At 43.5% G+C, this 138,920-nt stretch overlaps 1 protein-coding gene across 4 annotated transcripts; it reads left to right on the top strand.

Annotated features, from left to right (window-relative positions):
• Positions 1-17,898: 17,898 nt before the first annotated feature.
• Positions 17,899-84,802, top strand: SMARCA4 (SWI/SNF related BAF chromatin remodeling complex subunit ATPase 4). 4 transcript variants are annotated; one of them, XM_089661889.1, is made up of 34 exons: positions 17,899-18,133; positions 21,013-21,145; positions 23,975-24,391; positions 24,882-24,980; positions 28,398-28,656; positions 31,564-31,690; positions 31,792-31,965; positions 34,775-34,948; positions 36,178-36,345; positions 36,445-36,495; positions 37,792-37,922; positions 42,627-42,684; positions 45,150-45,188; positions 45,728-45,846; positions 47,581-47,731; positions 53,837-54,000; positions 55,746-55,812; positions 56,234-56,344; positions 56,430-56,672; positions 60,343-60,456; positions 62,992-63,099; positions 63,176-63,262; positions 63,468-63,514; positions 63,629-63,795; positions 64,813-64,976; positions 67,047-67,274; positions 69,912-69,989; positions 70,352-70,570; positions 72,659-72,909; positions 74,555-74,663; positions 74,747-74,848; positions 78,119-78,251; positions 78,465-78,604; positions 84,212-84,802. In XM_089661889.1, exons 1-34 carry the CDS (start codon positions 17,927-17,929, stop codon positions 84,242-84,244), a joined length of 4,872 nt encoding a protein of 1,623 aa, XP_089518015.1. In that variant the 5' UTR covers positions 17,899-17,926; the 3' UTR covers positions 84,245-84,802. The 4 variants fall into 4 exon arrangements, with proteins under 4 accessions (XP_089518015.1, XP_089518014.1, XP_089518017.1 ...); XM_089661888.1 differs by having other exon boundaries at positions 69,879-69,989; XM_089661891.1 differs by lacking the exon at positions 45,150-45,188.
• Positions 84,803-138,920: the final 54,118 nt, after the last annotated feature.

Raw genomic sequence — 138,920 nt, 5'->3', positions numbered from 1 at the left:
AGGCTCTGTTGTGTTATGATTAGGCACGAGATCGTATGAAACGCATTAACAGGTCCTGGTGTTTTGTGTGTCCTATGGATCAATAAATACACACTATATTCATTTATCCTCCGGTGTGCGGCTGACCCTTCTTCCTATTCCTCCAGAGGTTGCAAGAGGTTCCTTCCTCTGTGGTTGATTGACCTTCCATCTGATGGTGTCTGCACAGTTCCAGATCCTACACCATTTGGGCAGAGCCAACAGCATGACGCCGATTATCTTTTAAGCCATTGGTCTCCATACGGAAGTCCAGGGACCAGATGTGGCCCTTTGCTTGCCTTTATCTGGCCGTTGGGGTACTATTCCTCCCACTGACACCAACAACAGGTCATAAATCCTTTCGTCGTAACCAAAAATAGGGCACTATTACTTCCAGTGGCCCCAACAATGGGGCACTATTCCTCCTGCTAACACCAATGGCAAGGCACTATTTTTCACACTGATACTAATGATGGAGCTCTATTTCTTCCCTTGATACCAACAATTGGTCAATATTCCTCCCATGGGGCATTGTGTACTCCTATTGAGGCTTTTTCTGTTTTCAATGGCCACAGTCCAGCCCCCCTCGAAGTCTCTAAAAGACCATAAACTGGCGTTTTTGTTTAGAAAGTTTAGAGACCCCTGTTTTTAAGCGAGCTGAAAGGGAGGCATTCTTCCCACTGGCCAATGTCAAGGATGAATTGGCTAAGCAGGAGTTCTCTAAGGCCTGAAAGTTATTTTGAGGGTTCATTTTAGATTGAAACCGCGGTCTTAGTTGTCGCCATTAACTGGTTTCCCCATCAAAACATATCCTCACCTCCTGTTCTCTGATGGCACATTTTGGATTTGCAGTCACTTTCTGTACTGAGGACAATCCAGGGACGCTGTAGTGAGGGGATATGGCTCTGTAAATAAAGGTTTTGGAGGATTGGCTGACTGCGGTCACTGTTGTCCAGAGTGGACAAAATGACAATGCCCCTTTAGTATGTTGGACACCTAGCCACTTTGTTTTTTGGAGGTAGGTGCTGGCATTGGATCCTTCCATATGACCTCATCTGAGCCGTGTGCCCAACTTGTATTCGTCTTGGTGAAATCGGGCATCATTGCTGAACACTTGTTGCTTCTTGTAGGAGGTTGGAGCAGGATGTAGAACAACTTCAAGATTCCATAGCAGTCATATGTATGAAGGCCATATGTTTTCAAGCTATTTCAACCAGTCTAATGCAATGGACTAATGTATCCTCCCAGCAACAGTTTCCAATGTCTCATGATTTTGGTAGAGACTGAGGGTGATGGGTTGGATCAGTCCATTTGGTGGTTGTTGGAATGGAAATTGGAGAAAAGTGGATGAATTTGCAAGTAGAAGGAAAAGGTTGAAACCTTTTGTCTGGATTTTTTTTCTTTTGTCTATCCTCCTTTCCTGTTCCAGAGACACAACAGGAGGTAAGTGAAAATCTTTCCAAAGTAACAGGAAACCCTTTCTTAAGGCAGCCAGCTACACTTGTATTGAAATTCAGCAGGGATTGGCCTATAGATTCAGTCTCTGTATGGGCAGGCAGTGGATGACATTTGAATAATGCTGTTGGCTATAGTAACCATTGTGTTCTGCTGGCTAGGAAGGTGCTCTGTGCCCTCCCCCCCCAGCAAAACACAATCGTGTTAATGGGGGGGGGGGGGGGGGGGAGCCTCCCACAGTGCTGTTTGTATTCATGGGGGAATGGAGCAATTTTCTTTCTCTACCTATGGTGGAAGGAAAGAAAATCCAATAATCTATGGGCTGCTTAAAGTAGTTGTAAAGGCTTAATGTTTTTTTTACCTTCATTCCATCCATCCAGTCGTATTGGACCCTTGGCGATTGCATGGACCGTCACTCGTAAGCGACTTTTTCCATGAATTCTCTTAGCAATTATTTTACAGGGTAGGTTGCCAGGTCTTTCCCCAACCCCCACCATGCAGGAGATCCCGCATGGCCAGGGATCATTCATTCTATGCATGAAGGCAAAAAAACCTTCTCTGTGCAGAATCCCCCCAGCCCCTTGTAAGCCACCTCTCGATCCAGCGATGTGCACTGGAGGCTCGGCTATCCCGGGACTCCCTCTTCTCATTGGCTGACACAGAAGCAGGAGCCATTGGCTCCCACCGCTGTCCATCACAACCAGTGAGCCAATGATAAGAGAGTGACGGGGCCAAGCCAGGGCTCTGTGTGTGAATGGACACGCAGAGCAGCGGGTGCCCCCATAGCAAGCTGCTTGCTATGGGGGCACCTGACATGAGAGGCACCAGGAGCGCTGCCGTGGGACCTGAGAATAGGAGGATCAAAACTGCTCTGTGGAAAAACACTGCACACAGCAGGTAAGTATAGATAGGTTTTTTTTCTTTAAATAAAAAAAAAAAAAGCCTTTAAAAACACTTTAACCTCTCGCCCTCCAGAGGATTTACCCCCCTTCCTGACCAGGCCATTTTTTTGCGTTATAGCGCTGCATTATTTTAACTGACAATTGCACAATCATGCAACACTGTACATAAATGAAATGAGTCTTTTTTTTTTTTTTTTTTTCTCCCACAAATCGAACTTCTTTCGGTGGTATTTGATCACCTGTGAGTTTTTTTCTTTTTTTTTTGTTTTTGCGTTATAAACAAAAAAAGACCAACAAAGTTTAAAAAAAAAAACATATTTTTGTCTTTTTGCTATAAAACGTCCAGTAAAAACATTTAAAATATCTAATTTAGTTATAAATTTAGGCCAAATGTATTCTGCTAAATGTCTTAGCTAAAAAAAAAAAATCCCAATACGTGTAAATTAATTGATTTACGTGAACGTTATAGCGTTTACAAAGTGGTGGTATAGATACTGGAATTTTTTATTTTTTAATAATTCTTTAGTAAATGTTTATTTTTTAGTAAATATTTTTAATAATGGTGGCGATCAGCAACTTAGAATGCCTTCCGCAGTCCCACTATGACACTGGGTGGGAACTGACTAACTGCCACTGACATCCCTAGTGACACTAATACAGTGATCAGTGCTAATAAAAAGCACTGACAATGTACTAATGACACTGGGCAGGAAGGGGTTAACATCTGGGGCGATCAAAGGGATAACTGTGTGCTGTTTTACATGATCTGCTGTGTTGCGTTTTACTAGGGAGGCATGCTGCTGTGCAGAGAAATACACAGCAGCATGTGCTTGCTGGCAGGAGAGAGACCTGTGCTGTTTACTCACAGGTCTCACCCCTGTCAGTGATACTCGATGAGAATCTCCTGCCAGAACCCAGTGACTGACATCTGTAGCCACCAATGGCGGCACGGGTAGGGTGGCGTGAACCTTCTACCTGGAAATGCAAATCGTGTGTGCATATGTACGTGATTTTGCGCATCCCTGCCGCCCTGTAGCAGTAGTTCTACTATAGGGCGGCGGGGAAGCGGTTAATTTATCTACAGTACAGGCGTCCCATTGGAAAATTTTTCCTCCCCTCCTTTTCCAGTGATGGCTGCAAAATGTTGGATTTGCCATTTATTTATTTCAGGTACTTTATCTAATGCCGTCAATTTACGCAGCGCTTTACATATATATTGTACATTCACATCAGTCCCTAACCCTCAAGGGGTGTACAATCTAAGGTCCCTAACTTACATTCATACATACACATACTAGGGTCAGTTTAGACAGGATCCAGTTAACCTCCCAGCATGTCTTTGGAGTGTGGGAGGAAACCGGAGTACCTGGAGGAAACCCACGCAGGTACAGGGAGAACATGTAAACTCCAGGCAGGTGGTGCCGTGGTTGTGATTCAAACCAACGACCCTAGTACTGCCAGGCGGAAGTGCTAACCATTTAGCCACTGTGCTGCCCACTCTGGCGACAATGGTCACCCAAGACAAATATAGCGATTCTTCCAAGTGGGGATACAGACTATAAAAAGTGGACAGGGGTTCAATCCCATTCATGCTTTTCAAACAAAAGCACCTAAAGCCCTGTCTCAGTCTTGTATGAACAGTCGCAACAAATTGTTTAAATTGGTTTAAAAACAAAATGGCGCTCGCAGGTCACGCCTGCCCCTCCACCTGCCTCTCTGAGTTGCCCTTTAAGAGGTTTCCTTTGTGTTCTGCTGTGAACTGTATTTTCATATTACTCTGCGCCCCTGGAAGGCGATTTGAAAGGCAATGACTGTTGCAGCTCCTCTGATTAATATTCCGAGCTATTCATGCTTGGATTGTACACGTTCTCTCATCAGCACGTCCTTGGTTCGGGTCGACGGGAGACACTGGAGGCCTGTCCTGTACCAGGAAGTGTTCAGCAGTCAGGCTGACGAGGATGTTAAGCGTCTGAGTTCTCTCTTGTTTGCCGAGCTGCCCGCCCGCCGCTGTGCGTCTGCCAGGGCATCAATAAAACCCATCAATAATTCATGCGTTTCGCTTTTGAAGCTGCGCTTATGCTTTTTTCTTTTTTTGCATTTCTATTCTCTTTTCTCCCTTGTGCTTTTTCATCAGGCATCAGAGTAACAAGCAGCTTGTTCTAGAAACGCCTGAAAAGAACAGATTGTGTTTTATCTTCGTCCTCCGTCTTAATTGAATTTATTTAGTGCGGTACCTGGACTGAGCAGGCCTAGCCTTGTAATTAACACAGGCAAGACATCAAAGTCAAAGTAATTTCCCGTTACAAGAGTAGCCAGGCGGTGATCAGCTTCCCTTTTTTGCTTTAATTAAGTCTTTGGGTCCTATTAAGTAGAAGCTTTTTGTAGCCCCTCATTCTTTGGGCCATAAAAACTAGCTGCTACTGGGGAAGGTGACTAGCTGCACGGGTTAGAGGACGGCACCTGATTTACTCAATGACATTCCTTCCGCCGCAGTCAGAATTGAAAATTTAGACCTTGAGATGAACGCGGGGAGCATGCATGCTGAGTGGTTCCGGTTTCCATCTAAGCGTTGCAGTGATGCCCCAGTCCACCCCACTCTTTAGTCCTTTACTTGCCTACCGGGCACTTATACCCCCTTCCTGCCCAGGGCAGTTTTCAGTTTTAGGCTGTCGCACTTTCATTGACAATTGCACGGTCATACAACGCTGTACCCATATGAAATTTTTATCTTTTTTTTTTTTTTTTTTTTTTTTTTTTTTTTTGAGATACAGCTTTCTTTTAGTGGTATTTAACCCCTTCACGCCGGCGCCTCCCGGCCCTATAAGAGTTTCAGAAGCCAGGAGGCGGGGTTTAGGGATCATGTGACCGCCGTGATGCCTCGTCTCGGTGGTCACATGATCGGGAAAGGTCCCGATCGAAAGAGCAGACCGGGACCTTTCTGTGAGTACCGGACGTGTGCTGGGAGTGCGCAGGGTGCGCACTCTCAGCACATGTTTTTTCTTACCTGAACGCAAATGTGCGGCCGCTCGGCCTGATGATCAGTGTACATGCCCCCTCTAAGTAATGCCGATTACCGGCTCTCCTCTCCTCTGTTAATGTGACAGCTCGTGAGGAGAGGAATGTGGATAACCAGCATTTCCTTATTTACATGCGATCAGCTGTGATTGGACACAGCTGATCACATGACAGAGCTGAAGTCATTGGCTCTTTCAGCTGATCAGTGATCTGCTGTGTCCGAGGGACACTCGCCGAGCTGCGTGCGGACGTCATATGATGTCCTCTCAGAACAAGAGGACTGCCTTGCGCCCATCATTACCTTGTATGGCAGGCGGGAGGTGGTTAAAGCAGGGGTGTCAAACTGACAGCCCTCCAGCTGTTGCAGAACTACAAGTCCCATCGTGCCTCTGCCTGTGGGAGTCATGCTTGTAACTGTCAATCTTGCAGTGCTTCATGGGATTTGTAGTTCTGCAACAGCTGAAGGGCCACCAATTTGACACCTGTGCCTTACACCCCGGTCACATCGGGTGCGACTTGGCATGCGATTTGCAAATTGTATGCCAAGTCGCACCCTATTGTCCGCAACTACAGCAACCAAATCGGTACAGTTCCAACTTGGTCGGAGTCGCACCGATTTATAAAGTAGTACATGTACTACTTTTTTGTGCGATTTACATAGACGTCCGGGGAGACCAGCTATAGTGAATGCAGGGTCCGGGGAGACCGGATAGAGTGAATGCAGGGTCCGGGGAGACCGGATAGAGTGAATGCAGGGTCCGGGGAGACCGGATAGAGTGAATGCAGGGTCCGGGGAGACCGGATAGAGTGAATGCAGGGTCCGGGGAGACCGGATAGAGTGAATGCAGGGTCCGGGGAGACCGGATAGAGTGAATGCAGGGTCCGGGGAGACCAGCTATAGTGAATGCAGGGTCCGGGGAGACCGGATATAGTGAATGCAGGGTCCGGGGAGACCGGATAGAGTGAATGCAGGGTCCGGGGAGACCGGATAGAGTGAATGCGGGGTCCGGGGAGACCGGATAGAGTGAATGCGGGGTCCGGGGAGACCGGATAGAGTGAATGCGGGGTCCGGGGAGACCGGATAGAGTGAATGCGGGGTCCGGGGAGACCGGATAGAGTGAATGCGGGGTCCGGGGAGACCGGATAGAGTGAATGCGGGGTCCGGGGAGACCGGATAGAGTGAATGCGGGGTCCGGGGAGACCGGATAGAGTGAATGCGGGGTACTGGGTTTAGTAACACTTTAAAGAGGACTTGGAATCTGAAAGCGAACAATAGACTAGTCACCAGAATTTCCTGTGATCTTGCTGCAGCTGATCTTTTCCTCATTACTGACCTAAAGGAAAATTGCATCTAAAGGGATGCAGACCCTGCAACCTTCCTCATGGAGCCATGCGGGTGCAGCAGCTGATTGTTAATTACAAAACCAATCCCATGCAGGTCCACTATGGACATGGACACAGACAAACAGCTATTTCATCAGCATTCCAAAATCCTAGCTATGTACATAGATCAGTCAGCTGTTGCGGCTGCGTGGCTCTCAGGAAAGTTGCAGGGTCTGCATCCCTTTTTTAGATGCAATTTTACTTTAAGTCAGTAACGAGGAAAAGATCAGATACAGGAAATTCGGGGGACTAGTCCTTTGTTCTCTTTCAGATTCAAAGTCCCCTTTACCACTTGCCTACCGGGCTCTTCTACCTCCTTCCTGCCCAGGCCAATTTTCAGCTTTCAGCGCTGTTGCACTTTGAATGACAATTGTGCGGTCATGCAACATTGTACCCATATGAAATTTTTATTGTGTTTTTTTTTCACACAAATAGTGCTTCCTTTTGGTGGTATTTAATCACCACTGAGTTTTTTTTTATTTTTTGTTAAACAAATTAAAAAAGACTGAAAAACATTTTAGGGGAAAAAGTTGCTCATAGTTTTGATTATAAAATTTTGGAAACAGGTAATTTTACTCTTTCACTGATGTGTGTTTTGATGAGGCGGCACTGATGGACATTGATAGGCAGTACTGATGAGTTGCACTGGTGGGCATTAATAGGCAGCACTGTTAGGTGGCACTGAATGGCAAAACTGATGGACACTGGCTTTATTAGGCAGCACTGTTGGGGCTGCACTGATCAGTGCCCTAATTATCAGTGTAAATGTCTTCTTTCACCCTTGCTGGTTATCAGTAGCACTTTCCTCACACTGTGGCAGCATTAGGAAAGTGCTACCAATAACTGAAAAGTGTGTTTGCATCGTGATCAGCTGTGATTGGACACAGCTGATCACGTGGTAAAGGGCCGCTGTAATTGGCATTTTGTTGTGACGTGATGAGCTGTGTCTGATCAGATTTGGTCACATGCCTTGTTCTGCACGGTGTTTCTCTGTAATGGCAGCAGTCTTGGGAGAGGCAGAGCTTTGCTTCATGTCAGATTTTTCAGTCAGTTGCTCTTTAAGAGTATCCCACCAAAAAATTAAATTTTCGTTGCGGGGGATGCTCAAAATCTGATTTGTATCTTAGTGCAGACTTCTGGGAAAATCAGCCAATCACACAAGCAGGAAATGACAATTCTGGGGGGTGTTCTGAACACTATCTGTTCTCAGATCCAATCAGCGGCAGGGTGAATATCCCCTAAATGGCCATATGTAGTCTCCTTTTGGAAACCCAAGTGACAACGGAAGAGCACAATTTTGGAGATGTGAACGGAACGTTGTCACCCTATAACAGGAAGTACCTAAACGAGGACCTTTGTTGCAGGATCACCAGGTTCATTTTAATGCACGCTGCAGATATTAAAGCGACCCAATAGCAAACCTTTATTATATTGCATCCCTACCAGTTCTTAGATATGGTGGCTGCATTAGTTTTCTATTTTAGGCTTTCTTCTAGTAAGACTAGTAAGTCTTTTATTTTTCAAAAGAGCAAGCTGTTCCGCAGATGTATCGGTTTACAGGGATGAGACAACACATTTACCAATGACAGGGGTGTTTTCAATGATGAGCTTTTATTGATTTAAAACCTTTATCCCCCCCAAAAAAAATGGTTTGCTGTAACCGATTTTATAAGCTTTGGCCTGGAGTTTCCCAACAAATACAAACTCCATGTGGTAAAGGTGCACAAGGTAGTGTTTACTGTGTCCTGGGATGTCGGGAATATTAAGGTGTTTTTTGTTTTTTTAAAGATTGAGGTTTAATTACCCTTCACACTGATTGTTTCCTGAATGTGATTTTTTTTTTTTTTTCAATCTATTTTTGATATTGCAATTTCTTTAATTTGCACTGTATATTGCACTTTATATACGCAGTGGGTTAGTGAGCTGTCAGGTGTTTATTTTATTTACATATATGAAATTGCATGGATTTATTTTATTTAAGAAGTCCTGACAGCCCCCTATTTGTCTCTGCACTTTGCGCTGGTTAGTAGGAGCGCGGTGTGGATCCCGCGTGTGTAATTATGTCGCTGATCATCCTTTTCATTGTCTTCCTCGCTGTATACCGGCACGCCAGACTTGAAGGACTAATTATAGCCGTTATTATTCCAGAACTGCGGGGCGCACATTCAGAATCGGCGTCTCCTGATGGAGGAAGGCATTTGTCAGGATAAATATGCATCTGCAATATGTGGAGCACGAATCTAGCACATTTGTCTCTACGGTCCCTGCAGTCGCCCCGCAGCACGCTTCATCTCGCTGTTACGGGGGAACTTGAGTTCAGTTCTAATGTGATGGGCTTGGCGGTGGAGGGTCCGGCTTTGTAAGCAGGATTCAGTAGTCTGAAAATCCACAGATGAAATACATCGAAAGGGAGATGCTTTATCTGCCAAATGGTTTATATTCTGTTCTGTTAATCCAGTCCTGAAATCTACTCTGCTCTGCCACACAGTGCGGCCCTAAATGTCCTCATATACAATTGCACTTGGGGGGTCCTTAAGCAGCAGAGGGAGAGGTGTATATATGCTCAGGGGCGGACTGACCATTTGGAAACTCGGGCACTGCCCGAGGGCCGGGGTCAGTAGGGGGCCCCATGAGATGCCCCTGGTACCCTTTTTTTTTTTTTTTTTTTTTTTTTTTTTTTTTATAGGCTTTTTGAGTTTGGCCAAGGACACAGGGGCCCCATGATCCCCTATTGCCCGGGGGCCCCATAAGTTGTCAGTCCGCCCCTGTATATGCTTTGTGTTGTGGCTCGCCAAAAATGATCCCTGCTAGCACACTACTGCCCACTGAATGCAACATATTCAACTGGGTTGCCCCCACAACTGCAAGTAATGCACACAGTTGTGGCATGCTGGGGCGGGGTTTAATTGGTTAAAACAGGCAGGGAGGAGGCTATAAAATGCCCTACCGCTGCCTGTCAAATGCCCTCTGAAGAACAGATATGGATCGCTGTTCACAGGGCAGCAAAAGTGTATGGCTAGGTTTAGACTTGTCTAAACCTGCTCCTCTGAAGAGTGATTTGCATTTGGATTGCTTTTCAGAGACGATTGACAGGTGGTGAGAAGGTGATCTGACACTGCTTCCTCTCCTGTTTTTACCCCAACAACAAATACACCGCAACCTCCAATGCATGCATTTGTACCACTTCCCAATGTGCTGGAATGGGTCGTATTCAGCAGGCTTGACACCCAATGATGGCGAAATGTTATAGTTTTTGCTGCGGGTGCCAAGCATTGTGATCGGAGCATATAAACACCCCCGTCAGCTGCAGTGCAACTTTCTCTATTAGAATGGCCCAGTCAAAGTCCAGACCTAAATCTAACACAGGAATATGCTTTGATCGGAACCATTCCATTGTAGCTCTGGCTGGATGTTTCGGGTCGTTGTCCTGCTGGAAGGTGAACCTCCGCCCCGGTCTCAAGTCATTTGTAGACTATAACAGGTTTTCTTCTAAGATTGCCCTGTATTTAGCTCCATCCATCCTCCCATCAACTCTGACCAGCTTCCCTGTCCCTGCTGAAGAAAAGCATCCCCACAACATGATGCTGCCACCACCATGTTTCACAGTGGGGATGGTGTGTTCAGGGTGATGAGCAGTGTTAGTTTTCTGCCACACATAGCATTTTGCTTTTAGGCCCAAAAGTTCAATTTTGGTCTCATCTGACCAGAGCACCTTCTTCCACATGTTTGCTGTGTCCCCCACATGGCGTCTCGCAAACTGTAAACATAACTTCTTATGGCTTTCTTCTTGCCACTCTTCCATAAAGGCCAGATTTGTGGAGCCCATGACTGATAGTTGTCCTGAGGACAGATTCTCCCACCTGAGCTGTGGATCTCTGCAGCTCCTCCAGAGTTATCATGGTCCTCTTGTCTGCTTCTCTGATTAATGCTCTCCTTGCCCGGCCTGTCAGTTTAGGTGGACGGCCATGTCTTGGTAGGTTTGCAGTTGTGCCGTACTCCTATTTTTGGATGATGGATTGAACAGTGCTCCGTGAGATGAAAGCTCGGTATATTTTTGTGTAGCCTAACCCTGCTTTAAACTTCTCCACAACTTTATCCCTGACCTGTTTGTTGTGTTCCCTGGCCTTCATGATGCTGTGTGTTCCTTGGCCTTCATGATGCTGTGTGTTCCTTGGCTTTCATGATGCTGTTTGCTCACTAATGTTCTCTAACAAACCTCTGTGGGCTCCACAGAACAGCTGTATTTATACTGAGATTAAATGACACACAGGGGGACTCTAATTACTAATTAGGTGACTTCTGAAGGCAATTGGTTCCACTAGATTTTAGTTGGGAGGGATCAGAGTAAAGGGGGCTGAATGCAAATGCACGCCACACTTTTATTTGTTAAAAAAATTGTGAAAACTATTTATCATTTTCCTTCCACTTCACAATTATGTGCCACTTTGTGTCAGTCTATTACATAAAATCCCAATAAAATACATTTGTTTTTGGTTGTAAAATGACAAAATGTGGAAAATTTCAAGGGGTATGAATACTTTTTCAAGGCACTGTAGACAGGCACCAATTAACCAGCATGTTGGTTCAAATCCCAACCACGGCACCACCTGTCTGGAGTTTGCATGTTCTCTCTGTGCCTGTGTGGGTTTCCTCCGGGTACTCTGGTTTCCTCCCACACTCCAAAGACATGCTGGTAGGTGAATTGGCTCCTGTCTAAATTGTCCCTAGTATGTGTATGTATGAATGTGAGTTAGGGACCTTAGATTGTACGCCCCTTGAGGGTTAGGGACTGATGTGAATGTACAATATACAGTCATGGCCGAAATTGTTGGCACCCTTGATATTTCTCCAGGAAATCATGTATTTCTCACGAAACGTATTGCATTAACACATGTTTTGCTATACACATGTTTATTCCCTTTGTGTGTATTGGGACAAAACAAAAAAAGGGAGGAAAGAAAGCAAATTCGACATAATGTCACACAAACCTCCAAAAATGGGCTGGACAAAAGTATTGGCACCCTTTCACAACTGCGGATAAATAAGAATGTTACAAGCATGTGATGCTCCTGTAAACTCACCTGGGGCAAGTAACAGGTGTGGGCAATATAGAAATCACACCTGAAAGCAGATAAAAAGGAGAGACGTTCACTTAACCTTTGCATTGTGTGTCTGTCTGTGCCACACTAAGCATGGACAACAGAAAGAGGAGACGAGAACTGTCTGAGGACCTGAGAACCAAAATTGTGGCAAAATATCAACAATCTCAAGGTTACAAGTCCATCTCCAGAGAACTAGATTTGCCTTTGTCCACAGTGCGCAACATTATCAAGAAGTTTGCAACCCATGGCACTGTAGCTAATCTCCCTGGTCGTGGACGGATGAGGAAAATTGATGAAAGATTGCAACGCAGAATAGTCCGGATGGTGGATAAGCAGCCCCAAACATGTTCCAAAGACATTCAAGCTGTCCTGCAGGCTCAGGGAGCATCAGTGTCAGCGCGAACTATCCGTCGACATTTAAATGAAATGAAACGCTATGGCAGGAGACCCAGGAGGACCCCACTGCTGACACAGAGACATAAAAAAGCAAGACTACAGTTTGCCAAAATGTACTTGAGTAAGCCAAAAGCCTTCTGGGAAAACGTCTTGTGGACAGATGAGACCAAGATAGAGCTTTTCGGTAAAGCACATCATTCTACTGTTTACCGAAAACGGAATGAGGCCTACAAAGAACAAAACACAGTACCTACGGTAAAATATGGTGGAGGTTCAATGATGTTTTGGGGTTGTTTTGCTGCCTCTGGCACTGGGTGCCTTGACTGTGTGCAAGGCATCATGAAATCTGAGGATTACCAAAGGATTTTGGGTCGCACTGTAGGGCCCAGTGTCAGAAAGCTGGGTTTGCGTCCAAGATCCTGGGTCTTCCAGCAGGACAATGACCCCAAACATACGTCAAAAAGCACTCAGAAATGGATGGCAAAGAAGCGCTGGAGAGTTCTGAAGTGGCCAGCAATGAGCCCAGATCTAAATCCCATTGAACACCTGTGGAGAGATCTTAAAATTGCTGTTGGGAAAAGGTGTCCTTCCAATAAGAGAGACCTGGAGCTGTTTGCAAAGGAAGAGTGGTCCAAAATTCCGGGTGAGAGGTGTCAGAAGCTTATTGATGGTTATAGGAAGCGACTGATTTCAGTTATGTTTTCCAAAGGGTGTGCAACCAAATATTAAGTTAAGGGTGCCAATACTTTTGTCCAGCCCATTTTTGGGGTTTTGTGTGACATTATGTCATATTTGCTTTTCTGCCTCTGTTTTATATTTGTTCCAATACATACAAAGGGAATAAACATGTGTATAGCAAAACATGTGTTAATGCAATACCTTTTTTGTGTGAAATACTTGATTTTCAGGAAAAATATCAAGGGTGCCAACAATTTCGGCCATGACTGTATATGTAAAGTCTGCGTAAATTGATAGCGCTATATAAGTACCTGGAATAAAAAAAAAATAAGTAAATGTCTTTGGAGTTTGGGAGGAAACCAGAGTATCCAGGGAAAACCCATGCAAACTCCAGGCAGGGGGTGCTGTGTCTGTGATGCAAACAATCGACCCTAGTACTGCCAGGCGGAAGTGCTAACCATTTAGCCACTGTGCTACCCACTTTACAGGGATATGCTTTGTTCATTTTCAATGTCTGAGGTTTACAACCAATTTAGTCCTCTCACACACGGGACGTTTTTACAGCGGCTGTTTTTGGCTTTTGATGTTTTTTTTTCTACAGCCAGTAAACCCCCCAGCATGTTTCTCTATTATTATTATTATTATTATTATACAGGATTTATATAGCGCCAACAGTTTGCTCAGCGCTTTACAATAGGAGACAATACAGCAACAATACAAGAGGGGTAGGAGGGCCCTGATCCTTGGAGCTTACAATCTGAGGGAGGGGATCCTATGTGTCCATGCCCACATAAACTATGATCAGTGTTTTTTGACAGGGGCTTTTTTTGGCTGGAAAAAAAACCCAGAACTAGTGGGTTTCTAGAGGAGTGTTTTTTTAACTGAAAAACGCAGTAAATTGCAGCAAACCAGCGTTTTTGGACCCTTTGCTCACAACCTCTATTTTTCTTTTCTTTCTCTCTCTCTCCCCTTCACCTCTCTCTCTCTCTCTCTCTCTCTCTCTCTCTCTCTCTCTCTCTCCCCTCCCTCTCCCCATCCCTCTCCCTCTCCCGCCCTCTCTCTCCCTCTCCCTCTCCCGCCCTCTCTCGCCCTCTCTCTCCCTCTCCCTCCCTCTCCCTCTCCCTCCCTCTCTCGCCCTCTCCCTCCCTCCCCCTCCCTCCTCCCCCTCCCTCTCTCCCTCCCTCTCTCCCCCTCCCTCTCTCCCTCCCTCTCTCCCCCCTCCCCCTCCATCTCCCGCCCTCCCTCTCCCGCCCTCCCTCCCCCTCCCTCCCTCCCCCTCCCTCCCTCTCTCTCCCCTTCCCTCCCTCTCTCTCCCTCTCCCGCCCTCTCTCTCCCCCTCCCTCCCTCTCTCTCCCTCTCCCGCCCTCTCTCTCCCTCTCCCGCCCTCTCTCTCCCTCTCCCGCCCTCTCCCGCCCTCTCCCGCCCTCTCCCGCCCTCTCTCTCCCTCTCTCTCCCTCTCTCTCCCTCTCCCGCCCTCTCCCGCCCTCTCTCGCCCTCTCCCGCCCTCTCTCGCCCTCTCCCGCCCTCTCCCGCCCTCTCCCGCCCTCTCCCGCCCTCTCTCTCCCTCTCCCGCCCTCCCTCTCTCTCCCCCTCCCTCCCTCTCTCTCCCCCTCCCTCCCTCTCTCTCCCCCTCCCTCCCTCTCTCTCCCCCTCCCTCCCTCTCTCTCCCCCTCCCTCCCTCTCTCTCCCCCTCCCCCCCCCTCCCCCCTCTCTCTCTCTCTCTCTCTCTCTGTTATCTTTTTTCTTTCTTCTAAACGCTAATGCAAAAACGCTGAAAACCTCCCGTTTTTAACGCAACTTTACACAGCTAACGTTACCAGCGTTATTATAACGCCCGTGTACATGGAGACTTAATGTTCCCCAGCATTGTGCTCAATGCTGAGGATACATTTATAGACCACCTCCCCTATAGGAGCAAGCAGCCAACATTTTGCATGTCTGTTTGCTCTCCGTCCTGGCTGTCACCGATGGCTGGTGTCCCCTCTGTGATGTTCAGGAACGAATCAAAGTGGATCATTCAACCTCTAGATCAGCTCTGCTGATGTCATCTCATCCAGACTGGAGGCTTTATTGACAAAAATGAGAGCCTGCAGATGAGCACTGCCACCTTCAGGCTTTGATGTTCATCTGCGGTGCCATTTCAATGAATGGGGAAGCTGTCAGAATCGGTTGCGTTTTTAAAATATTAGACTTATTACTAGCAGGGGCAGACTGACCATTCAAGCACTCGAGCACTGCCCGAGGGCCCGGGGTCTGTAGGGGGCCCCATGAAATGCCCCTGGTACACTTTTTTTTTTCTTTTTTTTTTTTTTATAGACTTTTTTTGTTGTGCTTTGAGTGTGGACAAGGACACACTCCCCCTATTGCCCGGGGGCCCCATGAGTTGTCAGTCCGCCCCTGATTACTAGGATACATATGTAGTTTGTTAGGCATATTTTTGCGCATTTGTCATGTCATTAGAAATACATAGCAGTTTTTTAAAAACTGAAACGGCCTACCAAATTGAAGCTGCTATATCATTTTAAAAATATATAAAAAATGTAATTCTGCAAATGAATACTCATTATGCCGAAGTAAAGTGATCGTCTGTTGCTGATAAATTTTGGACTGGGCCATCTAGGCATGAACAACCTCTGGTCAGGAAAGGGTGGCGTTATGCAAACCAAGTTCTGAGCACCATTCTTGTCGGATATGACCAGGGTGCAATCTCTGGGATGTGGCTTACCGTCTCCTTCTCTGTTGTGGTTACACCACAAACCACACATTTTGTTTTTTTTAGAGGAACTTTTCTGATTGCTGACACTTGGAAGGAAACGATTGTTTCTTAGATGTACATTTAATATCGGCTGATGATGTGTGGTGGTAATATATATATATATTTTTTTTCAATTTAAAGTGGTTGTAAGTGACTTGTTTCATCTGTGTATCACCTGAGGTCAATCTTCCATAAGTTGTACCTGTTAATCTGTATTCCCTTCTACATCCAGTCAAAGTGCAGAATTTTTTAAGCTTTTTCTAAATCTGAGAGTTCAGAATAAAAAGGGTGGTGAGCTGAAAGTGATTCTAAAGGCTTAATTTTTTTTTTTTTTTTTTAATTTAAACAAACCTGTCTTTACTTACCTGCTCTGTGGAGTGGTTTTACACAGAGCAGCCCTGATCCTTCTCTTCTCAGCTCCCCCACCAGCGCTCCTGGCCACTTACACCTGTGGGGTGCCCCCACAGCAAGGAACTTGCTATGGGGGCACCTGAGCATGCGCTCTTCCCAGCCACTGCTCCGTATCCATTCACACAAGAGCCATGGCTCAGCCCCGCCCCCTCTTCTCATTGGTTCACTGGCTGCAATTGACAGCAGCAGGAGCCAGTTGCCCCCGCTGCTGTCTTAGCCAGTGAGGAGAGGGAGTCCCGGGACAGCCGAGACTCCAGCGCACAACGCTGGATCGAGAGGCTTGACCGCTCTTGATCCTGTCACTGGTTTTCCTTCCTTGGACCACATTTGCTAGGTCCTGACCACTGCAGACCAGGAACAGCCTGCAGGAGCTGCAGGACAAAATGGTTACTTGCTGCCTAATATATCCCACCCACTTTTTAGCTGCCGTTGTCACGAGATAATCAATGTGAACCCCTTTACCTGTCAGTGGTCATAGTTTAAGGCTGATTTGGTGTATTTGCCAATTCCCGCCAGCATTCTCTAGAAATGTTAGTATCTCTTCTTATGAAGCTGTGTTATTTGCTATGATCATCAGCATCACCAAGCTAGAACCGTATATCCTGGACACTCTCTCCAATAATGCCGACTCTAAAGGGAGCCAAATAGCAGATATACCAAAAGGGAGGGGTAGAAGCAGGTCTCCTTTTGGCATTACAATAATAAATCTATCTATCTATCTATCTATCTATCACAATGATCCCCTTGTAATGTATACATATCCTCCTGTATGCAAGTGGACGAGACAAAAAAAAAAAAACTCACCCCAACCAACAGGTCATACTTACCTGCTCTGTGCAATGGTTTTGCACAGAGCAGCCCCAATCTTTCTAATCTTGGATCCCCCACTAGAGCTTCTGCCTAGTGCCCCCAGAACAAGCAACCGGCTATGGGGGCACCCAAGCAGGCTCACTCCCGAGCCGCTGCGCTGTGTGTCCATTCACACACAGAGCCGTGGCTCAGCCCTGCACTCACTTTCCTGATTGATAGCAGCGGGAGCCAATGGCTGCTTCTGCTCTCTCAGCCAATGAGGAGGGAGAGTCCCTAGAGAGTCGAGGCTCTTGTGCACATGGCTGGATCGCAATGGGGGCTCAGGTAAGTATTAGGAGGAGCTGAGGGGGGGCTGCTGCACATATGCATTAAGGTAAAACCTTGAGCCTTTACAACCACTTGTAGTTACACTTGCATAGCTCAGTAAGTAGAGTTCTGATTAGAGGGAAGGGACACACCGGAAGAGAGCTGAGGTTGTCAATCACAGGCTGTGCCCTCCCATTAACATTTTTCTCTTGGTGTTGGAAAAATTTGTCAGAAGTGACTCATCCTGATGGCAGAGGAATAAGGCAGTGGACAGAAATGACACTTAGTGCTCTGGATTGAGACAAGAGGAATTTACTTTGTTCATATTTCATGTCTGAGGTTTACAACCACTTTAATAATTATGGCAAGCTCCTGTGTGCATATTATATTTGCTCAGTACATAGGCAGGCTCTGCTTCTTGCTTTGCAGTGGTTGTGCTTTACTGTTCCTCTTATGCTGCAAATCTTGAATTCAGCCGACTCTGAAAACAATGCAGTCACTGTGTGGGTGATTCTTATTTTATGAAATCCAACTCCTGTAAATACCAAGTTGTGACAAAGGGGCAAATTGGCTCAGAAGGATCTATTTTGTTTAGATGTTGTATCAGAATAGATGCAATGTAGTGTTTTTTGTTTTTGCTAATGAGTAATTTATTCTTTCACAGATTGGGACTGACTGAATCTCTTCCAAAAGCAATGTCCACCCCCGATCCGCCTGTGGGGGGCACCCCTAGGCCTGTGCAGTCCCCTGGGCCTGGGCCTTCTCCTGGTGCAATGCTGGGCCCTAGCCCTGGGCCATCTCCTGGATCAGCACACAGTATGATGGGGCCAAGTCCCGGGCCTCCTATCCCTCCCCAGGGACCTAGCGGATATCCTGCAGAGAACATGCATCAGATGCACAAGGTGAGAAACTCTCAGGGGGCATTTGTAGAGCCTTCTCCCTGCCATCCATATTCTGGATTAAAAAAAAAAAACAAACCTTTGCCTATGCAAGTTGCATTTTTGTATTGTTTATTTAAAGTGCAACTGAACTCGAGAAATGAAGATTTGCTATGTAACAGCTAATGTTTTAGAGATGTTAATTGAGCCTGCGGAGTACTCTGAAAAATATACTTTACACACAGTTCATGTGTTTTACAGGAGTAATCTGCCTCTGGGCGTATGTGTGTGTATATCTGTATATATATTCCTTTCTTCCTTTCTTTCCTTTTCTCCCTTTTTTCTTTCCTTTTCTCCCTTTTTCTTCTTTCCTTTCTCCCTTTTTTCTTCTTTGCTTTCTCCCTTTTTCTTCTTTGCTTTCTCCCTTTTTTCTTCTTTGCTTTCTCCCTTTTTTCTTCTTTCCTTTCCCCCTTTTTTCTTCTTTCCTTTCCCCCTTTTTTCTTCTTTGCTTTCTCCCTTTTTTCTTCTTTCCTTTCCCCCTTTTTTCTTCTTTCCTTTCCCCCTTTTTTCTTCTTTCCTTTCCCCCTTTTTTCTTCTTTCCTTTCCCCCTTTTTTTCTTTCCTTTCCCCCCTTTTTTCTTCTTTCCTTTCCCCCTTTTTTTCTTCTTTCCTTTCCCCCTTTTTTTCTTCTTTCCTTTCCCCCTTTTTTTCTTCTTTCCTTTCCCCCTTTTTTTCTTCTTTCCTTTCCCCCTTTTTTTTCTTCTTTCCTTTCCCCCTTTTTTTTCTTCTTTCCTTTCCCCCTTTTTTTTCTTCTTTCCTTTCCCCCTTTTTTTCTTCTTTCCTTTCCCCCTTTTTTTCTTCTTTCCTTTCCCCCTTTTTTTCTTCTTTCCTTTCCCCCTTTTTTTTCTTCTTTCCTTTCCCCCTTTTTTTTCTTCTTTCCTTTCCCCCTTTTTTTTCTTCTTTCCTTTCCCCCTTTTTTTTCTTCTTTCCTTTCCCCCTTTTTTTTCTTCTTTCCTTTCCCCCTTTTTTTTCTTCTTTCCTTTCCCCCTTTTTTTCTTCTTTCCTTTCCCCCTTTTTTTCTTCTTTCCTTTCCCCCTTTTTTTCTTCTTTCCTTTCCCCCTTTTTTTCTTCTTTCCTTTCCCCCTTTTTTTCTTCTTTCCTTTCCCCCTTTTTTTCTTCTTTCCTTTCCCCCTTTTTTTCTTCTTTCCTTTCCCCCTTTTTTTCTTCTTTCCTTTCCCCCTTTTTTTTTTTTTTTTTTTTCTTTTTTTTTTTCTCTCTCCCTTTCTCCTTCTTTCATTAACATGCTAATGACAATTTACTCTCTTCACTACATAGCACCAGTGATATCATGATAATCCCAGTGAACATGGCAATCATTATGACAAATAACATGAGCTTAAGCCTTGGTTCACATATATGCGGTGCGGTCAATCGCATGTGATTCGCACAGGAACCGCACCTCATTCCTGTACAAATTACATGTGATTTGTGTGTGGTGTGATTAGAGCCATACATTTTGTATGGCTCTAATTGCACCGTACCCACACCAAAAACTTGCAGGGCCCTTTTTTGGGTCCGCACTAGAATCTGATCGCATAGGTATTCACACCCATGCGATCCGATTCTGCACATCGCACCGCGTTTGCGGACCACTTTCGGGGTGTTGGTAACATACACACGCGCAGCGGTTTGCATGAACGGGGTGCAATTCTGATACTGTACAGAATTCGCACTGAAAACGCTGCAAATTCTGCACCGCATCAGTGTGAACCAGGGCTTAGTTTAGTGAGCTTAAAGTGCAACTAAAGGCAGCATGTTTATGTTTAATGAAGTCCCTTTAAACTCTGCATAAATCACATTTTCAGCATGAAAGTGCTCCTTACCTCTGCTGCAGGTTCCCCAAACTGATGTTGGGAAGGAAGGGGAGGGGTGGGGTTCCACAGCTAGCACATCAGATCCAAGAGCTGTGGTAGCTGCTGTGTCTACATTTTCCATGATTTTGCCTGTCATGCCTGCTAAAAGGTGGTGTGTGAGAGCATGCCCAACAAGACCAGAGTGGATGTGGCCTAGGAGTGTCCTACACATCAGTTGACCAGCTAGGACTTGGTAATGAACACTAACCACAATTACAGCCCAGCCACTTCTATCCCCCCCACCTATGACGTTGATGGGAGCTACACAATGCCAATGGTGGCAGAGCAGTGATTTGCATAGTATGGACATTGCATTGTCACCCTATTAATGGACTTAGACTTCAGTGGTTGTCCAGAATTAATGACGCCATGCATATGCGGGACCTTGCCTCTATTCAACAAATCTGATTCTTCCGGGTCAGGGTTTCTCAGCCAGGGTTCCATGGAGCCCTAAGGTACCTTTTTTAGAGGTTGCTAGGGGTTCCGTGATCAATGATCAATTTCTGCCTCTTATGTACGTTCCCACTGACACCATTGATGGTTTTAGCCATCTGTAAGGGGGTCATTCTTTCTAATGACCACAAGTGTAAGGAGCATTATTTTCACTGATCTTCACACTGTCTCATGAGTTGTACATATAGTAATTTTTAGCTGGGGTTCCCTGAGACGGGAAATTTATTTCAAGGGTTCCTCTGTGTTAAAAAGATTGAGAGAGGCTGTTCTAAGTGGAATTTTGACATACCCCACAGTATTGTTCAATTTTTGTCATCAACAATACCTCCTGTTTTATCCCCCCCCCCACCCTATTATCTCTAAATTCCCCGCTATTTCTTTTATTACTAGTTTCTCCTTTCCCTCTTCAGTGCTCATGCCCCTCTCTTATTCCACCTGCCTTCCTACTAAATTTGATCCACCTGACCCCTTACTGTGCTGTATAGGGGGAGCCCTGTAGTCCCTCACTGTCTTAGGCTCATCTGTTTTCTCTTGTTAGCCGATGGATTCCATACACGAGAAGACCATGCCGGAAGACCCACGTTATAACCAGATGAAAGGGATGGCGATGAGGCCTGGTGGACATTCTGGTATGGGACCCCCACCAAGTCCAATGGATCAGCACTCTCAAGGTATTCCTAGCTTCACAGGGGGTAGGAAGAATTGCTCATAATCTGTGTGAAGTAAAAGCGCAGCTTAAGCCTGGTTTCACATATATGCGGTGCGGTATATCGCATGTGATTCGCATAGGAACCGCACCACATTCCTGTGCAAATCGCATGCGATTTGTGTGCGGTGCGATTAGAGAAATACAAAATGTATGGCTCCAATCGCACCGCACCAAAAACGTACAGGACCCTTTTTTTTGTCCGCACTAGAATCAGATCACATGGTTATTCACACCTATGCGATCCGATTCTGCACCAGGGGCGGACTGACAACTCATGGGGCCCCTGGGCAATAGGGGATCATGGGGCCCCTGTGTCCTTGCCCAAACTCAAAAAAGCCTATGAAAAGGGTACCAGGGGCATCTCATGGGGCTCCCTACTGACCCCGGGCCCTCAGGCAGTGACAGAGTTTCCAAATGGTCAGTCCACCCCTGTTCTGCACATCGCACCGTGTTTTGCAGACCGCTTTCGGGGTGTTAACATACACACCCGCAGCGGTTCGCATGAACAGGGTTTGATTATGTAGCGGTGCGGAATTCGCACAGAAAACGCTGTCAATTTTGTGTGTGAACCAGGGCTTGCGCTCTAGTTACAACCTAGCAGGAGAGAAGAGGTAGAACTTAGAGGGTAGAGCGTCATGGAAATAGGACACATTACATGTCCTGACATACTTTACTTATACTCGGGAGTAACTTCTTTTTTTTTTTTTTTTTTTTTTTTTTACTTTTCTCTCTCTGAGAAAAAGGTCAGAAGACCTGTATTTGCATAAACTGTACTTACACAACTATTTTTATCTTTGTTGGGAGGACTTTATTCATCCCAGCACCATGCCTAGAATGTACGCTGAGCTGCACATTTGCAGACCAGTGTACATTGTAAAGAAGCAGGTAAGTATTGCAGAAGAGGCATAGCATGTCTTCTTCTGTGATAGATGGCCTGCCTGCTTATATTTTGTTTTACACTTTAGTTCCACTTTAAGCTAACTACTTACCTCTGCACTATTGGCAAGCAAGCCTGTATGTAGTGCCAGAAGGGGCGGACAACTCATGGGGCCCCTGGGCAATAGGGGATCATGGGGCCCCTGTGTCCTTGCCCAATCTCAAAAAAGCCTATGAAAAAGGTACCAGGGGCATCTCATGGGGCCCCCTACTGACCCCGGGCCATCAGGCAGTGCCCGAGTTTCCAAATGGTCAGTCCGTCCCTGGTGCCAGATGTACCTGATTGGAGATTCCACAACCATCTTATCTGGCTCCTCTTCATTTGGAGGCCCAGCAGCCCCCACGGTGAACCCAGATATCATATATAGTAAAGATGGCCATAGTTGGATTGAAATTCGGACAGTTCAAGCAGGGACTTGCTGAATTTCAATCTGCGTGTAGCTGTCCCTATTCATTTGAAGTCAGTCGTTCAGTTGACTGCTGGTAAATGGACAAGCTGGAAGACTTTTGTTGATTAGAAGCTGCAGCTGCTGATCCCTTGTATTCTGACCAAGGATTCTTCCATCCACCTCGCTTGTGTGGATAGGGGAATTGTGTGGGGTTTGTTTTTTTTTTCCTCATTGAGTGAACAAAAAGAAGCGCACAGTCTATGGCCAGTTTAAAATTGAACGTTCTGCTAAAACATAAAAATAGGTGAACAGGCATGCTTTGTCTCTTCTGCATTAAAGTTACTTACCCGCTGGTCTGCCCCAGTACAGTGTGCTGCGCATGAGCAGCTCATGTAGAAATTTGGCAATGCCAAAGCTGATGGAACTCTGCGCAGGAGCAACAACATCTTGGCCTGGCCAATGACGGCAGCTGACGATCGAGATCTGGAGGCCGGCCGCTCAAAGATGCAGAGTGCTGCGGGATGTCGCATCGCTGGACTGAAGGCACAAAGACTTTGCACGTCTAATAGCAGTGATGCTATTCTTTAAATCCAATAGGTGACGTTAGGGTATATATTGACCAATAAGATGCAAGCATTGATGGAAATGCTCTTACATCAGCTTACTGACAATGGTGTGGCTTTCTACAGACAACATCTTTTTTGTGTGTGTTCAGTGTGAGTTTTATAAAGGGTTTATATGAAATACAAAGAAAAAAAGAAACAAAATTGAAATACAGTAAAAAAAAAAAAAAAGTACAAGCTTGGGGAGGGGGGCAAAAAAAGTAATAAAAAGAGGAAATAAGGGGGGGGGGGGGGATTTACAATAATGAACAAGTCAGACACATTTAAAAAAAAAAGAAAAAAAGGCCCGGGACTGTGTGATGACCATGTGCAGTACAGAGTACAAAGCCCACCACACATAAAATTGCATATACAATACATAGATAAATAGGCCCAGGAAGAGTACAAGCAGAGAGGAGAAGGGAATATTAGCCAAGCTGTTAAGAGCCAAACAAGGTGGGTGAATAAAGACTAGGCCTGAGGGAAGACGAATGTGGCATAACGATGAAGGCCATCTTAACGTCCCACCTGGCCCCAGTTTAAAAGAAAAAAGTGGAGAAGTAGGGACGAGGAAACAAAGAAAGCAGAGGAAAGAGTGGGAAAGGAAGACAAAAAAAATGGGGGGAAGCATTTCCTGGGAAGAGATGCCCACAGAATAGACTGACCAGCTGGGACAAGAGGACACACTCCGGATTAGTCAGCCAAGAGAACTTGCAAAGCAGAAGATTCCCTATGCATATTCCAGAGTCTGATGACCGCATGACAGAATCATTTTTAGTAGGCTTTTAGTTATTGATAATGGTATATATGCATTGTTTTATTTTTATTTTTTTCTCGTGGTAAATACTCATTTATGTCTTTTAGGCTACCCTTCTCCGTTGGGCAGCTCGGAGCATGTCTCTAGTCCAGTGCCCTCAAATGGCCCACCACCTGGACCTCCAATCCCTTCTAGCTCAGGAGTGGTGAACATGGAGAACCCAGACCCTCAGCAGCAGCAGCAACAACAACAACAACAACAACAGCAGCAGCAGCAGCAGGCAAGCCGCAGTCCGACCCCTTTTAACCAGAATCAGTTGCATCAGTTACGAGCACAGATAATGGCATACAAGATGCTGGCCAGGGGTCAGCCATTACCTGACCACTTGCAAATGGCTGTGCAAGGCAAGAGGCCCATGCCGGGCATGCAACAACAGATGCCAACACTACCTCCACCTGCGGCCTCTGGGACTGGCCCAGTACCTGCCTCGGGACCTGCGCCACCCAGCTACAACAGACCTCACGGTAAAAACACAATTCTTACACAGCTGTCTCTCTCTTTAATATTATCTACGTAAATTTGGTGGTTGTCCAATACATGCTTGCTGTCAGATCCATTTCTAGCCTGGGTTAGCAGAAGGAAGCATCTGATTAGTTCGTTTGAACCACGGTCTCTTTTGCTTTCCTGTTATTTTTGAATTCTTACACAACATTGTTCACAGAACACCCTCATTGTGTGCGGAGCTGGCAGGAAAAGGTATACCTGTAAAAAGAGGGATCAACATTTATTAGACAAAAGTATCCGCATTGGGTAGAAGCTGGAGGAGTTCTCTTAACGTCTTTTCCAAGTGATCTCTCCTGATCTCTGCATTGTAATACTTTTTTTTTGCATTTATATGGTTTAAATCCAATAACTGTTGAATTATGTGAATGGTTCATCAGCCTTCGATGCTCTCAATCTAGTCTGTGAAAAAAAAAAGTATTTTTCACTAAAGTCTTTTGTTTTCTTTGATAGGAATGGCAGGACCTGCCATGCCACCCCCAGGACCCTCCGGAGCTCCCCCTGGGATGCCAGGACACCCCCCAGGTGCTCCTCCTAAACCCTGGCCTGAAGGTAACCTGAAAGGCACTTGATGGAAGTCAAACCCGAGGCAATATGTTGCTATGATTTTCTTTCAAAATACATTTATGGCTTTGTTGTTTATTTTTAACAATGCAAGACTAGACAAAAAGGTCCCTCGGATTTGCATCTGTCGCAAAGAGTCAGACAAAAACAGAGCTATAAAGTTGAGTTTGAAGGAATGTTTTTAAAGCTTGCAGATTAACCGTTCTGCTAAGTAGATAGTTAAAATGCATACAGTGAAGGAAATAATTATTTGATCCTCTGCTAATTTGGAATGTTTGCCCACTCACAAAGAAATGATCAGTCTAAAAATCGAATGTTCGGTGTATTGTAACACTGAGACAGAATAGCAACAAAAAATTCAAAAGAAATGCATGTCTAACAAATGATGCACTGATTTGCTTGTTCATGAGGGAAATAAGTATTTGATCCCCTATCATTCAGCAGGATTTCTGGCTACCAGGTGTCTTTCATACAGGTAACAAGCTGAGATTATAAGCAGTCTCTTAAAGGGAGTGCTGTTAATCTCATTGTGTTACGTGTATAAAAGACACCTGTCCACAGGAGCAATCAAACCATCAGATTCCAAAGTTTCCACCATGGCAAAGACCAAAGAGCTGTCCAAGGATGTCAGGGACAAGATTGTAGACTTACACAAGGCTGGACTGGGCTACCAAACTATCGCCAAGCAGCTTGGTGAGAAGGTGACAACAGTTGGTGCAATCATTCGCAAATGGAAGAAACATAAAACAACTGTCAGTCTCCCTAGGTCTGGTGCACCATGCAAGATCTCACCTCGTGGAGTGTCAATGATCATGAGGACAGTGAGGAATCATCCCAGAACTACACGTGAGGATCTTGTCAATGATCTCCAGGCAGCTGGGACCACAGTCACCAAGAAAACAATTGGTAACACACTACACCGACAAGGATTGAAATCCTGCAGTGCCCGCAAGGTCCCTCTGCTCAAGAAAGCACATGTCCAGGCCCATCTGAAGTTTGCCACTGAACATCTGAATGATGCAGAGGAGGACTGGTTGAAAGTGTTGTGGTCAGATGAGACCAAAATCGAGCTCTTTGGCATCAACTCAACTCCCCGTGTTTAGAGGAGGAGGAATGCTGCCTATGACCCCAAGAACACCAACCCAACTGTCAGACATGGTGGTGGAAACATTCTGCTTTGGGAGTGTTTTTCTGCTAAGGGGACAGGACAACTGCACCGCATCAAAGGGACGATGGACGGGGCAATGTACCATCAAATCTTGGGTCAGAACCTTCTTCCCTCAGCCAGGGCATTGAAAATGGGTCGTGGATGGGTATTCCAGCATGACAATGATCCAAAACACACGGCCAAGGCAACAAAGGAGTGGCTCATGAAGAAGCACATTAAGGTCCTGGAGTGGCTTAGCTATTCTCCAGACCTTAATCTGATTGAATATCTGTGGATATCTTGAGTTTGAGTTGCCAGACATCAGCCACCAAACCTTAAGGACTTGGAGAGGATTTGCCAAGAGGAGTGGGCCAAAATCCCTTCTGAGGTGTGCAAACCTGGTGGCCAACTACAGGAAACGTCTGACCTCTGTGATTGCCAACAAGGGATTTGCCACCAAGTACTAAGTCATGTTTTGTGAAGGGGATCAAATACTTATTTCCCTCATGAACATGCAAATCAGTGCATCATTTGTTAGACATGCATTTCTTTTGAATTTCTTGTTGCTATTCTGTCTCTCAGTGTTACAATACACCTACCATTCCATTTTTAGACTGATCATTTCTTTGTGAGTGGGCAAACATTCAAAATCAGCAGGGGATCAAATACTTTATTTCCTTCACTGTATACGGCAACTGTTGTAATTACCACAGGATTTTGTATTTGTCCATTCAGCCCTCTGTTCACACAGCTCTGTCACACACCACAACCTCGCCTGGCATGGGAGGAGAATCCTGCTGTAGTTGCAGTGGACTGCTTGTCCAGGAAAAAAAAAAAACTTCTACACATTGGATTTCGTTTCACATTTTTAATTGGTGCCTAATTTGGCAGAGAAAGGTTGAAGCTTTTCCTAGAAGTCAGGGAGACTAAGCCACTAGTGAAACTAAACCAGAGAGATGCACGTGGGAGGGTTTTCTGGTGAATAGAAGTAATCGGGGCACCTTGTGACTTCTTTTTGGCTTAGGGATTTTGACTTTAAATGTTTAAACTGATGGAAAAGACTACTAGTACCACTACTAGATGTATTTGTGACTAGTATGCATAGAGTGATACAGTATTGTAGTCTCACAGCATGCGATGGTTTGCATTGTAAATTCTACGCTGTGCCGCAGGATCGATTTGGTGCTGGCGTCCCTGATTTTCAGTGTGCAGACTGGGATTTCCACGTTGTCTGATTTTAGCTCTGTGGTCTGCTTTAAACTAATCTGGATGTATTGGCCTGACTGGGCATACTCTGGGGAGTTTTGGTTCATATTTGTATGAGATCACGTAGTCATATGCAGGGTGATGAGGGACCACAAGTAATGGACAGTGAGTCATTATTTTACTCTGTGGGTTTTACATGTTAACCTATTGCCTTTCTTTTGATTGGATCTGTTGAAGGAAAAACTAGATTGATGGGCCAGGGTGGAAATTAATTCTCGAGTTTGCCACCCTGACATGTTTTTTCCTGGTGAAGGGTTGAGCCTCGTTTCACAGAAAAGCCTCTGTATAAGACAGTGGTCTCCAAGGTTTCTCAACAGAGGGCCAGTTAGCTGTCCAAGTTTTATGGGGCTATACTGGCCAGTAGGATTAGAAAATGCCTTGGCATCAGTGGAAATAAACCATGCCTCCTCATTGGTTTTAGTGGGAGGAAGGGCAAAAAGGTGCTCTATGTTGGTATTTAGGGGGGGGGGGGGATAGTGCCCCATCATTGGTGTCTGTGGGAGGAATGGTGCCCCTTCATTGGTGTCAGTAGATGGAATGGTGCCTTAAGGTCCAGATCTAGGCAAGCAAAGGGCGCTATCCGGCCCATGGGCTGCAGTTTGGAGACCACTGGTATAAAACAACAGACAGCGTTGACAACCAGAGAAGGTCATTATGGCCCCTGGGAGCTCAGAAATGTCTTCTTGCATTGCACAAAATCTAGATCATCACTTGTAATCGAACCATTTATCCATATTGTAAGAATTGTTTTCCCTCCAACCAGCACAGAAAAGGTATCGGCCTTATTTCTACTTCTGCACAGAGCTTAAAGAGGGTTAGGAAAAAGAGGCTGGCAGTTACTTTGGCTTTGCAGTAAATACAAATTTTATATCTCGGCATTCATTTTTTATGTCCAAATAATCTGGGTACTGTGTTTTAGTCCTGCTGGATGAACGCCTAGATAAATGGCATTCTGGCATGAAGTTATATCTGGGCTTTGTGTGTTGTTGCAGGTCCCATGGCCAATGCTGCGGCCCCAGCCACTGCACCTCAGAAGTTGATTCCTCCACAGCCAACTGGCCGGCCTTCACCTGCACCCCCTGCCGTGCCTCCTGCCGCTTCACCCGTCATGCCACCCCAGACACAGTCACCAGGTCAGCCAGCCCAGCCTCCTCCAATGGTCCAATTTCACTCCAAAGCCAACCGCATCACTCCAATCCAGAAACCCCGGGGCCTGGATCCAGTGGAGGTGCTGCAGGAGAGGGAATATCGGTAAGTTCCAATTTGTATGTAACACAAAATAAGATGTCTGAAACCTTAAAAATCGTGCAGAAATTAGCTTTAAAGCAGACTTTGGGCAAATTTGAAAAAAACGTGTAGCTTTATGTATTAGTTTTGTCCTTAATCATCCCACAATATACACGGCTCAAAAAAATGAAATGAACACTTTGAAAACACACAAGATGTTAATGGGGAAAAATCTCATGCTGGATATCTATACTGATAAGGACTGGATAATGTGTTAGGAACGTAAGGATGCACCATCTTTTGATGAAAATGATCGACCTACAGAAGACTGAATTCAAAGACACCCCGAAAATCAGAGTGAAAAAATAATGCAGCGGGCTAGTCCATTTTGCTGAAATTTAATCGCAGCAACTCAGAATGGTCCTCCGTAGTTTGTATGGCCCCCACGTGCTTGTATGCATGTCTGACAACGTAGTGGGAATGCTCCTAATGAGACGATGGATGGTGTCCTGGGGGATTTAGGTCAGGCGAGTGTGGGGGCCATTCAATGCTATCAATTCCTTCATCCTCCAGGAACTGCCTGCATACTCTCCCCACATGAGGCCGGGCATTGTCGTGCACCAGGAGGAACCCAGGACCCACTGCACCAGTGTAGGGTCTGACAATTGGTCCAAGGATTTCATCCCGGTACTTAATAGCAGTCGGGGTGCCATTGTCTAGCCTTCTACAGGTTTGTGCGTCCCTCCATGGATATGCCTCCCCAGACCATCACTGGCCCACCACCAAAACAGTCATGCTGAATGGTGTTACAGGCAGCATGACGTTCTCCACGGCTTCTCCAGACCCTTTCATGTCTGTCACATGTGCTCAGGGTGAACCTGCTCTCATCTGTGAAAAGCACAGGGCATCAGTGGCGGACCTGTGGTGCCGCGCAGTGAGCAGAGGGCCCACTAGAGGACATCGGGCCCTCAGACCACCCTCCATGAAGTCTGTTTCTGATTGGTCAGAGACATTCAGTGGCCTGCTGGAGGTCATTTTGTAGGGCTCTGGCAGTGCTCATCCTGTTCCTCCTTGCACAAAGGAGCAGATACCGGTCCTGCTGATGGGTTAAGGACCTTCTTCGGCCCTGTCCAGCTCTCCTAGAGTAACTGCCTGTTTCCTGGAATCTCCTCCATGCTCTTGAGACTGTGCTGGGAGACACAGCAAACCTTCTGGCAATGGCACGTATTGATGTGCCATCTTGGAGGAGTTGGACTGCCTGTGCAATCTCTATAGGGTCCAGGTATCGCCTCATGCTACCAGTAGTGACACCGACCCTAGCCAAATGCAAAACTAGTGAAAAACAGTCAGAAAAGATGAGTAGGGAAAAAATTGTCAGCGGCCTCCACCTGTAAAGCCATTCCTGTTTTGGGGGTTGTCTCATTGTTGCCCATCTAGTGCACCTGTTAATTTCATGAACACCAAAGCAGCTGAAACTGATTAACAACCCCCTCTGCTACTTAACTGACCGGATCAATATCCCAGGAGTTTCATTGACTTGATTCTATACTCTTATTAAAAAGTGTTCCTTTAAATTGTTGAGCAGTTTATTTCTCCTTGTATAACGGGACACGCGCCGTGGTTTCATTAATTCCTAATGGCACTCCTACGCATCTGCTAACATATGTGCCTTTGCGAGCACCAGAACACGTTGCCAGAGCACCATTCGATTTAGTGCGGCGCAATTTTGCAAAAGTGTCAGGGACTTCTTTTGCATGTTTCTCGTGGAAACACATATGCTCTCCGTCACACCTGCATGGTGTGAACAGAGCCTTACTCTTTTCTAAGCTATTAATGGGACTGATTACCACCAGGAGGGCTCTGCCCTGGGTTGTTCCTGAGCCTTTTCCTACCAGGCATGGAATGCTCCAACCAATCTGAATTTCCTGACATTCATGTAGAAGGGGCTCTTGGGACCTTTCTTTGTAGACATTCTTTTTTTAGCTTTCAGGCACCTTTTAGTCTTGGCCTGTCTCTCATTTTTCAGATCCATGCAATTTCAACCTTACTGTCTTTTGAGGAGTACACTTGAGTATCTGCACCCTCCATTTATGGGGTTTGCTTAGGTAATGCTGTCTTTTTTGTAGGTGTGCATGGATGTGATCCCCTCTCCCAATTGGAGATTGTAGTTTTCTTCCCCATGTGGAGCAATTCATCCTCCGGTTCAATAGAAACAAGTCTTTCAAGATGAGTCTCTGCACTCCCCTATTCACTTCTCATCCTTTGTGTTCACATTAGAAAGGAGAACATGGTGACCTAAGATGGGAACAGAGAAGCTGAGTTGCTGAACGTGCTCTTTGCTCTAAAAATTGGGGATGAATTACTCCATGGTCACTACAGTTACATGGGTCAGTAAGGGCTTACTCCTACAGCTAATTTCCATTTTAAAGCAGTATAAAACTCAGATTTATAATTGGTACCTACAGGTAAGCTTGTCTGTAGGTAAAATGACTATCTCCTGAACATGTGAGATATTCAGATTGGATCCAGCCAATAATGTCACTGTGGATGCACAGTGACGCCCTGCATTCAGGGTACATGGAGTGTATGATCAATGCAGAAAGCTGAGCTGCAATGAGGACTTTAATGCACATGCATGGGTGTGACATTGTTGCAGCTTGGCCATTCAAATGGCTGGAGAGTGATAATCCAAAAGGAAGACCGGGCCAGGATGGGAGCACTAGCAGCAGTGACAGCGCAGTGCTGGAGGACTCCGTTTTGCATACTAGCACACTATGGCTTTAACCTGCAAGGGGCCATTTTTTATTTTTTCTTTAACTACTGCTTTAAGACTGTCTGTCAGTGTGTGAATGTCTGTAGCCAGTTTTACTGTAAAACAAATATTTACCGTATAAAACCATTTAATTTTTACTCTTTTTGTTCTCTGTACAGACTCCAGGCACGTATTGCACACAGGATCCAGGAGCTGGAGAACCTTCCAGGGTCATTAGCTGGTGACCTTAGGACCAAAGCTACAATAGAGCTGAAAGCCTTGCGTCTCTTAAACTTTCAGAGACAGGTGGGTCTGTGTGCTGTTGTATACATGTGGTATGGAATCTCTGAGTTTAAACGGTTATCCTAAGATTTTACGATGATCATCCATACATATGATTTTTCCAGCTGCGACAAGAAGTCGTGGTCTGTATGAGAAGGGACACTGCTCTAGAGACTGCACTGAACGCCAAGGCTTACAAGCGCAGTAAACGGCAATCGCTGCGTGAGGCTCGGATCACAGAGAAACTGGAGAAACAGCAGAAGATTGAGCAGGAGCGCAAGAGACGGCAGAAACATCAGGTGAGGAAGTGATGAACTACTAGGAGATACGTGTACTGTGATTCACTGGTCGTCAGAGTGTAAATCCTGGGCTCCGAATTACCTGCTGGTCAAGTACCAATATACATTGGGTTTGTGCATGATGGTTTACATTTCTTTGCTGTGACCAGGATGGTAAAAACAGGCTTGTTGACAATGATGTCATATCAACTCCCAAGCTGGTGATGATCTGGTAAAGCAGTGTTTTTAACATTCATTTTGCTTCTAAAATCCTAAAAGGAGCATAGTGAGCTAGACAGCTAAATATTGAAGGAGTGGGAGGTGGGGAGAAAGTGACTCTCCCTGACCTTGTAAGCACGGTTTTACTGGTACCACACCCCTAAGGAAAATATGTTGAAAAAGACCCTAACCAGAAAAACTAATGGGCTTTAAAGGTACCAAACCATATCAATAAAAGTGAATTGAACAAATATAGGAACAGTAAATAAAATTGAACACCTTTTATTAGGTTAAAAAAAGCCACCCATAGGTGGAGCATATTCATCAGACATAGAGAACCATAAAAATAGAATACAGAAAATGAGACCTGGCCACAGTAAATTGTTGCTGATGTCCTAGACACAGACGGCGTCACGGGTATCAGCTGCAAAAAAATAGCCATAGTCTTAGAGCAAATAGGCTAAACTGTACAAATGGTGGATAAGATGGTACATGGCTATAAATGAAATGGATAATTGTATTAATTTTGATATAGGCAGGGGCGGACTGACCATTTGGAAACTCGGGCACTGCCCGAGGGCCCGGGGTCAGTAGGGGGCCCCATGAGATGCCTCTGGTACCTTTTTCATAGACTTTTTTGAGTTTGAGCAAGGACACGGGCTACATGATCCCCTATTGCCCGGGGGCCCCATGATTTGCCAATCCGCCCCTGGATATAGGACATCTAACCAGATAGTGTCATAGGTGATAATGAACAAATAAACATGTTTCCACTTGAAACCATGAAAAGGTACTTCATGGGGCAGAGCCCACTTCAGGGAACAAAACAAAGCATGAATTCCGGTTGATGCTACCAGCACAATATCAGATAGCTCCTGCAAGATATGGGCCAATCGTATCTGGATGGACAGAGGGGGGTCATAAGTAATGATCATCGATCAAGAAAGAATCCAAGTCCACTTGAAGACTTGTAACAAACAGAGTCGTCATTCATTCAATTAGAGATCTATTGGCCAAATGCTACAGACCACAAAGTGTAGTAGGACTCGGATTACTTTCAGTGGAGAAAAGTTTCTAATCGAAGGAGGCGGAGGGAAAAACCTCAAACCCACTTCCCCTTGTGTAGTCCTCTTGAGCTAGACAGCTACAGCATACTCTGATCATGTAGACACAAACTAGTCCTTAATGTAAAATAAAGGCTGACTCCTACTTTTTACAAATAGCATTTTCTAAAAGTAATAATTTGATAAAGTGTGTACATACAAGTTAGGCTGGTTTCACATTGATCTGTTTTTCTTCTGCTTTTGCTTTAAAAAAAAAAAAAAAAAACGGAAAAAAAACGTGACCATGTATTTCATGTAATTTAAAAAACACGGTAAGATCATGGTAAAAATGCATATGTGTGTTTGCTAGACTCTAGTGTGAAACCAGCCTTGTATTGGCGTATAACTTGTCTGCATGATCTGTTGTCATAAGAATGGCTCAGACTTTCCTTGTAAAGGGTAGATAACAGAAGAAATGAGACAACAACCGATATTTGCTTGGGAAGACGTTTTTAATTCTTCCCCCATGGAAACAAACCTAAGATCAGCAATTCCCACATCGGCTAACTGCAGTGGAAAACTGCAAGCTTACAAAGGCACAAGGCCTTAGATTGTAAGCTCCCAGGATCAGGCCCTCCTAACCCTGTTGTATTGAACTGTATTGTTGCTGTGTTGTCTCCCGTTAATTGTAAAGCGCTGAGCAAACTGTTTGGCGCTTTATAAATCCTTTATAATAATAAGGCCTTGTCTCCTGGCTAATGATCATTGCTTACAAGTTTAAAGAAGGGATTTTTTTTTGCATTGAAAGCTTGCTATGGTTTCCATTGCAGTTCTCTGTCTAAAGGCAATTTACTCTTCAATACTTTAGAAAGTATGATTTCAAGAGGCCATATATCACTTGCATTTCATAGTGTGAATATTAGCTTGGTACCTTATGTGTGTACTTGCTGCGGTCAGGCTACTTTTTTTAAAAGCGAGGCAAAGGGCATAGATAAGGGTAACAAATGCAGGAAGAAGAGGGGGTCTGTGCCTGTGCTGAAAGGGTTGAATGCTCGTTTGTCTAGGAGAACAGTAAAAGGAGATCTACTTACCCGGTCCTCCACTAATCCGCAGCTTCTGCACCCCCAAGCTTTAGCAGTCTAGAGTTCGAACGTCATCAGACCAGAGCAAGGTCTATAGCCCCGCTTTGGACATGGTGACGCCGAGGGACAGTCCAGTGCCAGAAGCGGAGGATCAGATAAGTAGAACTGTTTCTCCTTTCCCCTAGACAATGAGCTATTAACCACTGGCAGTGTGGGCCCAGAAACACTGCAAGGGATATATATATATATATATATCTGCCTGGAGTTGGGCTTTAATGCTCCAGACAATAAATATGAAGATATATGATGGGAATTTTTTTTTTTTCCACATTCCAAAGGATTTGTAATTCTCTCCATCAATTTTTCAGATTGGAGAGACCTTTAGGGCAGGAGACCTAACTTTTTACTAACATTTTTTTTTTTAGAATAAGGTAGCCTCACTGACTTGAGCATTTTCTTCTCCTGATTCTCCTCTTTCCATTTTAGGAATATCTAAATAGCATTCTCCAACATGCCAAGGACTTCAAGGAATTCCACCGATCTGTCACAGGGAAGATCCAGAAACTGACAAAGGCTGTGGCCACGTACCATGCCAACACAGAGAGAGAACAGAAGAAGGAGAATGAGAGGATTGAGAAGGAGAGAATGCGTCGTCTGATGGTATGTTTTGGTGGCTCGTGGTCTCCTCTGTTATTTTTCAAATCCTCCATGACTGGTTATCAGATTTGTAGAATCACAACTTTTATGGATAGCACATCGACTGATAGTGGGCAATATGTGACATGTTTTCCTCTTGGACATCCTCTATTTTTGTCATGGTCCTTTCCCTCTTGGTCCTAATTGTTGATGCTCCAGATTAAGTAAACCTTAGTATCTGTATGTGTGTGGCAGTAGTAGGGACATAAGATTGTATAGTTCACTTGGATTTGTTGTGGAAATGTGGAAATGAAATACAGTAGATATAAAAAGTCTACACATCCCTGTTAAAATGTCAGGTTTCTGTGATGTAAAAACATGAGATATATAATTTCAGAACTTTTTCCACCTTTTAATGTAACCTATAAATTGTACAACTTTGTTGTACAGTTTATAGGTCACATTAAAGGTGGAAAAAGTTCTGAAATGATTTATCTTTGCCTCCTTTTTTTTTTTTTTTTTTTTTTACATCACAGAAACCTGATATTTTAACAGGGGTGTGTAGACTTTTTTTTATATCCACTGTATGGTACGGTCTACCATTGTCCCCTTTTCTACATACAAGTGTTTTTTTTATTTTCTGCATGTTGAAAATTTTGCAATCTGAAATGCGACTTACATGGCCTGACTTCGCTGGCAGGATCAGTGGGTATTTTTGGCATTTTGCAGGGACACTAAACGTAAACTGTAAGTGCAGATGCATTTATATAAGGTGGTGTCATTGTATGTCAGGTTGGGCTTTGTTCAAGTTTGGATTCTTAAACCATGGAGACATGTGAATGGCCCAAATGATCAGTTTCACATACCATACATGCATAGGCATCTCATTGCATTGTTAATTTGGTTATAGATTGAAAGTATTTATTGTATCATATGTCCTATAATTCAGATCTATAATAATGTAAGCAGGGGAAAAAGTATAAACCTAAGACGCAGCTCGAGCCGTTTCCATTACTTTTGATGGAAAATAATTTGTTTAGGATACTGTATGTGAAATTTTGAATTGCGTGTTCATGGGGTAGAATAAAATGGTGGTTTAAAATTAATAGCCCCCTGTACCTGGTGGTGTTGGGTGAAATGACAAAAACATTTTCAGTTAATCCCATTTTTCCATCCATACAATAAACGTTATGTCTTGTCCTTTGTGCATTGCGTATGTCCTGACAATAAATGGGTCGTCTCCTTCTCCCTAGGCGGAGGATGAAGAGGGCTACAGGAAGCTGATTGATCAGAAGAAGGACAAACGCCTGGCCTACCTCCTGCAGCAGACAGACGAGTATGTGGCCAACCTGACGGAGTTGGTGAGGCAGCACAAAGCTGCCCAGGTACTAAAGGAGAAGAAGAGGAGGAAAAAGAAAAAGGTGAGTTGGTCCAATATATGAAATGTCTGCAAGTGGAAGTACATCTTTCCTGTTTCTTTAGTTTTTTGTTTTTTTTTTTTAACTCCTTGTTTGTTTCAGCTTCAAGAAAATACAGAAGGCCAACAGTCTTCACTTGGACCAGATGGCGAGGTGAGACATGGAATGCAAAGCAAAGAAATCTGTAGCTTCACTGATGAATGTAGATGAATGTCTTTCTGACCATCAAAAGTGTCATTTGGATTGAATTTGAATAAGGATTTATTTATACGGTTGCAAGAAAGGCCATATTTCGTACATGGCCATATTTCTCAGCCCTGGAGTTACAGGTGCAACATAAAGCCAACAGCCTCTCAAAATCAATGACGGGCTGAAACATGCAGCAGATATATGCACATTAGAGCCGCACTGCACACGTACCTTGCACAGATGTGCATATATCTGTGGACAACCGCTGAAAATATTAACCTGTTCACTTTGACAGGCTGCTGGCAGCACACTGTACGCTACATCTGTGACTCCAGGCATATGTTAATGCCTGGAGTCAAACTGTGTGGCCCTCTTGGAGCTGTGTGCGTGAAGGTGAAAGTTGTAGGTTATGTACATTTTAGCCATGCATGGCAATTTGAAAAATCAACCTACAGACCTTCTGAAAGCTGATTATTTTTTTTTTTTTTTTTTTTAAGTAACGGGCATCTGAAGTTTGTAAATATCTTGGATACTGCAGTCTGGGCTTTCTAGCTTGCACTAAGTAAAGCCAGCATTTTTTTGTGTATTAAAGTTAACCTGGTTTAGCCTAGAAAGTGCCCAGGCTATAACAACTTCAGGACAAAACAAAAAAAAAAAAAAGAGCATCAAGATCTTGCAAAATAAAAGCGATCTTTATTAAATATCATTCAAAGACTTCAGTGTATGGATCCCGAGTTCAAAGTATGTGTAAAACGACCTATACAGTTTAAAATAGAAATGAAAGAAAACATTTGTGTATAGATATAGAAAACATAAATACCTTTTTTCCCATTTTATAAATGATCACAATCCCTCTGTTCTCAGCTGCATAGAGAGGTGAGCGAGGAGAAACAGCAGACACTGGACTTCCCAGTGAATGTGTGTGTGGGGGGGGGGGGAGGGGCTCACAAGTCTGATCATTGGAGGAGAGCAGGCGGATTTCCAGCATAGTTGGAGAACTGAACACTGTGCTCCTGCCTAGTGTAGTCAGTTTTTGACAGGAAAGCAGAGGTACTCTCAGAAACACCAGGGATTTCACGCAAAGGAAGCAATACAAAGAGAACAGGACGCTTTTTCATACAAGTATATAGTACAGCAGGCACATATCAGGAATAGGAAATGTTGGGTTTACATATACTTTAACAGCGGTATAAACGGAGAGAAGTTTTGTATGTGTTGCACAAGTTGACTTGTACTGACTGTCATTTATTTTCCCTGCAGCCTCTGGATGAGACGAGCCAGATGAGTGACCTTCCAGTCAAGGTGATCCATGTGGAGAGTGGCAAGATCTTGACTGGTACAGATGCTCCAAAGGCTGGGCAACTGGATGCCTGGCTAGAGATGAATCCTGGGTAAGCAAGAGCTGAAAACAATTAAGGTCCTGTCACATGCTGGTGCTCTGCTCAGCCTGGGATCCATGAGCAAGTTCCCTACTGAATCCGAGCAGGATGGGAAGGATGTTAGTGTTGTGACATAGCATTTTGTGGTAGACCATACTGGCTCCATGGGTGGACTTGGTGTCCCTTTACATTAGGATACCTCTGATCCATCATGTTTAGGTCTGGAACCTGGACGGACTCTGAGGTAGCCTGAAGTAGACGAACGCAAGTCTATTGTACGCCCCTTGAGGGTCAGGGACTGATGTGAATGTACAATATACAGTCAGGTCCATAAATATTGGGACATCGACACAATTCTAACATTTTTGGCTCTATACACCACCACAATGGATATGAAATGAAATGAACAAGATGTGCTTTAACTGCAGACTGTCAGCTTTAATTTGAGGGTATTTACATCCAAATCAGGTGAACGGTGTAGGAATTACAACAGTTTGCATATGTGCCTCCCACTTGTTAAGGGATCAAAAGTAATGGGACAATTGGCTTCATAGCTGTTCCATGGCCAGGTGTGTGTTATTCCCTCATTATCTCAATTACAATGAGCAGATAAAAGGTCCAGAGTTCATTTCAAGTGTGCTATTTGCATTTGAAATCTGTTGCTGTCAACTCTCAAGATGAGATCCAAAGAGCTGTCACTATCAGTGAAGCAAGCCATCATTAGGCTGAAAAAACAAAACAAACCCATCAGAGAGATAGAAAAAACATTAGGCGTGGCCAAAACAACTGTTTGGAACATCCTTAAAAAGAAGGAACGCACCGGTACAATATTCATATTGTGGTGATGTATAGAGCCAAAAATGTTAGAATTGTGTCCATGTCCCAATATTTATGGACCTGACTGTATATGTAAAGTGCTGCGTAAAATGACGGCGCTATATAAGTACCAATAATAATAATATTTACATCCGCCTGCCCATAGACCTGCATGAAGCTTCCAGTCAGTTGCACCTGAAAAACTGACACATGACCAGGGGCGGACTGACCATTTGGAAACTCGGGCACTGCCCGAGGGCCCGGGGTCAGTAGGGGGCCCCATGAGATGCCCCTGGTACTTTTTTCATAGGCTTTTTTTGCATTTGGGCAAGGACACAGGGGCCCCATGATCCCCTATGGCCCGGGGGCCCCATGAGTTGTCAATCCGCCCCTGCACATGACCCTGATCGAAAAGCCCATGTGAAAGGACCTTTTATGTGCTTCAGATCTAGATCTTGAAGTTGGATTTTTTTTTTTGGAGATGAAAAACTGGCCTTCTAATTAACTCTGATCTCAGAGGTCTTGTCCTATTTACCTGAACATCTACCACTGGAGGGTTTGATATCTTGGCTGATGTCTCATATTTTTTTTTTTTTTTTTCTTCAGTCTTTTTCGGTCTTCAATTCAATGACCATATTACCCAGACAGCATCTGTCATTTTTTATAACTCCAAGATCTGATAAAATGATAAGAGATTCATGTAGCAACTAGATCAGCAATGGGCAAACTACGGCCCGCGGGCCGTATACGGCCCGGCGGACCTTTTAATCCGGCCCGCGGAGCGTGATAAGAAAAAAAAACAGCCAGGGCAGGCAAACATTGGCTGTCAGGATGTGTGTAGGCGGGGCAGCGTGACGAACGTGAGGGGAGCTAGGCTCCTCTCACAGTCCGCCCTGAAGACCGGAACGGCGCGGGAACTCGGCGAGAGGAACGTGCGGAGCAAAGGTAAGCAAATTAACACAGGGGGGACTTGGCTTACTACTTGGGGGGAATAGTACTGTGGGGGATGAATTAATATGGGGGATGAATTAATATGGGGGATGAATTAATATGGGGGATGAATTAATATGGGGGATGAATTAATATGGGGGATGAATTAATATGGGGGATGAATTAATATGGGGGATGAATTACTATAGGGGGGTGAATTACTATATGGGGGATTAATTACTATGCTTACTATGGGGGAATATTACTATACTTACTATGGATGGCATGGTAGTGTTTAAATTAATCTAAACATTTAATGTTACAAATTTTAATTTTATATTAATTCACACATACACATCATTCATCTACTCTTGGTCCGTCCCCCGGGTCCAATATATGAACCCATTGCGGCCCTCAAGTCAAAAAGTTTGCCCACCCCTGAACTAGATGATATTTTCGTTCACCAACTTTGGATGGCAGATGGTACAAGTATGATGAGCTGTGGAATCCACCCATAGAGAATAGTAGCAGGAGACTGAGTGACTGAAGGAAAAGTTCCAGCCTATGCTGGTCAAAAGTGTAAAACTTCCACTTTTCTAATGTAAATCTTAAGGTGCACACTAAGGAGCTATCTGTGGACCTCTCTTAATGGCTTTAAACAGAGGACATGGTAGACAAAAGTGCATTTACATAAACTGCTCTTAGAATTCAAGAATGGTTTGAGGGACACAACGAGTTTGATGTTTTGACTCGGCTACCAAATTCTTCTGCTCTCCATTGAATTGAGCATCTGTGGGACATACTGGAAAAACAGATCCGATCCATGGAGGCCCCAGCTTACAGGACTGCTACTGAATGCTTGGTACCAGACAGCACAGCATACCTTCAAAGGCCTAGTAGAGTCCATGCCTCAGCGGGTTATTTTGGGTGGTCATAATGTTATGGCTGACAGTTGTAAATGTAACCATTGCTACTAAGGGATCCCTGTTTGTCTGCCAATTCCATTCCTGTATTGTTTGTAATTGCTACATTGTATCGCTTTCTATGAAGACCTATTATTTTGGAGGACTCTGTGCTCCATCTAGTGGCCATAATGGGGTATTTCTCCTGCTTTGCTCTTTGTACATTATGAATGAACTATATTTTTTTTCTATTGCCCATATTTGAAAAACATCTCAGCCAGAAGAGATAATGGGTTAACACCTTCCCGTCCGGCCTATAGCAGATTGACGGCCGGCGGGACACTCGCCGTTGTGACTGGGCATCATATGACATCCTGTCAAAACGAGCTGCTCACGTGGCCGCGCAGCGGCGCGATCTGTCACCAGCTGTGCCCCCGGAACACAGCCGATGCCATATCACTACACCGGCCCGTTGCCAGTGTCATGTAACCGCTGTGACCAGCAGATCACATGACAATTGTATACAATGGATGGCTTTCTGTCGTGCCATGACTGCCATCCATTGTATACAATTATGTTGTTAGCTGTGACTGGTCAAGGCAGTCACATGATACAGACAGGGCCAATCACAGCCCATCTGTGTCATGTGATCAGCTTTGCCCAGTCACAGCTAATCACCACAAAATCAGTTTTCATTCAGTAACAATGATTTCAAATATCAATGAATTACATTGGTATTAGCAGTCATAATATGTTAAAAAAAAAAAAACAAATCCTGCTCACTTGCCCAGAGTAGTTCAATGGTATTACAGTAATATTGTATTGCTTTGGTCACAGTGTGATGAAAAATAAAATCGTAAAAAAAAAGAAAAATTTAATAAAAAATAGAAACATTTTGAAAAAAAAAAATACAAATCCAATTATTATTTTCATCAAAGAAATGTAGCAGAATACACTTTGACAGAAACGAAGAAAAGTTGGGTTTTTTTTTTTCAAAAGTTTCAGGTGTTTTTTTTTTTTTGTTTTTTTTTTGTTTTTTTTTTTTAATTTAGCAAAAAATACAAAACCCAGTGGTGATTAAATACCACCAAAAAAAAGCTCTATTTGTGTGGAAAAAATTCAAAACATTTCATATGGGTACAGTGTTGCACGACCGTGCAATTGTCATTCAAAGTGCGACAGTGCTGAAAGCTAAAAATTGTCCTGGGCAGGAAGGGGGTGTAAGTGACCTGTATTGAAGTGGATAAAAACATTACATTTTGCTCCATTCTCAAAACAGATGGTTAGTTTGCACAGAACAAGTGTACATGCAGTGTTGCTGGACATACAGCTATGCAATTTTTTTTTATAGATCTATGTATAAATGGACCTGTTTTGTGTTCTGGTTATGATTTTATTTCTTCTCTACCTTCCTTCCTTATATTTTAGGACCATGTCAGACAATAGATTCTGGTACTGGTGACATTTCGCTGGTGGTTGAATTGCTAAAATTAATTTTCTCTTATGCTTGATGTTTCTTAACCCCTTAGCACCGGCGCGTCCCAGCCCTTTAAGGGTTTCAGGAGGCGGGGCGGGGTTTTAAGGTCATGTGACCGTCGTGAATCGCCGTTTCGGTGGTCACATGATCGGGAAAGGTCCCGATCGAAAGAGGAGATCGGGACCTTTCCGTGAGTACTGGACATGTGTGCTGGGAGCGCGCGCTCTCAGCACATATGTTTTTGTTAATTGCACGCAAATTTGCGGCCGCTCGGTGTCAAGGCCTAGACGCCGGGAGGCCGTACATTTGCGTGCGGCCAGCGTGAAGAAGTTTTAACATCGACCATGAACTTCAGCTGTCATAAGCAAACTCCCTACTTCAGGCAGCAAGGGAGCCACTAGAGCCATAGGATGTAAAATGAATTGTAGCACCTCTGTTTGCTGGCAGTGTGCTTCGGTCCCTAGGCTGCATGGCCTGCCTCCAGGTGATGTCACAATGTACACACCATAGCTGCACTGCCTATCTTTTAAAGTGTGAAAAGTCTGCTTAGACTTAGGTTGAAATCTAATACTTTTCAATTATTTTCAACAGTTACGAAGTTGCTCCAAGATCAGACAGCGAGGAGAGCGGGTCTGAGGAGGAAGAGGAGGTAAGATAAAGTAATCATAATTAGCAGGAACAAAAGAACAAGCATAAGTAACCACACCGAAGCATAAATGTTGAACTATCGGGCTCAGAAAAAAGGGCCTTTTATATGTAACTCACAATGGGATAAATATACAACACAATACTATAAAAACAATTATAATATTTATTAATCCATCCAGTTAAAATAGATATTTTAAATAAAAACAATGAATATCAGGGCCTAGCACCATCATACAGTTTGCGATGTGTTTGTGAACAAACAATGAGCGTATAGGATCAACAGGTTTTTGCTGTATTTGCTGCTTCAGGATCGATGCTCGGAGATGCAACACTAGATCTTAGATCCAATTACACACTCATATACCCATGGCCATCTAAAACGCACTCCCAAAAAAAAAGGCACAGAGGCTGAAATGCCAGGCCTAATCAACCAGGACAAAAAAAAAAAAATCTATGACATAGCATACACAGCATATCCTACTCACCAAACCAATAGCTGGTAACTGCCAAAACTGCATAGACAGTCACCCAAAGAGGAAATCCCAACATTACCTGCCCAGTTATATATTGTGCTTAATTGCTTGAGTCCGCCCATCTCCCCTCCTGTCCCCCACGCCCCACCAAATGAACACAGCCCACACACCTGAACAGGTGGGGGCATAGCAACGGGACGCTCCACACATTTGCCCAGAAGAAAAATGGCAACATACACGTTCCTATGACATCATATCCAGCACCAAGACTAGTAGTACTATGAGCACCATATTGGGACACCCCAAAGTATCACGGGCGCCATCTTGGAGTACCCGCAGACATTATCTACATCTACCAAAACAAACCTAACCAGAAATGCCCTAAGCCCTTCAAAAACACCAAATCAAAACCACCATGAATACACACCAAAAAATAAAATGAATAATAAGTAACCAAAAGCAAAATTACTCAACATAAGCGTATATATACCTCTGAATATGTTTTTGGACATGGATCACCCACAAAATTAAAAAAGACTAAATAAAACAATATATAAAATATAGTTTATACACATACACACACTAATATTCTACAAAAAAACTCATGCAGAAAAAAAAAATTACGGGAAAAAAATAGTGGATATAAAAAGTCTACACACCTCTGTTAAATTGTCAGGTTTCTGTGATGTAAAAAAATGAGACAAAGATAAATCATTTCAGAACTTTTTCCACCTTTTTAATGTGACCTATAAACTGTACAACTCAATTGGAAAACAAACTGAAATCTTTTAGGGGGGGGAGTAAGCATAAAAAAAATAAAATAATGTGGTTGCATAAGTGTGCACACCCTCTTATAACTGGGGATGTAGCTGTGTTCAGAATTAAGTAATCATATTCAAAACCATGTTAAATAGGAGTCAGTACACACCTGCCACCATTTAAAGTGCCTTTGATTAACCCCAAAGAAAGTTCAGCTGTTCTAGTAGGTCTTTCCTGAAATTTCTTAGTCGCATCCTACAGCAAAAGCCATGATCCTCAGAGAGCTTATGAACAGTTCCAAATACCAGTCAATATTGGCACAAAACCTTCAGGCTTCTGCTAGAAGGCTGAACATGAAGAGGAATTTCATCTTTCAGCATGACAACGATCCAAAGCATACATCCAAATCAACAAAGGAATGGCTTCACCAGAAGATGATTAAAGTTTTGGAATGGCCCAGACCTGAATCCGATTGAAAATCTGTGGGTTGATCTGAAGAGGGCTGTGCACAGGAGATGCCCTCGCAATCTGACAGATTTGGAGTGTTTTTGCAAGGAAGAGCGGGCAAATATTGCCAAGTCAAGATGTACCATGCTGATAGACTCATACCCAAAATGACTGAGTGTTGAAGCCACTTTTTGATGTGATTCCAGCAAAGTATTAGTTTAAGGGTGTGTACACTTATGCAACCATATTATTTTAGTTTTTTATGTTTATTTTCCCCCTCCCTAAACAATTTCATTTTTTCAATTGAGTTGTACAGTTTATAGGTCACATTAAAGGTGGGAAAAGTTCTGAAGTGATTTATCTTTCTCATTTTTTTTACATCACAGAAACCTGACACTTTAACAGGGGGTGTACACTTTTTATACCCACTGTATATGTACACTTACACTTTTTTGTTGTTTCTGACAAAGCCATGTTTTAACATTTCAATGTTTTGCTGCTGAGTATTTGACTTTGGTAGTGTTAGGTGTAGTGTGAGGGGTCGGATTCAGGGTGAAGATGCACTGAACCTGCCATTGCAATTCTCAGAAGGCGCCAGATTGCTTCTCATGAGATGGGTGGAGCCGTGTCCATTAACTAGCATCTGTCTCTGTATATCACCTAGGGTCTCCTTTCTTACAGGGAACAGAATCCATTTATTTTACTTTTCATTCCACTCAGTTACATTCTTGAAGGAGAGAGGCAAGCATGTTTATGCATTTTGATAACCTTTACTCCTCTTTCACAGCTGGACATGATCAGACCCTCCTCTCAAGCCTGTGAAATGGTAGGTGCAAACAGACTTTTGTCCATTTACACCCATCTACCTCCACTCCGATCTGGTCTGCTGAAAAAAGAAAAACAACAAAAAAAAAACAAAAAAAAAAAAAGGAAAGGGATTAGTCTGTCTGTCTAGGCGGATCGGATGGGAGGGCAGGCAGATATAAATGGACAGCACAGTCGGTTTACACCCAACTGCCCAGAGCGTAGGGCTCTGTCTGTCTGCTCTGCAAAAACTAACTGAGACACTGACCTGTGATCCGCCTGCTCTGCTCTGATCTGCAGACTGATCCCCTGCAGATCTAAACGGAGTCCACCCCATGTGAAAGGGGCCTAAATGGCATGCACGTGGGGTTTACCTTGCCCGCAGCTCAGTGGCCTTTGTTTTGTCCCATCCTGCACAGAATGATGACTTGATCTTTCAAGTCTTTGGGTGCTGCTTTAGACTTACTAACTAGAGAATCCAGGGGGTGCTTGTAATGCATTCATCGATCATTTCTAGTACATAATCGCTTCATCCTAATCGTGATCTGTCTTTATACTTAGGAAGAGGAGGAGGACCAGTCTTCAGCCACTGTCACCGCTAAGCCTGCAGTGGAAGAGAAGAAAATCGCTGATCCAGACAGTGATGATGTTTCGGAAGCATGTGCTCGGGAGATTATCGAGTGAGTGTTCTACCCAGCAGCTTAACCATTTGTTGACCGCGCTATAGCAGAATGACAGCTACAGCCCAGTTCTGGGAGGGCGTCATATGACGTGCTCCTAGAACAGTGCCCCCGGCGGTGCACATCTTTTGGACACAGCTGATCACATGACACAGTAAAGTGCCGATGACAACGGCCTTTTACCACCTGATCAGCTGTGTCCAATCACAGCTGATCACTATGTAAACACACTTGCCGGTTTTCGGCAGTGCTTTCCTCATGCTGTCACAGCATAAGGAAAGTACTGCCCAGTTAGTACTTTCCTCATGCTGTGACAGCGTGAGGAAAGCACTGCCGAAAACCGGCAAGTGTGTTTACATAGTGATCAGCTGTGATTGGACAAGTCTGAAAGTAGACATCTACACTGATAATCAGAGCACTGATTATCAGTGCAGCCCCAAAAGTGCCGAGCAGTGCTGCCAATTTGTGCCCGTTGGTGCTGCATGCATATTCGTGCCTCCTCATCAATGCTGCCTATCCGTGCCTGCTCATCAGTGCCTTCTCATCAATGCTGCCTATCCGTGCCTGCTCATCAGTGCCTTCTCATCAATGCTGCCTATCCGTGCCTGCTCATCAGTGCCTTCTCATCAATGCTGCCTATCCGTGCCGCCTCATCAGTGCCTCCTCAATGCTCCATTAGTGCTGCCCATCAGTGCCTCCTCATCAGTGCAGCCTCATCAATGCACATCAGTGCCCATCAGTGCAGCCTCATCAATGCACATCAGTGAAGAAGAAAAATTACCTGTGTAAAATTTTATAATGGGAACAAGGAAAACTTTTTTTTTTTTTTTTCTCAAAATTTTTGCTCGAAAAGGTTTTCGTTTTATAGTGCAAAAAATAAAAAACCCAGAGGAAGAAAGCTCTACTTGTGTGAAAAAAAAAAATTATAACATTTTCATATGGGTACAGTGTTGCATGACTGCGCAGTTGTCATTCAAAGTGTTGACAGCACCCCCCCCAATCCTCTGTCATTCGCCTAGGCAAATTAGATCCGTGCCTCCTGGAATATGTGACATCAAGGAGGCACCGGAAACCCTGCACGTCATCCCCATTCAGTAACGGAGAAGGGGGGTGGGCTTAGCAGCCCAACATCAGAAAGCTGTACCAGAACCCCTAAGAGCTGGCGCAGTCTTTCAGTAACATGGTGATGTGGGACCCAGCTGCGGCTGCTAAGAAGAGGATCTCAGCAGGACAATACTGGATCTGCTGGTGGGTGAGTATCTTAAATGCACACAGAGCATCAGGCAAGTGGGGAAGAACAAAATAGGGGTTGGGGGTCAAATTCCTCTTTAAACCACAAAATGTAATAATTACCCATTAATCCGGTCTTTTTGTGTGTTTACCTACAATCTCCTGTGGTGGTCTGAGCAAAAAAAAATTTGGATTAGGAGTTTTTTCTTTTCTATATAGGAACCTGTGAAGCTCAAATGTCTAGAAGACATAAGCAGCCCATTCTGAAGGAAATATATCCTTTGCTCTTCAAAGAAAACTATTATGGGGGGGGGGGGAATGGGGGGGCTTCCTGGCTGTTCTGCTGAAGGTACAGACACGCCATTTAGGTCCTCCATGCTTCTCAAGCTCTGTGATGAAGGATTCGTTGTGGTTTGTGTCTGCCCTGTTACTGCTTTCGAATTCATATGTACAAATGCTTAGTAAGACTCTGATGCCATGGGATGGTTCTCTTCTCGCCCCTAGGAGCGCCCGCCAGGATGTGGATGACGAGTACAGCATATCTCACGCTGCCCCTACAGGCCCGCAGTCCTACTATGCCGTAGCACATGCTGTTAGTGAGAGAGTAGACAAGCAGTCCAGCCTTTTGGTGAATGGTGTTCTCAAACAGTACCAGGTGAGGACGAGGGGAAGACGCGTCGCTCTGTGAGCCAATACAGTTCTACATTTTATATACAGTACTCATTGATCTTTCATTGACATGGGCTTTGTCAGATCACAATACTTCAAACTTTGTAACATTTAATATACAAATAGGATTTTCTCATACAGTGTCTGCCAGCTCTAATACAAGCTCTTAAAATGATTCTAAAGGCCTATTTTTTTTTTTTTTTTTAAAGAAAAAAAATAACAAACCTGTCTATACTTACCTGCTGTGTGCGGTGGGTTTTGCACAGAGCAGCCTGGATCCTCCTCTTCTTGGGTCCCCCACTGGTGCTCCTAGCCCTTCCCATCTGTCGGGTGCCCTCACAGAAAGCAGCTTGCTGTGGGGGGCACCCGCTGCTCTGTGTGTCCTTTTACACATGGAGGCGCAGCTGCGCTCAGCCCCCTCGCTTTTCTCATTGGCTCGGCCCCGCCCCTCTCCTCATTGGCTCACTGGCTGTGATTGACAGTGGTGGGAGCCAATGGCTCCCGCTTCTGTCTCCGCCAATGAGAAGAGGGAATCTCGGGATAGCAAAGATTCCAGTGCACATCGCTGGATCGAGAGGGGGCTTAGGTAGAATTAGGGGGGCTGCTGCACAGAGAAGGTTTTTTTTACCTTCATGCATAGAATGCATGAAGGTAAAAAACTTTGAGCCTTTACAACCACTTTAAGCCATTTGACTGGACTACTGCACTGCCATCTAGAAATATTCAAGCACTGTGCTTTCTGTACTCCACCACTTGCCATATTACACACCTCAAATTCACTTTTACCTGGAGCTGACAAGGCCTAATGCAATGCAAAGCTCCTGGCATTCCAGGTCTGTGTGAGGTCTAATATAGAGGGCCATTGTTTGCTCTTTAGACTTGGGCTAGGGAATCACACTGTTAACCCCTTCCCTCCCACTGGGTGGGATTGACAGTGATCACATGATTGGAAGGTGTTCCTGTTGGATGTCAAACTTGAGTCCAGAGCGAGAGTTGTCCATCCAGTGGCACATAAACATCAGCCACCCAGTGATGCATATGTGTCACGTGTGGACGTTCAAAAAATGTTGCTCCAATATTTCATATTCCTGATATCTGCCTGTTGTACCATGTACTTGTGTTTAAAAAGTATACTGTTCTTTGTGTGAAATCCCTGGTGTTCCTGCCAGTCATTCTGCTTGCCTATTAAAACCTAGGCATGAGATCACAGTGTGGTCAGTTTTTCTCGCTGTGCGGGGTACTCAGCCCACTCTCGTCCAATGATGAGCCTTGTGCTAACATGCCTCCCCTTGCAAAATCATTCACTAGGAAGACCAGTGTTCTGTTGTTTGTCCTCCCCCAGCTCTCTGAACTCTTTATGCAGCTCAGATCGGAGGGTATTTGATCACTCATAAAAAGGGAAAAAAAGCTGTTTATAATGTGTTTTTAAAACGAATGGGTTGTTTTACAATGTGAGGGTTCACGTATACTTTAACCACTTTACAACCGCATATGACGTCCTTCCAGAGCGTGCACCCGGCCCTGAAGGTGATCACTGTATCCTATGGACACAGCTAATCACATGTCTAGGTAAAAGGCCAATCACAGTAGCCTTTTATTATTATTATTATTATTATTATTATACAGGATTTATATAGCGCCAACACTTTGCGCAGCGCTTTACAATATAAGGGAGACAGTACAATTACAATACATTTCAGTACAGAAGGAATAGGAGGGCCTTGCTCATGGAGCTTACAATCTAAAGGAAGGGGGAGGTGATACAAAAGGTGATAGCTGCGGGGGATGATCTGGTGGAGGTGATTCAAGTACAGTTCTTAGGTGGAGGTGGGGTAGGCTTCCCTGAAGAAGTGAGTTTTTAAAGATCGCCTAAAGGCAGACAGGGTGGGGGCTGACCGGACATGCTGTGGTAGGGAGTTCCAGAGGATGGGAGAGGCTCTGGAGGAGTCCTGGAGGCGAGCGTGAGAGGAGGTGATGAGGGAGCTAGAGAGGAGGATATCATGGGAGGAGCGGTGTGGGCGATTTGAGCGGTATCTGTGGATGAGGTTGGTGATGTAGCTAGGGGCAATGTTGTGGATGGCTTTGTAAGCTGTGGTTAGTATTTTGAATTTTAAACGTTGGGTTAGTGGAAGCCAGTGGAGGGATTGGCAGAGAGGGGCAGCAGTCACTGATCGGTTGGTAAGGTGTATGAGTCTAGCAGCAGCATTCATAATAGACTGAAGGGGGGATAGCCTGTGTAATAGTAGACCAATGAGGAGGGAGTTGCAGTAATCGAGGTGGGATATAACCAAGGCGTGGATAAGTTGTTTTGTGGTGTCATTGGTCAGGAAGGGTTGGATTTTGGAAATGTTCTGGAGGTTGAGGTGGCAGGATTTAGCCAGTGATTGGATGTGGGGCCCAAAGGCGAGGTAAGAGTCTAGGATTACACCTAGCACCCTGGCATGAGGGGAAGGACCAATAGTTGTGCTGTTGATCTTAATGGTAAAGTCAGGAGTGGGGGATCGGGGGGAGAAAATATTACAAGCTCAGTTTTTGAAAGATTGAGTTTGAGGTAGTGATGTGACATCCATGCTGATATGTCGCTTAGTATATTTGTGATATGTGAGATTGAGGGGGTGAGCTGGGGAGTGGAGAGATAGATCTGGGTGTCATCAGCATAGAGGTGGTATTAGAAGCCATGGGAGGTTATCAGTTGGCCCAGGGAGGAGGTATAGAGAGAGAAAAGGAGGGGCCCAAGAACAGAACCTTGGGGTACCCCAACAGAAAGAGGGAGCGGAGGAGGAGGAGTTGTATGTGACACTGAAAGTGCGTTGAGAAAGGTAAGAGGAGAACCAGGAGAGAGCAGAGTCATGGAGGCCGATGGAGTGGAGTTTACTGAGGAGGAGTGGGTGGTCGACTGTGTCAAAGGCAGCGGAAAGGTCGAGGAGTATGAGTATAGAGTAATGGCCGTTGGTTTTAGCAGTTAGTAGGTCATTAGTGAGTTTTAGTAGGGCAGTTTCTGTGGAATGTTGTGGGCTGAAGCCAGACTGTCTCGGATCAAGAAGGTTGTTGTTGGTGAGGTAGCAGTTCATACGGTTGTGAACAAGGCGCTCGAGAAGCTTGGAGGCAAACAGGAGCAGGGAGATGGGTCTTAAGTTATTCAAACAGGTGGGGTCCAGCAAGGGTTTTTTGAGAATGGGGGTAACCAGTGCATGTTTGAGTGGGGAGGGAAAGGTGCCCATGGAGAGTGAGAGGTTGAAGATGTGGGTTAGAGAGTTAAGGATAGAGCAAGAAGGAGGCTGCAACAGTCGAGAGGGGACAGGATCCAGGGGACAGGTGGTGAAGTGAGCCTTGGAAAGGAGATCGGTAAATTCCTTGGTGGTAACAGGGTCGAAGAAGGAGAGTGTGGAGTTTGGTGTTGGGCCTGGGATATTGGTTAGAGGAGGAAGCTTGACACTGGAGATCTCATCACGAATTGTCGATCTTCTTGAAGTGACTGGCAATCTGCTGTGCAGTAAGTAAGTTGGTGGGTGGAGGCAGTGGGGGGTGGAGTAAGGAATTAAGGGTAGAGAAGAGTTGACGAGGATTGGATGAGAGGGTCTTGATGAGAGTGTTGTAGTAGGTTTGCTTAGCAGCGCGGAGGCTGGAGTTGTATTTGAGAAGAGCGGACTTGTAGAGGGTAAAATTTTCCAGGGATTTATTTTTATGCCATGCTCGCTCAAGAGTGCGGCTGCGTCTCTTGAGACTTCTGGTGTCATCTGTTTGCCAGGGTTGTGACAGGCGAGATCTGGTTCTGCATGTAGAAAGAGGAGCAAGAGCGTCCAGGGAGGATGATAGATAGTAGTTGTAGGCAGATGTGGCCAGCTCTGGGCAGGACAGGGGTGCAATTTCATCATAGAGGCGCTCAGTAGCGGAGTGGAGAAGGTCAGGGCTGAGGTGATGGCGGTTTCTACAGGTAACAGTTTGCTGGTTGGAGGCATGGGAGGTAGGAGGCAGGGAGAGTGTGAAGCTGATAATGATGTGATTAGAGAGAGGAAAGGGGGTGTTAGAGAGGTTACAGGGAGTGCATAGGTGGGTGAATACAAGGTCAAGGGTGTTGCCATTGGTGTGGGTGGTGGATTGTGACCATTGTGTTAGGTTAAAAGAGGAAGTTAGGTTGAGCAGTTGAGAGGTGGCAGGGGTGCGAACATTGACTGGGATGTTAAAGTCACCAAGGATGATGGCAGGCACCTCAGAGAAGAGACCGTATGGTAGCCATGCTGAAAAGTCATCGAGAAAGCGTGAAACTGGGGCCAGTAGATGACAGCGATCCTCAGACAAACAGGAGAATAGAGACGAATACAGCGCACTTCAATAGAGCTGCGGGACAGAGACGGAGGGGCAGGAAGAACCTGGAACGTGCTTTGTGGGGAAAGAAGGCTGACTCCGCCCCCTTTTCATCTGCTGGGTCTGGCCGAGTGAGTCCAGAGGAGGCCGCCATGGGAGAGTGCAGCTGAGGAGTCAGAATCGGAATCCTGGAGCCAGGTTTCGGTAATCGCAAGAAGGTTGAGGGAGTGGGAGAGGAAGAGGTCATTGATAGTAGAGAGTTTGTTAGAGGCTGAGCGGGCATTCCAGAGGGCACATAGTAGGGAGAGGTTGGTGCGTGGAAGCAGGGGAATTGAGATGAGAGAGTGAGGGCTGCTGCTTCTGTGGGTTGGAGTTTGATGGTGGAGGGCCAGGGTTTGGGGCAATGTCTCCAGGAGTTAGTAGTAGGAGGGTGAGGGAGGTGGGGTGGGAGCGAGATTTATATAAGGGCAGATGCCGCAGTGCTTTTGTAGCGGTGACATTATGTGGACCAAGAGAGAGCAGGAGATAAGTGCAGTGATATTGGGAGGGCAGAAGTGAGGGTGATATGTACAGGTTGTGTGATGGGGAGGAGGGGTAAACGAGAGAGTTTGAGAAGAAAGGGCATTATAGCAACAAAGAGTTAGCAAGAGCATGCTGGAGAGAGGAGAGATAACAAAGGAAGGCAGACAGAGAGAGGGAAGAGCACATGCAATCTACTTGAGGTGGAGCACTAATGTTTGTACTTGCCTTAGTTAAAGTGCCGTGTTGAAAGTGCCATGTACTTAGCGCCGTAATGCGTACTTTACGCAAGGAATGCTAACCTGACCCTCGCCAGCCGTCCCATGGACTGTAATTTATACTTGGATGGACGGGGGGGGGGGGAGGAGGTTAGGCAATCCTTCAATGAAGAGCTAATAAATGCCACATGGGGGATGTGTCCTGCCCTTAACAAATTGCAAGCAGGATGGACACAAGATAAGGCAAGGTGTTTGATCTCAGCTACCACGTGATCAGATGTGTCTAATGACACAGCAGATCACAAAGTAAATACAGTTGCCAGTTATCAGCAGCACTTTCCTCACACTGTCACAGTGTGAGCAAAGTACTACCAATAACCGGCAAATGTCACAGAGCAGATCTGCACTGATAATCGGGGCACTGATCATCAGTGCCCACCAGTGTCACTCATCAGTTCTGCCTATCAGTGCAGCATCATCTGTGCCTCCTCATCAATGCCCATCAGTGCTGCCTCTCTGTGCCACCTCATCAGTGCCCATCAGTGCTGCCTATTTTGTTTGCAAAATTTTATGATGGAAACAAAGAAAAACCTTTTTTTTTTTTCTTCGAATGTTTTGCTTTTTTTTGTTTTATAGTGCAAAAAATAACCCCAGTGGCAATTAAATACTACCAAAGGGAAGCTCTATTTTGTGTGAAAAAAGGTTTATGGGCACAGTGTTGCATGACCTTGTAATTGTCATTCAAAGTGCAACAGCGCTGAAAGGTGAAAATTGGCCTGGGCAGGAAGGGGGTAAAATTGCCAAGTAGGCAAGGGGTTAAAGACTACCTTTAGGTCGTGGCACCTATATGTTAGGGGTTAAAGGGCTTTTGTAGTTTGCTAAACACAGCAATCTTTCAGGTTCATCAAGACCTTTTCAAGGCTATTTTGATGAACATTGCTGACCATTCTACACATTTAATGATCTGTGAATTAGACTTTCACAAGCAAAACTGTCTTTCTGTTGTAACATTTGTATCACTGCTTTCTTCTCACACCATGTGCTGTCAGATCAAAGGCCTGGAGTGGCTCGTGTCCCTCTATAACAACAATCTGAATGGGATCCTGGCTGATGAGATGGGTCTCGGAAAGACTATACAGACGATTGCTCTGATCACATACCTCATGGAACACAAGCGCATCAACGGGCCATTCCTCATCATAGTGCCACTGTCGTAAGTATCAATGTATAGCTTTTCTAAAAAAAAAAAAAAAAAGGTTTTCGCTTGGCTTTAAAACAGAGAGCCCCTCCCATTCCACTTGAGCGATCTCATTCCACAGGATGGAAGATTACCTCTTTTCCATATACAGGCATACCTCGGTTTTACGAATTTAATTCGTTCTGCGGGACTTTTTGTATAGCGAAAAATTCATAAACCGACACACCATTTCCCATAGGAATGCATTGAAAACCAATTAATCCGTTCCTGAGGTCAGAAAAAAGTAAACGCTACTAAAATACTGCCTGAGTTATTTTATCACGTCATGCGGTATTTTAGTAGTGAGAACCATGTGTTAATGTTTCAGCTGTCAGCGGGGTTCCCCACTGACCACAGAATGTGAAAGAATTGCTAGCAATTAAAAAAAAAAAAAAAACGGCTTGGGGTCCTCCCTCCCATCCATACTAGACCCTTATCCGGGCATGCAACCCAGCAGGTCAGGAAAGGGGGGGGGGGACGACAAGCGAGTACAACCCCCTCCTGGATCATACCAGGCCACATGCCCTGAACATGGGGGGGGAGGGTGCTTTGGGGCAGGGGGGGGGCTCAAAAAGACAGGACATGGTCTTTGACAAGTCCTTTATTAAAATAAATAAATATCCCCCGCAGTAGATCCAACGTCAATCACAATGCCTGCCGCTGACCCGAAAAAAAGAATTGAAGAAAAAAAAAAAAGTTAAAGCTTAGCTTCAGATGATGGCTCCCTCTGTCTGTCTGCTCCGGTGGTTTGACAGTTCTTAACTTCTTGGCACCAGCCGAACGCAAATGTGCGGCCTCACGCTGAGCAGCCCCACATTTGCGTACTATTAAAAAAACACGTGCTGAGAGTGCTCGCCCTGCGCGCTCCCAGCACACACGTTCGGTTCTCACAGAAAGGTTTCGATCGGGACCTTTCCCAATCATGTGACCGCGAATCACGGCAGTCCCATGACCCTAAAACTCTGCCCCGCCTCCCGGAACCCTTAAAGGGCCGGGAGGCGCCGGCGCCAAGGGGTTAATTATGTAAGGGGCGGGGTCCCCTGGGAACATCACCCAAGTGACCCCACCCCATGTGACATCATTGATGTCACATGAGGTGGGGTCACATGACTTGTGTGTTTTTTGTTTTTTTTTGTTTTGTTTTTTTTTTTAAATCCATGGATGAGTACTGACTTAGTGTACCATTTACTTTGGGGGTGCTACATGACAAGGCTTGACATAGTGACTTCAAGCTTTCTAAACCTTTGTCTAAAGTAGTGGTTGTCAATTTACGAGGTTTAGGCGGACTGTGGTTCCTTAATCACCAAAGGACCATATGTAAAATGCATTATAACTAATGCTAGAGGCTTCAGGTAAACTAGAGGAAATGATAGTCAGTGGATATGCTACAGGTTTGGTTAGAGACTGAAGACATGTTAACAAACACAGTGAGAGCCTGGGACCATTTACCTTGAAGCTAGTAGAGATCACTGCTGTTTTCCCTATACATATCAATGCTACCATACCAAAACAGACTGCTGATGTCCAAGGGCCACCCAACATGTGTCCAAGGGCATTATGAGGTATTTTGGTACAGGTTGGTTACCAATAGCCTTAAGTATTCTACCCTTTTGAGTATTCCCATATGTCACCCCCTACTCCAATGAACACAAACTCTAAGATCAGCTGAAGGCCTGTACTCTCTGCTTAAACTTGAATCCTTTTCAACTTTCCATTTTCAGGACACTATCTAACTGGGTTTATGAGTTTGACAAGTGGGGACCCTCTGTGGTGAAAATATCATACAAGGTAGGTTATTGAACTGTATAGCGTACTACATAATTTTTTCACTGTGAACTAAAACTGAAATGATGGGTGCTGCTCAAGACCCTCAACATACTGCAAGGATGGAGTTCATCCCTGCTCCAAAAGTCAAACAAGAAGCAAAAAGTCCTATAAGCCGCACATCACTACCAGACCCTGTACATAGATGGGGCCTCCTCAGCCCAGGCTCCAGCGAGACCACATCCCTCCAACGCATTTCGCTCCTCTACCTGGGTACCCATGATTAAGCTTCGGGGGTGGAGTAAAACGTGATGGGGTGTGTGGATGTCATACATCTCTGTACAGGGTCTTGCAGTGATGTGTGGCTTATAGGACTTATTTCTTATTGACATAATTTGTTCAGCCACAATGCAGTGCTTTGTGTAATCGACATCTTCCTCTCTAGGGATCCCCTGCTGCTCGCCGTGCATTTGTCCCTATACTCCGCAGTGGAAAATTTAATGTTCTGCTTACTACATATGAATATATCATCAAAGACAAGCACATCCTGGCCAAGGTAAGAGCAAATTCTCATGACTAAATCTGAAGAAAGATCTTTGACTTCACATTTCCGGTTCTCAGCCTTGGGTTGTGCCTTCTAGATCCGTTGGAAGTATATGATTGTCGATGAAGGTCATCGTATGAAGAACCATCACTGCAAGCTAACACAAGTCCTTAATACTCACTATGTGGCCCCTCGTCGCCTGCTTCTTACCGGTACCCCTCTACAGAACAAACTGCCCGAGCTGTGGGCACTTCTGAACTTCCTGCTGCCAACTATTTTCAAGAGCTGCAGCACATTTGAACAGTGGTTCAACGCTCCCTTTGCAATGACGGGAGAGAAGGTATGCTAACACTGTATAAGGTGCCTGATATATGGAAAATTTGGAGACTGGTCCCATATGGAACAAAAATATATTTTAAAATTATTTTTCCCCAATATATTGCCATAAAGTTGAAATGGTACGTGTATGTATGTATGTATGTATGTATGTATGTATATATATATTATTGCATGTTGAAATGCTTTTTTTTTTTTATTAGGAAATATATGAAAAATATGTTATATTTTAAAAAATAAATTTTAAATATACTGCATGCCTTTAAAAATCGAAATCTTCATTTTTGGAATTCATTTACAAATATATGTAAAAATATATGTTAAAAAGACTTTTTTTATGTTAAAAAAAATCTGAAGAATATATTTGAAAAATATATATATTTTACAAAAAATTTTTTTTTTAATACATTCTTCAGATTTTTTTTTTTTTAACATATAAAAGCCATTTTAACATATTTTTACATATATTTTTAAATGCATTCCAAAAATGTAGATTTGGATTTTTTACCTCTTCCATACAGGGCACTTTTACCTCCTTCCTGCCCAGGCCAATTTTCAGGTTTCAGCGCTCTCCCACTCTGAATGACAATTGCGCGGTCATACAACATTGTACCCAAACTAAAATTTTATCATTTTCTTCACACAACTAGAGCTTTCTTTTGGTGGTATTTAATCACCACTGGGGTTTTTATTTTTTGCTAAATTAACAAAAAAACCCAAAAATTTTGAAACAAAAAACATGTTTTTCTTTGTTTCTATTATAAAAGTTTGCAAATAAATAATTGTTCTTCATAAATTTAGGCCGAGATGTATTCTACTACATGTCTTTGGTGAAAATACCCCAAATTAGGATGTATTTTTTAGTTTGTAGGAAAGTAATAGAGTTCACAAGCTATGGGATATATGAGTATTGATCAATCCAGAAGTACTGACAGCCAATCTAATTTCTTGAGGTCCAAGAATGTCAGAACAGTACAGATATCCCCCAAATGACCCCTTTTGCAGAGTAGACAGTCTGACGTACTCTGCAGGCGCGCAAACTGCGCATGCCCGAAAGGACGCCATATGGCGTCCACCTGGAAAGGTGAGTGTTTTTGTCGGTCGCTATTCGGCCATAGGCCAGGCGGGAAGAGGTTAAAGACATACAGTATATTTGAAATGTAGTTTTAAAAATATTTTCCATATTTTATAATAATGCATTTCAACATGGAAAAAAAAAAATATATATATATATATATAGAATATGGCCAAAAATTTAGCATTTCAAATACGTGGCAATATATTTGGGAAGAATATTTTTTAAATATATTTCAAATATATGTTTTTTTTCATGTGGGGTTTTCTATAATAACCAATCTAAATCTTACATCTATGCCTGGAAAAACAGAATATCTGTATCCCTTTTGGAGAGATTCACCTTCCCTATTATTTTGATTGTTGTTACGGGGATAGAAGGTGATGGTGAACAACCAAAATCTTGGATTTTCTAATACTTTGAAAAGTGGACACGTTCTGAAAACCAATGTCAGAAGGGCTTTTCTTTCTGTATTTTGTCCAATACAAAATAGATGAAGGTATTTTTTTTTTTTCTTATTGAAAGACACAGCTGTTTTTGTCTTCAGGATTACAGAACAAGTCCCTTTTGAATGTGACAAACTACTACTAGATACACCACAGACTGGAAAAATTAGAACTTTCAGACCTACAGTATATACAAGTGGGTTATAGTGTCATCTACAGGAGGAGGACAATAAGTGCAAAAGAAAACTAAATGGGCAGCAAGGACAGGACTGTAGGTGGCTTAACTGCCGACTGTCAGTTTTTCACTCAGCGTTGAGCGTTAACCACTTCCCGTACGGCCCATGTATATACATGGCTAGATGGAAGCAGTGCAGGGGCGGGTGGCTGTTTATAAACGTCCTCCCTGCTTGTGTGCGCAACCGATCGTTGTACGGGACCTCTGTGCGAGTTCCCAATCATGTGATCACTGATTCGTCAATCAGTAATCCCATGAAGAGTAGTAAGCAAGATGTCACTTCTGACATCATTGCTTACTACGTGTGAAATGTGTAAATGATCACAAAGGTCACATGGTACAAGGCTATTCACAACAGCCTTGTACCATGTGACAAGCTGTGACCAATCACAGCTCTCACAGCATTTCTCAGTGGCTGCAAGAATGCAGCCAGAGAGGAGAAATGATTGCTTTTGCAGCCTTTGAGTGTAAAAGCAATCAGTGTAAAAAAAAAAAAAAAAAAATCTTCATCACCCCCTACAAGTAGTACAGTGTCACTATGGTGACACAGTACTGCTAGGGTGACAGTATGTTAAAAAAAAACAAAACCATTAATAATATACAAAAATAAAATAATGTAGATAAAAATTTTGACAAATTATAATTTTTGGTTCTAAACCAATTTGTGTTATTTTCTTTTTTTTTTTACAAAAAAGATAACTGAATACATTTTGGCCAAGATTTAAGACGAAAGATTTATTTGCAAAATGTTATTTAAAAAACCCATTTTTTTGACTTTCTAAGTTATATAGCATAAAAATCCCCGTGTTGAATAAATACCACCAAAATAAAGTTTTATCTGTCTAAAAAAAAAAAAGCTAAATTCATATGGGTACAGTGTTGCATGACCGTGCAATTGTCATTCAAAGTGTGATGGCGCTGAAAGCTGAAAATTGGCCTGGACAGGAAGGAGGTGAAAGTGTCCGGACTGGAAGTGGTTAAGGAACTGTTCTTGTTTTTGGTTAGCACAGCGTCAGACCAGTTAAACTGAGATGCACTGTGTTTTCCAACACCGTTTAGAACCAGCATTTACTTTTTCAGCAATTTTTAGCTAAAGTAGCTCTACGGTTGCTTTGTTCCACATTTGCCAGCCTTAATTCCCCATGGGCATCAATGAGCTTTGGCCGGCCATGACCCTGTAGCCAGTTGACCGGTTTTTCTTCCTTTGAACCATTTTTGGAAGGTCCTGACCACTGCAGACCAGGAACATTCCAAAAAAGCTGCAGTTTTGGAGTTGCTCTGACCCAGTCGTCTAGTCATACAAAGTCGTGTAAATCCTTACGCCTGCCCATTTTTTTTTTTTTTTCTGATTTCAACATATAGCGGCTGTATAACCCCCCCCCGTTGCCTATTTATTCTTTCTGTATCAAGTATCTTACTCCTGTAGATTATGCTATAACTCTCTTGTATATGCTTGATCTTCAATTATTAACTTTGTCTCTCAGAGAAAAAAATTTTTGTGTACAAACTTATTAGCAAGTGCAAAATATAGTACAGAATACGTGATATTAGCCAGTTCTGTTACTGAAGCCATACGACTTCTGTAACAGAACAGTATAGAAAATAGTTGTGTAATATCAATATAGATGAAGCATAATAAGAATCAATGTCATAAATTAAAACATCACGGGTGTAAAGAATCAATCAGAAGTCAAACTAGTATAGATCAGACATGCATAGGAGCAGATAGGACAGCTTGAACAAGTTGCATATACCATATTTGTACAAAGTAAAAGTTCACAATAACGGAGGAAAGAATTTTATGGTAAGTACAAAAACTCTAATTTTTATGGTCAGACCTCAGCTGTGTGTTGTTATTGCTGTTTTGAATTAGAACCACGAATAATTATCTTAACACAATTTTCTTTCTTTAATTTAGGTGGATTTAAATGAAGAAGAAACGATTCTAATTATTCGTCGTCTTCACAAAGTCCTCCGCCCTTTCTTGCTTCGAAGGCTTAAGAAAGAAGTGGAAGCTCAGCTGCCAGAAAAGGTAAGAGCTTTATAAATTGAAAAAAAAATCACAGCTGAGACCTGATTGATTGATGTGATCAACATGGGGAAAAAAAAATGTAATTAAAAAAAAAAGTGTGTGTATATATATATGTATATGTGTATGTATATATATATATATATATATATATATATATATATAAGGTACTTACAGTCAGGTCCATAAATATTGGGACATCGACACAATTCTAACATTTTTGGCTCTATACACCACCACATTGGATTTGAAATGAAACGAACAAGATGTGCTTTAACTGCAGACTGTCAGCTTTAATTTGAGGGTATTTACATCCAAATCAGGTGAACAGTGTTGGAATTACAACAGTTTGCATATGTGCCTCCCACTTCTTCTTAAGGGACCAAAAGTAATGGGACAGAATAATAATCATAAATCAAACTTTCACTTTTTAATACTTGGTTGCAAATCCTTTGCAGTCAATTACAGCCTGAAGTCTGGAACGCATAGACATCACCAGACGCTGGGTTTCATCCCTGGTGATGCTCTGCCAGGCCTCTACTGCAACTGTCTTCAGTTCCTGCTTGTTCTTGGGGCATTTTCCCTTCAGTTTTGTCTTCAGCAAGTGAAATGCATGCTCAATCGGATTCAGGTCAGGTGATTGACTTGGCCATTGCATAACATTCCACTTCTTTTCCTTAAAAAACTCTTTGGTTGCTTTTGCAGTATGCTTTGGGTCATTGTCCATCTGCACTGTGAAGCGGTGTCCAATGAGTTGTGAAGCATTTGGCTGAATATGAGCAGATATATTGCCCCAAACACTTCAGAATTCATCCGGCTGCTTTTGTCAGCAGTCACATCATCAATAAATACAAGAGAACCAGTTCCATTGGCAGCCATACATGCCCACGCCATGACACTACCACCACCATGCTTCACTGATGAGGTGGTATGCTTAGGATCATGAGCAGTTCCTTTCCTTCTCCATACTCTTCTCTTCCCATCACTCTGGTACAAGTTGATCTTGGTCTCATCTGTCCATAGGATGTTGTTCCAGAACTGTGAAGGCTTTTTTAGATGTCGTTTGGCAAACTCTTATCTGGCCTTCCTGTTTTTGAGGGTCACCAATGGTTTCCATCTTGTGGTGAACCCTCTGTATTCACTCTGGTAAGTCTTCTCTTGATTGCTGACTTTGACACACATACACCTACCTCCTGCAGAGTGTTCTTGATCTGGCCAACTGTTGTGAAGGGTGTTTTCTTCACCAGGGAAAGAATTCTTCGGTCATCCACCACAGTTGTTTTCCGTGGTCTTCCGGGTCTTTTGGTGTTGCTGAGCTCACTGGTGCGTTCCTTCTTTTTAAGAATGTTCCAAACAGTTGTTTTGGCCACGCCTAATGTTTTTGCTATCTCTCTGATGGGTTTGTTTTGTTTTTTCAGCCTAATGATGGCTTGCTTCACTGATGGTGACAGCACTTTGGATCTCATCTTGAGAGTTGACAGCAACAGATTCCAAATGCAAATAGCACACTTGAAATGAACTCTGGACCTTTTATCTGCTCATTGTAATTGGGATAATGAGGGAATAACACACACTTGGCCATGGAATAGCTGAGAAGCCAATTTTCCCATTACTTTTGGTCCCTTAAAAAGTGGGAGGCACATATGCAAACTGTTGTAATTCCTACACCGTTCACCTGATTTGGATGTAAATACCCTCAAATTAAAGCTGACAGTCTGCAGTTAAATTACATCTTGTTCGTTTCATTTCAAATCCATTGTGGTGGTGTATAGAGCCAAAAATGTTAGAATTGTGTCGATGTCCCAATATTTATGGACCTGACTGTATATAGCGCCGTCAATTTACGCAGTGCTTTACATATATATTGTACATTCACATCAGTCCCTAACCCTCAAGGGGCATACAATCTAAGGTCCCTAACTCACATTCATACATGCACATATTAGGTTAATTGGATCCTGTCTAAATTGTCCCTACCAGCATGTCTTTGGAGTGTGGGAGGAAACCAGAGTACCCGAAGGAAACCCACGCAGGCACAGAGATGGAAAAAAAATATATATATTTTTATTATATATATATATTATTTTTTTTTTACACAGTTCACACTTACCGAGGTGGATGAATTGCTCTGATGTTGCATCTGTTCCCCGCCGGCTCGAAGGGTGAAAACTCAGCGATCACATGACCGCTGAGCTCTGTCAGTCTCTGTTCAGCTCACTGGAGCGCAGGGCTGTGGATGGTCAGGGAGTGGTTGGCTCAGGCTCTCTGAGGCTGAGCTAAGTGCCGCTACAGACTCTGAGGTGGATCCCGACTTTAGAGTTGGGATTTTTCCCCAAATTGGACTGAAACTGTCAGCTGAAAATGGGTCACAGGAGTGCAGAACAAACTGTACTTCTGTGATCCACAGGAGAAGTGCAGCCAAAAGCGCTTGGGCTGTACTCCTTTCAAGGCTAACTTGTGACTAAAGGGCTGTTGTTTTTACTATGTGTAATGTCATTTTTTTCCCTTTTTATAAGAATCCTTTTTTTTTTTTTCTAGGTTGAGTATGTCATTAAATGTGACATGTCCGCGTTACAAAGGGTTCTGTACAGGCATATGCAGGCCAAAGGAGTTCTTCTTACAGACGGTTCAGAGAAGGATAAAAAGGTAAGATTTTTGGCAGTGACTCTTACTGCCTCTTATGGTGACATGTACAGTAGATGACATGTATATTTTCCTGCAGGGTAAAGGTGGTACAAAGACCCTGATGAACACTATTATGCAGCTTAGGAAGATTTGCAACCACCCGTACATGTTCCAGCATATAGAGGTGAGCTCAGACACTTCTGCTACTTTTTTAACTCGACGATCAGCACTGTTGCCTTGTAGCTGAGGCCCAGGGTTCTGTTTTTGCCAAGGTCCTATTTGCACTGTGTTTTCTGGAGAGCGTCTTAAAGATTCCCTTTTCTTTATGGAAATATTGTTCCTCATCTACCCTAGTGGGCCCTGAACTTTATGGTATTATGTCTTTGCAGGAATCCTTTTCCGAACACTTAGGTTTCACAGGAGGCATTGTGCAGGGGTGAGTATTCCCTCCATTTCCAGTGATAACGAAAAATACCTTAACATGGAAGTGACTGTACTTAATGACGAGTTGACAAAACTTTGCTAAAGCTTTCTCTTCTGTGTTTTATAGGCAGGACCTCTACCGTGCCTCTGGAAAGTTCGAGCTCCTTGACCGAATTCTTCCCAAATTACGAGCCACCAACCACAAAGTTCTACTCTTCTGTCAGATGACCACCCTCATGACCATCATGGAGGATTATTTTGCTTATCGTGGCTTTAAATACCTCAGATTAGATGGTAAGCTAGTTCTTATTTCTAGGTTGGGAATCTGGCCATGCTCTCTGGCAGGGCTACCTTGTTGGCTGTTTGAAGAAGGCCTTTCGTTAACCTCCCTGGAGGTATTCCCAAGTGTAGCTCGGGGTTAACTTTTAGTACCAGAAGCGGTAACTCCGAGCTGCACTTGGGAATACACTGCAGTGATTCTCCAGCGATCCCTGTTTCATTTACCTTGTCCTGCGATGTCCCCCCTGCAGCGTCCCTGGCAATGTCCTCCGGCCGATGCTGGCATCTGTCTTCTGGGTTCCGTTCCCTGTGAGCATCGGGACGCATGGGGGACGGAACCATCGGGAAATTCAGAAATGTAAAAAATTGTACATTCACGCAATATACTAAAATCTGATAGTATTACATTACTGTATCAAAGAATTTCACATACATTTTGTCCCGAGTGCTTTGTCCTGCGCCCTGCCTGCATTTTTACTGTTTTTTCTGCCTGGAAACTGAGAAATGTCCATGGTGTCCAAAAAGCGTCCCTTTAGGTCAAAAGTGGTTTTAGACCAGCTAGAGAACAGCGATAATAAATCAGAACCACTTGCAGAATTGAGTGATAATGATTCGTGGGGGAAATTCGTCATCAGACACTGAAAACGATTTTGCGACTGAGCTCAGCGATGTGCAAACTTGGCGCTATATTTCAAATTTCAGTGTTTTTGGTTTGATTATATTATTGAATTAAATGTATTATTATGATATTATTTTTTATGATTATTTATTATATTATAATTTATGATTTCGTGTTTCAAATTTTATGATACCCGGGATGTTTACTAGACTCTTGTTCGGACAGGTTTCAGTCAATTATTCCTAAGAATTACAGACCTACAAACAAAAAAAAAAAAATTTCCATTGAAAATAATGTACTGCTTTGAGCACAGAAATACTGACATAATCACACTGCCAGGGAGGTTAAATAATGCCTTTTTATATGCTTCTGGTAACAGTCACAAAATCCTGAACGTATTTCTTGTCCTTTAGGAACCACTAAAGCAGAAGACCGTGGAATGTTATTGAAGACCTTCAATGAGCCTGGATCAGAATACTTCATCTTCCTGCTCAGTACTCGTGCTGGAGGCTTGGGCCTCAATTTGCAGTCCGCAGACACAGTCATCATCTTTGACAGTGACTGGAACCCACATCAGGTAAGCAAGAGAGGCAAAATCTGTGATAGTCAAGAGTTTACAGTTTGTAGACCATTCAGTTCTATTAATCTTCGGGGATTTGGCACTGTACTGTAGAGCTGCCAATATATTGTAGAGACAATCAGATGTGTAAAAAAAATTTGCTCTCTATGTGAATAAGCATAGGCCATCGCCATGCTTTTTTTCTATAGAGTCAGGAAGAGAAAGGAGGAAAGGTCCGCTGTCCTGCTGCTGGCACTGCATATCGCAGGGAAGGGTATATTGCAGTCAGGTCAGGCCTGCTCACCTGCTCAGGTGACTCGCATAAGAGCAGTAAATCATTTGGGCCCAATCTGCCAAAAAACTTGGCAACTGTCATCTGTCTACGATAACTAAACATCTGGGAACAGGCATCACAGGGGAAGTGTTTGTTACGTTTCTTCCTGTTTGTGGCCCGTCAATTAATACCTCTTTTGGAAATCGGCTCTCCATCACGTCCAACAATGCCACCATCAGGCCCGCCCCGCAAGCCAGAGTACTAGGTGTCATTCTAGACTCCAATCTGTCCTTCCTGCCCCAAGTCCATTCACTAACAAACTCATGCAGACTCCACCTCCGCAACATCGCCAAAATACGCACGTTCCTAACCCCAGAAACCACTAAGCAGCTCATCCACTCCCTCATCATATCTCGACTCGACTACTGCAACTCCCTCCTCACTGGCCTGCCTCGCCACATGCTATCCCCGCTTCAGTCGATCCTGAATACGGCAGCCAGACTCATCCACCTTACCAACCGCTCTGTTTCCGCCCCCCCCTCTGCCAATCCCTCCACTGGCTTCCGATTGCCCAACGGATCAAATTCAAAATCCTAACGCTGACGTACAAAGCTGTCCACCATACTGTCCCGAACTACATCACCCACCTGATATCCAAATACAACCCAAAACGCACTCTCTGCTCCTCACAAGACCTCCTTCTCTCTAGTTCCCTAGTCTCCTCTTCCCATGCCCGCCTACAGGACTTCTCCAGGGCGTCACCCATTCTCTGGAACTCCCTACCCCAATCCATCAGACTATCCCCTACTTTCCTCTCCTTTAGGCACACCCTGAAAACCCACCTCTTCAGGGAAGCCTACCCCACCCCCTGCTAATTCCCAATCTCCTTCACTCTTCCTACCACTCCATCCCCCACAGCTATTTCCTCCTGTACCACAATCCCCTCCCTCCTAGATTGTAAGCTCCAAGGAGCAGGGCCCTCGAACCCCTTGTGTATCGTATTGTTATTGTACTGTCGCATGTTCTGTCTCCCATTGTAATGTACAGCGCTGAGCGAACTGTTGGCGCTTTATAAATACTGTATAATAATAAAATAAGAGTGATAAACATAAGCTGTTGTGGTCGGTCTGGCTTCGCTTCTCCTCTATGACTCTCCGTGATGTGTGCCCCTGCTGCGCTCTAGTGGAGTTGTGCTTTGTCCTCCCGTTTCGATCTCATTTTGGCTTAACCGCTGGTTGGACCCTGTGACGCATGTTGTGCTATGTGTGTCAGGGTTGTTTCCATGAGACACTTCCGGGGAGCTATCCCATTGCTGCTTACTGCCATCCCTGTTCCCCACCCCTTTCTTTTTTCTCCATCGATATCCTTTCCACTGACCCTTTTTTTGTCTTTGTTTTTCTGTTTCCTCTCCCCCCCCCCCCCCTTTTTTTTCTCTCTCCTCCCTTTTTTTCTTATCCTTTTTCCTCAATTACGATTTATCATCTTGGTCGTGCAGAGTTCTTCCATATTGGTCCATACATCGTGCTGGGGATACCCCCCCGACAATCTGTTATGTTTTACCTCCGTAATATGGGCTATCGATCCTTCCTCTTACTGTTATATTGCACTATCTTCATTTGCCCACTTGGATCATAACCGCCTCTCTGATGTTTTTCATTTGTTTATGTACTTGTACTCGCTTTTTTTTTTTTTTTATATAATTCCTATGTTTTGTTTGTTAAACTTATGTAAAATAATAAAGACAGATTTGCCTTTAAATATCTGGGAACAGATTTGATAATTCTATTTTCACACTTTTTTCTCTTTTTGTACAGGATTTACAGGCCCAGGATCGAGCTCACCGCATTGGTCAGCAGAACGAGGTGCGTGTTCTGCGTCTGTGCACAGTAAACAGTGTGGAAGAGAAGATTCTGGCAGCCGCAAAATACAAGCTGAATGTGGATCAGAAGGTCATCCAAGCTGGAATGTTTGATCAGAAATCCTCCAGCCACGAGCGGAAGGCGTTTCTGCAGGCCATTCTGGAGCATGAGGAGCAGGACGAGGTGAGGACACCCCCTATTCCTTCATATTGCCTTCCTTTGCTGCTTTTTTTTTTTTTTGTCCTGGCTACTTATCCACCCTTTGTTTTTCCTTCCTCCATTCATCTTCTTTTCCATTTATCCTTTTTCTGTTACTTTTTTCTCTTTTTCCTTCCCCTTCCTTCTGTTGTGTTTTTTTTGTCCTTCTCCCTTCCTCTTTACTTTCTCTTTCTTTCCTTTTACTTTCCTAATTTTTTCTCATTTTCTTTTTGCATTTCTTGGTTTCCTGCTCTCTCTTTTCCATTATGTTCCTTCTGTCTTTGTCCTTTTTTACTTTTTTGTTTTTTGTGTTTTTTTTTTTTTTACTTTTTCTTTCCTCTGCATTTGTTCATTTTTTCCATTTGCTTTCCCCATTTTCTTTCCTTTCCTCTGTCTTTTTCCATTGCATTCCCTCTGCCTTTTCATTTTTACCCTTTCAAAATAAAAATTGGAAACCTCTTGAAACTCTAAATATGCCACTGGGAGTCAACCATAATTATGATTCATAAAAGCATTCTTTATCCACTTAAAGTAAAGTACTTAAAGCTTCCTTTTTTATAAAAAATAGCAAACATGTCATACCTGCTCTGTGCAGTAGTTTTGCACACAGCTGTCCCTATCCTTTTCTTTTTGGGTCCCCCCCATGCCCCCAGAGAAAGCTACTTGCCCTAAAGGCACCTCTGAGTGCTCATTCCTGAGCCATTGCTCTAAGACACCGAGCCATGGCTCGGCCCCACAACCCCCCCGCTTTATCTTCATTGCCTTACTGGCTGTGATTGAGAGCAGCGGGAGCCAATGGGCTCCTGCTGCTGTCTCAGCCAATGAGCAGGAAGACTCCCCATACAGCTGAGGCTATTGTGAACATCGATGGATCGGAGGGGGGCTTGGGTAAGGATCGGAAAAGGAGGGGGGGGGGGGGCTGCTACACACGAATCCATGAAGGTAAAAAACCTTGAGCCTTTAAAACCGCTTTAGGCTTCAGAAGGTTTTACCCCCTTCATGACCAGGGTATTTTGTTTCTCTTTGGCACTGTGCTACTTTAACTGGCAACTGCATGGTCATGCAACAGTGTACGCAAATAACGTTTTATATCCTTTTTTTCCACACAAATAGAGAATTATTATTCGGGAAAGTATCCAATAGTGCATACCATACAGTCATATAGTCAGTCCAGGGTCTATATAAAGGAGTTTAACCACCTCCCATCTGGCTGTTGTATATAAACGGCCGGACGGTGGCAGTGCAGGGGCGGGTGGCCATTTATAAACGGCCTTCCCGCCCCCTGCTTGTGCACGCTCCCTGGGAGTGCGCAGCATAGCGATCCGGTGCCCGCTGTGTCCTTCGGACACAGTGGAACGCCGATCGTCAGACGGGACCTCTGTGCGAGGTTCTGATCATGTGATCACTGATTGGCCAATCAATGATCACATGCAAAGTAGTAAGCAAGATGTCACTTCGTGTGAAATCTGTGAATGATCAGAGGTCACATGGTACAAGGCTATTCACAACCTTGTACCATGTGACAAACTGTGACCAATCACAGCTCACACAGTAGTTCTCAATGGCTGCAAGAATGCAGCCAGAGAGGAGGAGAAATGATTGCTTTTAAAGCCTTTATGGGTGTAAAAGCAATCATTGTAAAAAAAAAAAAAAAAAAAAATCTTAATCACCCCCCACAAGTAGTACAGTGTCAGCATGGTGACACTGTACTGCTAGGGTGACAGTATGTAAAAAAAAAAAATAATAAAAATAAAAATGTAAAAAAAGTTTAAAAATTATTATTTTTGGTTATAAACTAATTTGGGTTGTTTTTTTTTGTTTTTTTATTAAAAAGATAACGGAATAAATTTTGGCCAAGATTTATGATGAAATATTATTTATTTGTAAAATTTTTTTATAAGAAAACCACTTTTTTTTTTCAAAATTTTTGGACTTGCATTTACATAGCAAAAAAAATAAAAATCCCAGTGGTGAATAAATACCACCAAAATAAAGTTTTATCTGTCTCATAAAATGGTAAAAACATTCATATGGGTACAGTGTTGCATGACCGCGCAATTGTCATTCAAAGTGTTATCGCGCTGAAAGCTGAAAACTAGCCTGGATGGGAAGGGTGGGGGGGAGAGAAGTGTCTGGACTGGAAGGGGGGGGGGGGAATGTCCGGACTGGAAGGGGGGGGGGGGGGGTTGGGGAAGTGGCCGGACTGGAAGGGGGGGGGGGGGGGGGGTTGGGGAAGTGGCTGGACTGGAAGGGGGGGGGGGGTTGGGGAAGTGGCTGGACTGGAAGGGGGGGGGGGGTTGGGGAAGTGGCTGGACTGGAGGGGGGGGGGGGGGGGGTTGGGGAAGTGGCTGGACTGGACTTGAAGTGGTTAAGGTTAAGGGACAGAGACAAAGTAAAGTGCACTATACACAGTATCTCATATAGACAACTCCAATTTTTAAGGCTGACAAGGAATCTTAGGAAGTGCCTGTCTTAAAGCGTGTTTTGCTTAGGGTCAAATATCCAAAGATTGGAGATAGTATCCCCCTTAGCTGGGAGCATTGGAAAAACATTTTTTCTTCCCTTTCCTCTTTCTTGTGGTTCTGGCAGATCACATCATTCAGTAAACACGTGCTTTTGCAGGAGGAAGATGAGGTTCCTGATGATGAGACTGTGAATCAAATGATTGCAAGACATGAAGAGGAGTTTGATTTGTTCATGGTAAGTCGCATGCCTGCTTTTATAATACAATGCTTCCCGTGACTAATGCAGGCCATACATGGTTCGAATTCCGATCGATTTTTCGTCCAAAAATCGAAACATCGTTCGTTCTGTAATCCGATGGTGCCATTCGTTTTTCATGAAATTTCCAGCATGCCAATAAACGAAATGGGGAGGAATCACGAAAATTGGCCGATGCCATTGCCCCACTAACAAAGCGAAAATCGGCCGATTATTCTTAGGTCCAATTTTTGTACGAAAATCGTTCGGAATTCGAACCATGTGTGGCCTGCATTAGATGAAGACTGCCGCTTTGTGACAACTGTCACCTGGTCTTATGGCTGCTGTCTTTATTTTTTTAGCGAATGGATTTGGACAGGCGGCGAGAGGAAGCTCGCAATCCCAAGCGCAAGCCTCGTCTGATGGAGGAGGATGAGCTGCCATCTTGGATCATTAAAGATGATGCTGAGGTGGAGCGTCTTACCTGTGAAGAGGAGGAGGAGAAAATGTTTGGTCGGGGTTCCCGTAATAGGAAGGAGGTGGATTACAGCGACTCTCTGACGGAGAAACAGTGGCTAAAGGTGTGTTCCTGTTTGTTGTTAGTTATCATGTGTAGAGCAGATATTTAAAGTGTAATTGAAGACTTAAACTTCTTTTGTCAGATTTTGGGTTAACATCAGAACAGTAATAGGGGGGAACTCTACCAATAGATACACTAGTCCTGGTGATGACCCTTCCCCCAGGTTCCCTGACTTTGGAGGGATATCCTCTCACTTCCTGTTTTGGCTATGGGACAGGAAGTTAGCGGAAATCTCCCCAATGGGACACATCCAAAATAGAGAACAAAAATTTTTTGCTTTTAGTTATACTTTGAGAGTTGTACAGTGTAAATAGAATGATCTTTCTCTCTTGGTTCTCACTGCAGGCAGCACTGGAAACGTCATTGTTTCTCAGGTGTGGTTGCTTGCAGAGCTTGAAAGACTTGACTCTGGCCATTCAGACTTACAGGAGAAGTACAACCAAAGCTCTTTTGGCTGTACTTGTCCTGTGGATTACAGGAGTGCACTTCGTTCTGCACTCCTGTGACCTGTTTTCAGCTGAAGCCTGATGTTACTCAGTCAGCCAAGCTGGGAAAAGATCCAGACTTTGAAGTCGGGATCCACCCCAGAGTCTGGAGTGGCACCTGGCTCAGCCTGTCGGCAATCTGCTGAGAGCCTGAGCCAGCCGCTCTCTCCCCCTCCACAGCCCAGCGCACCAGTGAGCAGAGCAGACATCGGTGACTGACATTCGCTGCTCTCTGCTCACAGCGGTGGTGAGAACTCGGAGATCAGCGGTCATGTGATCACTGAGTTGTCACACTTAGAGCCAGCAGGGGACAGATGCATCATCGGACCAATGCATCCACCTAGGTAAGTATAATTTGGGGGGAGGGGACCCATACTTCTCTTTTAATACTTGTGCAACTCTACTGTTTATATTGCTGTGCAGCTCCATAGTCCACCAGTAGGTGGACTGTCATTTCAGTTTCTGGCTATACACAGTTTGGTTTTTTTTTGTCCATCCATATAGATGAGATTGATGAGAAATTCTTATAGGCTTTAGTGACTTGAAATGTCCCCAATATTTAAGGTAGCCAGAGTGGTCCAGACTTTAACAGGGCAGGTCATTTTGTTTTAGTTTGTGCCTAGAAACTGTTAGCCTCTTGTGACTTGGTAATGCTGATGTGTGAGCTATTAAAGAAAATCTGTCAAGCAATACATATGGGCTGCTTTCACTCACTTCCCTTGGAAAATGCTAGTTGCCTGGCTTGATGTTTTGTCACTGACTTAGAACAACTTGGCAGATGGGGATAGTCACAGGTTTGGGTCAGTTGAAGACAGAGGATCAGCATTAAAGCCTGGTAGTATTTTTAGGGGAAGTCTAAAGTAGCACCCTCCACATTGCTCTCATGACAGGTTTCCTTTAGATAATGTGATGTGTGTATGTATGTGTGTGTGTGTGTGTGTGTGTGTGTGTGTGTGTGTGTGTGTGTGTGTGTGTGTGTGTATATATATATATATATATATATATATATATATATATATATAGTGTGTGTGTGTGTGTGTGTGTGTATATATATATGTTCGTGAATGGCTGAATTAACATTTTCCTGGGAGATGGTTGGGTCGACGTGGTCCGCATGAGTGGCCGGCCAGAAGCCCTGATTTAACACCCTGCGACTTTTTTCTTTGGGGTTGGTTGAAGGAACAAGTTTACTCTACGAAACCAAAGACTTTAGAAGAACTCGAGGGGCGACTACGAGAAGTTTATTTCTGCCGTCCCACAAGAGTTCCTGCGAAGATCAGTTGATGCGATTCCTGAGCGGCTATCAAATTTTAAATAAAACTCCATGTTACGTGTGTTCTTCTCGTATTCATTTTTTGTAAAAATGATAAAATATATATATATATATGATATGGGATGTTTTTGAGGTCTTGAGTTGATATCCCTTAATGCTCCCCTAACACAATACTTGCTTTTTTGCCATGTAACAAACAGCTTGGAGAAAGACAAGGCCAGAGTAGAATTGCCGCATGCTACTTCCATGATGCAGTAAATCATCCTCTTGTACAGCATTGTTTTGCTGCTCAAGTACAGGTGTAATAAAGGTGGTTGTTCTGTCTGATCAGGCCATAGAAGAGGGTACATTGGAGGAAATTGAGGAGGAGGTACGCCAGAAGAAGACGTCTCGCAAGCGGAAGCGAGATATAGACCCGTGCATGTCCATTCCTACCACCAGCACGCGGAATCGGGAAAGAGATGACGAGGGCAAGAAGAAGAAAAGAGGAAGACCGCCAGCTGAGAAGCTCTCCCCCAACCCTCCAAACCTCACCAAGAAGATGAAGAAAACTGTGGACGCAGTTATCAAGTACAAGGACAGGTGAGAGGTCAATAAAGAGATCTTTGGGGTATGAGGTACAATGGAAAGGCAGATTGTTAACAGAGAGCTAAATTTAAAAAAGAAAAAAACTGAGTAGTTTGTTAAAGTGGTTGTAATTCCTTCCATATACTGTACCCACTAAAGTGACTAGCCTCAGGTGTTGCACAGAGATGAAACATACTCCTATGTAAGTTGTACTTGTTTATCTGCAGCCTGCTCTCCTTTTACAGCCCACCTTTTTGAGCTTCCAGAGGCAGGGGACAGGGATATGATGTCACACGCCTGAAACACAGGGAATGGACACACTCCTCTACAGTCTCATAGGGAAAAATGCATAACTGAGGGGGCGGGGGGCGTCCAAAAAGCATCCCTTTACTCCCAGGAGGGGGCTCCCAGGAGGGGGCTCCCAGGAGTGACTGGTGTGGGCATAGACTGTCAGAACTGACGTATGTAGATTGCAGAGGAATGACCGAGCAGAGATCACACTAGGTACTTTGGATCAAAAAAAGTACACACTATAGAAGGATATGCATTGTTCATTTTTGATTTCAGAGGTTTACAACCACTTTAATAATAAAATGATCAGTACATGTCATAAATGCCCATTTTTGGATTTTTTTTTTTTGTCCTATGGCCCCTTTCCTAATAGATCTTGATGGGCAAGGGCTGTTGAGAGTGAGCTCAGAGCTTCTTTTCCTCTGCTGATGTAATAAGCCAGGGCCATGGGCTGGGAAGAATGTCAATCACCAGGGAGAAGGGACTAGATCAGCAATGGGCAAACTACGGCCCGGCGGACCTTTTAATCCTGCCCACGGAGCGTGGCAAACATCGGCTGTCAGAATGTGTGTAGGCGGGGCAGCATGAGGAACGTCAGGGGAGCTAGGCTCCTCTCACAGTCCGCCCTGAAGACCGGAACGGCGCGGGAACACGGCGAGAGGGACGCGCGGAGCAAAGGTAAGTGAATTGACACAGGGGGGACTTGGCTTACTACTTGGGGGGGTAATAGTACTGTGCGGGATGAAATACTATATGAGGGATGAATTAATATGGGGGATGAATTGCTATAGGGGGGATGAATTACTATAGGGGGGATGAATTACTATAGGGGGGATGAATTACTATATGGGGGATGAATTACTATGGGGGATGAATTACTATGGGGGATGAATTACTATATGGGGGATGAATTACTATGGGGGATGAATTACTATGGGGGATGAATTACTATATGGGGGATGAATTACTATATGGGGGATGAATTACTATGGGGGATGAATTACTATGCTTACTATGGGGGAATATTACTATACTTACTATGGATGACACATACACATCATTCATCTACTCTTGGTCCGGCCCCCGGGTCCAATATATGAACCCATTGCGGCCCTCAAGTCAAAAAGTTTGCCCACCCCTGAACTAGATAGACATGGACAAGGTGTATATTGCATTTGCTACAGGAAGCAATGTTTGCAGTTAGAAACCGGCAGGATCAACAGGTGTCTGTAACAAGAATGCTAGGAGCTACATCAAAAGCACTTGACTCAGTGAAGATGAAATGCTTTCAAATTCTGAAAACAGGTTTTTTTTTTATTTTTTACTTGACATACACTTTAAAGGTGTCCTGTTTTCTTTCCTGAATTAGCTCCACAGGACGTCAGCTTAGCGAGGTCTTCATTCAGCTCCCTTCCCGAAAAGAACTGCCAGAGTATTACGAGCTGATTCGCAAACCTGTGGACTTTAGGAAAATCAAGGTAAATGGGAAGAGCTTTTAGATGTTGTCATCAACTTCTGAATAACCTTCCATATGGCTAATATGACCCACTTTGTCCTCCAGGAGAGGATCAGAAATCACAAGTACCGTAGTCTAAACGACCTGGAAAAAGACGTCATGCTGCTATGTCAGAACGCTCAGACTTTCAACCTTGAAGGGTCCCTGGTAAGTTCTGGTATCGTGGTCTAGTGATCTGCTGTGACAATGTGGCCCTGTGTGTGTGTGTGTGTGTGTGTGTATAGGTGCCAGAAGGACCCTAACCTGTGCAATGTAGATGCTGGGAAGGAAATTGTGTGTTGAGCGGAATAGCTTGGTACATACAACATTTTACCAATGTCTTTCATCATTTTGTACCCAACAATATGGTACAAAAAAAGGGCAGAAAAGAAAGGCACAGCCACCAGTTTAAAAGGTTTCACATAATGAGCACTGTGGTCTTTCCATTGCATACAGTTGCAAGAAAAAGTATGTGAACCCCTTGGGATTACGTGGAGTTTTGCATGAATTGGGCATAAAATGTGCTCTGAACGTCATCTAAGTCACAACAATAGAAGAACACAGTCTGCTGAACATAATACTACACAAACATTAGATGTTGCCATGGTTTAATTGCACATAACATGTAAACATTCACAGTGCAGGGAGGAAAAAGTTTGTGAACCTTTGGACTTAATAACTGGTTGACCCTCCTTTGGCAGCAATAACCTCAACCAAACGTTTCCTGTAGTTGCCGATCAGACCTTCACAACGATCTGGAGTCATTTTGGACCACTCCTCTTCACAAAACTGTTTCAGTGTAGCAATATTCTTGGGATGTCTGGTGTGAATCGCTCTCTTAAGGTCATACCACAGCATTTCAATCGGGTTGAGGTCAGGACTCTGACTGGGCCACTCCAGAAGGCGTATTCTGTGCTGTTGCAGCCATTGTTTTGTTGAATTACTTGTATGCTTTGGGTCATTGTCCTGTTGCATCACCCATCCTCTGCGGAGCTTCAGTTGGCGGACAGATGGTTGTACGTTTTCCTGCAAAATGTCTTGATAAACTCCTGGAATTCATTTTCCCATCAATGACAACAATCCGTCCAGGCCCTGAGGCAGCAAAGCAGCCACAAACCATGATGCTCCCTCCGCCATGTTTTACAGTGGGGATGAGGTTTTGATGTTGGTGTGCTGTGCCTTTTTTTCTCCACACATAGTGTTGTGTGTTCTTCCCAAACAACTCAATCTTGGTTTCATCTGTCCACAGTATATTTTGCCAGTAGTGCTGTGGAACATCCAGGTGCTCTTTTGCAAACTTCAAACGTGCTGCAATATTCTTTTTGGACAGCAATGGCTTCCTCCGTGGTGTCCTCCCATGTACTCCATTCTTGTTTAATGTTTTCCTTATTGTAGATGTGTCAACAAAAATGTTAGCATGTGCCAGAGATTTCTGTAGGTCTTTAGCTGACACTCTGGGATTCTTCTTTACCTCATGCAGCATTCTGCGCTGTGCTCTTGCAGTCCTTTTTACAGGATGACCATGCCTAGGGAGAGTAGCAACAGTGCTAAACTTTCTCAGTTTCTCAGTAAGACAGTCTGTAAGACAGTCTGTCTTACCGTGGACACATGAACATCAAGGCTTTTGGAGATACTTTTGTAACCCTTTCCAGCTTCGTGCAAGTCAACAATTCTTGATGGTAGGTCTTCTGAGAGCTCTTTTCTGCGAGGCATGGTTCACATCAGACAGTGCTTCTTGAAACCAGTAAACCCAAAACAGGTGTGTGTTTTTTAAGGGCAGGGCAGCTGTCAGCAACACATCCAATATCATCACACTGATTGGAGTCAAGGTTGGCTCACTCCTGGCTCCAATTAGCTCTGGGAGAAGTCATTAAGCTAGGGCCTCACATACTTTTTCCTCCCTGCACTGTGAATGTTTACATGTTATGTGCAATTAAACCATGGCAACATCTAATGTTTGTGTAGTATTATGTTCAGCAGACTGTGTTCTTCTATTGTTGTGACTTAGATGACATTCAGAGCACATTTTATACCCAATTCATGCAAAACTCCACGTAATCCCAAGGGGTTCACATACTTTTTCTTGCAACTGTATATCCATAGTAAAGAGTGTAAGCTGTGGAAAATGCATTAGGCTCTTGGAGGCTGAATGGTAATGTGCTTGTCACCCCTATCTCTACCACAGCCTAGCCCTGTAAGGTGACCATTGTAACACGCAAACAGTATGGACAAGATGGTGTGCTAGAAGTGAAGACCTCTCACAACACTGGCCTAAGTCCAAAACATGTTTAACCCCTTCACGCCTAAGTGGTAAAACAAATCTAAATGCCTAAGCACAAATTTGCAACGTTGACATGTGTTAGTAAAACCGTACATATCATCACAATTTCTTTGTACATCCAGGTGGATTATACAGCGTTTTTTTCAGGACAAATTAGGCTTTCATTTGGTGGTAAATTGATATCTCCTGATTTTTTTTAATTTTATTTTTTTATTATTATTCTCATAGGAAAACTGGTCCAAAATAGTAAAAAAAAAAAAATTTTTTTTTTTAATTTAGCTGTGTGTTTCTTGTTACTACCATAACCTACCACCAAAGAACAACCCAAAATGCATTTTCCAGCTCTTGACGATCGCAGTGATACCATATATGTGTGTTATTTGTACCTGTAGTACAGTCCAGAAACAATAGTGCACATTTTGTTTTGTTTTTTGTTTTTTTTACCTAAAAACACAGACACCAAAAAAAATCCTGACCTTTGACCCTGACCTTTTTGACCTTGACCCAAACACTTACCCTGGCACTGAACTAGATCAAACCTTGATCTAGGTAGTTGTTCTTTATTTTTTTATATTTATTTCTATTTTTTTTTTTTTTTTTTTTACAAACATTTTTTTTCCCTCTTTGCCAGGAGTTAGAGAGATGCAATGTATCTCTCTCCTCCATTCATAGAGAGAAAAAAAAAACACAAGGGAGCTGGGTTGTACAGTGACTGATAACTGTGATAGCCAATCGGAGGCTATCACAGCAATCATGTGACCCGGAATCGGGAGTCTGGGTCCCGATTGTTAGAACGGGACCCAGGGCTCTCAGTGACACCACAGTCTTTGTGCTGGGAGCGCGCTGTGCAGCGCATTCCCAGCACAAAGACAAGTATGCAAATATGCAGCCCCACAGAAAAAAAGCCCAGTTCTGTGAGGCCGCATATTTGTTACGCCGGCGTCAAGGGGTTAAACTTTTTTTTTTTTTTTAACCAGAGTAAAAAAGTAGAGTGTTTATACAGTCTTGTTTAGCTCTTTTGTGTTCTGTATTTGCCTTTATCAGTCCTTATGGATGTTCATTTACCACCATCTTACAGATGTTTTAATATTCATTTCTTGTAATATTGTTTAAATTGAGGCAAACCTTTGTTAATCTTTTTTTTCTCTGTTCTTTAGATATATGAAGACTCCATTGTGCTGCAGTCGGTCTTCACCAGTGTGAGGCAGAAGATCGAGAAGGAGGAGGATAGTGAAGGGGAGGAAAGTGAAGAGGAGGAGGAAGGAGAGGAAGAAGGCTCAGAATCTGAGTGTAAGAATGCAGTAAAAATATTTGGGATTTGCAGTATTACCTTGTAAACATGTCATTACCCCATTCTGCTGCATTGTTTAAGAATATTGTATAGAATTGTAGGATTCGTGCAAATCTTCCTCCATTTCTCTCATATAGACATTTTCCAACTTCAAACCATTCTGGTTTCTGTTTTTATATTAAGCGTCCTTCTCATTTCAATCTGTCTTGTAGCTCGCTCCGTTAAAGTGAAGATTAAGCTGGGTCGTAAGGAGAAAATGCAGGAACGAATGAAGGGGCGCAGGCGCACCAGCAGGGGTTGCAGGGCCAAGCCTGTGGTCAGCGATGACGACACTGAGGAGGAGCAGGAGGAGGTGAGTTGAGTGTTGGATGAATGAGACCTGGGTCCATTTCTCTGTGATACCATGTATAACCACTAGGAGACACTTCAGTTCAGATTATAGTTACTAGTTATAGTACTAGAGGTATAAAACCTTATGTATACTCTATATCTAAATGGAATTGAAATGTTCATCTATTCCTGCTGCTCATTTACATTGACTTTAAGCACTTCTGGCCATCTGATCTTTACCTGCTACCAGCTGTCCAGGTTTTATGAGGACTCTTAACCCAAGCCCACATTTTGGTTCTAGATCTAGAATGCACAGTTCAACTGTGCTGGGTGCTTCCAGGTCACAGTCTATTAATGTGTCTGGGGCTGCCTGCAGCAAACCTTCTGACTGTGCTGACATCTGCAGCCTGGAACGGTGTTATCTTCTGGATCCTGGAGTCTGTTCCATCTTCTGGATCCTGGAGTCTGTTCCATCTTCTGGATCCTGGAGTCTGTTCCATCTTCTGGATCCTGGAGTCTGTTCCATCTTCTGGATCCTGGAGTCTGTTCCATCTTCTGGATCCTGGAGTCTGTTCCATCTTCTGGATCCTGGAGTCTGTTCCATCTTCTGGATCCTGGAGTCTGTTCCATCTTCTGGATCCTGGAGTCTGTTCCATCTTCTGGATCCTGGAGTCTGTTCCATCTTCTGGATCCTGGAGTCTGTTCCATCTTCTGGATCCTGGAGTCTGTTCCATCTTCTGGATCCTGGAGTCTGTTCCATCTTCTGGAACCTGGAGTCTGTTCCATCTTCTGGAACCTGGAGTCTGTTCCATCTTCTGGAACCTGGAGTCTGTTCCATCTTCTGGAACCTGGAGTCTGTTCCATCTTCTGGAACCTGGAGTCTGTTCCATCTTCTGGAACCTGGAGTCTGTTCCATCTTCTGGAACCTGGAGTCTGTTCCATCTTCTGGAACCTGGAGTCTGTTCCATCTTCTGGAACCTGGAGTCTGTTCCATCTTCTGGAACCTGGAGTCTGTTCCATCTTCTGGAACCTGGAGTCTGTTCCATCTTCTGGAACCTGGAGTCTGTTCCATCTTCTGGAACCTGGAGTCTGTTCCATCTTCTGAGTCCTCTTTGGATCTGTCAGATGTGGATGGGCCTCCTTGTCTCTTGTCTTGGCAACAGGTTTTATTAACGGTCATGCAGATTTTTATAACCCAAATTACCACATTGTTTGCTGACTGTATTAGAGTGAACTCTCCTTTACCCTCTGTGGCAGATTCTAGATCTGGTTTGCTCATGACCTTCTGAGCTATTGGCCACAGAGACCGTCAGATTGAGTTGCTTCAGTGTGTGACTGATGAACCTGCCGCTGAGGAGTTGCAGTCTACTGCTACTTTTCCCAAATGAAGTGAGATGCACCAGGCTGAAACTAAAGGATTGGCTTGTTACTTCTACCTATGCGGTTTCCAGCTTTGGGTTGTTTTCAAACTCCTATAGCCATGAAGACTTTCCATTTGCACTTAATCATCCAAAAATTTCTGTATGGAGATTAGAAACAATCTGACAAGCTGTTTGCTTTCCCTAAATACTTATTAGCCACGTATCAGTTTAGTGAGGATTTTGTGCAGAAGTGGTGTTTTTTGCACTGTGGATCCAGCAGTGTCACATCCGTCTTTAAGTACCCAACTGGTAAGCAATTGGAAGCCTTTTTCTAGAGCTTTGTTCTCTTGAATGAGCTGTGCCCTTCATCCAAGTTTGGCTGTGAACTTACTTTCAGACCATGTCTGACTGGTCAAAATCCGCTAAGACATCTGAGTTTGAACGGCTGCTTATAGAACACGCTCAGCAGATTAATGTAGCATTCCTTTTTAGCTGTGATGGTTTGCCAGAAACCTGCTGTCTAATTTCTTGCATGTCTCATGTCCATTCATATGCATAGGGCATTTTGGCTAATATGTTGGCCTATCGAATCGTTGTGTAAATGGCATTTAATCCACATGGCCTTCAGGGGACTGCTTCTGTTCAGACCAGCTGTTTTGACAACTTCATCAAGGATGCTACTGGTGGCAAGAGCACCCAAGACTGCCAAGTCTTTTTCCCTCCTTATCCCATCACTTTTGTTTCTCCACTCCCTTGGCCTCCATATCGACACTCTTCAAGCTTGGCTTCCTAACCACCTGTAAGATCTGAGATGGAGTCTGCCAAGTTCTCAGCCAAGTCTTCCTCCACATAAAGGTGTAATCCATCTTTTCAGAGTGGATTGAGGGGGCACTTGTTAACCTTTGTGGATGTTTGGACTGCTTGCATCTCAGATGGTTAGGTGCAGGAGTTGGTATCCCATGGCTTCAAACTGGAGTTTTGCTTCCTGCCCCCTTCTTTGTTTCTCACCTCAAGCTTTTCTGTGTCACTACACAGATTATCATATCTCCATGGAGCCCTCTCAGGTCTTCTGAATCAAAGTGTTGTATTCCAAGTTCCTGTGGCAGACTGGTTCCAGGGGATTTACTCCAACCAGTTCACCATTCCCAAGCCTCATTCTGTATATCAAAGCCCTGAATGTCTTCATTTGAATTGAAACATTTTGCATGGAAATGACCAAATCTGTCATCACCTCCCTTCACCAGGAAGACTTTCTAGCTTCTGTAGATATTCAAAGACACATCCTTACTGTACATTTTCCCTTCTTTACAACATATCAGTGAATACTACGCTTTCCCGTGGGGCGCCTATACTCCTATTTTGTGGCCTTGCCCTTCAGTCTTTTGTCTGCACCTCTGGTATTCACAAGGCACTGGTTCCTGCACTAGCACTGCTGCATTCTCATGGTCTCTTTGCTTTTGCATGAGTCCTAAGTCTGAGGGTAGCTCTTAAATTAAAGCAGTCTCATTTTCCTAGTATCTCTCCTGATCTCCATAATGCAACATTCTGTTGTCTACCCTGTCTGTGGACAGACTAATTCGTCTATCACCAAGAACCTGGTCTCTGGGCTGGTAGCTCAAGAAGCTGGCTTTAAATTCAGGCAAGTCCTTCCTTTCCATCTTTTGGAGAATCCTCATGGTGAACGCCAGCCTGTTGAGCTGCGTAAAAGTCCCAGGCACCCTGTCGGTGCAGGGTACTTGGTCATCAGCGGAGTTCTCTACTGTCATCAACATACTGAAACATCAAGTGATTTAGCTTTTTCTACAACTTTGAACCATCTTACTTGAGGGTCATCTGCTGGAGATTCAGTCAGAAAAGGTCATGCCAGTGGCATACATCAGTCATCATGGAGGAACCAGAAGTCCTATAGTCACATAGAGGCAGATTGAATCTTTTCTTGGGCAGGACCCTAGGTGGCTCAGACAGACAATAATTCAATCTTATTGTCTCAAAGGTTGAGTTCCACCCTCTCCTGTCTAAGCAGAGTATAAGGCATACTCTACTAGATCTGGGAGTGCTTTTTGGACTCTTCAGCATCAAGCAACTGTTCTCAGATTTGTGGGGCTGCCACCTGTTCTTCTGTTTCTGTTCATCAGGTCCTTCAGGTGACTCATTGAGATACAGGCAGCCCCCCAGGTCTGTATTTTTTTTTTTTTTTGACCCATTAGCATTGTTTGTTGTGTTGACCACCCTTCAGAGGGACTGCTTTTGGATGTCCCGAAGGTTTAAGACGCAGGTGCTCATTCTGTGGCCCTCAAACCAGGGAAACGCATGCCCGGGGGTGGCAAACTGTTGATCCCAATCTGAGCTTGTCGACCTGCCATACCATAACATCAGCGTGCACTGAGCTGGCGCTGGCAGTGGAGGAAGCAGGAGGCTATGGAGAGAGCAGGAGCTGCGTAAACCGATGCTTCCTCTGTAGCGCTGATTACTGTCCTAGGCAGAGTGATACCAACTGCTTTTCACCTGGGACCTTACTAGCAGTCTGAAGAGCGATGCCAGCAGAAGCTGGAAGAGAAGAAGGTCCGTGTATTAAACAACACATACACTGCACTTTTGCAAATGGCATATTTAGCACCTATAAAGGGTTATCAACTGTTATGCTGCTTTCACACTGATTTGCAGTGCAGTGTACGTGTGGGTTACCTGCACTGAGCCATAGACTTCTGTTATATCCTGCGGGTTTGGTGCTCTTTCTGAAAGTGCACCAAAATTCCCTGATTGCAGGAGTTTTGGTGCGCTTTCAAAAAGAGCACTACACTCTCAAGATATAATAGCTGGGCTTTGCCATTGACTTCTGACTTGCAGGAAAGCCGCAGGTGCACTGTGGTGAAACCACAGCACAACAGCATGAAAGCAGCCTTCTAGGGGGCTCAGGACAGTAAGGGCTTGTTTACATCTGCAGTTTGGGGGGTGGTAAAACCCCATAGTTGAAGTGTTTTTACCGCACACCCCCAACCACTGCTGTAGTGTCAGGGGTCGCAATGCGGTCACACCAGGGAGTCCATTGCTCACGACGTTTGGCTTACATAAGGCTTTCTTTCAAACCTGTGAGCTGATTGTATGAATAAGGCAGCAAAAGGATGCTAGTTATGTGGTGCAGTGGAGGGCCAAGTTAGATGGAATGGAACTCTGCTCCTATCCTAGAGTGTAATCTGCAAGGGTTAGCCAGAAAGTGCTCTACCACGGGTTCCACTCAGCATTTTATGAATAAAACATAAACTGCATAAACAATGTAATCAGCTTCTGTACTACGTTGTGCTTTGCATAGTACATGCACTATTCATTTTAATGGGTCTCTTAATGTATTCCATTTTGTGGTGTGCAGTAATCATTCTGCTGATGTATAAAATACGTAGGCCCCATAGCAGCCTGCTGGTCGGGTATGGCTGTAGTAAATCTCATAAACATTACTTTTCTTTTGTCTATTCTTTTTTCAGTAGTGGTTAGAATCTATATTTTGAGTGAATTATACTATGCGTCTAGGTCAGCATTTCTCAACCAGGGTGCCTTGAGGTTTCTTCAGGGGTGCCTCGGCAAAATGTCTTAAACTTCCAAAACTTGTATACAAGCCAGCGGGTGGAACAAGCCTGCCTTTTCGTTACACAAAGCGACAGGTTATCATTGTGCACCATTACGACCTTCTAGCCACCAGTGTCCTGACAACCAATGACATTACAGCTGATAAGGAGGTTGTCAGCTGCCTGCACAGCATCCTAGTTTGACCCTCCCCCGCCCCTCTCCATCAGTGCTGGGGTCACATTAGCTCAGTGATGGAGAAAAACTGAGGGAGAAGAGAAACATTGGAATACTAGTCAGTACCAGTGTGCAAAAGTGTATTTGCTTTGGAAGAATAAATCACCTCTAATGTTGGGTGTCCTACATGTGTGGGTGTTGCTGCGTTATATAGAACTATTAGAATCGTTTTTCACATTTTAGAATGGGGTGCACTTTTAAGATTATGGACAGTCTTGAGGCATCTCATTTTAGAATGGGATGCCTCGGGACTGTCCACAATTTTAAAGGGTGATTCAGGACTGTCCATAATTTTAAAGGGTGCCTCGGGACTGTCCACAATAATGAAGAAAGCTCCAAAGGGTCATTTTCTCCATTTTCTCTTGCTGCTGGGTTCCCATATACTTCCCTGTGGGATCCCTAATTTGTAGTTTTGTAATTTAGCTTCCTTGCATTTGGCTGAAGTGCTAATGTACTTGTTCTACTCTCCATAGGAACGCTCAGGAAGCGGCACTGAAGAGGACTGACGCCCATCTACCAGAACATTCCCATGACCCCACCGACTCATTCCACTGCGTGCCACCGGAACGCCTATTCCACCCCCTCCTTCTCTCCCAGCATACACCCCTATCTTTCCGTAGGATGCTAACGGGTAGCCAGAAATGTAGTGAACTGTACAAAATAAAATTCTTCCATATTTATATAACTGAGGAGTTCTAGGGACGTACCGCCTGTAGCATCTTTGAAAAAAACACAAAAAGCATTAACTATCTGGCCGCACCACTAGGCCTCTCAGGATAGGTTCAAAGGATTATGACTTTTGATTATATATAAATATATTTTTTTTTTCTTTTTATGGCTGTACTGTTTGAGTTACAGTATGGAAATCACTGTAGTGTCAGCCGTGGATGCATGCAAGTAGCAATCCACTCATTAGTACTGTATTTTACAAAAGACAGGTCAAAAATAAGCCATGCCCCCTCTCGCTGCACGGGGAGCGGGCAGGCCGTGGTAGCTGTATGTACGTGTGTCAGTGTCACTGGATTTCAAACAGTTATAAATTAAAACAAGATGAAATACCTCGACCAGATGTGTATCTTTTTATATACATTTCTCTTTTTTTTATGTTGTGGGAGAAAAATCTAAATAAAATTCTGAAGTCCTCAAAATGAGAGGAGAGATGAATCGGTCTGTCTTAATTCGGATTTATGCTTTATAATTGAGAGAATTTGAGGTGGGGGAGGGGGCAGGGACGGACTGACAACTCATGGGGCCCCTGGGGCAATAGGGGATTATGGGGCCCCTGTGTCTTTGCCCAAACTTAAAAAATCCTATGAAAAAGGTACCAGGGGCATCTCATGGGGCCCCCTACTGACCCTGGGCCCTTGGGCAGTGCCCGAGTTTCCAAATGGTCAGTCCGACCCTGGGCGGGGATGACTTATCAGCGTTATGTCCACTTGTTTATGGTATGTCTCAGTGATTAGTAACGTCTGTGATCCAGGAAGGCAGGGCACTATATGGCATGAATAATATCTCCACGTTCTTCCTACCACCTCTGCTCCTGTATCAGCACATTGATTGTTTAAAGTGGACCTATACTGTAGAAACTTGAGTTTAAAAAAGCACAAGCGGAGAGCAAAGGACTAGTCATTAGTATTGCCTGTAGGTTCCCTGCAGCTGATCCTCTTCCCCACTTCTATGCCTTGTCCTGCACTGGGTCTTGCTAGAGGAGCCAACAATGGGGCACTATTTTTTTCCACAGAACACCCACGAAAGGGCATTCAGTAATATTTTTTCTACTGACACCAATGATGGGCCACAATTCCTTCCATTGACAACAATTGGGCAGAATTCTTTCCATTGATACCAACGATGGGCCACTATTCCTCTCACTGACGCCAGCAATGGGGAACTATTCCTCTCACTGACGCCAGCAATGGGGAACTGTTCCTTTCATTGATACCAACAATGGGGCACTATTCCTCCCACTGACACCAATAATGGGTCACTATTCCTCCCACTGACACCAATGATGGGGCACTATTCCTCCCACTGATACCAATGATGGGGCACTATTCCTCCCACTGATACCAATGATGGGGCATTATTCCTCCCACTGATACCAATGATGGGGTACTATTCCCCCCACTGATACCAATGATGGGGTACTATTCCTCCCACTGACACCAATGATGGGGCATTTACATAGTTGCTGAAAAAATACAACAATCCATCCAGTTCAACCATTAAAAAAAAAAAAAAGTATTATACATGGCGATCATACCCCCCCCCCCTTATGTATTATACATGGAGATCATATCCCGTCTTATGTATTATACATGGAGATCATATCCCCCCTTATGTATTATACATGGAGATCATATCCCCCCTTATGTATTATACATGGAGATCATATCCCCCCTTATGTATTATACATGGTGATCATATCCCCCCTTATGTATTATACATGGTGATCATATCCCCCCTTATGTATTATACATGGTGATCATATCCCCCCTTATGTATTATACATGGAGATCATATCCCCCCTTATGTATTATACATGGAGATCATATCCCCCCTTATGTATTATACATGGAGATCATATCCCCCTTATGTATTATACATGGAGATCATATCCCCCCTTATGTATTATACATGGTGATCATATCCCGCCTTATGTATAATACATGGAGATCATATCCCCCCTTATGTATTATACATGGTGATCATATCCCCCCTTTTGTATTATACATGGAGATCATATCCCCCCCCCTTATGTATTATACATGGAGATCATATCCCCCCCTTATGTAGTATACATGGAGATCCTATCCCCCCTTATGTAGTATACATGGAGATCATATCCCCCCTTATGTGTTATACATGGAGATCATATCCCCCCTTATGTATTATACATGGAGATCATATCCCCCCGTATGTATTATATATGGAGATCATATCCCCCTTATGTATTATACATGGAGATCATATCCCTCCTTATGTATTATACATGGAGATCATATCCCCCCTTATGTATTATACATGGAGATCATATCCCCCCTTATGTATTATACATGGAGATCATATCCCCCCTTATGTATTATACATGGTGATCATATCCCCCCCTTATGTATTATACATGGTGATCATATCCCCCCCTTATGTATTATACATGGAGATCATATCCCCCCCTTATGTATTATACATGGAGATCATATCCCCCCTTATGTATTATACATGGAGATCATATCCCCCTTATGTATTATACGTGGTGATCATATCCCCCCTTATGTATTATACATGGAGATCATATCCCCCCCTTATGTATTATACATGGTGATCATATCCCCCCTTATGTATTATACATGGAGATCATATCCCCCCGTATGTATTATACATGGTGATCATATCCCCCCTTATGTATTATACATGGAGATCATATCCCCCTTATGTATTATACATGGAGATCATATCCCCCCGTATGTATTATACATGGTGATCATGACCCCCCTTAATCTCCTCAACATAGAATAAATTCAGTTCCTCTAATCTTTCCTCATAGCTGAGCTCCTCCATGCCTCTTATCAGTTTGGTTGCCCTTCTCTGTACTTTCTCCAGTTCCCCAGTGTTCTTTTTGTGAATTGGTGCCCAAAATTAACCTGCATATTCCAGATGAGTAAAAAAATATAATAATAAGTCCAGTGACTTATTATTATTATATTTTTTAATTATTTATATTTTTGGGTCACAGTGTATTTTAAGTTTGTGTTATTTAGTAATTATTATTTATGGGTTGGGTGATGCAATTTATTGTTTTGTGGGTTTTACGCTGGTATAAGTTGATATAAGTTTTTTGGTTTTGCACCTGTGTACAGCAGCATCTCACAGAGAATAGTGTGTGGAATAAGAGAATCCTGGGCGCTGAGGTTTTTTTCTTTTTACATATTCCAGATGAGGTCTTACTAATGATTTGTATCGGGGGAAATGATATCTCTCTCTGTGGAGTCTATACCTCTTTATTACAAGAGAGGATTTTGCTCATTTTAGAAACCGCAGCTTGGCATTGCATGCTATTATTAAGCTTGTGATCTACCAGAACCCCCAAATCCTTCTCCACCATTGATTCCCCCAGTTGTACCCCCCCCCCCCAGTATGTATGATGCAGGCATATTCTTAGCCCCCAAGTGCATAACTTTACATTTATCAACATTAAACCTCATTTGGCACATAGTTGCCCAATTACAGAGCAATGAGGTCGGCTTGTAAGTTGGAGACATCCTGTAAGGACGGTATTCCACTGCACAGCTTTGTGTCATCTGCAAAGACTGAAATGGGATTTATAATCTCAGACCCGATATCGTTTATAAATATATTAAAAAGTAGGGGTCCCAACACTGAACCTTGGGGTACACCACTGATGACCCTAGACCACTCCGAGTATGAATCGCTAACCACAACTCTCTGAATACCATCTTTTAGCCAGTTTTCTATCCATTTACATACGGATTTTTCCAAGGCTGTAAACTTTACCTTACACATTAACCGTGTGTGGGGAACTGTGTCAAACGCTTTTGCAAAATCCAAGTATACCACGTCCACCCCACTATGCCTTCCACTGATACCAATGATGGGGCACTATTTTTTTTCTGCTGACACCAATGATGGGGCACTATTCCTCCCACTGACACCAATGATGGGACACTATTCCTCCCACTGACACCAATGATGGGACACTATTCCTCCCACTGACACCAATGATGGGGCACTATTCCTCCCACTGACACCAATGATGGGGCACTATTCCTCCCACTGACACCAATGATGGGGCACTATTCCTCCCACTGACACCAATGATGGGACACTATTCCTCCCACTGACACCAATGATGGGACACTATTTCTCCCCCTGACACCAATGAATGGGACACTATTCCTCTCACTGACACAAATGATGGGGCACTATTCCTCCCACTGACACCAAAGATAGGGCATTATATACTCTCACTTCACCAGGCCAATTTCTACTCCCATTGGCCATAGCCCAGCTACCCTAAACTCTCAAGGACAGTAAACTGGCCAGTTTTTAAAACTTTGGCGACCCCTGGTGTAAGCGAAGCCTAACACTTTAAAAATAAATTCTGCTTACAGGGTTAAGCCATGTACATAAAATCTGACCTTTCCTTGTCCTCCAAAGTGTTCTCTGATCTGTCCCAACCCCATAAGAGCTCTTTTACAGAAGTGCCAGCTATTGCTGCCCCTCTGAAAAATTTTCAGCTTTTCAGGGTGTGGTTGACGGGTGAATGAGATGCAATGTGTTGCCTCCTCACAGCCTGTTGCAGCTCTGAAAAGCCTGTACCAGTGTGCTCAGCCGCATCGCAGGGTGGTTGTGGTTCGGCCCCATTTACTTGAATGGCAAAAATGTCATTGGCACACCAAGGAAATAATATCTAGGTGTTTATTTGGTAATCACATCACAGTGGTAAAGTGCAATGTTTCAGGGCCACGCAGGACCCCTTAGGCAGGCATAGCGACAAACACCAATCAGCCATAACTTGACCAAAGACCGGTGAAGTGAATAACATTGATTATCTCGTTACAATGGCATCTGAAAGTGGGTAGGATATCCTGTATCTTGTTAGTAACCCAGGGACTGCCAGTGTATTAATGTTCTAGAGCAGTAAAGTCGCAGAATATTAGTAAGGTTGCACCAATGCTGTTTTTTTTTTTTTTTTTTTTTTTTTTTTTTTTAACAGACGAATACTAATACTTTCAGTCAAATACTCGACGATACAGAGTACTGATACCTTTTGCGGTGTGATTTGTGCCCATACAAAATAAATTGGCTCAAATCACACTACAAAGAATCGCATCCCATGTGAACAGGAATGCAGTGAGACTCCTGTCCAAATCGCATGCAGTTTCCCACACAGCTGCGAACCCCAGGCTTGTACACACAAGAGCAGTGCAGGAAACCTCCCTGTATGGATGGGTTCCACCAGTGAAGCTCCAGCTCCCGATCCGACTGGACATTAGTGCAGCTTGGGTGCCTCCTGCCTCTTCCATGGCTCTCCCCCCTCAGCCTCCCGTGGTTTGAGCCATCCACCAGCCATGGCTACAGTGTAAATTCACCTTTTACAGAAAATCTGTAAGCTGACCTTACACTTGTGAATGCACACTGTGTGCGATCGGTTGTGAGAACCCAGTTGGAGGTTCCTGCGATTAGCTGCAGGTAGGCAGCCCCTTTGAAAGCAATGGGCCTTTCAGACATGTACATGCTCACACATTCTGCATCTGGGCCTGATCACTTGCAGGTGATCGCTGCTTGTGCAATTACATGTGTGTGGGCGTGATTAGCTGCAAGACCTGGCAGCTTCCCATTGCTTTCAATGGGGCTGCCTACCTTCAGCTAATTGCAGGAACCCCTACTGGGTTCTCACAACTGATTACATACAGTGTGCATTCACAAGTGGGAATGCACCCCTTGCACCTTATGTCCATGTTGGCAGTGTGTGACAGGGCACAGTGGGCCCCCCTTCCCTTGCGGCCCCTGTACACTGCACATATAGATAAGCCACTGATGGAAACACTTGCGATCGATAATTTACGATCATAGGTAACATTCATGTCTCCTTTCTCCTGTATGGCATATAGATTTAATGGGTTGTCCACTATAGAACAATTATTCCTACAGGAAGGGATCAATCATTTTATAGAATTTTGTATGGCCACCACTAGACAGGTCAAAACCTGACAACTAACCCTGGGAGGGGCTGTCTTCCGAGCCGATTTCCGGTATCTTGGCCAATTGAATGCAAGTGAACAATCCAAACGCACACATCCCTGCGTTTAAAACTTTTGGACCCATATTGGTGATCCTCGATGTGCTGGTAACATTCTCCCTTGGCCAATTGAACCACACATCGTTCTGGTGTCCCTATACATCCATTGTGTGATGGCTATAAATGGACTAGACCAGTGGTCGGCAAGCCGCGGCTCGCGAGCCACATGCGGCTCTTTACCCACTCTAATGCGGCTCTCCTGTGTGCCGGGCGCCTGCTCCCCTCCCTCCTCTCGGTCGGCCGCTCCCCTGCCTCCTCTCGGTTGGCAGCCCCAAAAGTCCGCGCGGACCTTTTAATCCGGCCCGCGGATGTGGCTGTCAGGATGTGTGTAGGCGGGGCAGCGTGCCGAACGTGAGGGGAGGGGAGCTAGGCTCCTCTCACAGTCCGCCCTGAAGACCCGAACGGCGCGGGAAGACAGCGAGAGGAACGCAAAAGGTAAGTGAATTGACACGGGGGACTTGGCTTACTAGAAGGGGGGGGGGAATAGTACTGTGGGGGATGAAATACTATATGAGGGATGAATTACTATATGGGGGGTGAATTACTATATGGGGGGTGAATTACTATATGAGGGATGAATTACTATATGAGGGATGAATTACTATATGGGGGATGAATTACTATATGGGGATGAATTACTATATGGGGGGTGAATTACTATATGGGGGATGAATTACTATATGGGGGGATGAAATACTATATGGGGGGATGAAATACTATATGGGGGGATGAAATACTATATGAGGGATGAAATACTATATGGGGGGATGAAATACTATATGAGGGATGAAATACTATATGGGGGGATGAAATACTATATGGGGGGATGAAATACTATATGAGGGATGAATTACTATATGAGGGATGAAATACTATATGGGGGGATGAAATACTATATGAGGGATGAAATACTATATGACGGATGAAATACTATACGGGGGATGAATTACACTATGGGGGATGAATTACTATATGGGAGATGTATTTTCAGTTTTAAAAATGTGGCTCTCAAAATAAATTTCAATCATGGTTTTGGCGAGATTTGGCTCAGTTGAAAAAAAAGGTTGCCCACCACTGGACTAGACCAGCCATTCTCAATCAGGGTTCTTTAGAGCTCTACAGTTCCTCCAGAGGTAGCTAGGGGTTCCTTGAGCTGATAATGACCTCTCATCTGATTAGACCATAATCCTGGGTCCAACACCACTTGGCAGAGCTACAGTAACAACAACCACACCAGTGACACCAATGATCGTTTTTAGCTGTCTGTAAAGAGGGCATTCTGATCACCACTGTAAGTCGGGGAAGTTTCCTACTGGCCACCAACGTGTAGTGGTGATCACCTCCCATCTGATGGTGCCTTCATAATCCTGGGTCCAACACCACTTGGCAGAGCTACAGTAACAACAACCACACCAGTGACACCAATGATTGTTTTTACCTGTATGTAAAGAGGGCATTCTGATCACTACTGTAAGTCGGGTAAGTTTCTTACTGGCCACCAACGCAGGGAGAATTTTTTCTTATTTAACCTGAATATATCATTTTAGCTGGAATTCCCTGAGACCGGACAATTATTTCATGGGTTCTTTCAGGGTTAAAAAGGTTGCGGCTGGGGCAGATGGAGATTCATTGTAACGTTCTCCCATCAGGGGCGGACTGACAACTCATGGGGCCCCTGTGTCCTTGCCCAAACTGAAAAAAGCCTATGAAAAAGGTACCAGGGGCATCTCATGGGGCCCCCTACTGACCCCGGGCCCTCGGACAGTGCCCGAGTTTCCAAATGGTCAGTCCACCCCTGTCTCCCATAGACCCTCCATACAGGCCCCTGTTTTGCTCAGAATGGGACTGTTACAAATCTGTTTCCATGAAGGTCAGCTGCTTCCTCCATCCTATAGCCGAGAGATCTGGACACTGCTGTCTTTGTTGTAGCAGCTTCCTGACCATCTTGTGAGCTACAGATGTACTTAAACTTGAATGGATGCTAATAAGATGCGGATGACTTCAAATATATCTAAACCCAAGAACAAAAATATAAAATATTGCATCCTTAAGCCCTTAGATGCGGTGTTTGCATTTGGTTTATTTTTTGAACTATGCACCTTTGCTGCAGATGGAAAAAAAAAAATGTGATCTTGCCAGAAATCCAGTGTCCTTGAAACTTCCTCTGTACTGATCTGATAAACAATGTGAACAGCTCTCACCAGATCTCTCAAACTGCAGAACACCTTCCTAGGTTATGGAGATGTGGAAAGGGGGAGGTGTTCTCATGTATTATGAAGGATATTAAATTCTCTTTAAATGTATTTATTTATTTCTCTGACATTATTATAATCACCATTTTAGTGGGGTTGTAACCACTTGCCCTCTTTTTGCTATATGGCACTGTGCTACTTTAACCACTTCCAGACCGGACACTTTCCCCCCCTTCCAGACCGGACACTTTCCCCCCCTTCCAGACCGGACACTTTCCCCCCCTTCCAGTCCGGACACTTTCACCCCCTTCCTGCCCAGGCCAATTTTCAGCTTTCAGCGCTATCACACTTTGAATGACAATTGCGCGGTCATGCAACACTGTACCCATATGAATCTTTTAGCATTTGTTTGAGACAGATAAAGCTTTATTTTGGTGGTATTTATTCACCACTGGGATTTTTTATTTTTTTTTGCTATGTAAATGAAAAAGTCCAAAAATTTTGAAAAAAAGTTTTTCTTATAAAATTTTGCAAATAGTATTTCATCATAAATCTTGCTCAAAATGTATTCTGTTATCTTTTTAGTAAAAAAAAAAAAAAAATAACCCAAATTAGTTTATAACCAAAAATTAAAATTTTTAAACATTTTTTTATATTATTTGTTTTTTTTTTTTACATACTGTCACCTTAGCAGTACAGTGTCACCATGGTGACACTACTACTTGTGGGGGGTGATGAAGATTTTTTTTTTTTTTTTTTTACACTGATTGCTTTTACACCCATAAAGGCTGTAAAAGCAATCATTTCTCCTTCTCTCTAGCTGCATTCTTGCAGCCATTGAGAAATACTGTGTGAGCAGTGATTGGTCACAGCTTGTCACATGGTACAAGGCTGTTGTGAATAGCCTTGTACCATGTGACCTCTGTGATCATTCAGATTTCACACGTAGTAAGCAATGATGTCACAAGTGACATCTTGCTTACTACTCTGCACATGATCGCTGATTGGCTAACGAGTGATCACATGATCGGGACCTCGCACAGAGGTCCTGTCCGACGATCGGTGTTCCACTGTGTCTGGAGGACACAGTGGGCACCGGATCACGGTGCTGCACGCTCCCAGGGAGCGCGCACAGCTAGAAAATGCGGGTGCCGTTTATGAACGGCAACCCACCCCTGGAGTGCCACCGTCCTGCCGTTTATAAACAGCAGGCGGACGACAAGTGGTTAACTGATAATTGCGTTGTCATGCAACACTGTGTGCAAATGAAATTTATTTTATTTTTTTCACCCAAATAGAGCTTTCGTTTGGTGGTATTTAATCATCACTGTTTTTTTTGCACTGTAAATGAAAAAAGACCAAAATTAAAAAAAAAAAAAAATTTTACTTATTATGAACCATATCCAATAAAAATATATAATTTTTTTTGCTGATGTAATCTTCATTTGTTTTCCATGGTCCCCCTGTATGTAGGAATGTGACCACCCTCTGTTGCTGCTCCTGAGATGGAATGTAGGATTTGTAGTGTACATAGTCACAACTACCGTACTCTGCTCCTTCCAAACAAAGGGAAGTGAGAGGGAAAAAGGAGAGGTTTGGGAGCTCACAGAAGACTTTACTAGGACACAGAAAACCACAGGAAGAAGCAAATTCATGAAGAATAGACCACATGGTCTTTAAGTAGTGGGTGTGCATGGATTATTTTTTGGGAATAAGGATGGACAGCACAGTGGCTAAATGGTTAGCACTTCCGCCTGGCAGTACTAGGGTCATTGGTTTGAATCCCAGCCATGGCACCACCTGCCTGGAGTTTGCATGTTCTCCCTGTGCCTGCATGGGTTTCCTCCAGGTACTCCAGTTTCCTCCCACACTCCAAAGACATGCTGCTAGGTTAATTGGCTCCTGTCCAAATTGTCCCTAGTATGTGTATGTATGAATGGAAGTTAGGGACTTTAGATTGTATGCCCCTTGAGGGTTAGGGACTGATGTGAATGTACAATATATATGTAAAGCACTGCGTAAATTGATGGCGCTATATAAGTACCTGAAATAAATAAATATAATTTAATGTCACTAAAAGTGGATACTTCTAACTCGGCTCCTAATCACACATTGTCTTTCTTACTAATCACTTTAACAATAAATTTGTCAAAGTTCACAGAATCACTTACTATTGGTAGTTCTCTTCCTTACTGCCATAGACTATAGAAATTGTGATTCAGCTGTGTTGCATACAGTATATTACTACCAGTGCTTCCACTGGTTGCCGATAACCTGCAGGTGGCAGTATAATCACAGTGCTTTTAGGTCCTCACATTGGGACAGTGGACTAAAATCCTTCCACTGAGGCCTAATAATTGCTCCTAGTATGTCCCATCAGGTCCCTAGAGATCTGCTAGTCTGTCTGTGCACTCAGCTGGTATGAGAGCAAAAAGATGTACATTCCTTAGCCTCCCTCTCTGCAGCAGACGCAACTGTCCCTGTAAGCTCTATATGCAGCCTTTCTGAACTCCCAGGGTTCATCCAGAGGTTGCCGGGGGTTCCTCCAGAGGTTGCCAGGGTGTTCCCTCCTGAGGTTGCTGGGTTCCTCCAGTGGTTGCCGGGGGGTTCCCTACTGAGGTTGCTGGGAGGGTTCCTCCAGAGGTTGCTGGGGGGTTTCCTCCAGAGGTTGCCAGAGGGTTCCTCCAGAGGTTGCCAGAGGGTTCCTCCAGAGGTGGCCAGGGAGTTCCCTCCTGAGGTTGCCGAGGGGTTCCTCCAGCGGTTGCCGGAGGGTTCCTCCAGCACTGAGCAACTTCAGCTTCTCAGATAAGTGACCACTGACAGCACTGATATTTTTAGCTATCTGTAGGGGGGCATTCTCACTGGCCACCAATGTAATATGTATTGTTCCCACTGGCCACCAATGTAATATGTATTCTTCCCACTGGCCACCAATGTAATATGTATTCTTCCCCCTGGCCACCAATGTAATATGTATTCTTCCCACTGACCACCAATGTAAGCCGTATTCTTCCCACTGACCACCAATGTAAGCCGTATTCTTCCCACTGGCCACCAATGTAAGCCGTATTCTTCCCACTGACCACCAATGTAATATGTATTCTTCCCACTGACCACCAATGTAAGTTGTATTCTTCCCACTGACCACCAATGTAAGCCGTATTCTTCCCACTGACCACCAATGTAATATGTATTCTTCCCACTGACCACCAATGTAAGCCGTATTCTTCCCACTGACCACCAATGTAATATGTATTCTTCCGAATGACCACCAATGTAAGCCGTATTCTTCCCACTGACCACCAATGTAATATGTATTCTTCCCACTGACCACCAATATAAGCCGTATTCTTCCCACTGACCACCAACATAAGAAGTATTCTTCCCACTGACCACCAATGTAAGAAGCATTCTTCCCACTGACCACCAATGTAAGAAGCATTCTTCCCACTGACCACCAATGTAAGCCGTATTCTTCCCACTGACCACCAATGTAAGCCGTATTCTTCCCACTGACCACCAACATAAGAAGTATTCTTCCCACTGACCACCAATGTAAGAAGCATTCTTCCCACTGACCACCAATGTAAGAAGCATTCTTCCCACTGACCACCAATGTAAGAAGCATTCTTCCCACTGACCACCAATGTAAGAAGCATTCTTCTCACTGACCCCCAACTTAATATGTATTCTCACTGACCACCAATGTAAGAAGTATCATTCCCTCTGACCACCAATGAAAGTAGTATTCTTCCCACTGACCACCAGTGTAAGAAGCATTCTCACAAATGACCACCAATGTAAGAAGTATTCTTCCAAATGACCACCAATGTAAGAAGCATTCTTTTCACTGACTACCAATATGGGTTCTTCCCACTGGCAGTGGCAACCAATGTAAGAAGCAGTTCTTGGTTATGTTCACAAATGTCTGACACAGATCAGCCCCCTGCTGCAGCCCCTGCCTTGTGACCTGATCACTGGAGAAGAGACGGGGGAGATGCATCCTCCTGCCTGCAGCAGCCTAATGACAAAGTCACTGAATGGAGATGAAAGAGATGAAGGATCCCAGCACAGCTGTTTTGCTGTGTAGTGTGAGATATGAGGAATGTACAACATGCAGACCTGAAAAGTGACATGAAAGGAATGACAGCGTGTTCTGACAGTACTTAAATAATTGTCAGATCCCTCCATCCGCAGAACGGGGATCCTTGTACACACACAGTTATGAATGCTCATGGTTGTTTTGCTCCGGGGTTAGTTTTGATTCTGCAGAATCCTATTCCGATGGGATTCTTCTGTGGGAGAGTTCATCTGATTCCTGGAAAGAAGGCTGGGCGTAGAGTGGAAGAGCAGCTGGGCCGTCTCTGTCGTCGCACAGTTTACATAATGTACAGATGAAGTTCATGTCTGCCTCCGGCGATTGTCAGATTACTAGAGATAGGCGGGAGTGACGCTCCTCTTATATAAACAGAAACCAATCTGAAGAGGCAGCTTGCACCAAACCACTACTCAGTAAGGCGAGGAACAAGCCACCCATATCAACCAATCACAGCTCTTCCTTCTGTAAGAGGATTCCACTCAAAAGGTTGCTATAGGGTGCTGAAATGTGCCGCACTTTATTAAACACAAGGGTTATAACACACAGGAACACGCTAATACTTTACCTGAAAATAAATGGACCGCTATCTGGGAATCAATTCTGAACTTTTGATGCGTATCTCACCACACATCAAACCCACCAATAAACTCCATAATACCCAACATGTTTCGTCCCAAATAACAGGACTTCATCAGGAGTGAATAAGTTTATATATCTATTTAAACCTGCGCTTAAGAAAAATTATAATAAATAATCAAAATAAATTGTAAACATATAGCAGCTGAAAACAAAAACCCTGGTACCAGGCAGTAAACAATATATATGTAAAGAGCAGCACTTAACAAAGTGAAAAAAGACAGTGAAAAATGTGACATAAAAAACAATCCATCCAAAAATTAAAATAAAGAAAAAAGTCCCCAGAGGTTGTGATGAAACAAAGGAAATCCAAGGACACTTGTGTCACCAACCACTCATACGAAAGGTGCCCCTGATGACGTTACCTGTGACGAAATGCGTAGGGTGGAGCCATGTACACACGGTACTGCGCATGCGCGACCGACCGGTGGCCATTTTGGAAAATGGAAAATTTAGATTTTTTGCTTATCAATGCCCAATGATGTTTGCTTTTATGTGAGTGCAACCATACTTTAAATAAATATTGTCTTAATGGTTATACACTATGTGGAGCACTCTTTTTTACATGTTTCTCACGAGTCTGAGCCTTATCCTGTGTGGTGTAGCTACCCTAATTAAGGTCCATTGTTTGGAAGATCTTTACTTGTTTCTCTTGGAGATCTGGAAAAGGATCCCATTGTCCAGCTTTCTGAGTTGTTTACAACAAAGTGTGACTGATCACTCCTAACAGGAGGTCATGCCTTTCTGGTAAGCCTTTCATATGAGTGGTTGGTGACACAACAACTGTCCTTGGATTTCCTTTGTTTCATCACAGCCTCTGAGGACTTTTTTCTTTACTTGAATTTTTGGATGGACTATTTTTATGTCACATTTTTCAATGTCTTTTTTTCACTGATTATTTGTCACTTTGTTAAGCGCTGCACTTTTCGTATATAAGAGTGAATAAATGTCACATAATAAAATAAATTATTATTGTGTTCAGACAAATGCCTTGGCGTCGTGGGGATACATGCTTCCAGACCTGCTTGACCGAGCCATTTCGAGAGAAAGAGAACAGAATTAAGCCTGAGATTGCAGGGGTTGGACCCGCTACTGTACACAGTGACCGAGAGACCATCTACCACACCAGCTGAGCTGTCAATACGCTTCCACATTGGGACCAGTACAAGAAGGGGCTCCGTCCACCACAAGGCTTTACAGCCTCAATGAAGAATTGGTGAGCGGGCTGCTGGCCCATCCACGCTATTATCAACAGACAGATCACTAAGGAAAGGATATCATTAGAATTCCCCTCGTAGTTAAGCTCTGACATTTTTTATGAAGACCAACTGAATTAACCTCGCAATATCACAATCCCAGGGTGCGGTCATACTACAGCTTTACCACGCGCCCCTTGGCTCACAAGTGTTCTGTTTTGCCTGTTTGATCTGCATCTTATGCTGTCTGCAGGATTTAAAGACTACCTCTAGTGCACCAACGATCATCCAAAGGGCCCCCACGTTAGCTGGCAAAAGATCTAGATTAGAGACTGTCCCTCTTATTAAGAATAATAGTCCCTCCTCATTCCCACTCTGTCTACATTGTTTATGATGTTTATCGCTGATTATGGTTGTAACGGCAAATGCTGGGTGCAATAACTAAAAGCAAGTCATATACATGCACACAATCAACATGTAGTCATACAGGTACTTTTAATCAGCATTTCTACCATTACATATTGTACGCATGTCAAAGACCCTCTACCAAATGAACACCTGCCCTGGCACATCATAATATTCACTCGGCACTTCAAGAAATAACAGAATCCAACTGCAATATTCTTGCACTGTCAAAACCTCCACTTTTATTATCACACGACACACAGGAGGATATATCTTATAGTCATCACAATCTGCACAATAACACACACCAATAATAATGTGAGCATTACAGCATGAAATAGACACATCATTTGACAGCGTCACAGCATAGAATTAATACATTAACAAAGCTATGGGAAGACAGGATGGAACAGACCCCATCGAAACCATACTGCCCAAGAGGTCACGGGGAAGCCGAAAGCGCGACCAATGGATGAGCCCATATAGCCTCGGCAAGGATCCCAGCTTTCGAGCGTCCCCTTGCCACTAGGGGGCTTCCTATCGGTCTTGCTTGGACTGCCGGCTTTTAAATCATTTTTCTGCCAGCTTTCCAATAGTGGGCGGGCGCCAAACCCACCATAGGAGGAGCTAGCAGAAAGGTTCCGCAAGGATAACAGAGTCACGCTCAGCCACCATATTGATTCCACATCCTTATCTGAAAAGTCACACTTTTGCTCCAGTTCAGCTTCTTATCTACCCTAAACTTCTTCTCATCTACCCCAAACTTCTCATCTACCCTAAACTTCTTCACATCTACCCCAAACTTCTTCTCATCTATCCTAAACTTCTTCACATCTACCCCAAACTTCTTCTCATCTATCCTAAACTTCTTCACATCTACCCCAAACTTCTTCTCATCTATTCTAAACTTAAAGATTTCTCAAGCACGTAGACATCTTTAAACAGGTTTTTACTGTATCTTCTAATGTGACATTACTAGATGTCATAAACACTTTCAATTCCATAAACAAGTTTTTATCTTACTCTAAGCAAAATATCTTGTGACTCTATTTCTTTAGCCTAGAGAAATGACATCAGTCACTTTTCATGCTCCTGGCTGTTGGGCAGCAATGCTTTATTGTAAAATTTACCCAAGAAACAAAGGGTCTAAGGCCATCACATTTCATAGGCATTATAATGGTCATCCAAACAGTCCAGGCATAACATCGCCATCATTAGGACTCACAGTCCAGGCATAACATCGCCATCATTAGGACTCACAGTCCAGGCATAACATCGCCATCATTAGGACTCACAGTCCAGGCATCACATCGCCATCATTAGGACTCACAGTCCAGGCATAGCATCACCATCATTAGAACTCACAGGCAGTATAACTGGTGTTGTTGAATAGGCTCCTCTCACTGTCTGTCTGACATTCTGGGTTGCTACTGTTTATGCTGACCGAAGGGCAAATAATTTATGCCCTACCATACTTGCTCTTTGTCAGATACTTAGCGAGTTGTATAGCCTTGATCATCGATGGTTTACATCTGCTTTATTATCTACTTTTTCTAAGTGATAGATTCTCTTTATGCCTAGGCTTTGGTGCGTCATTCCAGATAGCCCCAGTACTGAGTTATAATTTTTTTTTTTTTTTTTTTTTTTCCCTATTAACCTCATGTGTCAAAAGGGCTGAGGCCTGGACAGGTTGTGGCAGAGAACAGAGGACCCATCTTAACTAGTGGCTCCTCCAGGGGTAACGCTACACTAGTTTATGGGTAAACCCCAAAGATCAACCATTGGGTAAGGGATAGCACTTCGAATGTTCTCCAAGGTGCAAACTGAGAGCACTTCATGCACTGTACTGCCTGGCTATGGCCAAAGCCACACCGAAGGCATGCCGGCATGTCCACTGATCTACTGAGTTTAGTACATTATTTCAGACCCAATATTTTGTACTTGGTTATCAGAGCTGAAGACTAAGCTTCCCTTTCAACATCTGTTTGTTGTACCTCCTATGGGCATCTACCATACCAGCTGAACTGTCAAAACGCTTCCACATTGGGACCAGTGCAAGAAGGGGCTCCTTCCACCACAAGACTTTACTGCTGGTATAGTAGATACCCTCAAGGTCTGCTGTGTCCTCTACAAACCAAGAGGTCCCCAATTTTGTAGTAAGTTCCTAGATGGTTAGAGGTAGCACTAGTGAAAACACAGTTGATCAGGTCCTGAATCAAATCTGTGTTTTGTCTGACAGGTTTATTTTACTGGTTTCTGCTAGTACTTTCTAGTAGCACCTACTTTCCTTTCTTTCACCACCCCACTGCTGCTTCATTTAGTTGAAATGATGGAATAAAATACTTCCAGCTACGGAGAATATGGAGAAGCATGTGACTCATACCTTCCTATCGCAGAGGCGTCCCTAGGGTTGGTGTCACCCGGAGCAGTAACACGTGGTGTCACCCCTCCAGAGAGGAAGGAGCGGTGCCGGTGTAACGGTAAAATGAGTATCCCGTGAAGATATGTATCCCCTGAAGCAATTGTGCATGTGCCGGTTTCAGGTTGAAGAAGCCGATCTCCGACTTTAGCACAGAGCTGCCACAGTTAACCCCTTACAGGTTGCAAACCGCTGAAGCTGATCACTATGGGTTGCAAGATCAGCTAACCCCGTATAGGTTCAACCTATACGGGGTTAACTGACCTTGCAACCCATAGTGATCCGTGGGATCAGCTTCAGCAGTTTGCAGCCTGTAAGGGGTTAACTGTGGCAGCTCTGTGCTAAAGTCAGAGATCGGCTTCTTCGGCCTGAAACCGACACATGAGCAGTTGCTTCAGGGGATACATATCTTCACGGGATACTCATTTTACCGTTACACCGGGGGAGCTGTCACTGTGCCGGGAATCCGGGATCACCCCAATAACTGGCCAGGACCTTCACAGAGCCCAGAAGCTCTGCTGGCATCCTGCTCCTGCACCCCCTGTGATGGTGTCACCCAGAGCGGCCCGCACTCCCCTAGAGACGCCACTGTCCTATCATAATGCCCGGTGATTGGTCAAGAAGGAGAAGATGGGGAGCTGTCACTGTGCCGGGAATCTGGGATCAGCCCAATAACTGGCCAGGACCTTCACAGAGCCGAGAAGCTCTGCTGGCATCCTGCTCCTGCACCCCCTGTGATGGTGTCACCCAGAGCAGCCCGCACCCCTCTAAAGACGCCACTGTCCTATCGTAATGCCTGGTGGTTGGTCAAGAAGGAGAAGATGGACTCCTTCGCTGTGTGTAAATTCCAAGTGACTTTGAAGACTACACAGGGATTCTTTTCTTTGGTCCCAGTGGCAGCATGGAGCAGCAGGACATAAAAAAGGGCATACTAAGGAGGAAAAAGAAATGAAATAGCAAAAGCACAGCTTTATTGTAAGGGTTCACACGTGTGTGCTGTGCCAACAATGCATGGCAATGCACCCCTCTACGTGCAGTACGTTGTGGTGTCCATTGTGCGCCAACATATCCAAAAGCCATGTGAATGCCCATGTGACTGGATGGATCTAGCTATTGCCATCATTTCTACAGTAAAATCAAAACTACTCAGGAAATGTGTTACACATTCATTCTGATTGGAGGGAAAACCCAAACCATAGGTCTGTGTAATACCGTGACAGCGATGTGTTCATCAAGGGTCCTTTGGTTGGTTGTTTCTCCATTCTGTCCTATGATGATGCACTGTTCTCCATTCTGTCCTATGATGATGCACTGTTCTCCATTCTGTCCTATGACGCACTGTTCTCCATTCAGAAAACAAGACAGGACACGATCCATCGCTGAGGAGTGATGCAACATCTTCCTGCTGAGGACACAAGACTTCTGGTAGATGAGGTCATCCATGTGTGACCTCCATGAGGCTGAAACTGAAGGAACGTCTAGACCAGGGGTAGACAACCTGAGAGCCGCAGGACTACAAGTTCCATCATGCCTCTGCAAGTCATAGCTGTAACTGTCAGTTTTTTAATCTTTGCAATGCCTCATGGGAAATGTAGTTCCACAACAGCTGGAGAGCCGCAGTTTGCCCACCCCTGCTAGAGGAAGCCTTCTTCTGATAGGCGATTATGGCATGAATTGTTGGACCTTAGTTCCGTGATTTGAGAAAAGTGGCTTTGTCCTTATCTATAGAACATCGCCAACAAAAATAACAGAAGCACTAGGGTTCTTTCAATGAGTGGTGGTAAAAACAGGCAGCTGAGCTATGGTTTTACCGTCTCTTCTGCCACCGACTGATCTATGAATGGAGAAGGCAAACCTTTTATTCATCCGCCCGTCCTCCATTCATAGATCACATTTCATAATCTTCCCATGCGGCGGGGGTTTGAATAGCTGATGGGCTTGTAACAGGCATCCATTTTTGTTTATTTACATCCGTTTTCATCCATTTTTCATCTGTTTACATCTGTTTTTCACCCGCTTATCATTCATTTACATCAGTTTTCGTCCGTTTACATCCATTGTCATCTGTTTTTCATCCATTTACATCTGTTTTTCACCCGCTCATCCGTTTACATCAGTTTTTGTCCGTTTACATCCATTTCATCCATTTACATCCATTTTTCGCCAGATTACATAGGTTTTTGTATGTTTACATCCTTTTTTTCGTCCGTTTACATCAGTTTTTTGCACACTTATTGTCTATTTACATCAGTTTTTGTCAGTTTACATCCATTTTCATCTGTTTGCATCCGTTTTTTGTCAGTTTACATCAATTTTTAACCTGCTTATCGTCTGTTTATATCAGTTTTCGTTCCATTTACAACCATTTCATGCGTTTACATCTGTTTTTCGCCCACTTATTGTCCGTTTACATAAGTTTTCATCCATTTTCATCTGTTTACATCCGTTTACATCAGTTTTTTTTTATCTCTCCAAACATGCCCCAAAGATGCTGCAAGCAGGTGTTTTTACACTGCACTGCAAGCACAACGCCTCAGTGTGAAAACATACATAGATATATATTCACATACACAGGGAAGTGTTTTTCTTGAGCTTTTCAGGCACTTTTTAAAAAGCAAAAACACTTCAAAAACGCCTCAGTGTGAAAGTCGCCTAAACTTCTAATTTATCATCTGTTCAGCAGACGTTTTCCAGACTTTTCCTTCCAGTGTTTTCCTTCCAGTGTTTTCCTTCTAGTGTTTTCCTTCCAGTGTTTTCCTTCCAGTGTTTTCTTTCTAGTGTTTTCCTTCAAGTGTTTTACTTCTAGTGTTTTCCTTCAAGTGTTTTCCTTCCAGTGTTTTCCTTCCAGTGTCCTAAGTGTTTTCCTTCCAGTGTTTTCCTTCCAGTGTTTTCCTTCAAGTGTTTTCCTTCCAATGTTTTCCTTCAAGTGTTTTCCTTCTAGTGTTTTCCTTCAAGTGTTTTCCTTCCAGTGTTTTCCTTCAAGTGTTTTCCTTCAAGTGTCCAAAGTGTTTTCCTTCCAGTGTTTTCCTTCCAGTGTTTTCCTTCAATTGTTTTCCTTCTAGTGTTTTCCTTCAAGTGTTTTCCTTCAAGTGTTTTCCTTCTAGTTTTTTCCTTCCAGTGTTTTCCTTCCAGTGTTTTCCTTCCAGTGTTTTCCTTCAAGTGTTTTCCTTCCAGTGTTTTCCTTCCAGTGTTTTCCTTCAAGTGTCCAAAGTGTTTTCCTTCAAGTGTTTTCCTTCCAGTGTTTTCCTTCCAGTGTTTTCCTTTAAGTGTCCAAAGTGTTTTCCTTCCAGTGTTTTCCTTCAAGTGTTTTCCTTCAAGTGTTTTCCTTCTAGTGTTTTCCTTCCATTGTTTTCCTTCCAGTGTTTTCCTTCCAGTGTTTTCCTTCAAGTGTCCAAAGTGTTTTCCTTCCAGTGTTTTCCTTCAAGTGTTTTCCTTCCAGTGTTTTCCTTCTAGTGTTTTCCTTCCATTGTTTTCCTTCCAGTGTTTTCCTTCCAGTGTTTTCCTTCAAGTGTCCTTAACTAACGATGAGATGTGGCCATTAACTGGATAGAAAACAAGCTGTCCAAATGAAAGATTTTCAAACGATTTTTCATCTTGTGTATGGGCACAATTACATCTACAGTAAAACGGTTAGTTCTCTTTTTCAAAAATAATGCCTGTGCAGATAAGAGGGCACCTCTCAATGAAAAGCAAACTGTGCAGATGTGACTAAAGTTGAATAATGCCCTTGCTATAGGTGTAGGCCATTTATGTACCTCATGAGGCCTGACTCTTCCCCTTCTCCATCATAGGAGTGAGCTCTCAAATGGCGACACAGAGCTACTGCATCAGGGGAGAGATAGAGCACGTGACGGGGTTTGAATCAAAGAGCTCACTCCTGTGATGGTGGAGGTGAGCAGTAACAGGTAGGAGTCTCCTAGTAACATCCTTAGCAACGTCTTAGAAGTTTTCCCGTCAGGCTTCAAGAGATACAGTACATAAATAGCCTTCACCTTCAAGGGCATTAGGCCCCTTTCACACGGCTGTTCTGTTTTTTCATCAGTTCAGTCATGTTTTTTCCAAGAAAAAACGGATCAGTTCACATCAGTTTTTCGTCCTTTTACATCCATTTTTCATCCGTTTACATCCGTTTTGGGGCCATTTTTCATCCATTTACATCCGTTTTTTGTCTTTTTACATCCTTTTTTGGCCATTCATCCATTTTTTTTACATCCATTTGTTGGCCATTTACATCCGTTTTTCATCCATTTACATCCATTTTCATCTGTCTACATACATTTTTCGTCTGTTTAAATCTGTTTTTCGTCTGTTTGAATCCAATTTTCTGTCTGTTTTTCCTCCAGTTACATCAGTTTTTCATCAGTTTACATCCATTATCTGTCCGTTTACATCCATTTTCATCTGTTTACATACGTTTTTCGACCGTTTACATCAGTTTTTCATCCGTTTTTCATCTGTTGACATCCATTTTCATCTGTTTTTCATCCATTTACATCAGTTTTTCATCCGTTTTTCATCTGTTGACATCTGTTTTTCGTCTGTTTTTCATCCCTTTACATCCATTTTCATCTGTTTACATCTGTTTTTTGACCATTTACATGTGTTTTTCATCCTTTTACATCCGTTTTTTGTCTGTTTTTCATCTGTTTACATCTGTTTTTCGTCCATTTACATACTTTGTGTCCCTTTACATCCGTTCCAAAAATAGCGTTTTCTTCCGTTCAAAAAAAATGGATGTTAATGGATGCGGACATTAACGGATGTAAACCGATAATCAACCATTTACATCTGTTAGTCCATAGGAATACATGGGTGTCCGTTTTTCATTTGTAAACAGACAGATGAAAACCGGAGATATGGAACGTTCGTTAACATCCAGTTTCATCTGTTTACATCCGTTTTTTGACTGTTTACATCTGTTTTTCATCCGTTTACATCCATTTTTTGTCTGTTTTTCATCCATTTACATCTGTTTTTCCATCCGTTTACATCCATTTTTCATCTGTTTACATCTGTTTTTTCATCCATTTACATCCGTTTTTTGTCCATTTTTGTCCATTTACATACTTTTTGTCCCTTTACATCCGTTCCAAAAATAGCGTTTTCTTCCGTTCAAAAAAAATGGATGTTAATGGATGCGGACATTAACGGATGTAAACAGGTAATCATCCATTTACATCTGCTAGTCCATAGGAATACATGGGTGTCTGTTCATTTGTAAATGGACAGATGAAAAACGGACATATGGAACGCCCGTGTGAAAGAGGCCTTATTCAACTTTGGTCAAAGCAGCACAATTTGTTTCCATCTACAGGGGCCCGTTACCTACATAGGCAGTTTTTTGGTAAAGGTGAACTATGCCTTTAACCATTTCAAGTCCGGACACTTTTACGCCCTTCCTGTCCAGGCCAATTTTTAGCTTTTAGCGCTATCACACTTTGAATGACAATTGCGCGGTCATGCAACACTGTACCCATATGAAATTTTTAGCATTTTTTGAGACAGATAAAACTTTATTTTGGTGATATTTATTCACCACTGGGATTTTTATTTTTTTGCTATATAAATGAAAAAGTCCAAACATTTTGAAAAAAAAGTGTTTTTCTTATAAAATTTTGTAAATAAATAATCTTTCTTCATAAATCTTGGCCAAAATGTATTCAGCTATCTTTTTAGTAAACAAAATAACCCAAATTAGTTTATAACCAAAAATTATAATTTTTCCAAAATTTTTTTACATTTTTATTTTATTTTTTTCATATTATTATTTGTTTTTGTTTTGTTTTTTTAACATACATGTACTACTTGTGGGGGGTGATGACGATTTTTTTTTTTACACTGATTGCTTTTACACCCATAAAGGCTGTAAAAGCAGTCATTTTTCTTTCTCTCTGGCTGCATTCTTGCAGCCATTGAGAAATACTGTGAGAGCTGTGATTGGTCACAGCTTGTCACATGGTACAAGGCTGTTGTGAATAGCCCTGTATCATGTGACCTCTGTGATCATTCACAGATTTCGCAAGTAGTAATCAATGATGACAGGAAGTGACATGTTGCTTACTACTATTCATGTGTTCACTGATTGACCAATCAGTGATCACATGATCGGGACCTCGCACAGAGGACCCGTACAGTGATCAGTGTTCTGCTGTGTCCAGAGGAGCGCGCACAGGCTAAAATGGTGGGTGCTGTTTATGGCACCCCGCCCCTGCACTACCCCTGTCCGGCTGTTTATATACATGGGCTGGACGAGAAGTGGTTAAGAGGAATAAACAACTTTTGTTATATAAATGATCAGTACATAGGACCTGAAGAGGGATGCTTGGGAGCTATAGGTCAGTCTCTATGAATGGAGGAGGGGAAGGGAGCGGAAAGGTCAGGCATAGCTGAAATCACTGAGGTTCATTGGGCCTGCTTTAGAGCCCATTCACACTTGTGCGGCTTGTCATGTGACTTTGGGGTCCAAAGTCGCATGACACGCCGCACCCCATGTTTCCCAACAAGTACCATTCATATCTGTGCAATTTCAAGTCTAGAGTTGCCTCCTCATCTCTTTAAAACCCAACACTTTTTAATTACTCAGAATCTGGGGCTGATTATGGTGGTCATTAAACTCACTGTTTGGGTTTAAAGGGATGAGGTGGCAACCGAAATCAAGTCGCAGCGACTTGAAAGTAGTTCCTGCACTACTTTGATCCAACTTTCATGCAACTAAAGGGCCATAGACTTCAATGTAAACCCTCCGAAGTCACATGAAAGTTGCACCTGAATGATATACATGCGACTTGTGTGCAGCACAATCATCCTTGGCCAAAGCCAAAGTCGCGCTCCTCCAAAGACGCGTCAAAGTTGCATCAAGTCGCAATGAAAATCACAGGATTTTGAAGTCGCACAAGTGTGAATGGAGTCAAAGGCTGGCCATACATTATACAATTTTCTTCTGAATTTACTTTAGATTTACCAAAAACCATATAATAGGAGGTCAAAACTAAACAACACTTTCAGTTGTATCCAATTAGGCAGGCTCTTGCACTACATAGTTGAAGGTAAATCTAAAGGAAATTGGGCAAAAATTGGACAGACAATTGTAAGAAAATTGTATAATGTATGGCCAGCCTTATGCAGGCCATAGATGGGTCGACAATCGGCTGATTATTCAGCCGGAAAAAAAAAATTGTCCGATTTCGCACCGTTAATGGGTTAATTGGTCGGCCATTTTTCTGGATTTTGGAACATTTTTTTGATCGGTAAAGTTGGAAAAAAAATCGGCCGATTTTGCTGATCGGCTGATTTTCGCGGCAATGATGGGCAAATCGGACGATCTTTTTAATGATAAAAAATCTATGCATGAGCCATGACCTGCAAGAAAACGAAGAAGAAAAGAAGAAGAAAAAGAAGAAGAAGTAGAAATAGAAGAAGAAAAAAAGAAAAGAAGAAGAAGAATTCCAGTCCGCTATTATATTTTATATGAAAAGTCTTGCAGTTGCAACAATGTATCTATTTGTATCCGAATAAAAACATCTGTATCCGAAATGGATACAAATAGATACATTGTTGCAACTTTTTAATGTCAAATATAATAGCGGAGCTCTCTGCAGGGACAGAAGTAATTAATTGCCGGCCGTAGACGGGATGAAAATCAGCCAATTTTTTTTTTACCATTGGTGGTAACGTCAGCCTATTGAACGACTGATTTTTAGTTTTTTTGTTAAAGAAACGTCTGGTTTTCGACCCATCTATGGCCTGCATTAGACTCAGATCAAACAGCCTGCAGTGGCTAGGTAGAACCTGAACATACGCTGAAGCTCTTCACAGTTTTGGACCGATGTATAGCTGAAAAACCTCTGGAGGATCGTTAGCTTTTCAGCCAAGAACAAAACCCATAGACAAGGAAACAGCTGCTCTTCATTGTGATGTGGATTTGGGGATTTGGAATCCAGGTTTGGGGAGTGGCTGCTGGCATGCATGTTCTAAGTTATCAGTGTGTCCCTTTCACCTGAAATCAGTGTATATGGTGTGACCTATCGGTCAGTGGCCAGGTGATTACCCAGAACCTCTTGCTGCGACTTGGCACAAAACCACGGTCGTAACTTTTACAGCCCGGGTGGGTCAGCAGCTCTCTGTTGCATTGTTGGAGGAAGGTGCAGCACATAGAGAGTTCCCAGATTGTTGTCATACTATAAATATTTCCTTCCTATGTCTCCTCCTCGTACAGGAAAGGGGCCGAGCCACAAAGTGGTGTGATCCTGACACAGACGTGTTTCCCTCACCTCCTGGCAACCGCTCACACTTGTGTCTGTTTGAGTACAGAGACAACGGCGAGCAGACAAACCTCCCAACACCCGGATGCTAAGGAAACCATGTTTGTAAACCCAGAAATAATCCACATAGCATCTGTTGTGTGACCGGCAATATGCACTTCATTGTCATTATTATTATTATTGTTCAGCTTTTATATAACCCTAGGTTAACATCTGTGCAGGTGGTGCCGCTGTGGATCCGCACGACAATCCGTGCAGCCACACCACCCGCGCAGAGAAATGCGGACCCGCGGGTGCCAGTAGTTGTAATAACATGCCGTCCGCACTGCAAAACACAACCGTACTGGGAACCGAGGTTCCCATGTGGGCTGCGTTTTCGAAAGAAGTGCAGGGACTTCTTCCCTGCGTGTCATGGGCACGGGAGTCCATTCAAATGAACGGGCTCTCGTGCCTGTGCAAAATGCGGCACGCACGGCCGCAGAGAAGTGAACCGAGGGTAAGCGTTAAAGCCATCTCGGTGCATTTCTCATCACCATTTGCCTTCCAGAAGATTTACCCCCTTCTGACCAGGCCATTTTTTGCGATAAGGCGCTGCGTTACTTTAACTGACAATTGCACAGTCATGCAATGCTGCACCCAAATGAAATTTACATCCTTTTTTCCCACAAATAGAGCTTTCTTTCGGTAGTATTTGATCGCCTGTGCATTTTTTGCGCTATAAACGAAAAAAACCTGACAATTTTGTAAAAAAACAATATTTTTTACTTTTTTGCTATATTACATGTCCAGTAAAATAATTAGAAAAAAAATCAAATTTTGTCATAAATTTGGGCCAAAATGTATTCTGCGACATGTCTTTGCTAGAGAAAAATCCCAATACGTGTATATTAATTGGTTTACATGAAAGTTATTGCGTTTACCAATGGCGGTATATATATTAGGGTTTTTATTTATTTATTTTTTATACTAGTAATGGCGGCGATCAGTAACTTATAGCGGGACTGCGGCAGGCATTCTGACACTGGGGGGGGACTGACTAAGTCCTCATGCACACGGGACGTTTTGATAATGCTGGTAACGTTAGCTGTGTAAATTCACATTAAAAACGTGAGTTTTTCAGCTTTTTTAGCGTTTTTAGCCTTTAGCAGCATTTTGCCGTGTTTAGCTGCGTTTTCCCATGTTTGCATTTTTTAGCGTTTTTAGAAAAAAAAAATTGGGGGGGGTAAAAAATGTCCAGTTTGCAGCATTTTACCACGTTTTGCCGCTTTTTCAGCATTAGAGAGTTTTTACAGCTAAAAATCTCCTCTAGAAACCCACTAGTCCTGGGTTTTTTTTCCAGCCAAAAAACATTGATTCCAGTCTATGTGTGCATGGACACATAGCATAACATGCTGGGGGGTTTATTGGCTGTAGAAAAAAATGTCAAAAACAGCCGCTGTAAAAACGTCCAGTGTGCATGAGGACTAAGTCTCCATACACATGGGACATTTTGATAACGTTGGTAACGTTAGCTGTGTAAAGTCACATTAAAAACGCAAGTTTTTCAGCTTTTTTTTAGTTTTTGCATTAGCGTTTAGCGGCGTTTTGACATGTTTGCGTTTTTTTTTTTTTTTTAAATTGGGGAGGGGGTCAAGAAAACATCCAAAAACGCTGATTTGCTGCGTTTTACTGTGATTTACTGCGATTTACTTTAGAGCGTTTTTACAGCTAAAGAACTCCTCTAGAAGCCCACTAGTCCTGGGTTTTTTTCCAGCGTTGATTACAGTCGATGCGTGTATGGACACATAGGATAACATGCTGGGAAGTTTACTGGCTGTAGAGAAAAAGGTCAAAAGCCAAAAACAGCCGCTGTAAAAACGTCCCATATGCATGAGGACTAACTGTCACTGACATCCCCAGTGACACCAATACAGTGATCGGTGCTAATAAAAAGCACTGACACTGTACTAATGACACTGGACCCTTTCATGACCAGGCCATTTTTTGCTATACAGCGCTGCATCAATTTAACTGACAATTGCGCATTCATGCGACACTGTACACAAACAAAGTTTATATCATTTTTTCCACACAAATAAAGCTTTCTTTTAGTGGTATTTGATCATCACTGGGTTTTTTATTTTTTGCGCTATAAATGAAAAAAGACCAAAAATTTGAAAAGCAATATTTTTTACTTTTTGCTATAAAACATACAATTAAAAAAAATTAAAAAATAAACTTTCTTCATTAATCTAGGCTAAAATGTGTTAGGCTACATGTCTTTAGTAAAAAAAAAAAATCCCAATAAGTATATATTAATTGGTTTGTGTGAATGTTCTAGTGTGTACAAATGGCAGGATTTTTATTTATTTATTTTTACTTGTACTGGCAATGAGCATCGATTTATAGCAGGACTGTGATAGTACGATGGGCATTCTGACATTGGGAGGGGGGGGGACTGATTAACTGCCACTGACATCTCCACCATGAATTGCAGGCCGGGACCCAATGATTGACACCTACAGGAGCCAATGACAGCGTGGGTAGGGCAGCGCGAGCCCCCTACCTGGAAATGCAGAATCATGTATATACGTGTGATTTTGTGCAGAGTGGCCGCCTGTAGCAGTAAAACATGTATATGTGTGTATATGCACATATTTTTCGAGCTCTAAGAATTTAAAATATTCAGATACAATCTCCTTTTTCAAGGAGGTGTTGTAACGGAACCGGACCTTGACTGCGCTAGGGTATTTCCATTGTACTCTCGCTTCCCTGTCCGAACACAGATCCCTGGATACCACCGCTGACCAAGCAGGAAATAGACAGCACCAGACTCTCTTAAGACAGGAAGTCAACTGCTTTATTTAACCATAAACACAAGATATATACACAGGGTGGAGAAATACAACCAGGAACAGGAAACACATCAGCAAGCTGTCCCCTCAGGGGGAAGGGCTGCTGGAAACACCCCCCACCAACCCAAGACACACAATAGAAGAAAGGGATGCAGCACATGGCAGTAAACAATGAACAACCCCCACATCAATACACAAACATTACATCCCATAATAGTTTGCTAGAACAATGGAATGCAGCCCCATGGCAGAGAACAATGAACAATCAATATTAGAACCAATATTAGATCATTTCACCCTGTACCCCTAACAGGCACAGGGTGGGGTAGACATAAGAGGAACAGGAGGAGCTGAGACGGGTCCCCCCACCTCCAATAGTAACTCCTGTCACAGGTGTGATTTACGCTCCTACTCTGTGCATGTTTGTGTGTAAGTGTGTAAAATACCTACCATTAATGCAAATATTTTTTTTTTTTTTTTTTTTTTTACTGATCTAAGCACTAAACACTGTGCTAGTTTACTGATATTTACATGTTCCATTGAAAGCAATAGGCTGCATTCAGATTAATAAAAAAGAAAAAAAAAAGCTTGGATGCCTAAAAATGTGGTGTTTTGGAATATGTGCAAGAGCCCTTAAAGAGTAACTCTACTGTTGTATAAAAAAAATGAACAAAGAAAAAAAAAGGAATAAACATATACAATTGTGACACAAGTCATTCCGTAATTGAATGTTATGAAAAATTACCTTTCCCTTGCAATCAGCAGAACTGTCATTTTTTGTAAAATGCAATATGACGACCTGAAGGCGATCTATACACAGATGGTGTACAGAACCCCCCAAATATATAATTTCTTGCTAATGTGATTTTGCTGACTGATTTTCCCAGAAGTTTGCACTAAGGCTGGCCATATATTATACAATTTTCCTATAGATTTACCAAAACCATATAATATGAGGCCAAACCTAAACACTTTCAACTTGTATGCAATCAGGCAGGCCCTTATACTACATAGCTGAAGGTAAATCTAAAGGAAAGAAAATATGGCCATCTTAAAGTGTTACTAAACCCACAACTGTAAAATCCGTCTGTATATGCAGTAAAGCATGCTTGCTATAATCACTGTGGAACCTAAGGGGTTAATTCTCCGCATTGTGTAAAAAGGCCATTTGATCCTGACTTCTCTGCCCCTCCTCTTGTTCAAATGTCCACACTTATCTCCTGATAGGACAGACTGAGCTGTAGCCATTCTGCACATGCTCACTTTAGTGTGTATTGCTAGAGAGTTTTTGTTTTTTTTTCTTGGGAGAGTGCATGTGATCAGCACAGGGCCAATCAGCACTGTCCAGACAGAGCTCAGGGGTTCTGCATCCTCCGAGAGCAGAAAGAAAACTCCTCCTACAAGTTCTGCTGAACACAATAGAAATCACAAGACTGCTATACAGGTGAAACTCGAAAACTTAGAATATCGTGCAAAAGTTCATTTATTTCAGTACTGCAACTTAAAAGGTGAAACTAATATATGAGATAGACTCATATATATATATAGTAGCCTAGAGTACCCCTTGATTGGCCTGCACAGAGTCCTGATTCCCATCAGGGAACCCTGTGGAGTTGGCGCCCTGAGTGCAGGCGATGGCGTTCCAGAGCAAAAGCAGGAGCAGGGAGAAATACTTGGCCTGTACAGTGCTATACATAGCAGCACTTATCCTCCCATGGGGATTGGTTTGGACTTTCTGAACAAGTGAAAATGGCTGTGGACAAGCCAGGGGCGGATTGACCATTTGGAAACTCGGGCACTGCCCAAGGGCCCGGGGTCAGTAGGGGGTCCCATGAGATGCCCCTGGTACCTTTTTCATAGGCTTTTTTGAGTTTGGGCAAGGACACAGGGGCCCCATGATCCTCTATTGCCCGGGGGCCCCATGAGTTGTCAGTCCGCCCCTGGGACAAGCGGAAGAGCGGTAATGTATATGCCACTCTAACGTGGCAAACACTGAATACCTTGTGGACACAAGAACACACAGTATCCCTTCACTATAGGTCCAGTTGGAGCGGAAGAAAGCTGCAACTAAAATGGACTTGTGTTCTGAAATGCTCACATTTCTTGAAGTGACACTGTCCACTTATTGCCATTTCTCATCAAGTCCATTGCCGAATATATGGTCTCTTATGCTGCTTAAACTTTATTAATGGGACTTATACCGTACAGAATTACAGAGGCCTCCATCTCCTACAATACTCCATATGGAGATTTGTGTGATGAACCGACCACCCTAATATTATACGGGAAACAATCATTTACTGAATCTCTCCACACAGACTGCCATACTGACCCTTCAGGGCCTGGCCATCCCTAGGAGCCTATTTTCTCAAGCCCTGACAAGTTTTTGGGTCAATTTTGTGCACAACAGCGTTTTTGACCATTGGGCCCCCAGGGATCCCTGATTCACACAAGAGAGCTACCAAGAAAGCTATTGGAAGCCAGAAAGTTGTTGCGGTAAGCTACTGATGTGTGAATCTACATGTGTCCGGTCGTGGTTATTTTAACTATATATGTGTGCCTAGTCTGTTTTGTCTATTTATGTTTTCTAGGTGTTGAACTAACAATGTAAGATGCTTGAATCCATGCCGGAGTTTTACTCAAAAGTAAGCAATAAAAATATTGTTTTATGATATTACGGTTTTATTGGCATTAAGGTTCATTTTCTACGATACCTTAGCCTAGGAATTATCTGACACCATTAATAACCACTTAGGCCACCACTTTGGACAGTTTGTTTTTTGTGTTCAAGTTTTTTGGGTTACGGTGACAACGCTTAATTTGACATGGAAGTGTGCTGGTATACGTTTATATGTATCTTTATTTAACGCAAACATTATTTTTGGAATCAGTTAGAACTTTTGCCAAGTGTCTGCAAAAGGTACCCCACAAAATCTACAAAATAATGTCCCCAAGATCCTCCGTAGCTTGGAGAAGATGTGGTGTCTCAGGTTCCATTCTCCACATTTGGTGGGAATGCCAATTTATCACTTCCTACTGGATGGAAATTCACAATATTATTGGTCTGATAGGCCAAGCTTCCCCTTTCCTCCTTAAACCTACAGCACCTACTACATGACAGAGGAGGCCCATACAAAGCTCTCTAGTGATCCACCTACTCAATGCAGCTAAAACTCTCATCCCCAGACATTGGAAGAGCATGACACCTCCTACTATTACTGAATAGCGTAGTAGAATCTAGTACATCGCACATATGGAGGAAAAGTAAGCTATTGCAAACAATACCCTTCACTACTAGAATCATATCTGGATCACACGGTTCTAATTCAAATTTCCTGCCACTTACAACTGACCAAACCTACTTATAGCACATACAGTTGCAAGAAAAAGTATGTGAACCCCTTGGGATTACGTGGAGTTTTGCATGAATTGGGCATAAAATGTGCTCTGAACGTCATCTAAGTCACAACAATAGAAGAACACAGTCTGCTGAACATAATACTACACAAACATTAGATGTTGCCATGGTTTAATTGCACATAACATGTAAACATTCACAGTGCAGGGAGGAAAAAGTATGTGAACCTTTGGACTTAATAACTGGTTGACCCTCCTTTTGCAGCAATAACCTCAACCAAACATTTCCTGTAGTTGCATATCAGACCTGCACAACGATCTGGAGTCATTTTGGACCACTCCTCTTCACAAAACTGTTTCAGTGTAGCAATATTCTTGGGATGTCTGGTGTGAATCGCTCTCTTAAGGTCATGCCACAGCATTTCGATCGGGTTGAGGTCAGGACTCTGACTGGGCCACTCCAGAAGGCGTATTCTGTGCTGTTGCAGCCATTGTTTTGTTGAATTACTTGTATGCTTCGGGTCATTGTCCTGTTGCATCACCCATCCTCTGCAGAGCTTCAGTTGGCGGACAGATGGTCGTACGTTTTCCTGCAAAATGTCTTGATAAACTCTGGAATTCATTTTCCCATCAATGACAACAATCCGTCCAGGCCCTGAGGCAGCAAAGCAGCCCCAAACCATGATGCTCCCTCCGCCATGTTTTACAGTGGGGATGAGGTTTTGATGTTGGTGTGCTGTGCCTTTTTTTCTCCACACATAATGTTGTGTGTTCTTCCCAAACAACTCAATCTTGGTTTCATCTGTCCACAGTATATTTTGCCAGTAGTGCTGTGGAACATCCAGGTGCTCTTTTGCAAACTTCAAACGTGCTGCAATATTCTTTTTGGACAGCAATGGCTTCCTCCGTGGTGTCCTCCCATGTACTCCATTCTTGTTTAATGTTTTCCTTATTGTAGATGTGTCAACAAAAATGTTAGCATGTGCCAGAGATTTCTGTAGGTCTTTAGCTGACACTCTGGGGTTCTTCTTTACCTCATGCAGCATTCTGCGCTGTGCTCTTGCAGTCATTTTTACAGGACGACCACGCCTAGGGAGAGTAGCAACAGTGCTAAACTTTCTCCATTTGTAGACAGTCTGTCTTACCGTGGACACATGAACATCAAGGCTTTTGGAGATACTTTTGTAACCCTTTGCAGCTTCATGCAAGTCAACAATTCTTCATCATAGGTCTTCTGAGAGCTCTTTTCTGCGAGGCATGGTTCACATCAGACAGTGCTTCTTGGAACCAGTAAACCCAAAACAGGTGTGTGTCTTTTAAGGGCAGGACAGCTGTCAGCAACACATCCAATATTATCACACTGATTGGAGTCAAGGTTGGCTCACTCCTGGCTCCAATTAGCTCTGGGAGAAATCATTAAGCTAGGGCCTCACATACTTTTTCCTCCCTGCACTGTGAATGTTTACATGTTATGTGCAATTAAACCATGGCAACATCTAATGTTTGTGTAGTATTATGTTCAGCAGACTGTGTTCTTCTATTGTTGTGACTTAGATGACGTTCAGAGCACATTTTATGCCCAATTCATGCAAAACTCCACGTAATCCCAAGGGGTTCACATACTTTTTCTTGCAACTGTATACTCAAGCCTTTGACTGCCCTTTAGCCACCCCCGCATCCCATAATATCTTACCCACCCCTGTTATAGACCTATACATGAAACAACCCCCTTTCCTTATCCTGGCATTTCTCTCCCCACCCATTCTGCTAAAATTTTATATTTGTCGCATCTCTACCCTACCTTCCTGCTCCTTCTTTCCCTTGGTCTATATTTTCTATTCTTTTACACCTTTTCTATGGTATTTCTTAACACACCATGTTGTGCTTGAAGAATCATGGTAGCCACAACATGTGTCACTTACATATGATCATACAGGCTCAACCGGTCCAGTTGAAACCTGTGTTTCAAGTTTTCCACACTATTCCTGCAAATGTACCACTTCTAATATAACAGACGAGATACATTTTTTTTCATGAACTTGATTTTGTTTGTTCACTTTTTGCCATATGCCTAGATGAAGTATACTGTATATATATATATATATATATATAGCACTGCCCCCTTATGAGTTGCTAAGTTTTTAGTCCTCCACAGCCAGATGACACGCATTTATCACAGATTTGCATTCCAGAGACAGTAAAAAGTCCTTGAGCTTGGTTTTTAAGTTTTATTAGAGGAATTGAACTCGGATGGGGTAAAGAGTGTATGGGATGCCCAAGGAACTGCTATACTGAGGACAACTTCCTAGCACCCATGTACAAGTCCAAGATAGGAAATTCTCTTCTAGGAGAGCTCTCTCCGGCCTCTCCTGCTGAACCACCCCAGACCCAAGATAAATCCTTTTCTCTTCCCAGCTGTCTGGAGGAATCCCTAGGCAAGGGGATCTTGAATCTGCTGCCTTAAAGCACAGTACAGTTGGGGGCTAGTTAGGTTTCCCACCCAAATGCCCTCTCCCCTACTCCAGTCCAGGGGGTGTAGAAGTACTCACTGTTCCTCTTCTGCAAGTTGCTGGTTGGTAGCTGCTTTCAGGCCTTCTGCTGGGCTGACTCCTTCCTCGGTTCTACAGATGGTCCTCGCTCAGAAAACCGGTGAGGTTCAGCTTTCCTCCTGTCCAGATCCCTCCTGGAGACAGGCCCCTTCCCATTGGGCCCCCTTCCAGACTCCATACTCCAGCTCCTGCTCTCACATCTTCCACACAAACTCTCCTGCCTCTGAGCAGGCTCAGTCACTACTAAGAGCTGTCCTGACCCCATGCCAAGCCTCCTGCCTGGGGATTGGTCAGGATCCCTTAAAAGTGCAGACCAGCTCCTCCTCACCCCTGCCCATTGAGTTCTAGATACTTCTCCATGTCTCTCAGCCCTGATCCAAATTTGACTTTCTGACCATCACCCAGGCTGCTACTCAGCCCTCTATCTAAAAAATAACTAGCTAGTTCCTCCTAGCTAACTAGTTCTATCTGTCTCAAGAAAATTATATAAAATTAATTTAGACACAGCTTTGCATAATGGAGTAATTGTCAGTCAAACTACCACAGTGCCGAAAACTGAACAATGGCCTGGTAATGAATGGGTATTACAGGCTGGTACTCAAGTGGTTACACCTTATAGAAAAATGCATTCTCACCTTTTCAACTACTAAGAGGTTCAAAGCGGGAGGAACAGCCTGTGACTGAGAATCTCATCATGTGACTGTTCCGCTGAAACCAAATAATGTATACATCTCAATAGGAGACGTCTAGTGTTTCTCCCATCCATTTGACCTTTTTTTTCAATAATAGAACTCAGATTAGCTGAACATCGCAGTGTACAGAGGTGTAAAAGTAAACTTGGCGCTGCCTTAAGCCAATAACCTCTCTTTTCAGAGCATGCACACACGGATATCCTTTTTCCAGCAAAACCAGTGCCAGGCTTAGTCATAATTGCGCCTGTCGGGTCTAAAGAGGATCTCTGCAGCAGGAAAATGGACATTCTGCCTCCTGATATGCATAGCGCTTTTATTTTCTCTTGCTGGCCAGTGAATATCTGTAAATCAGTTCCTATTTTTTTTTTAGATTTCACACTTTTATTTATATTTTGCTATGTATACCAAGCTGTCCAGGAAAAATGGCAGCGACTGGGGCTGGGATAGACTACAAAATTGTCTGGGAAGCTTAAAGTGTATTTCCACTTTTACAGCCAAACTGGGAGAACACCTGCTTTATGTTTGTTACATGGTTCCATTAACATATAACATATTGTAAACAAATTAAATTGATAGTTACTTTTTTAGGTGCATGTTACTTGCTGAAACATTTTTACATGCTCTCTCTGCTTTGTTATGTTTAGAAGGGGGCTGTGAAGTAATGCAATGGCGTCCCGAGGCAGGTGCGGGGGGTGTCACCGGGTGACACCTACTGCCCAGGGTGACACTGGACCTGCTCTTCGAAAAGGTAAGTTGTAAACCAAGCAGATGATCCCCATAGGATGCATCCGATCCATCCTGCGGGGATCGTCGGCTTTCTTTACAACTTACCTTTTCGTGGAGCGGGTCCGGTGTCACCCCGTATAGGTTGCATGCCCACAATCCCCGCAGGATGGATGGGATCTGCGGATTGGGGAACATAATGGATCGGAGTCCGATCTATTATGCTCAATCCGCAGATCCGAATCATCCTGCGGGGATCGTCGGCATGCAACTTATACGGGGTGACACCGGACCCGCTCCACGAAAAGGTAAGTTGTAAAGAAAGCCGACGATCCCCGCAGGATGGATCGGATCTGCGGATTGGGGAGCATAATGGATCGGAGTCTGCTGCCAATCCTCATCTTGACCTTGCTGCCTATCCTCATCCATACCTTGCTGCCTATCATCCAGACCTTGCTGCCAATCCTCATCTAGACATTGCTGCCTATCCTCATCCAGACCCTGCCGCCTATCCTCATCCAGACCTTGCTGCCTATCCTCATCTAGACCTTGCTGCCTATCCTCATCCAGACCTTGCTGCTTATCCTCATCCAGACCTTGCTGCCTATCCTCATCCAGACCTTGCTGCTTATCCTCATCCAGACCTTGCTGCCTATCCTCATAGAACTCTTGACCACAGTGTGACTTTCCGGTAACAGCGTCATGTTTTGTGTTCTTATCAGCAGGGAGTGCCTTCAACAAACACACACCTGTATCCTAGGCGCTGAACAAAAGGAAGACCTTTTCCTATCCTCTGCTTTGTAAATATGAAATATCACTGCTTTTGAATAACTCTCCCTGCAGACAATAAAACATGCACCTTTTATTTACCGTACTCAGCCCACACATGTGCAGATGCAAAGAAAATTCTGTTTTAGATCTCGTCTCCTGATACCCGGCCTGTGTATGGGCCTTGCTCGAAAGCTGGCCATACACTGATGAAAATTAATCACCTGCTTCAGCAGGGACCATCGGTATTTTAATCAGTGGATGGCCGTCCCCGCTCAGCAGAAGCCAATCAATCTGTTGAAGGCACATGGTGACAATTGTTCTCTAATCAGCGGCTGCAGCCAATCATCTGCAGCTGCTGATCAGTGTATTCTGACGGCAGGAAGTGTCAATGTCACAATGCCGTGTCCAGGGGCAGACTGACAACTCATGGGGCCCCCGGGCAATATGGGATCATGGGGCCCCTGTGTCCTTGCCCACACTCAAAAAAGCCTATAAAAAAGGTACCAGGGGCATTTCATGGGGCCCCCTACTGACCCCGGGCCCTTGGGCAGTGCCCGAGTGCTCGAATGGTCAGTCCGCCCCTGGCTGTGTCCCAGAGGGTGACATCTCCATCCACCTCAATGGCTGAACAAAAGCCAAACTTTGTTCTGCTTAACAATTTTACATAAACCCCTCCTGCCCCTCTCCTCTAAGGCTCCATGTACACTGCAGCTGATAAACTCACGTCTAGGAGCTTTTCTGCGTTTTTTCAGCAGCTCCTGAACTCCCCCTAATGTATTCCTATGTGTCCATTTACAGCCGTTTACAGGCAGTTGAGTTTACAGTTGTTTTTTTAATGCGCCAAACGTGTGTTCAGGAGTAGATTTTATCAGCGTTTCAAATGACAAACGTATGTAAACGCAGTTAACCGCGTTTATAAGCATTTGCGTTTGGAAAATTTTTTTAACTCTTCCATTTCCAGATGCTGTCCAGAGCATTTTTTCATCATGAAAAATACATGCAAAGCATTTTTCTGGTACTCAAATGGACCCGGTTCACCATACTTTGAGGTTTCGCATGAAAGAAAAATGTTAGACACTGCTGCAATAATTTCTGCACAGAAGTGAGCTGGAACACATCCAAACACCACAAAAAAAAGACAGCTAATCTCAACACATACTGCCCTCTCTGCTTCTGCTCTCTCTATTTCTCTCAAAATGTCTGAAATAGTAAATTTTTTACTGTTTTTCAGTGCATTCTGGGCATTTGGAAGGTCTCCTGAGGTTATCTTTAAAAAACGCTTCTAAACGCAAACGCTCATAATCGCGCATAAACGCTAAACAGACATTTTGTAACCTACGGTTTCCAGCAGTCAGTTTCCATCTTTCAGAAGTGTCCCGTGTACATGGAGCCTAACAGAACTGTGATGTGTTTTATTTTTTAGGGGGGGGGGCATATATATCTTTATCCCCGCACCTTCTATTTTCTGCCTTAGGCTCCGTTCACAAGAATGCGTTTTTTTGTGCTTTGTGCAGAAACGTTCTAAAGTCCATTTAACATGATTTCCTATGGGACATGTTCACATCGATGCTTTTCTGAGCTGCTGCATTTTTCTTGGAAAGGGTCAGGGACTTTTTTAAATGCAAAAAGCAGAATTTTCGCTGCAATAAAGTATTTCACTTTTAACAAAAAAAAAACAAAAAAAAAAAAACAAAAACCAACATGTGTGTAAAAACGCTAAGCAAAATGCAATAAGCATTGCAAAAGGGGATCAAAAGCAAACAGCATTGGTGTGAGCCAGGCCTTAGGCCAGAATGACGTGAACAGTCGCCCACATCCTCCAAGTTATGGGTAATTTTGTTTCATTATGTTTGATATGTTAGAATGTTCCGTTTTTCGGAATTTGTTTTGTATATTCGGATTTCTTTTCATATATTTGTTATTTTCGACTGATCTGCCTTTTTGAAATTTGACATTTGAAGCTCGTAAGATAGCTATATTCTTTCTTATTTTATTCTATTCTATTAGAATTCCAGAATTTGAATTTCAGAAGACGGCTTGTCTTTCTATTTTATTCTTCCTGACATTTGGAAGACGGCTATACCTTTTCAATTTTATTCTATTCTATTTGAAATTCAAATTTTGAATGACTGCTCCCATCCAATTTTCCTATCTAACAATAGTTCCCATGTGGTAGACACCTTATTCTGGGAGCTTTTGTCTTTGTGACTGTGTGACGGGAGTGACTTTTCAGGGTGGGAGGATCCCTGTATCATCTTCCCAAATCTCTCTTATGTTTAAGCCACCCTGTGCCTGTTAGGGGTACAGGGTGAAATGTTCTAAGATTGGTGTGGAGATTGTTCATTGTTCTCTGCCATGCGGCTGCATCCCATTGTTCTAGCAAACTATTATGGGATGTAATGTTTGTGTATTGGTGTGAGGGTTGTTCACTGCCATGTGTTGCATCCCTTTCTTCTATTGTGTGTCTTGGGTTGGTGGGGGGTGTTTCCAGCAGCCCTTCCCCCTGAGGGGACGGCTTGCTGATGTGTTTCCTGTTCCTGGTTGTATTTCCCCGCCCTGTGCATATATCTTGTGTTTGTGTTAGTGTTAAAATAAAGCAGTTGACTTCCTGTGTTAAGAAGAGTCTGGTGCTGTCTTATTTCCTGTATGGTCCGCGGTGGTATCCGTGTTCGGACAGGGAAGCGAGAATCTAACGGAAATACCCTGCAGTGCAGTCAGGGTTCGATTCCGTTATAGACTGTTTATAATAACATTTCTCTTTTTTGATTCCCTGAAGAAGTGGGTCATATCCCACAAAATGTGTCGATCTCTTGATTGATTATCCAGTTTTCTAATTCAATCCTATGGAACATTTTGTTATTTCACCTGTTGAATGACGATCAGTTTCTCTAGTGGTATCAGTGAGGCTCCAGGACTCATGCATGTAATGCTTTTGCATCCCGAACCGGAGTCTTTTGCCCGCTGTTACCATTGGATTTCTTGATTGATTTTTTTACAGTTCCTTATTCAATCTTATGGAAAAACATTTTTTTATTGTACTTGTTTAACGACGATCTATTTCTCTAGTGTTATCGGTGAGGCTTCTGAACTCTTGCCCAGAGCCTTTCCCCACTGTTGCCATTTATAGATATATATTTTGTTTTTGTTGATTTATTATGTATGTGCCTATTTTGGCTGTTGTCTTGCTTACCACTTGTGTGTTTTTTTTAATAAAAATATAATAAAACATGTTCCATTTTATCTAGTGTTTTCATGTTGTGCATTTCTATACTTTCTTATGGTATGGTGCATTGAAGAGCCCCATTAGTTTTTCCTCTGTTAGGTTATTTGCTTTTTTTCTGATTAAATAGGGGTGTGGCACCTATAAAACCACTACCCAAGGACAGGTGAGATTGAATGTCTCTCCAGCTCCCATCCAATTTTCCTATCTTTGAATGACGGCTATTTGTATTTTTTTTCTATTCTATTCTAATCTATGCTATTCTATTCTTTTATTTTCTATTCTTTTCTATTCCATTATTTTTTATTCTGGTCTATTTTTTTCTATTCTATTCTATTTTTATTTTCCATTCTATATTTTTTTATCTAGTGTTTTCATGTTGTGCATTTCTATACTATCTTATAGTATGGTGCCTTGAAAAGCCCAATTAGTTTTTCCTCTGTTAGGTTCTTTGCTTTTTTCTGATTAAATAGGGGTGTGGCACCTATAAAACCACTACCCAAGGACAGGTGAGATTGAATGTCTCTCCAGCTCCCATCCAATTTTCCTATCTTTGAATGACGGCTGTTTGTATTTTTTTTCTATTCTATTCTAATCTATGCTATTCTATTCTTTTATTTTCTATTCCATTATTTTTTATTCTGTTCTATTTTTTTCTATTCTGTTCTATTCTTTTATTTTCCATTCTATATTTTTCTATTCCTGTTTTATGCCAGTCTTTTCTATTCTGTTCTATTCTATTCTGATCTATTCTATTCTTCTATATTTTATTTTAATCTATTCTATAAAGCAGCCTAAGTAGGAATCACCATCTTATTTTACTTGTATGCCTTACTGTATTTATTGCAATATATTTCCATTTCGAATTCAAATTAATTTTTGAATTTGAATCCTTTTTCAAATTCAAATAATTGATTTTTTTTCTATTCTGTTCTATTGTTTTATTTTCCATTCTATATTTTTCTATTTCTGTTTTATGCCAGTCTTTTCTATTCTGATCTATTCTATTCTTCTATATTCTATTTTATTCTATTCTATAAAGCAGCCTTAGTAGGAATCATCATCTTATTTTACTTGTATGCCTTACTGTATTTATTGCAATATATTTCCATTTGGAATTCAAATTAATTTTCGAATTTGAATCCTTTTTCAAATTCAAATAATTGATTTTTTTTCTATTCTGTTCTATTCTTTTATTTTCCATTCTATATTTTTCTATTTCTGTTTTTTCGAATTTGAATCTTTTAAAATTCAGATAATTCATTTCCTCATAATTTATTTTGGATTAGTTGAAATGCATTACTATTGTGATTCGGCAATTTGGATACATCCAAATCTCTGAATACTGAAAATTTGGTCTGAATTTCATAACAAAACAAATTACACATGTCTAGAGGCAGACCCCTAGGCACTAGTGCTGGATTGCCCGGCTTGTATATATGTGTTTGGGAACAACAAAAGCCATATAATAGGAGGTCAAATCTAAACAACACTTTAAATTGTATCTAATTAGGCACTACATAGTGGAAGGTAAATCTAAAGGAAATTGGTCAGAAAATTGTAAAAAAATGGTATAGTGTATGGCCAGCCTCAGTCCATCAAAAATTTGGTATTGAAAAATCAGGATTCAAGATTGCTTAAGAGCTGCATTTTTGTCTAATGGCAACAGAGACCATATTAATTTTCTGTATAACTAAAGCGTATTGAAATCTAATAACAAAATTGTAATGCGGCTTACGAGTCCTGAAATGTGGTGGCTGCATTAGTTTGCTTTTTTCAGGCTAAGTACATTTTCTGCAAGTACAGGAATTACCTGGTGATCTTGCCAGAAATGCCACGTTCTTGCAATGTCCTACACACTGAACCAAAATATCGAACTTATCAGGCTTCACAGCTATATTTTATGAACTATGTGGGGGAAAAAAATAGCAAATACAAAAAAAATATCACATATCCAATTATGGCACAAGTCATATTGAATGTTATTTAAAAAAAACACTTTTCTTTTTCAGTCTGCAGCCACTGTCATTTTTTTGTAAAATGCAAAGCAATATGGTAACCTGGATGCGTCCTGTACATAGATGGTGTGCAGAACGCCCCACAGAAATGTCACTTTCTGCTTGTCCAATTGGCTTACTGATTTTCCTGCACTAAGATACCAGTCAGGTTTTGGGCATCCCATGTAACAAAAATGTCATTTTTGGTGAGAAATTCCCAAAAGGGAAATAACATTTAAAGGGATGCAGACCCTGCTGTTTTCCTCATTAGAACCCTGCAAGTGCAGCAGCTGATTGATAATGATAAAATCCCTCCCATTCAAAATCATTTTGCACATGGACACTGCTATTTCTTCGGAACAACACGTAGGTAGGAATCTGCAATACAGTTTGTTAAAATCCTTCAAAAGATCACCCATAGATTTTCTTAGTTACTCTTGCACATGCAATGAAATGAAAAAACTCAAAGAATAGTATATCAATTACTGTATATGCAGCCTAGTTGCTTTTGCAGTAATAAATCACAAAAGTTCAACTGGGCTTTAACACCAGTTTCTATCAGTCTATCCTCATCTACTTGTTGAAAAGATGCCATTGTTTACAGAGTTAAACAGGTCAAGCTAAAATTTACAAACACAAGTGATAGCTCTATACAAAGCTTGGATTAGAGAAAGAGAGAATCTGAAAACGAACAGCTTCTGCTGTGATATCTCTTTAGATACCAGTCAGATTTTGGGCATCCCCTGTAACAAACATGTACTTTTTGGTGAGAAATTCCCAAAAGGGAAATCACATTGAAAGGGATGCAGACCCTGCTACTTTCCTCATTAGAACCCTGCAAGTGCAGCAGCTGATTGATAATTATAAAATCCCTCCTATTCACATTCGTTTTGCACATGGACACGAGTCCCACTGGCTCGCCAGGCCATCTACCCATTCAGAGCCCTCCACAGCAGTCTACAGTTGCAAGAAAAAGTATGTGAACCCCTTGGGATTACGTGGAGTTTTGCATGAATTGGGCATAAAATGTGCTCTGAACGTCATCTAAGTCACAACAATAGAAGAACACAGTCTGCTGAACATAATACTACACAAACATTAGATGTTGCCATGGTTTAATTGCACATAACATGTAAACATTCACAGTGCAGGGAGGAAAAAGTATGTGAACCTTTGGACTTAATGACGGTTGACCCTCCTTTGGCAGCAATAACCTCAACCAAACGTTTCCTGTAGTTGCAGATCAGACCTGCACAACGATCTGGAGTAATTTTGGACCACTCCTCTTCACAAAACTGTTTCAGTGTAGCAATATTCTTGGGATGTCTGGTGTGAATCGCTCTCTTAAGGTCATGCCACAGCATTTCAATTGGGTTGAGGTCAGGACTCTGACTGGGCCACTCCAGAAGGTGTATTCTGTGCTGTTGCAGCCATTGTTTTGTTGAATTACTTGTATGCTTTGGGTCATTGTCCTGTTGCATCACCCATCCTCTGCGGAGCTTCAGTTGGCGGACAGATGGTCGTACGTTTTCCTGCAAAATGTCTTGATAAACTCTGGAATTTATTTTCCCATCAATGACAACAATCCATCCAGGCCCTGAGGCAGCAAAGCAGCCCCAAACCATGATGCTCCCTCCGCCATGTTTCACAGTGGGGATGAGGTTTTGATGTTGGTGTTCTGTGCCTTTTTTTCTCCACACATTGTGTTGTGTGTTCTTCCCAAACAACTCAATCTTGGTGTCATCTGTCCACAGTATATTTTGCCAGTAGTGCTGTGGAACATCCAGGTGCTCTTTTGCAAACTTCAAACGTGCTGCAATATTCTTTTTGGACAGCAATGGCTTCCTCCGTGGTGTCCTCCCATGCACTCCATTCTTGTTTAATGTTTTCCTTATTGTAGATGTGTCAACAAAAATGTTAGCATGTGCCAGAGATTTCTGTAGGTCTTTAGCTGACACTCTGGGATTCTTCTTTACCTCATGCAGCATTCTGCGCTGTGCTCTTGCAGTCATTTTTACAGGACGACCACGCCTAGGGAGAGTAGCAACAGTGCTAAACTTTCTCCATTTCTCCAGTCTGTCTTATCGTGGACACATGAACATCAAGGCTTTTGGAGATACTTTTGTAACCCTTTCCAGCTTCATGCAAGTCAACAATTCTTGATCGTAGGTCTTCTGAGAGCGCTTTTCTGCGAGGCATGGTTCACATCAGACAGTGCTTCTTGAAACCAGTAAACCCAAAACAGGTGTGTGTTTTTTAAGGGCAGTAGAGCTGTCAGCAACACATCCAATATCATCACACTGATTGGAGTAGAGGTTGGCTCACTCCTGGCTCCAATTAGCTCTGGGAGAAGTCATTAAGCTAGGGCCTCACATACTTTTTCCTCCCTGCACTGTGAATGTTTACATGTTATGTGCAATTAAACCATGGCAACATCTAATGTTTGTGTAGTATTATGTTCAGCAGACTGTGTTCTTCTATTGTTGTGACTTAGATGACGTTAAGAGCACATTTTATGCCCAATTCATGCAAAACTCCACGTAATCCCAAGGGGTTCACATACTTTTTCTTGCAACTGTATATTGCAGAGGCAATAAATCCCTCCCTGGTACAACCAAAAATTCCCCGGTACAATAATATTTGGAATAATGACTCGTATTAATTATTCAGTTATAATGTTTTATTACTGCAGTGTTGTGCCTGTCTATGAAGATGGTCCCCGATCTGGTCCTGGTGTCTTATTGAAAGGCTGGTTGAATGGCAATGGAGGAGAGTCTTGGCATCGGGGGGGACACTAGCCGCATGAGTCCCACCGGCTCGCCAGGCCATCTACCCATTCAGAGCCCTCTACAGCAGTCTATATTGCAGAGGCAATAAATCCCTCCCTGGTACATCCAAGAGTTCCCCCGGTACAATAATATTTGGAATAATGACTCATATTAATTATGCGGTTATAATGTTTTATTACTACAGTGTTGTGCCTGTCTATGAAGATGGGGAAGTAGAGGAGTTTCACTGTACTGTGGTTGAGGGTTCAGCCAACTGATGAGAATCCAAAGTCTATATCAACGGCAAGTGTATTTTTTGTTTGTTCATGTGTGTGCTGCCTTTTGTGTCCTGTGCTTATTGTTGGACTGTCTATACATAGTAGGGAACAAAAAGGTAAAAATCCATCCCAAAATTAAAGTGGTTGTAAAGGCTCATGGTTTTTCATCTTAAAGTGATTCTAAAGGCTTATGTGTGCAGTGGTTTTGCACAGAGCAGCCTGGATCCACCTCTTCTCGGGTCCCCCGCCGACACTCCTGTCCCCTTCCTCTTGTCGGGTGTCCCCCTCAGCAAACAGCTTGCTATGGGGGCACCTGCTGCTCCGTGCGTCCATTCACACATGGAGCCGTGGCTCAGCCCTGTTCCCTCTCTCTTCTCATTGCTCTCTGGCTGTGATTGACAGCAGTGCGAGCCAATGAGTCCCACTTTTGTCTCAGCCAATGAGGAGAGGGAGTCCCAGGATAGCTGAGACTCCTGTGCACATTGCTGGATGGAGACGGGACTTAGGTGAGTATTAATAGGGGGGGGGGCTGCTGCACTGAGAAGGTTTTTAAAAAGTTTTTCTTTGTTTCTATTATAAAATTTTGCACACAGGTAATTTTTCTCCTTCACTAATGTGCGTTGATGAGGCTGCTCTGATAGGCAGCACTGATGGGGAAGCACTGGTGGGCATTGATGAGGAGGCACTGATGAGGCTGCACTGACATGCGGCACTGATTGGCGGTACTGATGGGCATTCATAGGCAGCATTGAAGGGCACTGACTGGCAGCACTGACTGATGGCACTGACGGGCACAGATTGGCAACACTGTTGGGTACTGATGGGCAGCACTGTTGGCTACTGTTGGGCAGCAGTGATGGGCATTGATGGGCAGCACTGTTAGGCACTTTTGACGCTGCACAGATAATCAGGGCCCAGATACACGTCTCCTTTGACTGTTGCCGGTAATCGGCAGTATTTTCCACATGCTGTGACAGGGTGAGGAAAGTACTGCCAATAACCGGCAAGTGTATTTACATGGTGATCAGCTGTGATTGGCCTTTTACTGTGTCAGGAGATCAGCTGTGTCCAGCAATCACAGAGAGCACCGGGTGTGCGCCACTAGGGTCAAGCAGGGAGGTGCGTTCTGGGAGGACGTCATATGACACCCTCCCAGAACTGGACAACCGTGCTGTAGCCGTTATTAGGCTATAGCGCCGCCAAGAAGTGGTTAATGTACATTGCAAAGATTTTAACAAGCTTTGTTGAAGATTTCTACCAGTTTCTGATCTGAAGAAATAGCTTGAGTCTGAATGGGAAGGTCTGGTTCCTTATAATCACCTGGTGCATTCTCAGTGTTCTGATGAGAAAAGTTGCAAAGTCTGCATCCCTTCGAGGAAATTAACCTTTAGGGAGTACCTCACACAAGAGGAAATTACGTTTTTTGGAGGAATTCTATACATTACCTGTGTACACTTCCAGTCTGCCATATTGCAGTAAGTTTCACAGAAAATTGCAGAGCTGCAAACTGAAATGGAAAGGTAACGTTTGATAACATTACATTACAATATGGCATGTGTAGCAATTGTAGATGCCACCCAAGGAGCAAAAAATGGATTTTTATATCCAGTTAGTGTAAGTACATAAAGATGTCTTGCAATCAGCCTCCATCATTGTTCAACAGAACTCCAGTCAGGCTCTGCTACATGCCCATGTCAGGGAACATGCTAACAGGTAGGCAGAGCAATTATGGAGCAATTGTAGAGGCTATATTATTTTTTATATCTATAAAAAATATTTTTATACACGGCTCAAAAAAATGAAAGGAACACTTTGAAAACACATCAGATCTCAATGGGGAAAACTATCATGCTGGATATCTATACTGACATGGACGGGGTAATGTGTTAGGAACATAAGGATGCCCCATCGTTTGATGGAAATGAAAATTATCAACCTACAGAGGACTGAATTCAAAGACACCCTGAAAATCAGAGTGAAAAAATGATGCAGCAGACTAGTGCATTTTGCTGAAATGTCATTGCAGCAACTCAGAATGGTCCTCAGTAGTTTGTATGGGCCCCACGTGCTTGTATGCATACCTGACAATGTTGGGACATGCTCCTAATGAGAAGACGGATGGTGTCCTGGGGGATTTCCTCCCAGATCTGGACCAGGGCATCACTGAGCTCCTGGACAGTCTGAGGTGCAACCTGGCGACATCGGATGGACCGAAACATGATATCCCAGAGGTGTTCTATTGGATTTAGGTCAGGCGAGCATGGGGGCCATTCAATGGTATCAATTCCTTCATCCTCCAAGAACTGCCTGCATACTCTCGCCACATGAGGCCAGGCATTGTCGTGCACCAGGAGGAACCCAGGACCCACTGCACCAGCGTAGGGTCTGACAATGGGTCGTCCAAGGATTTCATCCCGATACCTAATGGCAGTCGGTGCATTGTCTAGCCCAGGGGTCTGCAACCTTTAAGACATAAAGAGCCACTTGGACCCGTTTCCGAGAGGGAAAAAAAGACTGGGAGCCGCAAAACCATTGCAACATTTAAAACAAATCCGACACTGCATATATTGCAAAAAGCGCTCTGGTCATGAAGGGGGTTTAAGGGCCCAGTAAGCAAAGGGTTAATCAGGGCCACAGTGTATCGTCATAATCACAATCATAGCCTTAGGTCAGTGGTAGGCAACCTTTTTTTTCAACTGAGCCAAATCTCGCCAAAACCACGATTGAAATTTATTTTGAAAGCCACATTTTTAAAACTGAAAAAACATCCCCCATATAGTAATTCATCCCCCATAGTAATTCATCCCCTATAGTAATTCATCCCCCATAGTAATTAATCCCCCATATTGTAATTCATCCCCCATAGTAATTCATCCCCCATAGAGTAATTCATCCCCCATAGTAATTCATCCCCCATATAGTAATTCATCCCCCATATAGTAATTCATCCCCCATAGTAATTAATCCCCCATATAGTAATTCATCCCCCATATAGTAATTCATCCCCCATAGTAATTCATCCCCCATATAGTAATTCATCCCCCATAGTAATTCATCCCCCATATAGTAATTCATCCCCCCATAGTAATTCATCCCCCATATAGTAATTCATCCCCCATATAGTAATTCATCCCCCATAGTAATTCATCCCCCATATAGTAATTCATCCCCCATAGTAATTCATCCCCCATATAGTAATTCATCCCCCATATAGTAATTCATCCCCCATAGTAATTAATCCCCCATATAGTAATTCATCCCCCATATAGTAATTCATCCCCCATATAGTAATTTATCCCCCATAGTAATTCATTCCCCATAGTAATTCATCCCCCATATAGTAATTCATCCCCCATATAGTAATTCATTCCCCATAGTAATTCATCCCCCATAGTAATTCATCCCCCATATAGTAATTCATCCCCCATAGTAATTCATCCCCCATAGTAATTCATCCCCCATATAGTAATTCATCCCCCATAGTAATTCATCCCCCATAAAGTAATTCATTCCCCATATTGTGTCAATTCACTTACCTTTGCTCCGCGCGTTCCTCTCGCCGTGTTCCCGCGCCGTTCTGGTCTTCAGGGCGGACTGTGAGAGGAGAGGAGTTCGTCACGCTGCCCCGCCTACATCCTGACAGCCAATGTTTGCCACGCTCCGCGGGCCGGATTAAAAGGTCCGCCGGGCCGTAGTTTGCCCATTGCTGGGCTAGCTGCAGAGTCCTGACTTTTGGGGCGGCCGCCCGAGAGGAGGGAGGGGAGCGGGCGCCCGGCACACAGAAGAGCCGCATTAAAATGTGTAAATAGCCGCGGCTTGCCGACCACTGAGCTACGGCAACCCTATTGCCTGTCACCTGGTGGGCAGTGTGCTCCGGAGCCGCAGCAAAGGTGAAAAAGAGCCGCATGCGGCTCTGGAGCCACGGGTTGCCGACACCTGGTCTAGCCTGTAGAAGTCTGTGCGTCCCTCCATGTACAGTGGGGCAAAAAAGTATTTAGTCAGTCACCAATTGTGCAAGTTCTCCCACTTAAAAAGATGAGAGAAGCCTGTGATTGGCATCATAGGTAGACCTCAACTATGAGAGACAAAATGAGAAAAAAAATCCAGACAATCACATTGGCTGATTTGGAAAGAATTTATTTGCAAATTATGGTGGAAAATAAGTATTTGGTCACCTACAAACAAGCAGGATTTCTGGCTCTCACAGACCTGTACCTTCTTCTTTAAGAGGCTCCTCTGTCCTGCACTCATTACCTGTATCAATGGCACCTGTTTAAACTTGTTATCAGTATAAAAGACACCTGTCCACAACCTCAAACAGTCACACTCCAAACTCCACTATGGTGAAGACCAAAGAGCTGTTGAAGGACGCCAGAAACAAAATTGTAGACCTGCACCAGGCTGGGAAGACTGAAACTGCAATAGGCAAGCAGCTTGGTGTGAACAAATCAACTGTGGGAGCAATAATTAGAAAATGGAAGACATACAAGACCACTGATAATCTCCCTCGATCTGGGGCTCCACGAGATCTCACCCCGTAGGGTCAAAATGATCACAAGAACGGTGAGCAAAAATCCCAGGACCACACGGGGGGGGCCTAGTGAATGACCTGCAGAGAGCTGGGACCAACGTAACAAAGGTACCATCAGTAACACACTACGCCGCCAGTGACTCAGATCCTGCAGTGCCAGACGTGTCCCCCTGCTTAAGCCAGTACAGGTCCGGGCCCGTCTGAAGTTTGCTAGAGAGCATTTGGATGATCCAGAAGAGGATTGGGAGAATGTCATATGGTCAGATGAAACCAAAATAGAACTGTTTGGTAGAAACACAACTCGTCGTGTTTGGAGGAGAGAGAATGCTGAGTTGCATCCAAAGAACACCATACCTACTGTAAAGCATGGGGGTGGCAACATCATGCTTTGGGGTTGTTTCTCTGCAAAGGGACCAGGACGACTGATCCATGTACAGGACAGAATGAATGGGGCCATGTATTGTGAGATTTTGAGTGCAAACCTCCTTCCATCAGCAAGGGCATTGAAGATGAAACGTGGCTGGGTCTTCCAACATGACAATGATCCCAAACATACCACCCGGGCAACGAAGGAGTGGCTTCGTAGGAAGCATTTCAAGGTCCTGGAGTGGCCTAGCCAGTCTCCAAATCTCAACCCCATAGAAAACCTTTGGAGGGAGTTGAAAGTCCGTGTTGCCCAGCGACAGCCCCAAAACATCACTGCGCTAGAGGAGATCTGCATGGAGGATGGGCCAACATACCAGCAACAGTGTGTGCCAACCTTGTGAAGACTTACAGGAAACGTTTGACCTCTGTCATTGCCAACAAAGGATATATAACAAAGTATTGAGATGAACTTTTGATATTGACCAAATACTTATTTTCCACCATAATTTGCAAATAAATTCTTTCCAAATCAGCCAATGTGATTGTCTGGGTTTTTTTTCTCATTTTGTCTCTCATAGTTGAGGTCTACCTATGATGCCAATTACAGGCCTCTCTCATCTTTTTAAGGGGGAGAACTTGTACAATTGGTGGCTGACTAAATACTTTTTTTCCCCACTGTATATGCCTCCCCAGACCATTACTGACCCACCACCAAAACGGTCATGCTGAATGATGTTACAGGCAGCATAATGTTCTCCACGGCTTCTCCAGACCATTTCACATCTGTCACATGTGCTCAGGGTGAACCTGCTCTCATCTGTGAAAAGCACAGGGTGCCAGTGGTGGACCTTCCAATTCTGGTGCTCAATGGCAAATGCTAATCGAGCTCTATGGTGCCGGGCAGTGAGCACAGGGCCCACTTGAGGATGTTGGGCCCTCAGGCCACCCTCATGAAGTTGGTTTCTGATTGTTTGGTCAGAGACATTCACACCAGTGGCCTGCTGGTAGTCATTTTGTAGGGCTCTGGCAGTGCTCATCCTGGTCCTCCTTGCACAAAGGAGCAGATACCGGTCCTGCTGATGAGTTAAGGACCTTCTATGGCCCTGTCCAGCTCTCCTAGAGTAACTGCCTATCTCCTGGAATCTCCTCTATGCTCTTAAGACTGTGCTGGGAGACACAGCAAACCTTCTAGCAATGGCACGTATTTATGTGCCATCCTGGAGGAGTTGGACTGTTTTGGGGGTCGTCTCATTGTTGCCCATCTGCTGCACATGTTGTTAATTTCATTAACACCAAAGCAGCTGAAACTGATTAACAACCCCCTCTGCTACTTAACTGACCAGATCAATAGGAGTTTAATTGACTTGATGCTATACTTTGATAAAAAAGTGTTCCTTTAATTTTAACTACTTGCCAACCGCCGATAGCCGAATGACGGCTACACTGCGGCCGGCTAGTTCTGGGAGGGCGTCATATGACGTCCTCCCAGAACGCGCTCTCCTGCGTGCCCCCGGTGATCTCCGTGATCGCTGTGTCCTACTGACACAGCTAATCACGTGATGTGGTAAAAGGCCAATCACAGCGGCCTTTCACCACGTGATCAACCGTGTCCAATGACACGCTGATCACCGGGAAATGCAATTGCCGGTTCTCGGCTGCACTTTCCTCACGCTGTCAAAGCGTGAGGAAAGTACTGCTGAGAACCCGCAGTTGTCAGAGCAGGGATCGGCACCGATCATCAGGGCACTGATGATTAGTGCCCTGATGATTGGTGCCCAGCAGCGCCACCCACCAGTTCCACCCACCTGTGCCCAGCAGTGCCTCCCACTAGCTCCGCCCACCTGTGCCCAGCAGTGCACCCACCTGTGCCCAGCAGTGCCACTCACCTGTGCCCAGCAGTGCCACCCACCTGTGCCCACCCACCAGTGCCACCCACCTGTGCCCACCAGTGCCCATCAATGCAGACCAGCAGTGCTGCCAGTCAGTGCCACCAGTCAGTGCCTAGCGGTTGTGTCAGTCAGTACCCAGCAGTTGCGCCAGTCAATGCCTAGCAGTGCCGCCAGTCAGTGCCCAGCAGTGATGCCAGTCAATGCCACCTATCAGTGCTGTCTATCAGTACCCATCATCAGTGCCGCCTATCAGTGCCGCCTATCCGTGACACCTCATTAGCGCTGCCTATCAGTGCCCTACAGTGCTGCCTATCAGTGCCCATCAGTGCTGCCTATCAGTGCACTTCAGTGCTGCCTATCAATGCCCATCAGTGCTGCCTATCAGTGCCCATCAGCGCTGCCTCATCAACGCACATCAGTGAACGAGAAAAATTACCTGTTTGAAAAATTTTATAATAGAAACAAAGAAACTTTTTTTTTTTCACATTTTTTGCACACTTTTTGTTTATAGCACAAAAAGTAAAGTGCCCAGAGGCGATTAAATACCACCAAAAGAAAGCTCTATTTGTGAGAAAAAAATTATAAAAGTTTCATATGGGTACAATCTTGCATGACCGCGCAATTGTCAATCAAAGTGCGACAGCTCTGAAAGCTGAAAATTGGCCTGGTAAAGAAGGGGGTATAAGTGCCTGGTAGGCAAGTGGTTAATTGAACAGTGAATATATCTTTTTCCACAAAAGTGGAGTTACCCTTCAACAAGGACCTTAATGGTATTTTTTTAATGAAGGCTGCAGATTTAAAAAGATTGAAAAAAAATGTTTTGAAATAAAATGAACATGTTAAAGTTTATGTTACATTCTGATGGGCTTAGAATCTCTTTAGAGAAAATACAGAAAAAGAAGCAGATAGAAATACCAGGATATGAGGGGCTGTAGAGAACAGGGAGAAAGTAAAAAAAAAGTGAAAAAAACAAAAAAAACAGGTCATAGAATTATCTTATTTGTTGGCTGCATAAAAAATGGACATCACTTCCATTGAAAGTAATATAAATCGCTGTGTGTTTATCATCTGATAGGCAGATACGTCATCGTGGTCTGTTCAGTCTCTTGGAGTGTGAAATGTGAAGCTGCGGATAGCGGAGCAAAGTTGATCTAGCCATCGTCCTTGTCGCCGCTGTTTGATGACGTCTGAGAGGTCGCGGAGTCAAGGTCCAGTTAAGGTGAATTTTTTTTTCTACAGAGATTTGTTTTCTCGCACTGAGATCAGTCAATAGCCAAAGTCTTGGTTTTTAGCATGTCACCTCATTGGTGAATAATTCATCACAGAGGGTCACCTGAAGGTATATGTGCCCCGGACAAAGATCTGGATTCCAAAGTCACGTGTTCTAAGGATAATTGAACATTTACAGTATAATTGGAGCAAACACAATAATGTAAACGGGAATCTTTAGCAGAGGAATATTCAAGCTACCACTGACAACCTGTTTTTGACCTCCGCAATATTTATTCCCCTTCATGACCAGGCCATTTTTTTTGCTATACAGCCAGTGGCGGACTGACCATTTAGAAACTCAGGCACTGCCCGAGGGCCTGGGGTCAGTAGGGGGCCCCATGAGATGCCCCTGGTACCTTTTTCATAGGCTTTTTTGAGTTTGGGCAAGGACACAGGGGCCCCATGATCCCCTATTGCCCAGGGGCCCCATGAGTTGTCAGTCCGCCCCTGTATACAGCCCTGCGTTACTTTAACTGACATTTGCATGGTCATGCAAAGCTGCACATAAATGAAATTTATCTCATTTTTTCCCACAAATAGGTGGTATTTGATAACCTCTGAGTTTTTTTTATTTTTTGTGCTATAAGCAAAAAAAGACCGATAATTTAGAAAAAAAAAAAAACAACAGCATTTCTGCTTTTTGCTATAAAACATATCCAATAAAAAAATTTACAAAAATCAAGCTTCATCATAAATTTAGGCAACTATGTATTCTTCTACATATTCCTGATAAAAAAAAATCCCAAAAAGTGTATATTGATTGGTTTGTGCAAAACATATAGCACCTACAAACTATGGTATATATACAGGATTTTTTTTTTTTTAAACTAGTAATGGCGACGATCAGCAAAATATTGCAGCAAACAATCTGACACTAACTGACACTTTGTGGGAACCCGTGACACTAATACAGTGATCAGTGCTAAAAATATACCCTCTCACTGTTTTAATGACACTGGCTGGGAAGGGGTTAAACATCTAGGTTGATCAAAGGGTTAACTGTGTGCCTAACCAGTGTTTTTGTGGTGATTTTACTAGGCAATCTGCTGGATTTTATTCCCTGCTTTGCTGGAAAAGAAAATCCAGCAGATCGCCACTGACAGGACACAGGTCTGCCTTGTTTACAATATCAGATCTGTGTCATGTCACTCTCCTTGCCGATCAACGGGTGCCGGCGCTTATTCATTAGCTGACACCCATTGATTGGCTTCTTCTGTGACTGATCACAGCAGAAGCAGCACGGCAGGGGACGAACATGTGCCCCCTGCACCAGGAAGTGCAAAATCATATACAGTCAGGTCCATAAATATTGGGACATCTACACAATTCTAACATTTTTGGCTCTATACACCACCACAATGGATTTGAAATGAAACAAACAAGATGTGCTTTAACTGCAGACTGTCAGCTATAATTTGAGGGTATTTACATCTAAATCAGGTGAACGGTGTAGGAATTACAACAGTTTGCATATGTGCCTCCCACTTGTTAAGGGACCAAAAGTAATGGGACAGAATAATAATCATAAATCAAACTTTCACTTTTTAATACTTGGTTGCAAATCCTTTGCAGTCAATTACAGCCTGAAGTATGGAACGCATAAACATCTCCAGACTCTGGGTTTCATCCCTGGTGATGCTCTGCCAGGACTCTACTGCAACTGTCTTCAGTTCCTGCTTGTTCTTGGGGCATTTTCCCTTCAGTTTTGTCTTCAGCAAGTGAAATGCATGCTCAATCGGATTCAGGTCAGGTGATTGACTTGGCCATTGCAGAACATTCCACTTCTTTGGTTGCTTTTGCAGTATGCTTTGGGTCATTGTCCATCTGCACTGTGAAGCGGCGTCCAATGAGTTGTGAAGCATTTGGCTGAATATGAGCAGATAATATTCCCGAAACACTTCAGAATC

This window comes from Staurois parvus, unplaced genomic scaffold, assembly GCF_062004578.1.
Source record: "Staurois parvus isolate SC_StPar_1 unplaced genomic scaffold, SC_StPar_1.0 ptg001400l, whole genome shotgun sequence".
Taxonomy (NCBI): Eukaryota; Metazoa; Chordata; class Amphibia; order Anura; family Ranidae; genus Staurois; species Staurois parvus.
The sequence above is the reverse complement of the archived record's forward strand: the minus strand, read 5'-3'. Positions and strand labels throughout refer to the sequence as shown.

Coding starts and splice junctions, on each gene's coding strand:
- SMARCA4 (XM_089661888.1), top strand. CDS start 17,927: ATGTCCACCCCCGATCCGCCTGTGGGGGGCACCCCTAGGCCTGTGCAG. Junction 24,981..28,397: donor TCCTAAACCCTGGCCTGAAG/GTAACCTGAAAG, acceptor GTGTTGTTGCAG/GTCCCATGGCCAATGCTGCG. Junction 31,966..34,774: donor AGAGACGGCAGAAACATCAG/GTGAGGAAGTGA, acceptor TTTCCATTTTAG/GAATATCTAAATAGCATTCT.